This window comes from Dermochelys coriacea, chromosome 7, assembly GCF_009764565.3.
Source record: "Dermochelys coriacea isolate rDerCor1 chromosome 7, rDerCor1.pri.v4, whole genome shotgun sequence".
Lineage (NCBI taxonomy): Eukaryota > Metazoa > Chordata > Testudines > Dermochelyidae > Dermochelys > Dermochelys coriacea.
In genome coordinates this window covers 118407356-118551534 of record NC_050074.1, presented here as the reverse complement: position 1 = coordinate 118551534, position 144179 = coordinate 118407356, and the positions used below count along the sequence as shown (strand labels likewise).

General features: G+C 45.6%; 1 protein-coding gene and 1 long non-coding RNA gene across 10 annotated transcripts; one reads left to right on the top strand and one right to left on the bottom strand.

Moving 5' to 3' along the window:
* Positions 1-65809: 65809 nt before the first annotated feature.
* LOC122460976 lies at positions 65810-75138 on the top strand. The gene is made up of 2 exons (XR_006282652.1): positions 65810-65933; positions 73959-75138. It is a non-coding gene; the product is annotated as an uncharacterized LOC122460976 (long non-coding RNA).
* XPNPEP1 (X-prolyl aminopeptidase 1) lies at positions 74788-129951 on the bottom strand. 9 transcript variants are annotated; one of them, XM_038410107.2, is made up of 22 exons: positions 129762-129951; positions 125196-125295; positions 124121-124271; positions 121360-121484; positions 115946-116009; positions 114130-114234; positions 113708-113800; positions 113161-113304; positions 112593-112688; positions 110087-110168; positions 108400-108610; positions 100187-100276; positions 96056-96106; positions 94471-94529; positions 93514-93591; positions 92525-92596; positions 89859-89919; positions 80023-80092; positions 78126-78299; positions 77126-77202; positions 76141-76239; positions 74788-75367 (listed from the first exon to the last, which is right to left on the bottom strand). In XM_038410107.2, exons 4-22 carry the CDS (start codon positions 121474-121476, stop codon positions 75239-75241), a joined length of 1872 nt encoding a protein of 623 aa, XP_038266035.1. In that variant the 5' UTR covers positions 121477-121484; positions 124121-124271; positions 125196-125295; positions 129762-129951; the 3' UTR covers positions 74788-75238. The 9 variants fall into 9 exon arrangements, with proteins under 9 accessions (XP_038266035.1, XP_038266037.1, XP_043374496.1 ...); XM_038410109.2 differs by having other exon boundaries at positions 124121-124267; positions 129762-129903; XM_043518561.1 differs by lacking the exon at positions 129762-129951 and adding an exon at positions 125901-125916.
* Between the last annotated feature and the right edge of the window lie 14228 nt (positions 129952-144179).

Here is a 144179-nt window from a genome sequence, read left to right as displayed (position 1 = left end):
ATAACATGGGGAAATAGTTTACTTTGTGTAATGACTCATCCATTCCCAGTCTCTATTCAAGCCTAAGTTAATTGTATCCAGTTTGCAAATTAATTCCAATTCAGCAGTCTCTCGTTGGAGTCTGTTTTTGAAGGGTTTCAGAGTAGCAGCCGTGTTAGTCTGTATTCGCAAAGAGAAAAGGAGTACTTGTGGCACCTTAGAGACTAACAAATTTATTAGAGCATAAGCTTTCGTGAGCTACAGCTCACTTCATCGGATGCATTTCTTTTTTGTTGAAGGATAGCCACTCTTAGGTCTGTAATCGAGTGACCAGAGAGATTGAAGTGTTCTCCAACTGGTTTTTGAATGTTATAATTCTTGACGTCTGATTTGTGTCCATTCATTCTTTGTGTCCATTCATTCTGTCCAGTCTCTACATTTTTGCGAATACAGACTAACACGGCTGCTACTCTGAAACCTGAAATATTACAGTGTGTATGATAAAACCCATTGTTTCATGTTCTCTGTGTGTGTATATAAATCTCCCCTCTGTTTATTCCACCAAATGCATCCAATGAAGTGAGCTGTAGCTCACGAAAGCTTATGCTCTAATAAATTTGTTAGTCTCTAAGGTGCCACAAGTACTCCTTTTCTTTTCACTTTCTAGGGTGGCTCTTTTCAAAATGACTCTGCTGAACCTCTCTTTGCTATAGAATCCCCTAGCCTATAAGCCGGACCAGGGACTCCCCCACCCCCTGACAAACACTCTTAATGTGCTACACTGCAATTCCAACACTCTACAATGCACCATGACCCTGCCCCTTCCATTTATAGTGGCAACCTCCCTCGCTCCCGCTCACCTCCATGACAAGCAGGGACAGTGGTCCCCTTCTCCCCCAAGGGTGACAGCAGAATCCACTTCCTCTCAGGAGCAGCCAGTGGTCTCCTCTCCCAACTAGAAATATTAGCTGGCAGCAATCTCACCCCCTTATTCACCCCAGTAGCCATGGTGCAATTGGTTGGCTTAGGGGTGGGGGTTGGGCTTGCTGCATTGTTCTCAATCTGCCACACACATAACTCTGTGCTGGCAGGGATCCCCAGAGCATTGGTCTTGGCGTTAATACCCATGAAAATTCATGGAGCAGTCCACCCCTCTCAGAGATATTGTATCAGGTTGTCTTCAAACTCAGGCAAATATTGCAGCTTTGGATGCATTCAGGTCACACTTTCAAGACTGTCTTCATGCCCATGCAGTTGAACCAATGAAAGTCACTCTTTTCTGTAGGAGCTCTTCCACTTTGTATAAATAATTAGTCATAGAGACAAAGAGAAACTCTTCTTGGATGTAGGAAATTCCCTGACTTGAAGCAGGGATTTGAACCTGTGTCTTCCATATCCCAGGATAGTGTCCTAATCTATCATGGATCTGAGAAACCTTCCTGATGAAACCAATACATTTCCATGAAAAGTTTTGGTGTCGATGAATCAGAACATTTTGTCAGAAAATTCCCATTGAGTGCTCTCATTTAGCGCATCACAGATGAGAAAATAATCAGGATAGTTCGTGTAGTATAGACTAAAAATTTCATCAGAGTGTGTTTGTGTATATCCTGGGGTTAGACTCCATTTCCTTCCATGAAAGTGGGGTGGTTAAAACCAAGCATGCCTTTTAGAAAGCATTCTTCATGCAGGCTAATTTTCCTTAATTTACACGAAATATACATTACAGGGAGGGAAAACAAAAATAAGGATCAAAAAAAAATATCAAGACAAAAGGAAGAAAAGGGGCAGAGCTTTCTTGGTTTGTTCCATCTAATCTTTAGAGATTATTTTTCTTCTAGATTAAAATAATTTTCTGACTACATGTCCTAAACAAACAGCTCCAGATTTCAAAATGTGTCCACTTAGAGCAGTAGCCTGAATGTTAGAGCTGCAAAGTTCAGAACCAATTTCAAATTCCCCAGAAGCCAACACATTAAGAGCTGGAGTTTTGGTTTGGGCTCATCCATGCTGTCTGTCTGCCTATGAATTTTAGGGCTTGTCTACTGGGCTCCAGGACTGCAGGGAAATTAATATGAATTTACTAATAGTGTGAAGTTGAAGTGAATTGGTTAAATTGCATTAAATCCCTGTGTGGATGCTGTTGTTCAGAATTCAAGTGGCCTTAATTCAGTTTAGCTTAATTCACTTTACAAGTCACCACTTTTCTGGATGTAGCCATGTAGACAAGCTCTTAGCATTTTATATTGCTGCCCATCACTGTAGTATCTTCTATACAAAATGTATAGAAATATATCATGTTTCTTAGTACATAGAGAATGACTCCATTGATTTGAATAGTTTTTGGATCAGGCTCCTAATTTTGGGTATAACTCCATTCATCTCAGGGAATGAATTTGGCTCTGTGAGTTTAATAGTCCACTCCTCTTATCCAAGACCTTCCTCCAAATGATGCTTCTTTGCAAGCCCAGGGCACTTAAATATATATGTTCCAGGCTGATGGGGAAAATGCCAGGATAAGATGGAAATCTTAAACTCTCAGCTGTCCGGCATGACTGACCCAAGATTTTTTAAATGTGTCCTTGTAAAACTTTACCACTTCTGGAGTAGAGAGAATTCACCCTGGTCTGTCTTGAATCATGGAATAGCTTTGTGCTGAAATCTATTAACCAATAGGACAAGGACATTGCTTTCCTTCCACTGTTAGCAGAATAGTCCCCAAACTAGTCTGCTTAGTGTAAGGAAGATGAGGAGCAAGATCTCCTCATTACTCTTGGAGATTGGCTAGGAGGCTGGTTTCTCCAGATGAGAGCTGGGGCACACTGATGGTTTGCAGTGGGAGAAATATGCACTCCGACTACCTGTGCTGTACCTGTTTTGGGAATAAACAGAGAAATTTGGGCGCTCAGACTGTCACCATTATTACTATTTACATTACAGTAGTGGCTAGCCACCTCAAATGTAACTGGGATCCCATTAGGCTGGAAGTTGCAAAGATAAGAGAGAGTCCCTGAGCTTGCAGTCTAATAGACAAGACATATAAAAGGGAGCCTGATTATCCCCCTTTTACAGATGGGAAATTCTCTGTGACTCAGTTCAAATGACTTGCCCAAGGTAACCCAGAAAAATCACTGGCAAAGCCAAGAGGTGAATCACAATCTCCTGAGTTTAGTCCAATGTCTTAACCACAAGACCATCCTTCCTTTCATATTTCATTTTGATTCCGCTAAATAGGTTGACTGTGTCCCCAAAGTCCAGAATCTTTTGATCTGTACATTGAAATTTCTTGGGCCAAATTCGTCTTTGGCGTAACTCCATAAAGGAATGAATTTAGATTGTGGGGTTTTCCTTACATAAGAACGGCCATAGTGGGAAAAACCAATGGTCCATTTTGCCCAGCATCCTGTCTTCCAACAGTGGCCTATGCCAGATGCTGCAAAAGGAATGAACAGAACAGGGCAATTTATTGAGTGATCCATCCCCTGTCGTCCAGTCCCAACTTCTGGCATTCAGAGGTTTAGGGACACCCAAAGCATGGCATTGAATCCCTGACCATCTTGACTAATAGCCAGCAATGGATCTATCCTCCATGAATTTATCTAATTCTTTTCTGAACCCAGTTATACTTTTGGCCTCCACAACATCCCTTGCTTGGAGAAGAAACTCAGTGAAGAGATGAGCAAAGAGAGGGCTTGCTTCCCAGCAGTCTTTGCATGCTTCCTAGCTCAACTTCCAATAACGGCAAAAGAAAAACAGACTTTGACTTTTTGTATTCTAAGCACTGAAGTTAAAGAAGCAGGCCCAGATCCTCAACTGGTGTAAATCCATGTGGCTTGACTGAAATCATTGGGGATATACTGATTTACACCAGCCAATGATTTGACCTTCAGTGTGTCAAAAGGAACCATAATAGAGAGAGTTTTCTTCAGTGTTACTTCCTCCCCTCTTATGATCCCTTACAAGAAAAGCAGAAGCTGCACTGAGCCCTAAGAAACATTTGAGATTGCACCTTTCATGTCTCTCAAACTGAAAAGTTTTTAGTACTTTGTTGTCTGAAGCTGTAAATTAAGCTGTGCAGAAATGCTTTTACTATAAGTAAAAAATGATATGCAAATGACTTCCTTCAACTGCTGAAAGGCTTGGGATTCTTTCTTTTGCCCCCTCTGGCTGAAAGGAACATGCTATAGCTCATCCATCTGTTGCTTTTGAACTCAAAACCAGGATCTCTATGTGAAAATCTTTCCCCATTAGATGAGATGTTAACACTCAAGCAGGAGCAAACTTTAAAGTACTGGTCTTTGCTTTGTTTGGTAGGAATTTTGAAAGCTTGAATTTTACAGGTCTACTGATTCCTAGGGTGCTCACTAGGGGAAATCTCTATCAGAACAAAATCTTTTCCCAGTGTAACTACAAAAAGCTATTTTTCCCTTTGCATAACACAAAGATTTTTCTGCCCATGCCAAATAGATGTGTACTGTACATGAAGCACACTCCATGGCACTGAAAGGTCTCTAGCAACATACTATGTGCTAATGTCACCACAGCTCAGCTCTTTGGTGTGGCCGGAGAGAAATGGGGCAGTTGGTTGGTTGTCAAGACCAGTCCCTAGTAATGATGAGATTCCTGATCTTGGAGGAAGTTCTGATTGATTCCAGACTTTGCAGTTGTATCTGTCTGAGTGGGTTGTCCACATCCCAAAAAGTGTCTCTCCTTTGGGATCCTTCTAGACATTCTCAGCTGATATATCAAGGACTAAGGAGACCAGAGATACTGAATCCCTTCTTAGACAAGTGAAAAGAAGATTATTCTTTTCTATCAGGTTTATTTAGCACTGCCAGCTACCTTGGGGAAACCCAGTGAACCAATTTTTTTGACCTCCAGGCCTGATCTTCAAGCCTAGAATGCATGTGTCAGGCATAAATTGGGAGTAGCTTCACTGAAGTCAATGGAACTATGTGGACATATACCAGCTTAGGATCTGGCCTCATTTTTATCAGAGCCCAGTTTGATCCAGAGGCTGTGGCAACATACCTGTCACAAGGTGACTGGCCCCTGTAAATAAAGTAGGTTCCAATAAAGCAGGTGGCTGGCCCCTGTAAATAAAGTAGGCCAGCAGGGCCAGTAGGCCAGTAGACTGTTAGAGGGCTTATTCCTTCACCTTCTTACTTCCGTGGTCCTTCTCGCATGAACAGAGAGCAACAATACCCAAAGTCCGAAGGTGCAAACAATTCAATGTTTATTGGGGTGAACTTCCAGCAAGCATGATTCCAGTTTCCTTCCTTAGTGTCCCCCTTCCCAGCTCTGAAGCCACAGAGCCTTGCCCGAGTCCCTGTTCCCATTCCCACCCTTAGCGAAACATAATTCCAATTCCCCAACCCCCATTCCCTGTTCCCATTCCCCCACTTACTTCCTGATTGACTGCAGACTATATAGTAAAACTTGAGTTCTGCTTAGCTATACCTTAACCAATCATTTTCCTGAAATTTAACTAACCAGTCCTAACATATTGTAACATGATTATCTAACCAATTATACCCCACCACCTTAATTAGTTTACACCCAGCAAAATTAATTATACAGCCGACAGAAACAATCACAGAACCAGACAGAGATTATACACACAAACAACAGGGAAGTGGACACTACAATGGTAGAACAACAAAGAAATGAGGATTTCACAACCCTGCTATTGATAAGTGAGTTCTTGCCAGACAGGATCCTATCGAACTAAGTTTTCTTTAATTCTTCTAGGCTCTTCCCTTTCTCTGGAGGGGATCGGCATTATCAGGACAGGATTGTATCCTAACAGCCCAATAGCACCTTATTTCAGTGTGACTGGTGAGGATGTGACCATTCGCTTCCCAGCTTATGGCTGCCTCTGTTGCTTAGCCATAGGCCTTAGCCTAAGCACAGGGCCTCAGACAGTCACGGTAAGAGCAGGCCCTTACGCCGGCAGACAGTGATTTTGATTCTCTCTTTTATACCTCTAGAACTAGCCAAGTGATAAGAATACACCTACATTCTTAGAGTCTAGGCCTTTGCAGACAGGCCTGAATATCTATAGCCTAACATAGGCCAGCAGGGTCAATAGGCCAGTCCCTGAAAATAAAGTAGGTAATAAAGTAGGTCCAAATAAAGCAGGTGCTCCCATTTGGCCAATTAAGAGGATGTGGCAGCACCTCGGGCTACAAAAGATTGGGAAGACCTGGTAAAAGTTAATCAGAAAAAGTCAGGAGACTGAAGGAAGTCTCTGGGGAAAGCTGCAGAGAGCAGAAAGCTTGCTGTAGGTCCTCCTGGGAAATGGGGAAGAAGTAGGAGAGAGGCTAGCCTGCTGGCCTGTAAGATCCAGAACTAGTGATAGGAAGTTGAACAGGACAGAGGGCTAGTAAGCCAGTGGATGGGGCTAGCTGGGGCCTCCTGAGTAATGCTGACGCTATGCTGGAGAGCCAGGGTGGGGTGAGAGTTGCTGGAGCTGTATTGCCTGGATTATGGTGTCTGAGATTGATTATGTGCACAGGGTTTTCTTCTACAATAAATTAACTCCACACAGGCTATTTGCACTCAGATAGACAGTTGGGACTGTTTCAGGGAACTCTGAAAGAAGAAACTGAGGCAAATGTGACTGTCATTCGGCAGCCTGCCTCAGAAGTGTGCTCCGGGCAGGGGCCACCCGATGAGAGTGCCATTCCTGGCTGTTAAGTGCACTGATTGGCGCTCAGCTTGCTGATCCTGAAGGCAACTTCAGAGATCTGATTTTAAAAGCAGTTTGGACAGGATTGAAACCTCCCTGCCTCAGGGTACAAGCCAATTTCTAACTGGGGTTAGGGAGAAATGTTCTAGAGGGGGAGGTCCTCCCTTAATTGCCCACTTCAGGGTTTCTTGCACCTTCCTCTGACACAGCTGCTACTGGTCATCACTGATGTGATCCACTATGGCAGTGCCTAGGTTCCTTATGCCACAACCTGTCTCACCAATAGCCAAGAGGAGAGAGAAGTCAAGTAACTTCCTTCACCCAGCCGTCAAGAGGGGGAGAACTAAGTAGCTGAGTTCTGGGATTTGGGAAGGGGCTAAGCCATAACAAAAGGAATGTGGCTTTGCAGGAAGGGCCAGTAGCAGTGTTTAGTTTCCTTTTCGGCCTGCCTGAAGTTGGCTACCCTAGGAACCAATCTAAAAATGTTGCCTTCATTCATTTGGGAGTTTGCCAGAATAAGGACTTCAGAATAAGGGTATTAAAGGTTCTACAGGCAGAGGGATGATATATGTGTCACATCCAGAACACAGGATGGCCGTAGTAAAGTCAAAAAGTTTCCTCAGCACTTGTTTGGAATGGCCTATGTAGCTCAGCAATGTCTCGTGACCAGTCCCAAACTCATGGTGATAAATGCTGGGATTTACAAAGGAAACCTATGGGAATTAGGCACTGGATTCCCATGAACTTTCTATGAGAATGGGATATCTAGCTTCTTTTAAAATCTCATCCAAAATGGCTATGCCACATCACAATGTCAGGCACTCTACAGTGGGACAGGTGGTTTAAGCAGCTACACAGTATAGCCTGACCCCTTTAGATGTCCACAAACCTGGTTCCCTATATTCCCATCACATTCAGCAGGAAGCTGAGATGTAGCCAGAAGACTTGCACATTGTAGCGTTTCATGTCATCTGCACCACACTACTGACCCATTCCCAACTGGCCAAACCTCCTTAGGCGAGGGAAGAAGAGAGAGAAAAGGAAATTGTTTTGCAATCTGACTGAAAAACCAACATGAACTTTTCTCACCCAAGGCATCTAAAGGCTGTAAAACAGGGCAGTATGTGTGGGGACCAAATGGACCCTGATGGGCTCATATCAGGAAGGCATGGAGCATAGCCCATGGAAAGATTTTGCTGTTACTTACCACAGTTGAAGATGGAGATGGTGAACTCACCACACAGCTGGATTGTGGATGAATGATCCAGACCTGAGAGGGATGTACATTTGAATTAGAGCCCCTATAAGATCCATTTATTCTTCACTCAGCTCTCTGATCAGCCACTCAAAAAAAAAAAAGGAAAATTCATGTCTATGTAAGATCTCTTTAAACAGCCTAAGTAATTACCTAAGTGCATGCATTATATACAGAGCTGCTCTGCCCGTAGCTAGGCACAATCATTGAAATATAATTAACTTTAAAAAAATGTTTAACTAATTTTAATGCAGAGACACACACCAGAAATCTCCACCGTCAATCTTTTTATTTAATTTGTGAGCTCAGACACCAGGGGCAGAGCTTCATCCTGAGCTTTTGAATTTCCTGGATTTCCAGCCACCTGTGTCAAAAATTCTTTCCATTGTATTAAACTAGTCTGTTAGGGAGAGCTACTAATCATATAATAGCACACTACCAGGAGAGTGCCATCAACTAAATGGACTAAATGAGATGGTGTCGGCGGTGGGATTTTAACTGACTTCTAGTGCTCATAAAAAGTGACATATTAACGGCCCCAAAGACTCAAGGCCCCCGTTGATTCAGCAAAGAAGGAGCTTTGTGCTGTGCAAGCTTCTTGAGGTTGCTCTAAGCACTAGGGCCAATTTAGCACCAGAATTGCAGAGGCTAAAATCCCCCCTTTCCTTTCTCCCACCCAAGTCTTCCTCTGAGTCCACCTGAAGTAAACCTGAGGATTTGATCCTAAATGTCTCCGTACATTTTGTATGTGGTAGTGTAAAGATGAAGTGGCACCAGCACATCCTCTCATTCTCCCCAGAGTAAGGAACCAAAATCCTACACCATACACAAAATGAAAATACCAACAACTGGGTTAGCAGACTGCACATAACTGTCTACCCCTTTCTTCTGCCCCGGTCAGTAGGAGAGCATCAATAATACATCCACTTCTCCTTTTATTTAATGGGGTTCCAGCCCCGGCCAGGCCACAAGCATCACTACCAGGTTTGGTCCAGTGCTTCCTTTGCACATGGCCACTTCAGGATCCCAGGCTGCTACTTTGGTGGTGAGGTGGGCATGGAGCATTGGCATGCTACTTCCATTTCTTCCCAATTATCTCACGCCCCAAATGCAGTTGCTAGCCAGGGCCAACATAGCTTTCAAGAGCTGCTACGAGTGCAGCTAAGTCCCAGTGGTACCCACGGTATTCTTATTTGTCTTAAAGGGATGGCCTGTCAATTTTCCCCCTTTGAAGTCTCTGCTGGGTTTTGTCTTTACTGCTTCAGAAGGACAAACTCACATGCTTAGAGAAGGGAACCTCATTCTACTTCATGGTGTGGACCATATCCTGATAGATAGATTGGCCAAAGGACCCCATCTCCCCCTTGATCACATAGATCAGCTCCCCTCCCATTTGCCACTGCATCACGGCCTCACAGCAACAGCAGCAATTGCTTACATGGAACTATTGTAATAGGAAAGTGTTTCAGGTATATGATGCCTTTGGATACAATACAACAGCTGGAAATGTGAAGATGGGGAGCCAGCATCCTGGCACAGATCCACAAATCAACAGCATGTGCTCCACGGCCCAATGTTTAAAAACCACTGACCTATAGAGGAAATACAGCCAGACAGAGAGAAAAGGTGTTACAGGAGTGCTGTGCAAAAAGAGATGTATGAGTTTTTACTTGTGTATGGAGATAGTTAATAGGGTACATCTACGGGTGCATTAGAACATGTAGCATTGTTCTTAGGTTAATAGGCTCTTTGCAGTTGTTGTTGTTTATGCATGTGAATGGCTTCCTGAGTCTAGCTCTTAAAAAGGGAACAGATTCTTATCGTCATCGTTCATTTGATTGGGGTCATATCCATGCGTTCACAGAGGGATGGTTGCCCTGGATTGCTCACTGATCAAAGGTCTTGCACCATTTACACCTATTTAAAAATACCAATATATATGAAGCATGCACTCCCTATCAGGAACACATGCTGTTGGATGGCAATCCACTTGTTCAGTCGTGACGGTTGCAGCGCTGGCTCTCAGCCAAACAGTAGCAGCAAAGCTAAGTGACCTAGATGTTTCTTGTTCTATAGTCCATCCCAAAAAGTTAGCTGCTCCTCAGAACCTCTGAAGACAAAATCTCACTGCTCCAGTAAACCCAGAAACTTGAATAATTATTAGCACGGCCAGTGTTGGGAACTTTTCACCAAACTAAAGAAGACAGAAAAGAAACCATCGGAAGATCAGGGCTTGAATCTCATTTACACCTGCGTAAACCTGATGTAACCCCATTGAGTTCAGCAGGGTTACTCCTGATGTTCTCCTCTCCCACTCAGAAGAGAAGTTGCATGTATATTTATTATAATCTCACAAAAGGAAATAAACGAGGCAGACAATAAAGTAGCACTTTTTTCTCCCTCAGCCAAAAAGTATTGGTGACATACATATCTAGAAGCCTCCAAGGGCCCAAATTACCATCATGCCTTCTGCAGCTGACTTTCCCCAATGATCAAGCTTGTCTAGTTCCATTTATACTAGCTGGCCTACTTTTCAGTTCCCTTCCTGAAAGGGATACAAAATCCTTTGGAAAACCCAACCCAACCAAAGCCTAACTACACTCAGGAATGCTTTACACAGAATAAATCATTTCTGAACTCTCTGTAACTCCATTAAGGGGAAGCCCCAAGGACAGAACTGTCTCATATTCCCCCATTTTACAATAGGGAAACAAATACTTACTACCTCTCAGGATGTGGGGGGAAGGAAGAGGTTCTTAGGCAAGATCAGTGATGTTTGTTGGTAAACCCCTTTGAAATCTCTGGCTGAAAGGCACTGTCAAGAGTTTTGGGAGGGATTTTCAGTAATGCTGACTTCGGTGGGAGCAGAGTTAGGCCAAGACTTAGTGCTTCTGGAAATCTCACCCTAAAATGTGTATTGGAACATTTGCTCTGTGTGCACACCCTGACCCCCACGGCATGCGTGAGCATGATGGGTTGACTTTTATAGGAGGGTTGGAGGGACTACATAGAAGGGGTCTGTGATGCAGAGAGCAACATGTCCACTACCTGGTGCAAACCTCTCCTGTCTAAACCCAAACTAAATTCATTCAGAGCCAGATTATGCTACCCTTACTCACATTTAGTAGTACCGTGCTCCATGAATAGATCTACTGAATTTCCTTTATCTAAAAAATCAGTTATCTTCTCAAGGAAGGAGATAAGGTTGGACTGGCATTATCTACCTTTTGTAAAACCATTTTGTATTTTATCCCAACTACCGTTTACTTCTAGCTCCTTAAATATGGTGCTAGAATATAAATATAAATATCCTCTTCTCTTTCATAATGTTTACTCTCAGGCCTATTTTCCTTTGAAACGTGGAGGATGTCACATACTGCATCTTAACAAAACACATCTTGAGGTCCTATTTTTCTTTTTTTTTTTTTAAGTAGAGCTTCAGAGTACTTTAATGTCCCCATTTACTGCACTTTTGATTGAATGCAGAAATCTATGGTATACCACTGGTCAATAAAGATTTATGGAAAGCAAATGCTTCTCACAGATGCTACAAACAAAAAAATGGGAATAATTAATACATGGTGAACAATGGCCACTGGGCTGTAACTGATAAGTAGAATGTATCATCTGCTAGAAGAAAGGTTTCATTTCACACCTGCCTTGAGGGCCTGGTGATATTTCTCCTGCTGTCGGCAAATACTGGCCATATTTATACATTATGAAATGGCTGTTTTATATAAGCATGGAAAACTCTTTTGACCTCTTTTGAAAGTTAGTTATTGCTTCCATAGTGCATCTGTGCCAGTATCATTTGAGCAATAGCATTATCTTCTTTCTGCTGCCCACAGGTTACAGGGGATTTGGTGTCCTCACTTAAATTACCCTCCCCCCCATGTCTAAAATTTATTTGCATATTTTGTAACAGATTTATGGCCACTTAGGACTCCACGGTCACCTTCTGGCCAATCAAGACTTAGACCTTTCTGCTTTATAAAACATAGGCCTTCTCCTACTTAACTTAAAGGACAACAGCTCCTGGCACACAGCTGAGCAGTCCTGGTTCCATCCAGTAGAGGGCGGTGGTGCACATCAGCACGGATTGGTATGTTATGGGTGGAATTTTCAGACACTCTCAGCACTGGTTTAATTCTGCTCCTATTGGAATCAGCGGTAAAATCCCATCCTATAATGTCCAGTTCCACTGCCGTAACAGAAGTGGATGCTAAAACCCGTGGAAATCAAGGAGAAGGGTGATAGCACTAAGGAGCTATGCTCAGGCTCCTGCTCTCTCCTTACCTCGGCCCCTCTCTGTCTGCCCCAGGCAATTCCAGCTCACACGGAGGTCAGGACCACCCTCCCCCTCCGACCTCCTGACTCCCTCATTAGCCTGCCTGCCCTGTCAATCAGGCTGACCTGGAGCATTGGCCTCTCCCGGTTGTTCCTGGGGACTGTCAGACTCAGGGCCCTGATTTCCCATCGACCCTTCCCCTTTCTTTTGGTACTGGGAGCTAGCCAACCAAAAAAACCCCACTGAGTTTTAGTAAGGACCCAACAGTCCTCTTACATAAAAGCAAAGCTCTAGAAAACCCAGTGTTGGTACAAGTTCACCACGTCTCAGCATGGCTGGCAAGACTATGTTCTGTGCCTGTATTTTCCCAGCAGCGAGGCTGCAAATGAGAGTCAACGCCAAAGACAGCAGCTGCATTTTCTCTGTTGTTCATTTCTCTCCCTTCGTGTGTGTGTTTGTCTCTTGTTTTGACCAATGGATGTTGTTAAAATAAAACCCTCATTTAATGCTTCACATTTCAAATGCTTTAACTGGTTTTCCTTCTTTTCTGTATCTTTAATAAAAGGTTACAAGGATTTTTAATGGTGTGTTTGCATAGGTATTAAGCAGGCTGAGGTCTCATATAGCAAACAAAACCATGTTTCAAACTGTTTAATGTCGGACAGTGACGGGGCATGGTAACACCTTGGACTCTTTGGGTCGGTGACAGCTCACTATCTCTAACACCTTTTTCACTAAGGTTGTTGCAGCACTGGGAAGACCTCAGGCTTTATTGAAGTTAATTAAATAGCTTCCATGGGGGATTCTGACCCTGGAGTGGTAATTGTGGGGCTAATTAGGCAATTGGCTCAGTAACTGGGAGGATATATTTGGCAGGAACTGGGAAGCAAGGGAGTCAGGGAGAGTAAAGAAAGCTGTGTGGAAGTCTCCACCTGCTATATACCTATGATTTCCCCTGTTATGCTTTGAAACTCAAGATTAAATGCACACGTGGTGAAAAGGAAAGGGCCTATGTGTGTTTGTAGCTAGGGGACCACAAGAACAGATGAGGCGGCGGTGCCCACAGGATATGTGAAGGGCCCCTTTATTCCATCAAAATTAATACAATAGTCCCCAATCAGGGTTGGAGCCCCATTGTGCTAAGAACTGGACAAACATGAAGTAGAAAGTTAGCATCTACCCCAAAGAGTTTACAATCTGATTTTTTAAAAATCAGATGGAAGCAAAACAAGCCAACACATGGGCTTTGGAGCCCAAGGCTCTGAGTTTAGAAGGCTGGTTTCAGATTCTTTGCCTTGATGATCAGATTCTAAGGATAAGGTAAGAATGTGAGACTTCGCTTGCTGGGATATGTGAACCCTATGAAATTACCCCCAAAGTAACTATAATAGGCTATTGATCATTTCAAGATTAATTATGATAGCTCTTCAGGGGAATGGTATTCAAAATGTACGCTGAACAAACCTTCAAAAGAGTAAAGGAGAAAACAAGCGATGGACAAAGCATTCTGACATAGACAGGATGTGTGTGTGTGTGTGTACGTGCGTGTGCAGGGGTATGATAACACTCCTCCAAGAAGGATTATCTCATCCCAGCAAAGAGAGGTGTTTGTGTTTATAAAGCTGAGTGTAATCAGAGAAGTGAGATGTCAGACTCAGCTCAATACTTAAATCTGTGGTCAGTGATATCTCTTTTGAAGGACTACTGCTCATTAGATTTTTTCAGATCACTTGCATTAAAATGACATCATTTTAACATCAAAGTCTGAATGATTCAGACCCATCCCCTGCTTGTCTTTGGCCTGTTAGTTTTCATTTTAATCCTCAGCATTGTAGCAGGTTAGCTAGTAGCAGACAAAGGGATGTTCCATCCTCGAACCCACTCCTTAAAATTGAAGTGACATGAAGAAAGACATCAGTATGTAACTGACACTTAATCTATGTGTGGTATAATCTATACACACGCTTCACCAACATGATTAAATGAAAAATAATTCATGGCAATTTACATTTACAACTTTTTCTGAGATTACTTTGTCTTTTAACTAATGCTCTTGGACAGCAGCATTGTTGAATTTCATAAAGCAGGGCTGATAGACTGTCTGAGCAACTAAAGAACTGAGACTTCTTGCTGTACAAAATGAGACCTGGGAGATTTTGTTAGATGAGCAATCGGCTGTGGGAATGCTGATAGCAACACTACTAATTTTAAGGCTTAGTCTACACCTTAAAATTTAGATTAACATAGCTACGTTGCTGAGGGGAGTGAAATAGTCACACCCCGAGCACTGAAGCTGATCTGACCTAAGGTCTGGCGTCTAGACGCAGATAGGTCAACAGAAGAATGTTCAAAAATAATTCCTGATGCTTCCTTTTCAGTTTGTGCATAGTTGCTTTCTGCTTCATTTGAAGCAAAGTCAATTGGCTTCTCTTCACGTACTGTGAGAGATAACTCATCCTACCCTAAACATTGAGGCATCATGCAGGCAAATCAAGATCAAAGTGGGTTAATGCCTCTGAGGGTACATTAAGTAACAAGTCCTTACCCTTTTGAAAAGCTTTGTCATATCGATCTGTCTAAATCCAGGTTTTTCCTTGCCTTACATTATGAAGTGGATTCAGTCCTGTAGCCAGATGAGGAACAAAGGATTCAGAGTGGTTCTGTAATCCCAGGAAAGAATGGAACTGACTTAGTTTTTCTAGGAGGCACTGGAATGTCCATTGGGCCTTGACCTGTACTGGTGCCTTGTGAAGAACTTTGGTGTTAATTACATGGTTCATGTCCCCTAAGAACTACTGGAAGAGTCTGGGGAAAGCACATCACAACGAGAAATATAGGACAGAGTAAAAGAGAGCATGAACCATAGAAAAGACATGAATAAGGGACAAAAGGTGTTTTTAAGCGTCTAAAAGCCCTAGAGAATTTGCAGCAAGGAGGACAGCAAAGCATCTGAAAGTTGGGAGTGGAAATCTGTATCAGTTCTAACAATAAGGAGTCCTTGTGGCACCTTAGAGCATAAGCTTTTGGGCATAGCACTGCCGCCCCTCCCCACACACACTTGGTAAGGCAACTCCAATCTTTTCATATGCTGTGTATTTATACCTCTCTACTGTATTTTTCACTCCATGCATCTGATGAAGTGGGTTTTAGCCCATGAAAGTTTATGCCCAAATAAATTAGTTAGTCTCTAAGATGCCAGAAGGACTCCGATGAAGTGAGCAGTAGCTCACGAAAGCTTTTTTTTTTTTTTTTTTGCTGATACAGCCTAACACGGCTACCGCTCTGAAACCTTGTATCAGTTCTGTGAGCAATCAAGAGCACAGCTTATACTGGGCCCAATCCTCCAAAATGCAGAGTGTTCCTAGGGCAGAGGTGGGCAAACTACGGCCCACAGGCCACATCCATCCCACGGGACCGTCCTGCCCGGCCCCTGAGCTCCCGGCCGTGGAGGTTAGCCCCCGGCCTCTCCCCCACTGTTCCCCCTCCCCCACAGCTATGCTGCCGCATGGGCAGCTCTGGGCAGTGGGGCTGGTGCTCATGCAGGGCAGCGCAGCAGCTTGTCTGGCTCTGGCCGGGCAGCACAATTGCTAGACATGCTGCTCTGAGCGACCTGGTAAGGGGGCCGGAGCTGGGGGATTGGATAAGGGGCAGGGGGTCCCTGGGAGCAGTCAGGGGACAGGGAGCAGGGGGCGGTTGGATGGGGAAGAGGTTCGGGGGGAGAAATGGGGAGGTTTAAAGAGGGGGTGGGGTCCCAGGGGGCAGTTAGGGGTAGGGGTCCCGGGAGGGGGTGGTCAGGGGACAAGGAGCAGGGGGGTTGGATGGGTGGGGAATTCTGAGGGGGGGGCAGTCAGGGGACGGGAAGTGGGAGGGGTCAGATGGGGGCGGAGGCCAGACTGTTTGGGGAGGCACAGCCTTCTCTACCCGGCCCTCCATACAGTTTCACACCCCAATGTGGCCCTCAGGCCAGAAAGTTTTCCCACCCCTGTCCTAGGGAGATGGTTAGCACCCTCAGTGGGAAGCGAGAGCTCTGAGGATCAGGCAAGACTGAGCCCACACCACAGCCATTTTCAATACATATTCATAAAATTTTAAGGCCAGAAGGGACCATTATGATCATTGTCTGACCTCCTACATAGCACAGGCCAGAGAACTTAACTCGGTGATTCCTGCCTGGGTAAACTGGAGCATACCTGTAAGAAAGGTTTCAGAGTAGCAGCCGGTTTAGTCTGTATTCTCAAAAAGAAAAGGAGTACTTGTGGCTCCTTAGGGACTAACAAATTTATTTGGGCATAAGCTTTCGTGAGCTCCTGCTCACTTCATCGGATGCATTCAGTAGCCACTGAATGCATCCGATGAAGTGAGCTGTAGCTCACGAAAGCTTATGCTCAAATAAATTAGTTAGTCTCTAAGGTGCCACAAGTACTCCTTACCTTTAAGAAAGGCATTCAGTCGTGATTTAAAAATCCAGCGTGATGGAGATTTATCTTGCTATTAACTTTCACAATTTCTCATTTCTATGGCAGCTAAATGTTTGTTTCCATGCAAACTGAGAAGCAGGTCTCTTGAAATGGAAAGATGCATATATATAAAAGCATAAATCATGACAATTCATATTTAATATCCTTTTGAATCTCTTACACTAATCTAGATGGGGGTGTAACCATTTTAGATCATTATCTAGCTGTGAGATGTTCTTTTTAATCTTAACAATCATATTTATGAAACTCATGAACATATAGTTGTCCATATATCTGAACCAGTCATGTAAGATGGTCTAATGGCCGTGTTTAGTATGAGACATAGTTGTCTGCTGTATCTAGGCTATAATTTCCAAACTACTATTTTATTCTGACTGTGTTTATAGGAAGGCTAAAAACAATAAACTCTAGCCCATTTTTGATGAGCTTATCTTTAAAAAAGTAAGAATGCTTTAAATGTGCTTTTGACTCAAAAATCTCTAGGAACACCTGACTGGTAATAGTCTAAATATAATTCCTGGATATTAATAAAAATATTAAGATAACGAGTACATATAAATAACTTAAGAATAAAGCCATTAGAAGAACAAACAATATAAATACCCATTAAAACGCAGGAAATTCAGAGTGAAAGTTAAGCTTAAAAGAATCTCAAACATATGAAGGGATGACAATGCACAGTGAAGGCTTCTAAACAACCTTAATTCTGATGCCATGGCAACACCAGCTACTTATCTTCCCTTCTTTGTTCCTTTCAGACCCACCTTGCAGATACAAGAGTACATTATTATACATAGGTTGCAGTGTTGTTCTAAATTACTGCAAATAAGCATTGAGAAGCCTTAATGGAAGTGTATCAGAGCGTGTGGATGTGGTAAGAGAAGAGGCATCTTCAAGCCAAGAGGAATGGAAAAACATGATGGGTCTGAAATGATGAGCTAGATGCATATGGGTCAAAGTGGTGGTCTCCCACTGCTCTGCCATGATGACAGAGTAATACATGGAAGGGTGAATGCATAGCGTTGGGATTCAAGAACTCCTGAGTCCTAACCACATCTGTGCCCTGAGTAGCTGTCTGTTAACTTTCTGCCTCAGTTTCCACATCGGTAAAATAACTATAATAATACTTTGAAGGGTTGTTGTGAGCATTATGGGTCTCCTACTCATGTCATGGAGACTTCTCCTAAAGCTCAGGGGTGTTAAGCTCTTGGGGGCATCTTTTAGCAACCTTTAGCTTACTATCTGACCTTTCGATGGCTGCCACCCACATAGAATTACTGCAAAGGGATCTCAGACTGGGTTTGTTTGAGATGTGTTTGCTAAACGTTTTTCTGCGCACCTTCAAAATACATGGTGAATTTGCACAGTGTGTCTAGCTGTCATGAAACAACGATTTGGAAGAAGCTGCAAATTTAAGCAGCAAATGAAAAGTTGTTGATTTCCACTGATCATTTGAGAAGGTTTGTGGAGGTTTAAAGACACATGGGGGGCTCACTGGGGGAAACTCAGCACTGAGAATGAATCCCCAGCAAAGGAACAGAGTGTTAAAAAGGTGCATTCTCCTTGCACCACACCATAAAACCCGCTAAAGGGATGGGGGAGAAGGTGTTAAGCCTTCTAATGCACCAAGATAAAGTGTAAAATGAAATTGAGAAGCCCATTTGGAAAAGAATAGATCTATTCAATGAAGACATTTTGTCAGCACTCTATCAAAATGCCTTTCATGAGACAGCTGGGCCCTGGGAAATGGAGACCCTTAAAAGGGATATAGACCATTTAGCAGAGTAAAATGTTGGAGTAATAGGATTATTCATTTAATAGGATTTCACTGCACAGAGAAAGCAATATGCATTTACAAAACTAAAGGGTGACTAAGCAACTGATCCAAAGCCCATTGACGTCAGTGGAAAGACTCCTACTTATTTTATTGGGTTTGGGATTGGGCCCTAAGAAAGTAGTAATAATGACTGACATTTATGCAGCGCCATTCCATTCATAAATTATAGGGCTGATCTGGCCAGATTCTGAGCAACCTCAACTCCCACTAAATTCAACGGGCCCTTACATACATGTTTCAAGCCCCCTTCTCTGCAATGCAGCCTGCTCTGTGGTGCAAGATAGCTTCTTTAAAACAGCATAGTTGCAGTGGTGCAAAACTGTTCAGGGCAGAAAGTGCCGTCAAACACTTGATTGCAGAGAGACAGAAAATCATCTTACCCAGTTGGAATCTAGCCAGGATATTAAGATCCCCTGGTCTTGCAAAAAGACACATAGGATTTTTAATGACCCCAAGTGTTAGAACAAATGCAAATAAAAGGTGGTGTCTCCCTAGCATGCCCTACCCAACTGGGACATTGAATACTGATTCAGAGGGCAGCATACGGCTTGTTCAATCACCAGCCCCGCTGCCTACAGCACCCGAGTGCTTCTTGGGAGTCTCCCAGGCTGAGCTGGTTCAATTCTGTTTAGTTTGTGAAATCTGATGGGATCACAGCCCAAGGTCTTACAGCTGCATACAACGGCGCCCGCTATATCATGTCATTCCACAAAACTGTCTAAATAGATGACTTTGAAGGATCAATACTAGTAACAGATACAGAGCTGGGGGGAAAGGACAGTTTAGAAACAACAAGCTAATTCTGCCTCAGGGCTCTGATTTGTGCTGTTGTTGTCCTTGCTGTTTTCGTTAGACGTAAGTGCTGCAGATATTTTACCTGAATAGAAAATGTAGGTGAACCTAAATGATATGAATAGATTTCGACAGCAATTCTAATCTCCACCCCCATTTAATTAAACTCTATCTGTCGCTATTCCCATACTGCTTCATCAGCACACAGTCTTGAACCCAAAATATTCAACTCCAATAGCCTTTACCACTTGAGCTAAAGGAGCAGATCTGATAACAGTTAGCATTATAGGCTTTTATCCCGTCTGTGGGCCACATTGGAAAGGGATACAACACATTTTGCTAGTGTTATCTACTTCGAGAACATCCTCATCGAAGCCCAGAGGGCCTTGATTTCAATGGGCTTGAGATCAGGCTGAAATGCAGTAATTTAGATGTACCAGAAGACATCATAGTAGATGGCCATACTCCTCTTCTCTCCCATGAAGAAGATCTTCCTCCCTGCAGCCTTGTAAAATCTATATGCTGCTGATAATTGAGTTATTAAGAAAGACCATCCAGGCATGCATCTGATGAAGTGGGTTTTAGCCCACGAAAGCTTATGCCCAAATAAATGTGTTAGTCTCTAAGGTGCCACAAGTACTCCTGTTCTTTTTGTGGATACAGACTAACACGGCTGCTACTCTGAAACCTGTCATCCAGCTATTGAGTCTGTGTCAGAAAGCACTGGAAAACACCATGCTGAGAGTAACTGCTGATTCACTTAAGTGCTGCAATGACCTGTGTGTTACCTTCTTCTATGAAAAATTCTGGTATGCAAAGCAGGGAAAGAGGAAGAAACCTTCCTAGAAGGAAAGGACAGGATACTGACGAAAGGACCAGAACTAATAGGCTTAAATTGCAGAAAGGGAGATTTTTGAAAGACTTCCTAACCATCAGGGTAGCTAAGCACCAAAACAAATTACCTGGCGGGGGGGTTGTAGAATCTCCGACATTGGAGGTTTTTCAGAACAGGCTAGACAAACACCTGTCAGGGATGGCCTAGAATCTAGACTTTAGATAATACTTAGTCCTGCCTCAGTGCAGGGGACTGGACTAGATAACTATAGAGATCCCTTCTAGTCCTAGATTTTTATGAAACAAACATCCTTGAGCCTAATAATAGCCTCCCCAGCTGCACCCAGGGGGAACATAATTAAAGCCATACAATATTCAAAACTGATTTCTGCATTTGCAAGCTACACTGGGAACATAATTGATGCGGGTTGCCATCAGCTGCACAGGAAGGGAATTCTCTCTGTAAAAGCTGTCCTTGTGGTGATGGCTATTGAACTCCTCCTCTCCAACCCCGGGTGCACTGAATGTGAATTCTCCAATACAGTTGCCCCAGAGCGGCTCTGTATGATGGTCTAACCAGTCCCAGCATCTATGGTAGTCAGTGAAACTAACTGCTCAGCACCTCCAGGGATCAGTCCCTTTAATCAATATCACTTTCACCTTTAACGTTTGAATGGAGCAGTTCCCCTGCAAGCTCTGGGACCTCCTTTTGTCCTCCCTTTCAACAGCTTTATTCAGCACACTGATACATCCTTTCTTTCAAAGCACTCTCTATGTTAGATCACATTTGCTTGCAGGCAGAGTGCACTGAGACAGCCGCAGTTGGGATCCCTTGATAGAAATAGGATCAAATAAAAAGTTTCTTTAGCTCACAGGCAAAGAATCATTTTCAAACACTGAGCATCAGAAAACGGAAAAAGCAAGGACTTAAATTGGGTGATCACAGAGGCTTTCTGCTGTGTTTTACCTGGGTTTTTTTTATTTTTCAATCCTGTTTTCCCCCCAGTGCTTTCTGTAGTACTAAAGGAAAATAATTAGAAGAGACAGAGTCCCTGGGACGGGCTAAATGGGGTGAGTGGGGTCATTCAAACACCCTCTGTAGCTTTGTAGTACAGCAAACTTGCAAAGGGGCCAAAAATTGGGAACTGATTGCAAAAAGTGTTAGGACCCATTAAACCCCAAATCTTGTTCCCCCTTAGGAAAGGCCTAGTAGCTGAGTGCAAACTAGAACTCTCCAGACTGCCTCCCCCAGTACCCCACACACATGGCAATGGGTGGGGTCCGCTGTAATAATATAAGGGGCTTTAAGTGGTAGGATTGTTCTTCTTTTAATACAAGTTCCAAAGAGACGTTTAAGAGAACATGTCAGGATGTGGACTACGGCTGCTCTCAGGTTTTCTGGGCTGGAGCAAGCAGAACTTGTCTGCATATGCAAGCATAAAACTACAGGCTTGCTCCTCAGCTGGTGTCAATGTTCTGTAGCTCCATTGAAGTCAGTGGGATTATGCCAGTTTTCAGCAGCACCAAGGACTACTAACTATGATCAACTGGGTGGTTGGCATCAGTTGAAATCTTTACCAGTGCAGGTGAGAATGCAACACAGGTTACCTAATTTGGATCGCTGGCCAGTCTCGAACGCAATTGTATTTAGAAGTTCATCCAAGGTTTACAGGCTGTTCACAAGTTCCCAGCACCTCTCTTCGTGCTGCAAAGTTTGTGCAACCTCAGGTTGGAAGCGGGTGGGTATTGTGAGCTGGCACAGGTCTTCCTACAGGGGGCACTGTGTTGAACCAACTGGCACTGGTGTCCATCCCTGACGCCGCTGCCGCGGGGAGAGGATTCTGGCTTAATGACCTCGTTTCCACTCATTCAATGCATGAGTCATCTCGAGTTTGTCATGTCCCTGTTAAGAGCACCACTGGTGTCCTGATAAATATATGGTACGGCAAGATGTATAGGGCCCCCAGTGAAAAGCCATTAGGCAGAATTCGTTTGAATAGTGCTGTAAGCTGTACAGTAAATGGAGAGCATCCAATAATCACAGATCAGCCTTGAGAAGAGACAAACATTTAGACTTTTTAGAGCTCCGATTTTTCTTTCCCCCCGTTTCTACCTCCCCCCATTACTGCCTCTGCAGTGACAGCTCTGCAAGGACTCACTTTGTCTTATTTCAGGTAATGTTTTCATAACTGGCATTTTCCTTGCAAATTCAAAGCAGGCACTTTCTCATGTGCACTGGTCTGTTAAAAAAAAGGGAAGGGGTGGGCGGGGGGAGCTGCTCTAAGGCTCCGTGCTACAACACCAACAAAAAATAGCACCTCCCAAGCTAAACTCGGGGTTGTGAGTTCAATCCTTGAGGGGGCCGTTTAGGGATCTGGGGCAAAAATTGGGGATTGGTCCTGCTTTGAGCAGGGGGTTGGACTAGATGATCTCCTGAGGTCCCTTCCAACCCTGATATTCTATGATTCTATGATTCTAAGTTCCCAAGTTGATCAAAGTTCTTTGTCGGGAGATATAGAACTTTGCCGAGAGCTCAGTGCCTTCTTATAACCACACCAGGCCCCTCAGGAAAGGCGGGGTTTGGTGTAAAGATCAGATGTGAGTGAAAGTTGTAATAATCTCTCAGAGCCATGATTTTCTCTGTGGATTCTCCAGTTTTGCTATGCTGAAGCTCCCAATGCCCAGCAAAGTAATTCCAGACTGGTGGGGCCACCTGCTAACATCCCGGTATCGGAACTAGGGGCTGCACATCTTCATATGTAGAAGAACAGAAGAACCATCCATTCCACTGCAGGAACTGCTGGTTGAAATTCTACAGCGTGTGTTCTGCAGGTTGTCAGGCTGGCTGATTATAGTGAACTCTTGTGAATCAATGAGCCGTCATCACACCCCTTGTCAGGGACATCTTCTCCTCCCACCGCTCGTGTCAGGACCAGTCGGTCTCAATGCCATTCTGCCCCAACGTCAGGGCTGCAACTACATCTCAGTCCCTGTGTCAGGCTAGTGGTAGAATGGGTCTGACAGCCTCTGCCTCCGCCCACCAGGCACCTGGCATGAATATCTATGATCTGGAAAAAAATATAAAATCATTGCTGGTAAATTTTGCAGGGGATACTAACATTGGTGGAGTCTGTAGGTAAGACAAGGGCAGGTCAGTTCTATAGAGCAACCTGGATTGCATGGTAAGCAGTGTTTGAGTACAGTGAAATGCAAGGTCATACATACACTGGAGGATAGAGGTAGGGTCCAGAGTGACCAAAACAAATTGGAGGATTGGGCCAAAAGAAATCTGATGAGGTTCAACAAGGACAAATGCAGAGTCCTGCATTTAGGACGGAAGCATCCCATGCACTGCTACAGGCTGGGGACTGACTGGCTAAGCAGCAGTTCTGCAGAAAAGGACTTGGGGATTACAGTGGATGAGAAGTTGGATATGAGTCAGCAGTGTGCCCTTGTTGCCAAGAAGGCTAACAGCATATTGTGCTACATTGCTAGCTGATTGAGGCAAGTGATTATTCCCCTCTATTCAGCACTGGTGAGCCCACATCTGGAGTATTGCATCCAGTTTTGTGCCCCCCCCATACACACACAGAAAGGATGTGGACAAATTGGAGCGAGTCCAGTGGAGGGCAATGAAAATGATCAAGGGGCTCAGGCACATGACTTATGAGGAGAGGCTGAGGGAACTGGGCTTGTTTAGTCTGCAGAAGAGAAGAATGAGGGGGGGATTTGATAGCAGCCTTTAACTTCCTGAAGAGGGGTTCCAAAGAGGATGGAGCTAGACTGTTCTCAGCGGTGGCAGATGACAGAACAAGGAACAATGGTCTCAAGTTGCAGTGGGAGAGGTTTTGGTTAGATATTAGGAAACACTATTTCACTAGGAGGGTGGTGAAGCACTGGAATGTGTTACCTAGCGAAGTGGTAGAATCTCCATCCTTAGAGGTTTTTATGGCCTGGCTTGACAAAGCCCTGGTTGGGATGATTTAGTTGGGGATTGGTCCTGCTTTGAGCAGGGGATTGGACTAGATGACCTCCTGAGGTCTCTTCCAACCCTAATCTTCTATGATTCTATGATCTAGGACCCAAAAATGTGGGCCACACCTGCAGGATGGGGAATAGTATTTTGGAAAACCATGACCCAGCAAGGGGCTTAGGAGTTCTGAAGACTAATCAACTGGACAAGAACTCACGCTGTGATACAGAGGATAAGAGAGCAAATGTGAGCCTTGTACAGTCTGGAGTCACTCGGGTGGCCTATCCACTAGACCTTGCTGCCTCTCACTAGAGCATTCCAACAGGTCAAGCTACATTTAGCTTTCTGGCCCTTTGAACGATTCCTTTAGCACCCCTTTGTACAGCACATCAAATGAGCCCCCCGCTTTGAAGCCATGGTTTGAATGAGAAAGAAAAAAAATCCACCCAGCAAACATCTTGGTTTTGAAAGGCAAAAGCTGTTCTGAATAAAAAATTCGTTAATCAACATTCCCCTGTTACCTTATAAATCCACCACCAATTAAGCTTGTAAATTAGTGTACTTTAAAGAACAGGCCAGATCAAAGATATGATGGACCCAGCCTCGGACGGTCACCTATGAAATATGAAATCAGCTTAACTTTTATATGGCAATAATCATGCAACTCATTTTCAAGTATAAATAATTCAACAGGGATGAGATGCAAAACACAGCAGTGCAAGCTATCCCTTGTTTTAACTAATGATAAGATATGATCGTCTCTTCCTTTGAATACCAGTAGCACCCAAATTAACCTTTTAAGACTACTTTGGAAGAAGATCTCTTCACAGCAAACCCCCATCTCCAGCTGACATTTGTTTCTTTTTATCTATACATTTGTCTGATTAAGAAGATATATTGCCAGTTTAATTTTCACAAACTCTTAACATCAATGGGGATGCATTCAGCAAACCAAACAAGGATTTATTAAGATAATAATGCAGGCACTTCATAAAAATTTAAATGCCTACTTCAGAGCATGCCTAACATGGAAATAAGCCAGGGAAATCTCGTAAACTGGGAATATCTGCAAGATTCTAACAGCCTTTGCGAGCCCTTTGCCTTAGTTTATGGGCAGATGTGTGTGTTTCCCCCACATCTGATTGTGTTCCCCATCATGAGGCCTCAGCAGGAGTCAAGAGATGTGCCGGCTTTACACCTTTTCAAGCACCGGGATGGACTGGTTCAAATTAATTGACTCATTTACAGGGGCCTCGGCAAGGGGAGAAAGTAGATTAGATTCCCTCACTTGTGCTGCATTGCCTGTTTATAACAACATAGTTAATCAAAACAAGAGGAACAGCAGAGCTTTTTTTGCCAGAGCGGCTGGAAAGAGAGAGATGCTTTGACCCTCGGGAGACAGAGTGAAAAGATTTCAGAAGGAGCCTGAATTTTTAACATGGGAGCACATTTTCCTTTTTAATCTCCAGGTTAGAGATCAAAGGAAGAGGGCTGGTGCCCGGTGACCAGATGTCACAGGTGCAGTTGGCATGCTGCCTCCTTCCCTGAATCATTTAAGAAGCACAATGTGGATATTAATACATTAGAGTAATGACTGGGAATAATCCCTTAAAGCCCCATGATCCAAAAAAAGTTTCACTGCCAGTTAAAGATTTTTGAGTCTAGGGTATAATGTGTTAAACTGCACATAGGATGAAAGAGAAGTCTAAGCTGTTCTACAGCTAAGCCTCGTTTGGTTACAGCACCTTCAGAAAAGATGCCGTGAAGAATTCAAATATTCCCAGGTCAGCCATGATAACACTACAGCAGCTTTTGCAGTCTAGTGGCTAGAACTGAGGAGCGGATTCTTATAAGGCCTTTGCACGTGAGCCTGGTAGGTACTGATGGCACTGGACTCCATCCATCTTATTCCCCTTGGGCTAGGAGACAGTTGGGGGTGAGGGGTTGCATTAAATAAAACACCAGATAAGTAAAAATTAACCTCAGTACAGTAAGATGATTGAAAATTGCTTGAGACTTTTGGAAAAGGGGTAGAAGAGAAAGATTGTCTATGGGTATTTAACAGCATTGTCCCAAATACTGGTTCGGTGCCAGAGACTTGACAGGCTAATGGGCTGTGATAGGCACAGTTTGAGCTGGTCAAAATGTGGCTGGATTTTGTAATCTCAATGATATTCCAAAATGAGGAGGGAAAAAACAGGGGGAAAGTTGGAAAACAATTTACAAATATTTTGTCCATGGTTGTCGACCAACAAGAAAGCGGTTCAAAATCCTGCAAATTTAAAAAAATTGTGGGGGGGGGAACAATGTGGAGAATTGCAAAATAATTTCACCCAAAAATGGTTTTTACTTTGTATTCAACCAGCTATAAACACAACCAGTGGAGCAGAGAACGAGAGGGACACAGTCCCCGCTAGTTTGTGCTAGCCATTTGATGGCCCCTGTAACAGAGTGGTCTGCCCCTGAAGGGCATGCTGTCTCTCAGCCCCAGCTGGGAATCGCTCAGGTGATAAAGAGCTGAGAGAGCTCAGTTGGAGGAGAGTTGCAGGAAGCAGCCTGGCTACCATGACAGGCTGTGGAGGGAAGGGAAAGGCCACGGCAAAAGCCATCACCCCGGTATCCTGCTGAGGTCCAGGAAATAGCTTTGTTTTGATGGTACTTTGTAAAGGAAGGGCCAGAACAGACTCTGGGTTTGGTGTTGAATCCTTCCTGGGCTAGGGAGACAAGCCAGCAACCCGATGGCCTCCTCAGCACACATGCAGGATTCATCCACTTTTCCACTCTTGATCCACTTCCCTTTTCCAGTTTTTTAATGTAGTTGCTTTGCTAGCCTGCTACACTATGGGCAATCTTCCCCATCAGGGCATAGCCCTGCAGACTTTAATAGCAAGTCATTATTCAACAGGATTTTTCAGCCAACCCATACAATTGTGTAACGGGCATATAATTCCCTGTTAAACTCTATAGTCTTGCTTAAAGGGCTGTGGAAAAGAGACGTTTCTTTCACAGCCTACGGGGCGGGGGGGGAGGTTGTTTGTTGGTTGAGTAATTCCTACCACACTTTTTGCAATATTTAATATTTAATTTAATATTGAGTTCTACAGTCCTTTTCTATAAGAAATGTTCCTGAGTTTTGATAAGCCTTCATTAAGAGCAAACAAAGATCATGTTGCCTTATATGATCACAATTTCTCATAAAAGTTGGAAGAGATAGTACCACCCATTACTTTTTTGGTAGCCATCCCAGAATGAGCCCTTTAAACTGAGGGCTTTTTTGAAATCAGAACCTCATTAGAAGTTCCAATAGAGAACTGCTGAATCGATCCTGCTATCTTTTAGATTCAATAGTCTTTTATCTGACAGACAGTTCTAGTTATCTCTAACAAACCACATTTCCCCCCCACTTATCTCAGCCTGCATGTCGCTGCCTTCAATCAGCAAAAGGCTATAACGAAGCTATTAGAAATCAGTTCTAAACAGTGCTACCACTACAGCCGCAGTCACGGGAGATGAAGGAGAAACAAATGCCAACAGTCGACGGCTGTAGGTTTGCTCAGATGTAATAATCATAAGCATTTGAAAGACATCAAAAGGAAAGCAAGCCCGAGACTAACTGATGCTGCACAGTTGGACCCAGAATGTTGACGGGTCCGTTAATATTTGATGCCTGCTACTGATCAGCATGAAACGTGGTCTCAGCTGAAAGAGGTGCCTGCATCAGTGGAAACTTCAGAGAGGGAACGTTGGTGTTGAAATGTATTTCACTGGCAATGGTAGGAGATGTTGTCTTAAGGGCCCTGGAGATGGCAGTCCTCTGTTTATGCACAGGATAGTCCCAGCACAGGTTGAAAAAGGGGAAGCTACTCATATATTCACCCCGCATCCTCAGGACCTGATCAGGAGGAAGAGTGAACTGGAGGTTGCTCAGCTTCAAGCTGGAGGCTGGTGGCATCCAAAGCTAGGTAGGCAGGACTGATACATCAGAGACAGTTGACAGCAGCAAGGGAAGAAGGCCACTGTGTCTGACTCAATGCAAATTAGCACTAAGCAATGCCTGCCCTGAGTAACCTGCACTGTTCACCCCTGCCTTTATATTAAGAGGCAGGATATTCTAGTGGGTAGGGTAAAGATCTCGGAGTCAGGAGACCTGGACTCTAGTCCCAGCTGTGCCTGTGACCTTGAGCAAGTCACCTCATCTCTCTCTGCCTCTTTCCCTTTGTCTGTCTTGCCTGTTTGGACTGGCAGTTCTTCTGGGCAGTAGCTGTCTATTACTATGTAACTATGACCTCTGTTCCCATACTACATTGACATAGTGCCTAGTCCAGTGATGTCCTGACCTAGTGGGGTTAATGGCTGGAAGTTGAAGCTAGACAAATTCAGACTGGAAATAAGGTGTAAAATTTTAACAGTCAGGGTAATTAACCATTGGAACTACTTACCAAGGGTCGTGGTGGATTCTCCATCTCATCATCATCATTATGTTCCTATTACACCTCTGGCGTTTAGGGCCGTGACAAAGCTCCTCCACTCCTGCCTGTTTCTGGCAAGTCTTTCAATGGTTCCCAAGCTGTGCCCTAGGTTTTTCAGCTCGGCTTCCACAGCTCTTCACCTTGTTGCTTTCGGGCAGCCTCGTTTTCGCTTGCCTTCAGGTGTCCATTTTATTGCTACTCTGGTGATGGAGTCAGTTTCCATCCGAAGCACATGACCCATCTCTCTCCAACACCTCCTGGCAATGATGGTGCTCAGATCCTCTTGGCTGCACTGTGTCAATAGATCTTGGTTTGAGATTGTTCTGGGCCAAAAGATACAGAGGATTTTTCTGAGGCAGGTTGTATGGAATGAAGACAGTTTGGACCCGTCATACTTCCTCATTCCCCAGCATTCTGCACTATAAAGTAGTGTCGAAAGTATGCAGCTCTGATACATCTTGATAAATCTCCATCTCAGGCCATTTTTAAATCAAGACTGCATGTATTTTCTAAAAGATCTGCTCTAATTCAAACAGGAATTATTTCTGGGAAGTTCTATGGCCAGTGACATACAGGAGGTCAGACTAGATGATCGCAGTGGTCCCTTCTGCCCTTAGAATTTATTAATCTCTCACTATAATAAAGATAATAATAGTTCTGCAGGAAAAGAAGAAACTGCAATGGGAGTTGTAACTGAGGCAAGAAGGCAGGCACTAGGGCAAGCCTAAAGTTCCCTCTCCTCCTTAAAGTACATGCATACCCAATATAAAACCCCATTAAGATGCATGCTTAGCTGTCTAAGTCAGGGGATCTCCAACTTTTTTTTCTGGGCCCCCCTTTGAAAATATTTCAGGCAGTGGCGACCCCACCCCAAAAAAAGTGAGAGCAAATTATTGTACGTACTCATGGGAGCACTAAAGGAAGCATGTAATCATTATCCCTGCCGTCAAAGGCGCTGAAGCCTTTCCAAGAGTGTAAAGCAACAGTTTTCAGGAATAAATATGTGGACATTTAAGAAACACGTTTTCTGGAAAAAAATAGACAAAAGGATACAGTTTGGAGAGCTGGAAGCCTTTTCCAGTGATTGCGCAATGATCATAACATTGTCCAATTTGTGGGAATAATTATAGCATTTTCCAAGGATTGTGGCTTTATACACAACTATGTACAAACAAATAACTGGACACTTACAGCAAGGGGTGCTGCCATTTTGAAACACACCATTTTTTCAATCACAGCTCCAGGGAACTGAGGCAGACCCTTAAACCATCCTCCACATTCGCTCTCCGGCTGCCCGGCTCTGAAGGCAGCGCTGCCACCAGCAGCAGCATAGAAGTAAGGTTGACAATACCATACCATGCCACCCTTATTTCTCCACTACTGCTGGCGGCAGCACTGCCATCAGATCTGAGCACCCAGCCAGCAGCCACCCCCTACAATTGCCTTTCGACCCCCTTTTGGGTCAGGGATCCCCAGTTTGAGAAATGCTGAAGTAATCACGACTTGTGTTAATTCCTTTCCTCCCTTCCTTCACCTACCACCTTTACTATTTTTATTTGCTTGCTGCATCACATCTTCATTTAGATTGCATGCTCTTTGGGGCAGGGCGTATCTTCTATATGGCTTAACACATGTAATCATGTCTCCTTTTAGTGGCTGGCCCCAGGGAAGATGTGCCTCTTGCTTGCTAATGGCTAGCTGAGTTGCTTCTTTAGTGAAGTAACAGGGCTTCTGCTTGTGATCCTGAAGGTCTCAAGTTTTATTCCTGTTGATGACCAAGGTGTGTGGAAGTATGTGGCTATTTTAAAGAGGATGGTGATAAACTGTTCTCCATGTCTACTTAAAGTAGGACAAGAAGTAATGGGATTAATCTGCAGCTAGAAAGATTTAGGTTAGATAATAGGAAAAACTTTCTAACTACAAGGATTATGTTCTGGAATAGGCTTCCAAGGGAGGTTATGGAATCCGCATCACTGGAAGTTTTTAAGAACAGGTTGGGCAAACACTTGTCAGGGATGGTCTAGATCTACTTGGTCCTGCCTCAGAGCAGGGAACTGGACTTCATAATCTCTCGAGGTCCCAAGACCTGTGTGACTGAGGCTGTGTCAACTCTGTGCACTGACTCATGTTGCTAGCAGTTAATATAGTTCAAGTGCAAAAGCCAAAGCTAGGTAGCAACAGCTGTGGAAAGTAATTGAGTCGTGTAATGTCAATGACCCCATTGAGCTAGTTTTTAACAGAAGACACTGCAAAATGAAGTCTTAGCACCTAGGGCCATACAGGGAGCATCATGGAAAAAACCATAACCCGGTGCTGTTATTTTGGGTATTGTATTTTAAGTTACCACTAAACTAGTGTGATAGAAGTGATGTGACAATGACTTGAATGTATTGGGTGTACAATAGGGTTTGAGGTTTATCCCTTCTTTCCTTGCATCAGGTACTGATCCTTCCCAGGCAGACAGGATGCCAGACTAGATGAGCTGACGGTTCAAACCAGGATGCAAAGTCAACATTAAGTAGTTAAATTTGTACCTGTTATATGTGAGTTTCTATGGCAACAAACACATAGGGCCTGAGTCCCTTTTCCACCACTCTGGCAATGGAACAGAGATTTAAAGAGGGCCACACAAGGCCCCTTTGCATTGGCAGAGCAGTGTAAATGGGGTGGTGGGGCCAATGCAAATCCAAGCCGGGTATCTGTAGGATATAAATGAGTTCCTTACAATTTCTAAAAAAAACACCCTCCTTCCTTGATCCCCCTAAATGCATCCAACAATACAGCTGAAAAGCATCTGCCTGGCTTGTTGCTATGAGTACATCACCCCTCCTGTAGCTCTCCATGCCCCACTGCACCAAACACAAATGATGCCTCTTCCCTTCCAAAGCACAGAAGGGCTTGGATTCTCATTGACACTCGCCTGCCCCCCTTTACAGCTCTGTGCCAATGTAAAGGGGCCTTCAAGTGGGGGTGACTTGAGTGACCCACTTTAAACCTCCTTAGCATGGCCAGAGTGGTACAGAGCTGACGATGCCCACCTCCACTCCGGCAGCAACACCCATCTTTATTGGGCGCTAGTCACATTTTCCAACAATCACCTCTCTGTTTTCTCCCAAGACCCTCCCCTCCTTCTTATGCATCAAAGCCAGACCCAGTTCAAAACCCACAAAGCCACTCCTTAAAGCCCACTTCTGCTAAGGGCTCAGAAACACTGGACAATGGTCAAGCAGCTGGTACGAGCTCTGCTTCTTGCACTGATCATAAACACCTCCCCTCGGTCTCTCCATCTGTTTGTACTATCCACATTTTTGGTCTCTCCCCCTGGACCTGGACCTAGACCTGGACCTGGATCTGGATCTGGACCGTAAGCTCTTTGGAGCAAGGGCCACTGTCACTGGGGCAGCTGCTTCCTGAACACCCCCTAGGGTCTAGAGGTCATTCTGCAGAGCCCTGCCAATAACCTCTCCCTCAGAGGGCTCTGTACACAAACTCACCGACTTTTCTGATCCATTCGCCACCCCTTCTCAGGGGTCCAAGTTCAGTCACAGAAATAAAGCTCTGAAACAAAATGCAGAGTCTCAAACCACAGACCATCAGTTTTACCCTCTTGTTGGGTCACTTACACACTTTTCCTCCTTGGGTTATCTGCAGGGAAATCCCTCATCCCAGGGTTTTCTGTTGGAGTCTGCTGGAATTCACCCTACTCCCAGGCCTTCTTGCCTGAGAGTTTTCCTGCTTTGGCAGGCGACTCCCAGGCCCTACTTGGCTGGAGTCTCAGGTTTCTTGCTCTGGCCTCCAGCGTACCCTCTGGTATCAAGCTCTTCCCTGTAGGAGCCTTTCTTATTACCTGAAGTTTCATCCATCTGTCCGTCAGTCCAGTCCCCCTTACTGCAGCCACCTGCTCCCCTTTAGAAGGAATTTTCCTGACTCAAGTGGGATTTATCCTGTAATCAAGGTTGGCTCAGCCCGAGGCTCCACATCCCAGGGGAAAGCCAACCTGTTAGAGCATCTTTTCATTACATGTCTTTACAGTGCCAAGCCGAATAAGATTGTGATCCTTGACTGGGGTTTCTAGCCATTGCTGCAATGCAAATCATTATAATAAACATCCCTGGGTACACCCTCAGCTGGAGGCATGGAGATATGACAGTTCACACAGCCAAGGATCTGTCCTCCAGCTTCCCAGGTCTGCCACTCACATCCTGGAGTGAGAGGTGGCCAGCCAGGGGGCAACAGAACGCCTCCAGGAGTGCTTGAAGGGCCCTGATGGAGAGCATTGAATAGTGCATAGGCGCCTACTCCATGGGTGCTCTGGGGCTGGAGCTCTCACAGGGGAAAAATGGTGGGTGCTGAGCACCCACCGGCAGCCCCCCATCAGCCACTCCTCCCTCCCCCAGCACCTCCTGTCTGCCAGTGACCCCACTGATCAGCACCTCCCCCTCCCTCCCCCTGCCTCCCACCTGCCATGATCAGCTGTTTCGTGGCATGCAGGAGGCTCTGGGGAGGAGTGAGGACACGGTGTGCTTGGGGGAAGGGGGCAGAATGGGGTGGGAAGAGGTGGGGTGGGGGCAGGAAGAGGTGGGGACTTGGGGGAAGGGGTGGAGTAGGGACAGGGTCTGGGGCAGAGCCGGGGGCACACTGGAAAGTCGGCGCCTATGTAAGTGGCAACTCTCCTTCCATCCCACAACCAACCTTCACGTGCCAATAAGAGGGATATTACCATGCCCTCAACCTGTCTGATTTTGCCCAGCTTGACTTCTTTACACAGGAAGAAAAACTAACCCAGTCTTCCTTTAATTTTGGAGAAATCATTCGGCTCCGAGTAGGAAGGATTTTCTCCCAAACTGACTGCTTCAATTTGTCACCCCAGCTATTTCACTATCTCTAAGCTGAAATGCAAATGCGAGGTATTACCATTGCTATAGGTAGCATGTGCACAGCGAGCTACCAAATAGCTTTTATATTTTTAAACTATGGCTTTGAAGGATGCAATGACCTCAGGGTCATCCCAAAGGAGCCATCTTAGCCTCCATTGCCATTGGATGAACAGAGCGTCTAGCTGGTGATCAGCATACATATTCATGGCCAACATGAAGCATTCTTGTGACAAAGCTTGAACTTGTCACAAGGAAAAATATAGGTTATTCTTGCATCAATTGCGCCTGTTAAGCAGATCCACAAAGGGTCATAGCAACCGATCCTGTGACAGGCGGAATTTTCACGGAGGTACAATTCTGATGGAAAATTCAAGCTGTGCTGATGAATCAAACTTTACCTTGTTATGTAGCCCAGGTAGACAGCCCAGAGTGTGGTCTAGAGCAGTGGTTCTCAAAGCCGGTCCACCGCTTGTTCAGGGAAAGCCCCTGGCGGGCCGGACCGGTTTGTTTACCTGCCACATCCGCAGGTTCGGCCGATCGTGGCTCCCACTGGCCACGGTTCGCTGCTCCAGGCCAATGGGGGCTGCGGGAAGCAGCGCGGGCCAAGGGACATGCTGGCCGCCCTTCCCGCAGCCCCCGTTGGCCTGGAGCAGCGAACCTCAGCCACTGGGAGCCACGATCGGCCGAACTTGCGGACACGGCAGGTAAACAAACCGGTCTGGCCCTCCAGGGGCTTTCCCTGAACAAGCGGCGGACCGGCTTTGAGAACCACTGGTCTAGAATACAACTTGTGGGCAGCCTCCTCTTCAATCTAGCAGAGAGTTTCTGGAGCAAAGGTGTCAAAATCAGTATGAAACCAGAGTGAGATCAAAATCAGGCCCAAAATAGTGGGGGAGTGAACCAGATGGGATGAAATGACAAACACATTTGAGGTGCAATGTTTGGTTCTAGATCCCGATCCAAACGTAAACCACGCCAAAGTTCAGGGCTGGTTAGAACTGAGGTTGTGTTTGGCTTGAGCCCTGAGTTGAAATGTTTGGGTTGGATCTGGACCAGGATCTGAACCTCCCCAAACTGCCATTCTCTGTAGTACCCGGCATGCAGTGGGAGTATCTGAGGAGGAGCAGTTTGCAGCTGTGATCCTGGCAGTGTACTATAACCCCATCTCAGGGCTGCTCTAAACAACTCCAGGCTGGGTATGGCTCTTAAGGGGCCAGTGCACCAACTGCAGATTACCAAAGTGCAGTTGGCTCTGGAAGCAACCTTCCTACCCATGCCTTGCCCCCTGCCCAGGGACCATGAGGGGACAGGCAGAAGCTGGCTGTGTCAACTCTGTGCCCCTGTAATGGGGTCTCACCACATCCCGCTGGGTTCAGCCTCCTGGCCCCACCCCCAATGAGTCAGGACCACTTCAAGCTGGTGCAACACCCGTGCTCTTTATTCCTGTGTCTGGTCCCCACCACCAAACTCCAGCTATGTACAGATTATTTACAGGTTTGGCCTAGCACAGGTCTCGGTGGCAACAGAGTCGCAGGCTTCTGGCCAGCCTACTCTTCCCCTGGGTCTCCGCCCGGCCCCCTCACCCCCAGTCTCCACCCCACCCACCCCCAGACTCACTTTCTCCCAAACTTTTAGCCCCCGTTAACAAGGCTGGCAGGTGTGGCCAGTTTCTAGGCCCGTCCTACCTAGTGGCCCAACCCCAACCCATTTCCCCTGGTTGGGGCTGGAATGGCAGGAGCTGATTAGGGCTTCCCCTGCAGTGCCTTACCACAGCCCCCCAGGGATTGGCTTACACCAGGGAGAACCCCACCTGGGGAGATCTACCAGCTTTCTGACCCAGTTGTCCTAGCAGAGTGGTGCAAAGGGCTTGGAGAGGGAATTGAGCCCTCAATGTTTGACTCCATTGTTCCAGTTTGGGCCCATTTCTAGAAAAGATTGTTTGAAAACTCAGCAACCTGCAGCAGAACCTTGGCCCCAGACTCAAACTGAGTCAAAGGTCAAACCCTGGCTGAGATTCAGAACTCATGGTCTCATCTGTCACCTCTCCTATGACTCTGCACGTTTGGGTCCCAGCCAGCATCGTAAGCAAAAGTATTTCTAGCCTGATTGGAAGCAGCAAGTGCAGGAAACGCGTAAAAAAGCTTATCCATGTAATGCCTGTCACAGGGTTCCGTCCTGGGGTCTCACCACACAGACCCTGCCATGCCTTGGACTGTGTGGTGAGACCCCAGAACGGCACCTGGGGTTGGCGTGCCCCATTGCCTTTAAAGGGGACAGACCACTCCATCAGACACCTTTGAGGGTATTTTGCTTCCATCAGTCCTCTTAAAATATACTGCTATGGGCCAACTAGTAACATGCAAAGAGGTGAAATTCACCAAATAAATTAGTACTTATGAGTTAGTCACGCAGCGAAGACATAATATTGGTTTTACTGGAGGGATTAATGAGTAAATTATGAATAGTCTTGTCACATAATCCCCAGCTGTTGTCTGTACAGCGCCTTGCACTAAGAGGCCCTGATGTGCAGCTGGAGACTCAGTGCAGGGAGGCTGATTGTGTGGAATAAAATATGTAAAGTGTAAGAAAGGGATCTAGTCTCATCTCGGAAAAAGCCTGGTCTGTACATTGGGTAGTCCACAGAGTATGTCTGTATACTGAGTAGTCCAGTCTGAGCACCCTTTATGCTTGTCCAGTGGGCACTACATCTAGGGGAAGGAAATGAAAACACATTTGTTTCTTTGTAGAGTTTTAAATTGTAACATTGATATCTGCGCTATGAACTAATGATGCAACACCCCGATGGACCAGATGGGACAAAGTAGCAAAGAAACTAATATTCCACGACAGGACACGTCTGGAACAGAGCACTTTTTAGAGAACCAATATTTTGGGCATGAATGTTCTGACTCAAGTCCAGGGGGCTAAGCATGTGGTAAACCTGCAGTCTCTGGAAGGGCCTGATCCAAAGCCCACTGAAGTCAATGGAAAAACTCCAGTTGATTTAACTAGGCTTTGAGTTCAGCCCTAGTCCTCTCTGATATGTTAATAATTGTAACTTCTAGACTACTAGAGCCTGGCTACACTGTTTAGTTGAACTGCTTCCTTCCTTTTGCTTCTACTGATTTATTATCACCTTTGTCAAAAAAAAATCCATGGGGCTTTTTTAAAATGTATTTCTCTTGTGGTTAGCTGCTGCTGTGGAACCTTTCGAATCCTTGAAATTCGCACTAGGGGGAGCAGCGGGTCATTATACACAGAGGTGCAGCGTATGCATTCCTGGCTTTGCTGCAGAGAGGAGAAGTGTCTCCATGGGCGCTGTAAAAGGGGAGCTATCTCTTCTTTCAAGATTAACCAGTCCATCCCGCCACTGGTGGGAGCACTTGAAGAAAAACTACCTGCTGAGCAAGTGGGAGGTTTTTTTAAATAAGTTTGCCAGGATCACATGCAAAGCAGTGGATAAAAGTTTTGCTTTTAAAGTAAAGCCAGGCCAGGAATGTTGGATTTTACTTCCCAAAAACCACCATCCCTCTTTTGCCTCGAGGAAGCTGCTTCCATTGGAAAATGGGGCTTCATTTAGCATGAAGCTGAGCCTGGCAAATTAAGACTGAGTGACCCCAAAACTGACAAATAAGTGATCTAAGTGAAAGGGCATCCTTCAAAAAAATAAGCTGATAGAACAGAGGCCATGAGCTGGTGGGCATCTGGAGAGGTTTGAAGGGTATGCAGGAGTCCTGATGTGTCCCACCAAATTCTCCACCCATCCACTGATTTGTGGCTTCTGTTCCATCCGATTTTTGGGGGGTGCCTATGCACAATAGCCAGAACATTCCAGTATGAACTTAGTACTTCCTCGCGTTCATTTCTATTGAACCTCTGAAAGTGGAAAACAATAAACACGGATGTGTCCAGCGCAATGTAACCTTTCCACCCCTCTGAACAATAAGAGAAGAGTTGACCTCAGGCTAGAATCTTGCATTATCCTTCTGTCAAAACTGTGTTTGATTATTATTTTTTTAACCCCATGGGACGGGGTATATAACCCTGTCCTAGTCTGGAAGGAGTTAACTTGCAACCAGCCCCTCCCTGGGTGCACTAACTGTTAGGCCTCGGTGAAGGATTGTAAAAAGAGGAAGCCCAGCAGTTGGGAGGAGGAAGGGGAGAAGAGTAGACGGGCTTCTTCAGAGATGAGCTGGAAGCCTGACTAGAGACAGAGGCCCAGAGGAGCTGGAGCCTGCCTGAGCCCCTGAGTTAGGGGAGGAGTGTGGCAGCCCCTGGTCTGTGGGCTTGATTGAAGCACAGAACCCTGTGGTTAGACAGGAGGACAGACTATAGCAGCACCGGCATACCTGGGAGAAGGTAGTGGCCAGTTGTGCCCAGCCCGGCAGCTGGTTTGATTGTGTAGAATACATTTCTGTTGGATTTTGGCAAAGGACTCCAGCACCAGAAGAGGCTGAACTCTGCAAGGGGGTGTGACTGGAGGGCCAGGTCATGGCTATGCCGGAGTAGGCCACAGATCAGCGGGGGAAACTGAGGCAGAGTTGCTGCATCATTACATCTGGCCACAAGGGGGCATCCTGGCACAGCAACTTTGCTACACCCCACTAGAGCAGAACAGAAACGGGCTCTGCTAACTGAGAGCAAAAGTCCTGTAAAACACTATTTCAAGAAGGGAAGTATAAACTTTCCAGCAGCAAAAGGGCAATGGAGGGATAGAGCTAGCAACCCAGTGGCTGAGTTCAGATCTCTCACTCCCTAGCTGAGCAGTTTATTTAGAGGATCAGTGACAGATGGAGGCCTCCTGAGGGGATCTTGGTCTATTATTGGAGTTGGGAGTCCCAGTTTATGGTGGTTGTTATAATCACTTCAAAAGTATTTACAAACACAGGCCACAACTTTTAAAATTTGCTTGTTGAACATTAGGCTCCTAAATCCATATTTAGGCACCTAACAAAGTGGTCTAATTTTTAGAACTGCTGAAACCCTAAACACTGGTTGAAATCAAGGAGGAGCTTTGGGTTCTCCACAGGTTCTCCACAGTTTCAGGTTCTCCACGGCCCTGGAGATCAGGCCACTTACTTAAGTCTTTTCAATAGCAATTTAAGGCCAAGATCAAGGGGTCTGATTTTCAGAGAGCAGAAAATAGGCCCCTTTCAGGGATCGCAATGTGTATGCCCAGAAATTTGAGGCATCAAATCACTGGTCGTTTCTGAGAATCTTGGCTGTTAGGAGCTTTCAGGTCCCGGTTTTGGAACTGATGCCCTTTAGCGATAAGGCATCATTGTATATATATAGAAACACAGGTTCCCCCAAGAGAAGGGACCAAACTTCCCTCCCCTGCCCCAATTCAGTTTTACAGTCACTTGCATTTGAGATGTTAAATCGAGCCACAGATTCAGTGTGTGGCTTCAGCAGGTTGCTCCACCCCTCGGTGCCTTTGTGTGAGCTGAGTAAATGAATAGCGAGCTAGCCCACAAAGAGACTGGGAGGCGGAATGAATTCATGTTTGTCGGACTCCTTGGGATTGCTGGATGGAAGGGGTTACTGCAGTGCAATATTAGGATCACCGAGGGTTTTCTTTTCCTGCATCCTCTATCCTTTGTGACTTCAAATACCACCCAGCAATACACGGGGTCAAGCGAACCACAGTCCAGAACGACATGATTATTCCTTCCCCGCCCCTCAGCACTGGGGCTTGTGCAAGCTAGCCGGTCACAGAGACAGTAGGCAAGTAATAGCAGGTCACAGTGACACTTTCAGACTCTTTGGGCGGCATGTAGAGTACCGACACAGCAACTCCAGCTAGCACAGCCATAAATAGCCATGTAGCCGGTGAGACACCACTTAGGGAAATAAAGTACCTTACGCAGGGTTTCTCCATGCCCAAGCAGCACCCCCATCTGCCTGCTATTTTTAGCAGTGTCATGTCCAGCTGCCTCCCTGCTGCTGCAGCCTTTCACTGTGGCGGTAGCTGTATGCCGCAGTGACCAACGTGGCTGCAGCCTTTCACTGCAGCGTGTAGTGACACATGTAGCATCTGTACCCTGCACGCTGTCATATGTGTAGATGCCGCCTCGGGCACAATGCAGCTCTGAATAATCAGAAGCAAATTTTAGTCACTGCCACGCGTCTGCTTTGGATCAAGCGGCTGGAGAAGGAAGCAGCCACGCTGCTCTATCGACATCTTCCTGCGCGGCCAGGGTCTTCCATCTGCTCATGTGTTGCTTATTCTTTTTCAACCCGATTTTTTAAGGAGCGTAACAAAGGATTTTCACTCGGATTCGTAAAGGCCCCTCAGTCTTAACCGCATCCCATGAATAATCAGGAGCAGAGTGCATTTGTTACCATTGCAGGGCTGCAGGTGAATGTTGATATGAAGGAAAGAGCAGATGGCTGGTATACGGAGGTCCCCTTGTGGTCATAAGTAAAATAAATAAATCCGAGAAATGCTAGAAAGTTTCGCAAAAAGAAAAGGAGTACTTGTGGCACCTTAGAGACTAACAAATTAAAAAAATTTTATTCATGAAATTGAAAGAGTTTGTGGTTTCTCTCCTTCCAGCAGGAGAAAATTCAGCTCTGTGCAATATATATGGTGGAGCTTAGAGAGGCTTCCTATCCTGTTATTAACTGTTTGAGTGCTGCCCAAGAGGCCCAGATATAGTCAGGTTTGCTCACTTTGCCACTGAGCACGTCAAAGTGATGGCTTCTAGCAAAGGTGACAAATACATTGCACCACTCAATGACAACGGCTGGAGCATGGCCGGTGTCATTCCTGAGGAGGAAGAGATTCTTCAAGTTACAGCAGTTGTAGCAGCTTAAGGAGTGGAACAGAATCTGATATGGATAATATAACTCTTCATTTTCTCCTTGACACTTAAATTCACTGCTGTGGGGATGGGCATATAAGAAACTGATTAATTTGATTAGATGGGTAGAAACCAAATCATCAGCTCTGGAAAGCCCTGAGCTGGATTCACATCCAGCCTTTGCAATTCCCCATACTTCTGCCATAGAAACATCTCCATGGGTTTAGCATGGCAAGGTGTCACGGTTGTACACCAAGAAAACGGGGGGGAGGGCATTCCTGAACCCTGCTTCTAGGGCAGCCAGAGAGCTACCATAAAAGGGCAATTGAGGATCCCCCCTATTGCCGAGAATCCTGAGGTGGCACATAGACAGCTCCAGGCCTCCAAAGGCTGGGATGTGTGGGTGTGTGCACATGTGATACTCTAGGGTAAGATTCGTATAGGTGGTGGCAACGTAAGATTCCATACTGGCTGATTGTCAGCCCATGTATACATCCAATGCCCTAGCTCCAGTAGGGTTAGTCTCCGATCCTTGAGTGGAAGAGGGGAAAGAAGCAAACAAAAATAATGTGGCTACTTAGTTTTACTGCAATGGAAAGAGAGAGAAGGCGAAATTATTTCTTGGCCACTGTAGGCCATCAGTTAATGCCTACACATGGGGTTACATCCTCTTTAGTGCAGCATCCTAGCTGGCATAGCAACACGTGTTATAAAATATTCTTCCTCACCCCTTTGAAAATAAAGTCCAGCCACAGGATTACTTTCAATTGTCACCAGAATGTTAGATTGAGGTTATGTTTGCTTCACTTCATGTAACAAACTGTCCTACAGTATGGTATGGATGTAGCTGGCCACATATGGCTTCCTCCTTGAGATCATGCCTTTCTACAGCCCCCAAGCAGCAGAAATAGCACACAGCAACTCAACCACATGAGACAAAAATGCAATGCACACAAAATTGGGCATGATTCTCCACTCCCATTGATGTAAACCAGAAGTGATTCCATTGAGCCCAGTGGCATTATATGTGGTACACCTAGTGTAACTTAGAAGGGGGTCTAGCCTGTTTTTCTTTCTAAAAATGAGCTGGGGGGACTGAAAGAGATGTGCCATGATGAGCCAAGAAAATTATCTTTGCTTGCACATGGGGGCAAGACTGCATTTGTCAAGGCCAGAGAGGAGGCAGCTGCAGGAGTCAATATGGGAGATGATGAGGGCCTGGATGAGAGATTTGGTTGCGGGGATGGTGAGGAAAAGTCAAATCTTAGAGATGATTTGCAGGAAGAAGAAGAGGAGGATTGACACTCTGCCTGGATGTGAGGACCTAGGAAGAGGGCAGAGTCCAAAACAATGTCCAGATTACAGACCTGAGTGACAGTCAGGATGGTGGTGGTATCACAAAGGGGGGAGGGCTCATGTGGTGGGGTGAGGAGATTCAGAGCTGTGTTTTGGTCACAGTGAGTTTAAACTGATGGCTGGACATCCAGAAGAAGATGTCAGAGAAACCAGCTGTGATTGTACTCTGAACAGAAGGAGACAAGTCTGGAGTAGCGAGGTAGAACTGGGCACCTTTGGCAAAGAGATGATAGCTGAACTCGTATTTGCAAATGAGATCAGCCACCAGCAAGGTTTTAAAGGGAGTCCATGTCTGCAGGCCCTCAGACAATAAATATCAGACACATTAAAATCTCAAATATGTTTTCTAGTCTATCTATTCTTGTTGCTGCTGTTTGAGGGCATAGTGCTGGCAATCTGTCTTAGTCACTGTCAAAACAACATCTTTACCCCAGAAGCAGATGGGCTTTTTGTCCCCAGTTCTCCATACACATAGAGAAAACCTGTATTCCAAGTCAGCCTCTTGTGTGCTCTACATACAAATGACACATTAATAATAATAAATCACAGGATCCACCCTGAGAACTTTCTTTCTCTCTATTATTTATTGTAAAAAGGGGTCACTCGTAGTTACATAAACAGAAAGATGATTGAGACGGTGAACTGGGCACTTGCTCATTTCTGCCCCACTCTCTCTCTCTTTCTCTCTCAGGCAGAAAAAAGAAATATTAAAAAGCAATTAGGCTGCAATTTGTTCCCGTTTCCCTTTACTTCCTTTACATTAAGGCATCTGCCCTCCACTGTCCTGCAAGCTCCACACCACCAGAGTTCCACTTGCCAGCTTGATTATTGCAAAGTAATAACCAGGCTTTGCCCATGCACAGTTCCCTGGTCCTAAAGCCTCAAAGTGTTTCCTACACAAATCTAATGCCCATTGAAGTAAAGCGAAACACTTCATTAGTGTAGACTCAGTCCCTACTGATAACAGATCCGGTCTCTGTGATCCTAGTTCGTGGGCCCATGGAACGTAAAGGAGAAGCTTCCATTAAAAACCCAAACAAGCGTCTAGCCCCAAGGTCACAACCCTTCAGAAGTGGTGTTCCGTGTCTTCATTTATTCACTCTAATTTAAGGTTTTGCATGGCAGTAATACAATTTAACATTTTTAGAAGCTCTCTTTCTATAAGTCTATAATATATAACTAAACTATTGTTGTATGTAAAGTAAATAAGGTTTTTAAAATGTTTAAGAAGCTTCATTTAAAATTAAATTAAAATGCAGAGCCCCCCGGACCAGTGGCCAGGACCTGGGCAGTGTGAGTGCCACTGAAAATCAGCTTGCATGCCACCTTTGGCACGCATGCCCTAGCTTGCCTACCCCTGGTCTACCCTTTTTCTTGCAAGGAGCCTTGAAGATGTAACCAGTGCAAACCTAGCACTAGGGCCAGTCACTGATTATTTTTTTTCTTAGCGATCCCAGGTTCTTCACAGTCCCTTCACAGCCCAGCTGGGCCATACAGAACCAGAACTGCTTGGCTGTGAGTCATAGGCACTATACTGTCAATGCTCAAGTAGCAGGGACCTGTGCTTTTGGAGCAGGAGGATCTGAGCTGGATCCCTGCTACCACCATGAAACCCCAAGTGGCCGTGGCATGCAGAGTCTCTTTACATTCCTGATTTGGACCTTGACTCAGGAAAGTATCCCCACCCAGCACTTAAATCAAGAGCCAGTGGTACTTAAGCCCTGGACTTTGGAACAACCAACATATAGAATATAAATATAAATAGAATCTGATCCAAAACTCAATGGAGACCATGGAAATGTTCCCATTAACTTGGAACAAGCCTATACCTGCTCCCCAAAGCATCCATTCCAGGTTTCCTACAAGACACCCCACATAAGGGGATGAGTTTTTTGTTCCTTGTCTGAAGAAGTTGCAGAGATCAGAAACGTTGCAGATACGTAAGCCGAGAATAGACGCTTGATGAGACAAACACTTCTGACGAGCCCTTGGGGAACAACGCAACGTCCCCTGAATGGCTCACAAATTGAAGAGGGCATGGAAACTGGAAATGTGTGTCTAGACCAAACTAGAGTACATGAAAAAAGCTCCATCTCGATCCTTCAGGGGCTAATGGAGCTTTTATTGCAAGCAATGCCGAACACAAAGAAAATGTGATACTCAAAAAGCCTTCCTGTCAATTGTTGTTTCACCAATTACTTCTGAATACAATCATAACCATTCTGCTGTAACACGGATGCCAAGCTGCATGAAATACTCATTGATGTAAACAGGAGAGAGGCACTTAAAAGCAAGAGTCCGAGATGCCAGTTCTTCCTCCCCTCTACTGAAGGATCAATTCAATAAGGCTTGCCAGGAAGGAACGTCCTCCCACAATGCGACAGAGGAGGTCTCACAGCCTGGTCAGAGACATACCAGGATTTCTGTTGGTGCAAAGGGGGTAGGAGGAAATGGAAGACTTTGAAAGTCATGATTTCTTGGGTGAGCAGGAAGGTTTTTGAGGCATGGGAAGAGCAATGCAGCTCCACTGTTAACTCTTTTGTGTCAGTGAACGTGGAAGTTAGTTGTCTCTCATGGTAAGATAATGAGCAATTTGGGGCAGGGACCATTTCTGCTTTATATGCACCTAGCACAATGGGGCCCAGACCCCTGCCTACGGCCTCTATGCTTTACTGTGATACAAATAATATAATCTTTCTCTTAATATACATGCAACGTGCCTCAGGTGCATGTGACCAGGATTCATCACCGAATTTGGTCCGCTGGTTGGATCATTAGCATCCCCGGCTAGGGCTGGGTACTGATGGGGAGTGCAATATAATGCCGATCCATGCCCCCCAGTTCTATAATAATAATAAATAATAATTAGTCAGGAATGTGGCCTTCTTAAAGGGTAGATCTAGATGGTATTTGAGCTGCAGGGTGGCCATGCCCTTTTGGGATTTCCCATCATGATGATAAGGGGTCTGTTATAATACACACCACTGAGAGTTATAAATGCCTTGAATGGTTAGTTGGATGGATGAATGGCTCCAACTATTCATTCACCCTGCCATCCATTACAATCCCCAGTTTGGCATGCATCCTTTCTCTGCTAGGCACAAATTTTCAAAAGAGCTCAGCTCCCATTGAGGCACCTAGGTGAGGGCCAGATCCTCAAAAGTGGTGACACTGATGACCAGATTTTCAAAAAAGCTCTGCACCCAAATTATGACCTAAATCAAAGATGTGCAACACTGAAGGGTGATCCCGAAATCTCCCGGCACCTCAGGACATCAAGTTCCCCACAGAGACGCCATTCCATATTGTGCCTGCAATATCTTGAGTCAGGGTCGCTGCTGCTCAGTGCCAGATTTGACCTGGAGATTCTCAAGGGGAAAATAATAATCATTCCGAACACAACAAATATGCTAAGGGCACAGCAAGACTGCATGGTTTAAGTGCCCCAAAATCAGGGTTGGAGGCACAACCTTAATTCTGCCCCCTTGTGCATGCATCCCTTGATGCAGTCTTTAACTAAATTAGCATACTATGTATCAAATAACATCATTTAATATGGGGGCGTCAACAACTTTAGATAAATCTGGGTAGCGTCTTGTAGTATTTTTTTCTTTCCCTTATACTCCCACAGTTTTCATTGTCTTAATGGGCTAGTTTATCTTTATCAGATTGGAGCTTTTATATAATAAGTTATCTTCTCTCTACTTTAAAAACTTTCCCCGCAGCTATGCACTGGGGACCTAAACTACCTTTGCATTTCCCATATTCTGTAGCTGTGCAGAGCCCCCAGTATGTGGTAGAGCAGTCTTAGGGCTGCTCTCATTTATGCTCTGCTTCTCATAGTCCCCTATGAGCCCTGGGAAGCAGAGAATACTGTAGTACAATGCACTTCAGCCATGTCCTTGACATGCCCCTGATTCTCACCGCTCCCCCAGGGGTACTGTGTAGTGTTGATGTAGAGCCCTTATTCCAGTACCGCCCCAGGTAGGGAGGCCCATAAGCACTGGCTATTCTCAAATGGTTTTCTCCCATTTATGGCACTTATACACTGCCGGAGTGGGATAAAGGGACCCTTATGTAGCTGTGAATCAAACCCAATGTTTAGTCCACATTGCAAGAACATTTTATTGTGCATTGTTCTTGTAAAAGATTTTCATGGATTCTGCTTGGATATCAAACATAAAGCTATGCTAGAAGATACTATGTAAGTGTATCCAAGGTCATAGGGGAAACGTATGATACTATAATGGATTATTTGAGAAACTGTAGGTGATCATGTAGTTAAAGACTTCTTGTGCAACCTTAGCTCGATTATTTCCTGATTTCTTGACCAGGCAACTTCAGTGTTAGAATCATAGAAGATTAGGGTTGGAAGAGACCTCAGGAGGTCATCTAGTCCAATCCCCTGCTCAAAGCAGGACCAACACCAACTAAATCTCTTAACATGCCTTTGTACAGAATTTCCTAGGTTTTATTAGCAAAGAAAGCAAGAAAACAAGCTTCACTCTGCTCCACTGCCTAGCAAAAAACATGGCATTAATGTCTTTTAATTCCATAATCTGGCGCTAGCCCAATCACTCCAGGCACTTGAAGAAGCTTTCAGGATGAAGGCCCTCTCCTGCCCACTAGTTGGTTCTCCAGACACCTGCTCTCCTGCAAACTGTAAGAGCTATACCTAAGGAAGGTTGACTTCATTGGAGTTAGTCTCAGGCCCCTTGTGCATGAAACCCAAAATTGCATTGGCCTTTGTTCCAGCCACCTCATGTCTAACTTGCTGTCTGCTGTCAACCTTAGGTCTCTTTCTGCCTACATTTCTCCCTTCTGATGGTTGGGCCCTTGATCAAACTATCTCTACCCGTCAAGTTTTGCTCCTCCATACTAGGGTGTAAGTGTAACCTAATGAGTATGGCAATTAGCCTGGAACTCAAGAGATCTGGATTCTATTTGTGGCTCTGCTGCTGGGTGACTCTGAGCATGTTGTTTCACCTCCCCTCTCTAAAATGGTGCTAATGATAGTGGCCTCTTTTATAAAATGCTTTGAGGCCTGCTGATGAAAAGTGCCGTATAAGAGCTTGGACTTATTACTAGCACCTTGTTCACTTGCACCTGATCTTCAGGACCCTTGGAGGCATTTTATTCCCCATCGTTCTGCGCACTCACTTGTGGCTGTAGGCTGATGAGCCCTGGGCTCTGTAGACTCTTTTGTTGGAGTGCAGTGTAAAACTCTTTTTTGTAGCACCTGTTTATTGCAGCGCCAAGGAGGCTAGCCATATACTTGCAATGCATCGTTTTTGTGCTTTCACCCAGCCTCTGCATTTGCATATTCCTGCTTGAATTAATCATTGTACATCAGTTCGTGTTGATTTTTCAGATCAGCACACATAGCAATAAAAAATTAATGTAACGTGACTATTTCCAGGCATACAGTATATTAAAGCTGCACTCGCTGACATTTCAAAATGGGTACTGTGCACCTGCAGTACCACTTTTTTTAAAGCCAGACAGATTACTATTAACATCCGGGCTCATGCTACAAACGATCTGATTATGAAATACAGTATCACATGACAGCTGTTAAGAACACAGAGGTCAATCATCTTGTCCCCAGGATGGAGCAGTGCTGAGCACAACGACCGCAGTGGTGCTTGGCTGCTGTCTCCATGGCTACACTATGATAAAAAAACTCACAGTACCAAGTTTCCGAACCCAGGTCAGCTGATTCAGGATCACAGGACTCAGGGCAGCAGGTCTAAAATTTGCAATGTAGACATTTGGGCTGAGGCCCAGGATCTGAGACCCTTCCACCTTGCAGGGGCTTGGCTCTTGGGCCCAAGCCCAACGGTCTACACTGCAACTGTTGGCCCAAGCCCAACTGTCTATACGAGGGGCTGGCAACCTTTCAGAAGTGGTGTGCCGAGTCTTCGTTTATTCACTCTAATTTAAGGTTTCGCATGCCAGTAATACATTTTAATGTTTTTAGAAGGTCTTTCTCTATAAGTCTATATTATGTAACTAAACTATTGTTGTATGTAAACAAGGTTTTTTAAATGTTTAAGAAGCTTCATTTAAAATTCAATTAAAATGCAGATCTTTTCAGTTTAGTGCAGTGCTTCTTAACTTGGGGTGCATGTACCCCCTGGGGGTGTGAGATACCCTTTCTGGGGGTGCGAGACATGCGAGATTTTGTTAGAAGGTAAATCATCGAAAACAAAAATTAAGCACAGGCACATAAGTACAACTACTTTGTTTTATCAAACCTATGTATTTATTAACATTATACATTTTTAACAATGACTGTCATATACAAAATAAGTTTTTAAGTTTTCAAGTTTTTAAGCTAATTATAGTGTAAGTTTTGATAAGGGGTGAAAGAACATAAATTAAGAACTCCAGACTGCCAGCAGGATGAGCAGGGCCAGGTGTACAGTATTAAATTGCTCCCCAAAGGATTGTGCTACTTACAGTGTACTACTTACGGCTGCCAGTCCTGTTGCTCTGAGCGGCATGGTAAGGGGACGGGGAACAGGGGTGGTTGGATAGGCGTGAGAGTCCCAGTGGGCCTGTCAGGGGTCATGGGTGTGGATAGGGATGGGGCAGTCAGGAAACAGGGAGCAGGGGAGCTTGGATTGGGGGGTGGGGTCCCGGTGGGGCAGATAGGGGTGGGGTGTCCCGGGAGGAGGTGGTCAGGGGACAAGGAGCGGGGGGGGGGGTTGGATGGGTTAGGGGTTATGGGGTGGCAGTTAGGAGGTGGGAAGTGGGCTGGCAGTTTGGGGAGGCACAACCTTCCCTACCCCAGTGTAGTGTATTAAATTTCTCCCCATAGAAATGTGCTACTTACGGTGTACTACTTACCGCTGCCAGTCCTGGTGCTTCGCAAGAAGCACATTCCTAAGGGGAGAAATTTAATACACTACACCGGAGGACAGAACCCCAGCCCGCTGCCTGCCCGGGGTTCCCTCCGCTGGCTCCTGCCAGCCGGGATCCTGGCCGCCAGCCCCGCTCAGCCCGCTGCCTGCCCGGGGTTCCCTCCGCTGGCTCCTGCGAGCCGGGGTCCCAGCCGCCGGCCCCGCTCAGCCCGCTACCTGCCCGGGGTTCCATTCACCCAGGCTGGCAGTGGGCTGAACAGGGGCGCCGGCAGGGATCCCGGCTGGCAGCCTTTGGCACGCATGCCACAGGTTGCCGACCCCTGGTCTATACCACTCAGTCTGAGCCCCATGAGCCTGAGTCAGCTGACCCAGGTCAGCTGTGGGCCTTTTATTGCAGTGTAATCATACTGTAGGTAGCCAGTGGAAGGTTGCTTATGCCCTTCTGAATTGTAGCCATTCTAAATACAATCTGACCGTACTAGGGAAGCTGTAGCCAAGTGCCTGATCTGCGTGATGAAGACCTTGCTTATGCCCATAAGACACACCCCTGCTTTGCCCCTATATTGTCCTGCCCTCTACAGTGAAAGGAAGGGGTCATCAAGCACTTGCAACTTACTTTCATTGCCATGTACATAAACTTCCTGTTCCCATGCATGCCCTCACGCTGGGGCACGGCAGCCATCACCTCCCTGCCATGTACAACACGAGATCTTCCAAGAGGACAGGCCTCAGGCATTTGCTAAATAAAGAAATGGAGGTGTGTGAAACCTGGCCACTAAGCCAGGCACTAAGCCAGGTTCTCTGTTGATAAGAATTTCAATGCACCTGTGCATCTTTGCGGCATGACAGGCCTGACACCAGCCTGAGTACAGAGCTGCATAAACTGCTTCGTGATATGTCCATAGGAAAATAAAATCCTTCCCTGGCCGTTCCTGCCCCTGTGTCAGTAATAAAGCTCATTCTCACAAGTGCCTGGCAGTCCTTGACCTGTGATGGTTCCAGGGAAGGGAGATCTGCAAATGACTGGAGTTTTGGGTTAGCTCTCAGCCAAGGACAGTCTGGAGTTACCGAGTCAGACTGCCCCAGCCCAAAGCCATTAGTGTGCATTGTATGGCTTTTGTCCATGGGGGTTCATAATGGTTTGCAATGCCATGAAAATGCAGAGTGTGTTCCCCTGTATATGTATACGTGCCATTTCTGTGGTTAATGTCAGAAGTCTTTGGCCTTTGTGTCTTAGACCCAGACTTAGTGCCTGAGACGTCAGGGTTAGCTCCTCCCAACTCTCCTCTTGCACCTGTGTGACATCACGGGCTTTGATGACAATCAGAAGCAGGCCCCAGCCGGACTTTGGGTTCATCCACTTCACAATAAAAAATTTTAGGGAACGGGTTGGCACAACTGACAGATTCTCACTGTGAGGAGCTGGGTGGGGATGGGAGTGAGATGCCAGGGTCCAGCTGTGTGGGGCATCAGGACAGGAAAAACAGAGATCCTGTCATGTCCCAAATGGCCTGGGCAAGATGGATGGCATGAGTGTTTTAGCAGAGGTTGTGCTGGCAGAATTAATGCCGAATGGCAGCATTGGGGGAAGCCCAAGGGCTGGAGCAGCAGAAGGTGCTGTAGCTCAGGGCTGAGTGAAGCAAAGGGTGATGGAAGAGTATCTGAGCTGGGCAAGGGAGCACATGTGGTACCAGCCAGCACTAAGCCTGGCTCAGACCACTGCTAGACCTTCTTACTTGGGTGCTAAATTCACCCAAACAACAGCACAAAACCCTCAGTCCACAATGTGCCAAATGAACTGAATGGAAATTCAGATCTCTCTGACCTCTAGCTACAGAGAGGAGGAGGAACTCTTACCTAGTGGTTAGAGCCCAGGATGGGAAGCAAGGCAGTTGGGGGGGGAGTCTATTCCCAGCTCTGCCAGTGACTCACCGTGTGAGCTTGGGCAAGTTATTTCACTTATTTGTGCCTCAGTTTCCCCATATGCAAAAGGGGGCTTGTAACAGAGTGGCTTTCCCAGGGGCTGGACAGCCTGACATTAAGCCAGCCCTGATTACAGGCTAAGCCCCACCTGAGAAAGTAAATTCCCTATAAAGGGCAGCAGGTAGCTGGCTAAGGACGGATCTGAGACTGCCAGAGGCAGGAAGCCTGACATATCTCTCCATGTAGGGCCACCTGGGGGAGACTCTGCCCCAAGAAGGAGGGGAAAGTGTGACAGACAGCCCCTCAGGAGGAGAGGCTGTGCCTGGCTGAAACTGGGATAAAGACTGTCTGAGATGTATTCTCTGTTCTAAGATCTAGTGTTATGTTGGACCATTGGCTGAGAGACAGAACTGGGGTCGGGGCCTGGAGGGCCAGTATATACCCAGAAGACTAAACAAAGGGGATCCTTTGTGGGGATTGTGTTGAACTTCTTTTGAATTGGGTGGGTTCCTAAAGGGCCCTAAAGAGGGGGAAACAGAGGCTTTGCTGCAGAATGACCTCTGTCTACAAGGGTGGTCTCAGGATGTAGCTCCCCCTATGACAGGGCTGTTAATACATCCCTCTCACAGAGCTGTTTGACTGTCTGGTATGGTTTATGCTGTAAAGCAGACATGCCAAGCAGGATTGTAGGAGCAGTTATTTTTGTGCTTGGGGAATAAACAATAACCTCACCTTAAGCAGACACTAAGTTGAAGAGGAGCTGTGTTTTCAGCAATGGCCCTGCTTCCAATACCTGTCAGTTCAGCTCTGTAACAGAACAGGGGGCAATTCAGTTCGGCTAACCAGCAAGAGCGCACACCTAACCTGGAAAAACACTTCTGTCACATCACGTGGACTTGTAAGGCAGTCAGGTGCAATTATCCGTGGCCTTAAAGTAAAGGGGTTGTAAAGCTTCAAAGCCAGGGGTTATTTGTATTATCAAGCGGAAAGTGGCTCTCCTTACCCCTCAAGATCAACAGAAGATGGTAACATCCCCCGACATTTCCAACCCAGGCAGCAAACCCCATCCCACTGCATTGCCATAATCTCAATGGGAGGTGAGAAGAGCTCGCATTACTGGTGCTAGGTCAGCATTAGCAAGGATGGGATGCAGCCTCCCAGCCAATCAGAGATGCTGGATGGTGGTTCTCATGGATGCCACTGTAGATATGAGCATTGGCAAGGAGTTCTAAACGGCAGACTGCAGTCATGTGTCTTTGTCCAAGAATTGCTCCACTGGATTAGACCATTGGCATACCTAGGCTGTATCCTGTCTCCAGAAATATCCAACACCTACTTATCCAGAGGGAAATGGAGCCAAGTGTTTCAACTGGTGCCTGGATACCTGAGTACTGTGTGTAGTTAGACTCTGTGAGTCTGGACACAAGGGAATATTGGTTAAAGCTAACTCAGGATTTATCTATCACTACTGTATAGTTGCAACACTGGCTTGGGACATAGAAAAGCTGGGTTCAGTTCCCTGCTCTGTGCTAGACTTTCCCATGTGATCTTGGACAAGCCCCTTAGGACAAGTCTACACTAAAAAATTAAATCAACCTAATGTATGTCAACATACAACCGCTGCAGTAATTACATTGCTTGTGCGTGTCTGCATTATGCTCCATGTATCAGCAGTGCTCATCCTCATCAAGGGCGCTTGCAATGATTGATCTGTGAATGTGAGGCATTGTGGGACAGCTTCTGAAAGCCAGCAACAGTCCATGTAAGCAATGCGGTGTCTACACTGACACTGTGTCAACCTCACTACCTCAACATACACTGTACACCTCTCATGGAGGTGAAGTTATTAAGTTGGTGTAGCAGGCAAGTTACGTCAGCAGGAGCAAAATGTTAGTGTCTAAATTTACAGAGTTAGGCCAACATAAGCTGTCTTGCATCAACCTAACTCTGTAGCATAGACCAGGGCTTAATCTCTCCCTGTACCTCCATTCCTACCCATTTAATGGAGATAATAATACTTCCCAATCTCACGGAGTGTTAGGAGCTGGTCAGTGATAGATGCTGCTAGATAGATATTGTGTTCTATACATGTAAGGTCAAGCCTCGTTGCTAGTGAAGACACCCTGTACTGCTAGACATAGCTAGAAAGATAAATAAAGGTGATAACCTGCAATGGCTCATCTAGCTAACTAGAAAATATTGGGGCAAAGAGGAAATGATCCCTTCCTGACCCTGCATAATCAGTGTATGCTCTGAAGCACGACACTGGAACTCCCTTATTTTAGCAAAACTCTGTACAAATGTCAAAAGAATACAAGCTTCCCAGAAGATCTTGATCAGCTCCTATTCTGTTTGGCCTAAAATCAAGGCATGTGCCAGAAGGGGTAAAGTCAATGGAGCTGGTCCAGTGCTTTTGCTAAGATGATGCCCTTTGGCCTGCAAACCTGGAGCACAGCAGAGCAGGATGAGTAAACTCACCAGGCAATTTGCTAAGCAATAAATAAATGCCAAATTAAAAATCCTACCTGCATGTGCCAGCCTGCAGACCATCTGATTAACACCCACCCTGCCCCCTATTTGCATAGGAATGGATATGGAATACAAAACAGGGATGCTGGGGACCTGCGCAAGGGGCCTGTGGAGTGAGTGAAGCCTGAAGAGTCCCGCTGCACTGATCTCTTGCTTTCTGAAGGCTAAAAGAAAATGAATAATGCATATTCCACATGCCCCCACCCCGACCCCAAAAACACCCCGCTCATGTTTTCAGTTTGCATAATATCAATAAAAGCAACAGCGTTCTCTCTTCCCGGGGGGGCTTTCGCGAAGCCACAGTCGCGGAACCGTTACCATGCAGCTGCTCGTCCATGGGAGCACATCGGCAGAAAGGATGGCCCCTTGGGATGCACACATCAAAGACACCATGCAGCGCTATTAGCCGATGTGAGAAAAGAGAAAAAAAGCCGAGCCTGTGTTCTTAAGAAACAGATCTTTTGTTCCTCGTAATCCGTTTGCTCAGCCTTCTGTAAGCTGGACCACCTGGAGCTGGGATTTCATCCGAGTGGTGTCGGCTAAGCAGAGCTCCCCTGGGCAATGTTACAGGATGGAAGACCTCCAGCGAGCAGCAAGTGGGGGGGTGTTAAAGCGGTCAGTGGTGCTCTTCCCTCTGAGCCAGGATCCAGCCAGTGCTCCAATGTGGAGCTAGTGGGCACTGTGCAGCTGGAGGTACTGTCTATGGCATGCAAGCCCAAGGTGCTCTTTTAGTCATTAGACATCCCACCACACTTTTCACATGGATCATCTGGGTATATCTCACTTAATCATTTCCCTGGCTCCAGGGGCCTCGGACACTAGTGCATCTCGGTCCCTCACCCACCATGGTCTGTTCTCCTATGGGCTGTAATGCTTTGGTCTAATTCTGATCGCTGGCTTGATGTGCAGGTGCTGGATGGGGTTGGTGTCTGATGATATGCAGGAGGTCAGAATAGCTGATCTGGTGGCCCCTTCTGGCTTTAAACACTGTGTGGTTCATTCCACCGCACGCAGTCAGTGTGTCCTGGCCCGATTCCATTTGGTTCATTACATTCCAGCCCTAGTTCCAACTGGATGCAGTATTCTGCATCACTTCCTGTCCTAAACTGCTGTGTAGTTGTGGAGGGCAGTTCTAGTGGTTGCCACCACCCGCCTCAGCTATGGCTCTGTGTGAGGGTCAGTGCAGAAAGGTGAGATTTCACGCACCCCTTTGGGAAGGTTGGAGCCGTGTATCTATGCACGTTAATATATGATGCTATCAGCTATGAAACAGCAAATGGCTGGCTGTGTTTTAAAGTGGTAGGTTTGCAATGGAGTAGCTGCAGTCAGCCAGTGGACACACCACACTTGTCTTGCATCTGCCAGCCATGGTTCAGCCACGGCTCCCAGCAGCATTTCTTCAGTTAACCGACTCTGTCCTCTCCCCACCTTGCCCACGCCTCACTCCATCTCTTGCTGAGTTTGCAGCCTGCGCTCAGGTCCGCGTCAGTGCAGGACACAGACCATTTGCAACCCTTGCCATCGGCAGGCAGTGACTTAAAGGGACTCATGTAGCTTTCTGTGCTGCAACTCACTCCGCTATACAGCGCAACTGGGCAAACCAACCTCCGGAAGAACAGTAAAGCAGCCTGTACAGCCCATCAGCAGTTAGGAAGGTGAGTGACAGAGAAATTCTGGGTGCAAAGCACCCTACAATGCCATAACATTTTTGGAATAGCTTGTAAGCGAACTGCAGTTCCATGAGCTCAGCTACTTATCTGAACACAGCAGTCCATTTTGATCATCCCTTTCGCTGGTAACCCCTGTATCAACGCTGCTCTCCCTGCAAAGGTTGTGCACACACTGGCTTTCTGTGGGTTATTGCTCAGTGAATGGAAATGAGCTGGGGCAAGACACAGGTCTCTGCTCACTTGCAGAGTGGAGACGGGGCAAAGGGTCTCTCAGACCTAGCAGGCTTTCTTTCAGGCAGCTAGAGGGTACAGTTCCTGTGTGGACCCTCATTTCTTGTCCAACAGTAACACTTTTATTTTGTAGACTGGAAATGTTGCCATTTTCCCTTTTGAAGATGCAGCCTCACCCGAGATGGCACCTTTCTGCCCAGCATCTCAAATAATGAAGTAAGCTGCTTGTCAGACCAGTGAGAAAAACAGGTGGGGGTGTTGATCCCCATTTCACAGATGGGTAAACTGAGGCGTAGAGCAATTACATTACAAATCAGTGATAGAAACAAAATCTGGCTTGCCCATCCCCTTCATTCTAACCACTACACAACTGTCCCATCACTAAACAGTGAATGAATTACCTAAAATAATCTTCTCTCTGTCTGTCCGATGATGTTACCAAGAAGGTTACTGAAGACCAAACCACATTCTAGTTAGCGTGATACCAAACCACTGACTGACGGCTTCATATCACTGCATGGAATCCTGGATTGTCCAATGTTACCTTTAGTGCATGTCTTAACTCACTCGCTGGGGGGGTTACTCCCTGAGTGAGGAGTAGATAGCAAGTGTAGAGGAGAACAAATACCAGTGCTTTCCTCAAAGCACATGATGTTCTTTTATTTTTGTCTAGTTGCCCAATAGCATTTGGTGTCTCTTTGGGGACCAAGCCAAACGTGGAAGTGGAGGTTTGGTGGATTCAGCATCACTTTGTGGCATATTTTCTCCTTATATCCCTCTGACAGACCCTCCTTTGGTACCAGGCAGGGATGGAGCTCTTAACATCACCAGGCACATGGTGATGTTTGGGATCAGACAAGGTCGCGACAACATTCAGTGCAAAACATTCCCCGTTCATTGTGCAATGAATCACTCAGAGGACCACAATCTGCTAGAGAGCCAAGTAGCCCCCTGGCCAGCCACACTAAGCCAGCAGCCAGCAGGATTCAAAGCACTGGCATTCACACAACGGGCGAGAGAGCTATTGCCCTGCAGACCGTCTCCCTCGGGGATCAACAAGTCCCTTCATACGGTACTGCAAAAAGCAGGACAAGCAGCAAGCCCACCGGCTTCTCTGCCCAGAACTGAGATAAAGGAGCTACAAGGTTGGGTGGCATTAAGCTTTCCTTATGGGCATGTGCCACCTTCAGCCTCAAACATGCCTGTTAACAGGGCACAGAGCCGCCTAAAGGCCTGGCCACCAGTAGGTGGAAATAAGCACGTAACTCACACGCTGTATGAAGCATTCCACCATGCGGCTTGCCGGGAACAAAGTCCTCTCAGGATTTTGCTATCGCTACTGATTTTATGTGAAAGGCGCTCCGATGCTAAGGGGATGGGCAGCGGTGTCAACCCCGATGACGGACAGACCGCCACGGAGTGAGCCACGGAGTTTCTGCAGGACCCAGACCTCCCTACGTGGCTAGTGGGTCGCCCAGCAGGAGTGCAGCATCCTTGGAGCAGCATTCCCCCCCTTTGGGTACCCATGAGACACAGAGTGGGGAGCAGAGCACAGAAAGGAGCTATTCCCTGGCCCTAACTCCCAGCCCCCACACGCAGCCCCCACACCCAAGACTCTGTGGGATGTGACCAAACCGCGGCTCTTTTACAGTTAAAGTGCGACTCACGGACCCCCTCATGCCCACTCCCCACCCCCACATTTTCCACCTACCAGGTTGGTGGGGGCAGCTCAGGGCTTCTGCCCTGAGCACTGTGGTGGGGCTAAGGGCTTCTGCCCAGAGTGCAGGGGGAACTAGGGACTTCAGCCCTCTGTGGGAGGTGCCTACCTGGGCTCAGGGCTTTAGTCCCGCAGGGCATACATGCTGGGGCTGGAAGCTTCAGCGGGAGTGGGCTGAAGCCCCAAGCCCCGGCAGGTGCCTGCCACGGGGCTGAAGCCCAAGACCCGCCCCTCCCAGCAGGGCAGAAGACTCTAGCCCCATCACCCTGCCGCAGGGCTGAAGCCCCAAGCCCCAGCAAGTGCGCTCGGCTCTCGGACTTCTTGAGATTATCGTATGCAGCTCGGAGGATCAGTAGTTTGGCCACCCCTGGTATAGAGGCTACCACAGGATCAGGGTCCAGTGGTTGCCACACAGCTCCCTCCTTCATTCCGCACCCTGCTGTGGGTTCAGCCGGAGTACCCTCCACTTGGGGGTGCATAACAACCCATCTTGGGCCAATGGTGGGATTCAAACCTGGCCCTTCAGCGCTAAAAGCGCAAGCCTGTATCACTCAAGCTAACAGACAAAGTCTCCTGGGGGTTGGCTGTAATACATTTACCAACATCCCCGTGGACCAGCCGCTCAAGGGAAACAAAGGCCTGCACTTTCCTAGAAGTGGGTTGGAGGGTGTTACTCTATTAATTAATGTGAGAGAAGGACTAATGCATCTCTAGCAGCTGGGGGCATGTAGTGCTGGCCCCCAGGAGCACAGAGTTCAGTCAGTTTATTCCCTGCTTCCAGGAGAATTCTTCTGGACATGTACCTGGCATAACAGAAGCAATCAGAAGGGAAACAACAGATAAAGCCAAACCAGAAAGCAACACATCCTGTTCTCATTTCAGACCGGATTGTTTTCAGATCTGTCTGCTGGCCTCTGCAAGGGAAAACTGGGTGGTCAGAGAGCGTGGAGCCAGGCAACTCTAGTCCCCCTTGTGAAATCAGATAGGTCAGGAGCAAAGGGAAGGGGATGAGGTTACACTCTGAACTGCCTTCTGCTTTTGGTAGGTACGTGGGATTGGTATTGAGGGCTGGCCAGCAAAGTGTGGCAGGGAATCCACCTTCCTATCTGAGCTCCAGATGAAAGGAAGTTATTGGACGGTGGCTAGGGTATCTTGCCAGAGTCAGATGTGGCTTTAGGAGAGAGCTAAGTTCTCTTCCTGGCTCTGGCTCTGATATGCTTGGTGACCTTTTACAAGTCACTTTGCCTCTATTTCTCTTCCTATATCTCATCCATTCAAACTATAAGCCGCCCAGGGCCTAAACGGTTTCTCGCTATGGCTCTGTACAGTGCCTAGTGCTAGGGGCCTTGGTCTCAGTTGGGGCAGCTGTAATAGAAAAATTAATAATAATGCTTCATCAGAGGTGTCTGATCAAGAGGTTTTTTCTTTTTAGAAAAGCTATTTTGTATATTTGAGAATGAACATTGGAATTTTCCATGTTGACCGCCCAATACCTAGAACGACCTAAGGCTGATCTTCAGAAGAATAAGTGTGCATCTAATTAGAATGTAAAATTACCCCAATTGTGTGTGTGTCACTTCAGGAGTTGTGCATGCACACAACTAATTTGTGGCACAGCTGATCCTTTGCATGCGTGGTTGCTCTGATGGCCTGAGCAATTATAATGGACACGTATTTGTGCACCTAACCTTCCAAAAATCAGCCCCTCTGTCAGGGGCGGTTCTACCAATTTTGCCACCCCAAGCTGTCGCCACCGAATTGCTGCGGCCGAAATTGCAGCGGAGCTGCCGCCAAAAGCCACCACGGCGGGAAGAGCGGCGGAGCTGCCGCCGAATTGCCGCCACAGGACACGGACTGCCGCTCCATTCTAAATGTCCCATTCTAAATGCCGCCCCAAGACCCTGCCCTCTGTGCCCCTCGTATGGAACAGGTTACAGCAGTGACACAAGAGAAATGGAAGGAGTCTAAATTCTCTTCTCATCTCGCTCAGCAAGGCTGTCTTTTATTCCTGCTCCTTTCAAGATGATGGAGGGTCACCGGGTTTTGTTAGCAAGGAAACCTATGCACCTTCCAGTGCGTAAACAACACACTCCACCTCCCACCAGACATCTTGGAATAGCTGTTTTTATAAGCTTTTGTGAGCTACAGCTCACTTCATCAGATGCATTCAGTGGAAAATACAGTGGGGAGATGATTCATATACACAGAGAACATGAAACAATGGGTGTTATCATACACACTGTAAGGAGAGTGATCACTTAAGATGAGCTATTACCAGCAGGAGGGGCGGGGGAGAAAACCTTTTGTAGTGATAATCAAGGTGGACCATTTCCAGCAGTTGACAAGAACGTCTGAGGAACAGTGAGGGGGGGGAAATAACATGGGGAAATAGTTTTACTTTGTGTAATGACCCATCCACTCCCAGTCTCTATTCAAGCCTAAGTTAATTGTATCCAGTTTGCAAATTAATTCCAATTCAGCAGTCTCTCATTGGAGTCTGTTTTTGAAGTTTTTTTGTTGAAGAATAGCCACTCTTAGGTCTGTAATCGAGAGACCGGAGAGATGGAAGTGTTCTCGAAAGCTTATGCTCAAATAAATTTGTTAGTCTCTAAGGTGCCACAAGTACTCTTTTTCTTTTTTTCTGAAGTGATCTCTTAAGAACATGCACTTTGATTTCAAGTGTCCTCTGACTGGCCAGATATTCTTTTGTTGGAAAGGCTGTATTATCCTTGCTTCGAGCCAAAACAAACTCAAGCTTATTTTTCTGTCGCTGGCGATTTAGTTACAGTCTTTTGGAAGAATAAATTAAAAAGGGGTGGAGGGGGAGATCTGTTAGTCTTGGAACCTCTCACTAGCTGCGTGAGGGGGGAAGTCCTGCCTGCCTGTTACCACGACAGTTAGGAGTGTGTCAGGTTTTCCAGTATAAACATAATTTTCCCAGGATTGTAACACTGGCTGCTGGCCCCCAAAGGGTCGAGGTTCAGTGTGAACAAGTCCCAGTATGTCCAAAGAGCTCCCAAGCGTCTATGCTCCCTCCAGCTTCTCCACCTCCTTTCCTCTTCCCAAACCAACTTCATCTAATTCATTACTGATTACCCTAGACCTCAGTTCCATCTGTTCCTCTCTAGCCTTCAGCACTCTTCTACAACCAGCCCCACCCACTCCATAGGGATATTTCCCCAGGAAGCTGTTCCAACGTCAGACACCCTCTCCTCTGGACTCCATTTGTCCCATGTCTTCTGCGGATAATCCTCTCAGAATACATAGGCCTTGGAACTTGGCAGAGATGAAAAGAGCAGGGAGCTCCCATAGAGATGTCCAGAACAGCTGATATGGACTTACAGACATATCAGGGGCTAGACTGAGGATTAGGAGAAGAGAGGATATTTTATTGTTTTAATTATATTGGTGGTTTGTATTATGCTAACCCTGAGATCAGGATCCCATTGTGCTAGACAATGTGCAGATTGTGAGGATCACTCCCTGCCCTGAAAGTTCTCAATCTAAGACAGGGAGATTTCTATTTCTATTTCAGCTCTTATACCATGTTCAGTCATCACTGTAGTACTGAGCACCTTCTATTGGTGCATTGACATCATGATTAAGTAACTCACTTAAGAGCGTCGATGGTGGAACCCACAGAACCCAGGTCTCCTGCGGCCTCATCGGGTGCTTTAACCACAAGATCCCCATCCTGCCTCCCAAATCTTAAATGAGGTTCAAGATCTGGACTTGTGACTTTATTTCATACAATAAAGATCTAATAAATGAGCCATTCCAGGGGTTCCCAAACATGAGCTTGATCCATTCATTTCCCAATAATTTTTTTAAGAGAGTGGTACACGAACCAATGACATTTGGAAGCCATCTAGCCTATCTCCTCCAACCAGAATAGGATCATTCTCTAGTGTTCATTTACTAGTGTTTTATCCAGACTGATTTTAAATGAACTAAGCAGTGGGGCTGCCACTACTTTCCTATCCCAATCCTCAGCTCCCTAGTTTATAGCTTGCCTGTAAAAGTGCACTTGGAGCTGAAACTTGGCAGATGCAGGGGAAAGTTCTTATCTCAGTGCCTGGAGGAATTACACAAGTCAATCCTGGGGCACTGAGATGAGAAAAGCATACCCTAGATAAATGAATAATTGAAGGCAGACCCTAAATATTAATAAGATACAAGGAGAAGTGAATACTTTCTTTAGCTTTGCACTTAACCGAGCTGACTGCCTGGATTGTAAGGGAGACACTCACAACCACTAGATGAGCTTTTTAAACCTGCCCTGAAAAATGTGTGTGCTCTCAACAACCACTGCTTCACTAATTTTCTATTCAAACCTCAACAGTAACGCTGACGCTTGACAGTGAGACGTGATCCCTATCCAAATGGCAGCTCAGGACGCTCTCAGTGTCCCCTGCCGCATACAAAACACAGACCAATCAGTGCTGGTGAAAGGAAGCTAGAAACTTTAGCAGAGAGTCTGGGACATGGAAGCCACAGTGCTAGATGCAGTGAAATTCAGCCAGTTGGCATTTGCAGCAAAGCTGTTTATCGTGGCATCCTTATGAAAAACCACTGAGTTCATTTGAATAACCAAAGAGATGTGGACTGCACAGATGCTGCTGCTGGGGGTAATTAAGAGGGAGCTGAGGGGATGCTGCGTGTTATTAGTAAGTGCCCACAATTTACCTCTTCCAGTCTCCATCGCTAGAGAGTGTGAAGACAAAAGTAATCTAATGGGCCATCTCACGGCATCAGTTTTTAAGCAGGCTTCCCTTTGCAATGGATTGCATGATAGGGCCCAAAGTGGGTGTGTAACCCAGAACTGGGAGAATGCGGGTCTTTTTTTCCCCAAAGTGGCTAGTCCACCTAACTGGTCTAGGTGTCTGCTTCAGATTCTAGTTTAGGGCATTTATTGTTTTAGTTCAAACAGGAGCAGTATCTGCTTTTTGTTCTGAAAGCACAGGGTTCAGATGCCACTGTCAGCCAAATCTGGGCTGGTTACATTTATAATGAGCCTGCTTATTGTTAAAACAGTATTTCAAACTCTCTGCAAAGTAACCCAGCCTGAGCCCGCTCGATCTAGTCTGCACAGTAAAAGGGGACACAGTCAAAAGAAAAATCACATGTTGAAACAAAAAAATCCTCCACTGCATTTTAACAGCACTTTAGATCATTAACATGGAAGAAATTGTTTTTATAAAAGCTAGTTTTCTTTATAATCCCTGTATGCTGTTTGTTTACTATTTGTATTTCATCCTGTTGGTACCATGACACCAGACGAGTCAATTTCATCTCTCTCTACATTCAGGCTGACTTCCTATTTAACATCTATTAGCAGCATGGTCCAACAGTCAGAGCACGGAGCTAGGAGTCAGGACATCTGAGGTCTAATCTTGACACCGCTACTAACCTGCTGTGTGACCCTGTGTAAGTCACTCCATTTCTCTTTGCCCCTGTTTCCTCTTCCACCATCTCTCTGCCAGTAGATTGTCAGCTCTTCATGGCAGGGACTGCCTCTTACTGTGTGTTTCTACAGCACTTATAAGACAGTGCTGATCTCAGCTGAAGTTTCTATGTACGTTTGTAATGCTAATAAGAATTAGAATATAGTGTTCTTGGGGCAGAGTTCCCAGCTTTAGAGGGGAATCTTTACTCAGATAATATGAGAAAGGTTGCCACTGTTACTTTTATTAATACACCTCTATTCACATCTGCTTAAGGAGCTTCCATGAACAGGGGTTAGACCTGGAATCTCCAGCTCCGAACCAGAGGCTTTCACCACTTGAACAAAGGGCGTAATTCTATTAGCTAGTAGCAGTAGTCGTTTCTTACCATCTATGTTGACCGAGAACTAGCTGGGGCTTCAACACACTTGGCCAGCATGTTACATTTAGTTTTGTACCATCCTGATTCGGGAAGAGAAGAAAAACGATATTTGTGGCCTGAGCAATGTTGAATATCACTTTAATAAGTAACTCCCTTCAAATTCTCAGCAATGGCTGACACCCTGTAGAGCAGAAACTGTTAGGCCAAGCTGAACCAGGCCGATTCTGCCTCTGCAAAGTCTGACATTTCTGTACAGTGATGTGGGCTGTAGCTCAGTGAACTAGACCTGGACCTGACCCACGGCCTAAGGTTTTGCAGAAGGTCGAGTGTTTTCTTAGTAAATTCATTCGTTGGGTGTGGAGAGATCAGCAAGTTTTGCATGGGCCGCCGCCTCGCAACGTGATTAATCGGAAAGGCCTCACTCCAGGGGCATCGATGCAGCTGGAGTCCAGCTGGAAGAACTGCCAGCAGTTTGCGCAAATCACACTAAACTGAGATCCATCTACCTACAGCTGTTCCCTCCGTCATTCAGAGTGGTCAGCCCTAACAACAATGTAGGAGGGATGGCAGGTAGAGTGGGAACAGGCCATGAAGGGCCTGTCCATTACCTAGCCCCCTCACTAGGGTCTACCCATCTCCCTACTCATTCACCCCCATTTCCCATAATCCCACAGTCAGTCCTCAATCCCACAAGGCCTCTGGCAGAGTCCAGAATGACTGACAACATTATGGCTTCTGAGGCAGTCAGTGTACTGCCCTTGGTGCTGGTGAGAAGGGAGGGAGTCCGCTGGGGCTCTGTGATCTCCAAGTCCTTGTTTGGTGAACAACAGGACCGGGGAGAAACTGGCTACTGCCCTGTCCCCCGTGCTTCTGGCAGTGGCTACTACTGCGGCTGCAGAGTCTCTTCAGCATGCTGGGCCCATCTCTCCTCAGAGAATTCCAGAGAGAGATTCCGACCACATGATCCTCCTGGGAAGGGAGCAGCTATTGGTGCTTGTGCCCTCAAAGTCCTAGCTCCATAGGTTAACCACCACCACCACCACTCCTCCTAGCAGCTACTACCGCTGAGTCGTGCCTTCCTGGAGGACACTGGGTTGTAACTGATTAGCTAGGTTCATCCAAATCAAACACACAACACCCACCTGTTCAATAACAGTTGAACATACCTATAGACCTGTGTTACATTTCTTCTACCAAGAAGCTAATTCAAGGCTCAAAGCTGCATCTTATCTGTAATTACAACTTGGTTAGTGAACCACATATTCATAAGCAGGACTGCCAACACTCAAAAATCATGAATCAGGGCCTCGGCAATCATGAGATTGCTTTAACAATCATGAGATTATTTTTAAAATAATAATGATTGGGCTCTTTTTCTTTGCCTTCCAGTTTCTGAGCCTTTAGGATGCATTTGCTTCAAGATTTCAAGTTTTTCTCTGCAACCAGGGTTCAAAACTTAGTTTCTCTCTTTGTCTGATAAAAACTGAGATTATTTTCACACAAGTTCTTGATTTCTGCACCTGCAACTTTAAGGAAAACTAAATATCACAAGTCCTGTGATAAAATCAGGAGAGCTGGAAACCTCAGAAGGCAAGAAGTAGGTAGGAGCTCACATTTGTTTTCCAGCAGACACCCCAGTTACATTTCACATGTGCAGTCAGGTTACAGACTTGCGGACATGTAGCTCATTAGTTTTACAGCCATGTGCTATACATTGTGTATAAGGCTTTCATTCAGCTAACCTCTTCTGCTCCATGGAAAGGAACAATGGCAGATCTTAGACCCTGGGGTGGATAGATAGCTATGTACAGATTTCACTTCATTCAGCACTGAAAAGCAGCCACCTCTGCAGTGGAACATGACAGCTATTTATTGGTAGTAGCACAATGACAACAAGGAGCACTTTTATTAGGCAACATACTGTCTTGAGACCACTCTAAAATATCGCCACCCGTACTCTATTCTGATCTGCTCCTTTGCTATTAAAAGACCATCCCTATTGAGGAACCAATTTTGCTGGGCCCTTGCCTGGTTAGTTAAGACAGTTTATGTGTTATATATATACACACACACACACACACAAAGAGTCTTTCTCAGCATGTGATGATTGTTTCCACATATATACAGAGGCCTCCTTGGCTGGACCATGGACTTTTTACCAGGGCTAGGATCACCTTCTACCTTGTATCTTGTCCAAGCTTGGATGAGCCATTTCCAGTATCCTGCAGGGAACACTTGTGAAACATTAAAGTATACCACGATTAACATCAGCGCTGGTGCAATGTCATTGTGTTAGGCCTTTTGTATCCTGACTGTCAGAGGGTGGACTAGTCAGTTCCTTTTAAGAGGGAATGGTCCAGTCCACCTGTGCCTCATTAATTGCCTTGTGATGAGGCTTGATAGAGGCCTGACGATCTCTATAAAGAGCCAGAGGGGAAGCTGTAGCAAAGGGAGCTACAGAAAGCAGAAGACTGCAGGAGAGTTTGAGATTTCACGGCCCAAAAGACTGCAGCCAGGTAGGGCAGGGAGTGGCTGGCTGGCCAGCCAGCCAGCCAGCCAAACGCAGGGAGGAATCCCCAGGACAGTTTTTGGTTTGAAGTCTATAAATACCTTTGACACAGAAGGGAAATGTTTTAAGGGCTCTGGGCTGATGGAATTTATTGAAGGAATCCTGAATAGGGACAGCTGAGGCAGGGAGCCACCCCAGCCACTGTTACCCTGTTACAACAATGTTCCTAGGTCCTGGAGTGAAACCGCATTGTAGTGTGAGGGTAGGTTAGGACATCATGGCCCAGATATACAATGTGCGGTCCAGTCCCACAACAGCCCCCCTACCCAGCACAGTGCTTGCTACCATGAGACTTCAATAGTATGGTGAAAAGCAGGATATGTCTGTAGGACCGGGCAGCTGGGCCCATAGACAGGGAGCATGCCTATGAGTTCATTTGGTACTAATGACTGTCAGCAAATCCCCTGAAAGCAGATCCCTGCTCTAGGATTTAAGGTAGTAAAACACCTTTCAACAGCCGACCCACTTTCTTATCAAAGCCCATCTGCAGTTAACATTGAAACAAAGAGCGCCATCTGCTGACTAAATTACTTCATTATCTAGTTCAGACCTAGGCGAGAGTTTGGGCTATTTATAAAGTGTGATTCAGAAATCATTGTGCTCTGTCACATTTTTTTAAAAAATTCCATTTGCTAGTTTCATTTCTGGAGTAATTCAAACATCAGAAGGATCTTGGGCTATAGAATATTTAGGGAGTTAGTGTTAGATGCTTTGCCTTTTTAAGCAAATGGAGAAGGCATGGCTCACAGATGAGTGAATTGAGACTGCAGATATTTTTCTCTTCTTGGGTTAAGGATGATTGTACGGCTTTTGTGTTCATTTTAAACAGATCACCTGACTGAAATTCCGGTTATTTAATGGAGTAAGATTGCCAAGTCCAATGCTAACTCAAGAAAATCAAATCAGCACACAGGTTCCTCCAAAAACAAATATTTGTTTATTTTTGTTCTTCTGTAGCATGAGTGAGGTGAGTGTTTGACATAGAATATCAGGGTTGGGAGGGACCTCAAGAGGTCATCTAATCCAATCCCCTGCTCAAAGCAGGACCAACACCCACTAAATCATCCCAGCCAGGCCTTTGTCAAGCCTCACCTTAAAAACCTTTAAGGAAGGAGATTCCACCACCTTCCTTACAGTGCTTTACCACCCTCCTAGTGAAAAAGTTTTTTCAAATATCCAACCTAAACCTCCCCCACTGCAACTTGAGACCATTAATCCTTGTTCTGTCATCTGCTACTACTGAGAACAGTCTAGATCCATCCTCTTTGGAACCCTCTTTCAGGTAGTTGAAAGCTGCTATCAAATTCCCCCTCATTCTTCTCTTCTGCAGACTAAATAATCCCAGTTCCCTCAGCCTCTCCTCATAAGTCATGTTCTCCAGCCCCCTAACCATTTTTGTTGCCCTGGACTCAGCTGGACTCTTTCCAATTTTTCCACATCCTTCTTGCAGTATGGGGCCCAAAACTGGACACAGTACTCCACATGAGACCTCACCAATGCCGAATAGAGGGGAATGATCATGTCCCTCGATCTGCTGGCAATGCTCTACTTATAAATCACAAAATGCCATTGGCCTTCTTGGCGACAAGAGCACACTGTTGACTCATATCCAGCTTCTTATCCACTGTAACCCCCAAGTCCTTTTCTGCAGAACTGCTGCTTAGCCAGTCAGTCCCCAGCCTGTAGCAGTGCCTGGGATTCTTCCATCCTCAGTGCAGGACTCTGCACTTGTCTTTGCTGAACCTCATCAGATTTCTTTTGGCCCAATCCTCTAATTTGTCTAGGTTGTCATAAAGTTACAGGTCCTTATATTTTGGTTTTTTACACGTACATGGTTGTAACACAAGAAAATGGTTTACAAGCTCAAGCTTTGACTATACCGTAGTTTAGCCCTGATTTCAGTCGTTGGTCATCAGCTACTTGTGTAACTACTTCAGTTCAGACCCCTAATGTAAGGATAAGTTTCCTCTGCCAGAGCCCAGGGGAATTGTCACTATTACGCATCACAGTGTTTGTTGTCTACACTTGTGTTGTGCCCCTTTGCAGCGGCCCCAGCTGCCAAAATCTGAGCTAATCTACACCACTGACAAGGCCAAAGCCACACTTCTGGTTCACTCAAGTGGGTGAGGAGACCTGGGACCATCTTTCAAAAGTCATTCTATCAGCACCTTGCCATCACCGTGCATTACAAGTGCCTGGCTAGACATAGACTACGTCCCTGCATTAGTGATCATTACTGATGTCTCAATGCAGTCACACAGTATGTCCTTACTGAGCCATAGCCGTGTATGTAAGCTCGTTGGTGAACTGCATACATGTAATATTATAACACTTAGGTAAGCTCCTTGTGTTTGTACAGCACCTAGCACCATGGAGTCCTGGTCCATGATCAATAAATAAAAATAATAAGGATCAAAATTGACCTTTGGCTCCAATAAAACCCCACAGTCCTTTAACCAAATGAGATAAGGTTGCAGCTCTACTCCACTTTTAATGGGGGTGCAGACAGCCTGAAGATGAGCTCTGTGTAAACTTGAAACCTTGTCTCTCTAACCAACAGAAGTTGGCCCACAAATAAATATTACCTCCCCCGCACCTGGTCTCTCTAATATCCTGGGACCAACACAGCTACAACTACCCTGCATAGCCACACTTTTGACATTCCATTCAATAGGGAAGAATGGTGCACATGACTATACACACCCCAGTTCATTGCAATGTCCTAGATATCACTATATCCCAATCGTCAATTAGAGTCTTAATTCTTCATTAACATGCATGTGATGTGACCTTGATTTTTCCCATCTACAATGTTTTGGCTTTTTTTCAAAATCCTTAACAATTTTCCCTACAGTTCTTCACTATGCATCTTACAGTCCTGGCCCTTTAAAATTCCTTTCATCTTGCAGGGCGAATTCCACTGAATAACACTGAGTTCCTGTAAAAACAGGAGGCATTTTAAAGAGCCAGGACTGTATTAAACTCTTGCCTCCTGGACTACTATAAAATGAGTCCTTGTTTTTTATGCCAAAAATTGCAGGAGAGAAATGTCTTGGCTGGTTTTTATCTGTGTGCATCTGCTGCATGCCAAATTTAGAATAATTTTAACAAGCTGGATAGAAGAAAACAAATGGCTCTTGATCTGAGCAGTCTGCTGTTCTTGCGGGCATCCCCAGAGAAGATGGACAGCTGAGAAGATAGCTCCTTATTTTAATTGTTGCATTAAAATCCTTCCAGGCCAGTACACAACTGTTAATAGGCAATTTAATTAAACATCAACACAGTTCATTTTTATGTCCTCTTGTTTCATTTTTCTCTTATTACTACAGTAACTTCTATTAAAACAAAAGCCATGGGGAGTTTTGTCCTTATGTAAAACACGCTTAGGAGCTACCAATGGACCTCTTCATTTAAGTACCTAAGCAGATTCCCCAGCCTCTTCGTGTCCTAAGAGCAAGGAAATGTGCCTGATCTCAAACACAGCACTACACAGTGTTGCCCTTAGACACCCCCCCCCCCCCGAAGCCTATCACATCCCTTTGTTGCCGTCTGCACAGAAAGGCATTAGAGGAGATTACATTAGCATAGGAAGGATGAGCTCATGGAAAGAACCCTGGTCCAGGCCTCAAGAGAGTTGGGTTCAATTCCTGGCTCAGCTGCAGACTCACTGTATGACCCTGGTCAAGTTACCCTGTGCTTTGGTTCCCTGTTTGTAAGATGGAGGTAATGGTCTTGGTGGGGGAACTGTGAGGGTAAACATCCATTAATGATTATGAGGTGCTCATGTACTATGGTGAATGGGGCCATGTAAGCACGAAGCTGGAATGTACCACTGCTCGTTATACTGAGTTCATTAGCGTATTTAAATAAAAAAACTGGCACCACCCTGCTCAGGTCTACAGCTCTCCTGTTATCCACTGGTGCCCCACTCTCCCAGTTTCATGGAAACCCTGTGCATCAGCACCTCCTCATTCAACTCCCTGCTAACAACCCCTGGGATGCTTCAAAAACAGTCCCTGTGGCATGCCCTGTATATGGGAAGCCCCTGACAGCTCCATGTAATTTTAGAGAAGGAATTTGCCCCATATGAAGGCAACAAGTTATGATCACCTTTGGGCTAGTCCCTATGAGAGGTTCACTATGAGAGGTTCACTAGAGCAACTATTGTATATAAAGTGGGGAAGCCAGCCTCTCCATCTTTCTTGTTTTCTGGGATGCTGCCATTTTGTAGCCTGGCTCTCCAACTGTACAGGGTGTTCTCAGCTAATCTATCTTTATCAGCCTAAATGCCAAATTGACTTAAGTGTATTTGCCAAGGAACTCCTAAATCCCACTATTCTAGGACGCATTTGGTTTTTTGAGGACTGGTCTGCTTAAATCAAAAGTAGAGCCAATTGCTGCCTTGGGAAGTGACAGATTTGATAGTCACGTGAGCAAATATTGGAGTTCCCATTGCAGGCGAGTTATGAGCCATTTAAGCTCCAAAACAACTGAATTTCGCCACTGCCAGGAACATTTATGATAAGAGTGAGCAGAGGGCAGGATTTCATAGGAGACAGCTACTCAAACACTTACAGGCTGTCGGAGCTCTCTGCCTGTGATAAATGATCACAAAGCTTCCAACTCAAGGTGAAATGGTCTATTTGTCTCGAAAACCTTGGCTAGCGATGGGCATACTGCCACTATGCAGTGCCCAAGCTCCAGTCATGATTTTTGATTGAGGATTTTTCTAGGGGGGAAAAATAAGCACCGGCTCCTCGTGTAACATTTTTACGGGAAGGGCAACAAAAAACTTGACATTCCTCAAATGCAGTTGGAGAATGCCTCCAGCTTGCTAATATTCTTACTACTCCAGTAGCACTACTTGTATGCACAGGGCACCAGCATCTCAGATGATGTAAACTGGGATTGTGCCATTAAGATGGTGTTGCACCAGTTTACACCAGCTAAGGAGCTAACCCCAAAAGCTTGAGCTGTACGGATCTCAGTGGCTAAGCAAAACTACCCATTGACTTCAATGGGTGTGACACTGAGATCCCCTCAATGCCACCTGGTAGAGGGTCCCCCCGCCCCAATACTATAACTCACATCAGGCCCAACACACTCATAGCCCCGACACACTGTTGTCATAATATGTAGCTCCAAGGTGTCATGTAAGGTACCATGTGTAAACTGGGGACACGCTGGTCCCAGACATCGTGTTCTATATGTACTGGTTGTGTACAAAGAGCTATAGATGTGTGGTGGAAATGGGTTTGAAAAATGTGTTTGGGCAGCAGTGCATAAAGCCAGCTGGCCCTAGACAAAGGAATGTTTATTTACCTGTCCAACCAGCTTGACTACTGGCAGAGGACAATGAAAGTGCATTTACGTAAAGCCATCAAGCTAAACACATGGGGAAGATGCTGGCTAATATACTGGCTGTGTATTGGTTATAGTGATGAATTAGAAAAGCTAATTCACACTCCATAGTTTGGCAGGGTTCTGTCTCGTGATGAGTATTCGAGTTATGACGAGAACCCTGCACAAGAGAGACAATCACACTTAGGAAAAGGGTTCTGGCATCGTAATAGTTTTATTTGCACAGGTAGCAAAAGCACAAACATACCAACCCAGAAAAGTAGACAGCGATAATACAGAATGGTCAAAATGTCCCGCATCTGAGCATCCATGTACTCACACTATCCCTTGTGGAAAAACCTGATGTGTTAATCATCATTCTCATCACCACTAGTGGTCGGCATTCTGGCATCTCCCTAGGCACGCAGGCTAGGACACAGCTTTTATAATGTGTTACACTGACCCCCCACTATGCCAAATGCATAGTCAGTAGGGGGTTCAGCCCCTTTTCCTTTTCTGCATTTCATCACCCGGCTAGTGTTGGGGTGACCTTCTCCCATAGGTAAGGATACAATTCTGTCATGGAGGTCACGGATTCCGTGCCTTTCCAGGCCCTCCATGACTTCTTCTGGGGCAGGGCAGGAGCAGCTGTCAGCCCTGGGACCGCCAGAGCACTGGCCCCAGGGCTGAAGCAGCAGGTGGGGTTGGGTCAGCACTCCTGGGGCTGGAGCAGCAGTGGCCAGCCTCCGCCATAGGAGCCGCGGTAGCACTGGAGCAGCTGCAAGCCCCCGGCAGGGCTCTGTTTGTTTCCCCCTGTTCCCAGGCTATTTTTAGTAAAAATCGGGGACAGATTACAGGCTTCTCTGAACTTTTGTTTATTGCCCACGACCTGTCCCTGACTTTTACTAAAAATACCCATGACAGAATCTTAACCTTACCCATAGGTTACTAGACCTTTCACCTCAAGCTTATTAGCATATACGGCAGTTAGTTACTATGGCATGCTTGTGGTCAGACATCTGCTGAGGCTCCTAGCTTAACTCAGCTAAAGCTGATGCCAAATGACAACTTGTGGTTACCAGTCAGCAGTTTAGCAACACTGACTTAAACCTCACAGCGTGCTCTAGAGTCATATATGAGTGACTCATGTCAAGTCATTAGGCTTTTGTCCTTCGTTAGTTTGGCTAAGCTATTGTCTTTACAGGCTTGGGACCCATAGGCTTTTTGCATTACTGCCTTAATTTGTACCTATAATTTACCTATTTATACCTATAGGCTACAGCGAAGACAGCTTAACTCTCACTCTAGGAGACAGAATCTGCACCCTAGGAAGCCTTACTGACACTTGCAGCAGAGACATTCGATTTTGGGTAAAATAAGGGGAACAAAAGGACCTTTTAGTTATACAGCTCTGAGGGGACACTGAGCCTATGAAAGTTGGATCCCCTAGTCTGGCAAGCTAGGGATACTGGTAACTTGATGACAGTAAGAAAACTCCTTAGGCAAAGATTGTAACTTTCTAAGATAAAATTTTAGTCACTAGAGAGTGTGCTTTGGTTGATTTTTAACCATACCTGTCTTTTATTCTTGCTTAGCATCACCTAAATCTCTGTTCTTTGTTAACAAACTGATTCTTGTTTTATTACAAAACCATCTCAATGTTGTGTATTAGAACATGCAAGCCTTCAGCTAACCTTATAGGCTGACGAGTGCTCAGTCTCTTCGGATGCAGCAAACTTAATCATCGTTTCTGTGCATAGCCTGTGAGAAGGACTAGACGCTGCAGGAAGATGTCTCTGGGGAACTCTGGCTCACTGATTGTTAACGGGAAGGCCACGTTTAGACTGACAGAGTCTTGAAGAGTTTGCTGGCAAGGCAGACAGGAAGCTGAGCCAGAGCTTAGCAGCAACAAAGCGCTCCCTTGCGATGGCAGAGGGGTAACACAGTGGCCCACAGTTCTGGGTGTCCTGAGATTGATGTCACAGCAGGGAGTCAATATAATAATACCATCAGAATAGCAGGTTTATTCCCGCCATAACTCTTGCAGTAACATGCTCGACTATAAAAAGTTGGCTTTGTGGCATGATCTTAAGTGATCATATGCCCAACGTGGTAGAAAATGCATTCAGAAATAGAGCTGGTTGAAAATTTGCTCTCAAATTTTTCTACCAAAATTAGCCTTTTTCCTACCTCTCCAAGGAAAATTTTCCAATGAAATAAAAATTTCCATGTGAAATTTTCTTTTTTGGGGAAGTTTTTTGATAGACAAACAAAACTGTTTAATTGTTGTTCAGAGTTTGGGGGAGGGTTCTTGCCTTTACTCTTCCTTCCCTCTGTTTCCCACTCCCTGCTCTTCCTTTTTTCCCCCTTTTACATTGTGACACTGGAAAAGGGGGGAGGAGCAGAAACTGAAAAGCAAAAACCAGAAAAAAAATTAATTTTTGAGTTTTCTCTGAAAACTGGGGGGAAATTGTGGGAACTTTAAGGAAAAAACCCTGAAGTGTTTAAAAATTTCCCCATGAAAAGCCAATTGGCATTTTTCTGCCAGCTCCAGCTAGAAGACTTCACTTCTCCCTGCTGTCCCCTACTTTTGGTATCTAACAGCAACCATGCAAGAGGGACAACTTCCCATCAATGCAGGACAGGGGACATGCCTCACTCTTGGCTGCTATATTTAACCTTTGGTAGTCTGCTATCAGGGCTCCTGTGTCTGTCTTTCTACTCGTGGAGCATAAGAGACAAAGTAAAGAAGAGTGTGATCAACTGAAGCCAAGGAGTTGGCAGGAAGTAGCTAATGCAGATTGGAATCTGAGCAGGACTCCAAGGCCTTGAACTGCCTTATTTTTGGGAGGTTTAACAATTACAGGTGCCTAGGAACTTCATTTTTACATCTCAGTCTTTAGTCCTTCAGCAACAGTCTCTCCATACTGGCTCAGTGCATGATAACTAATTCAGCTAGCAAGGTCATTGCTTTCCACAGCTGGGATTTCCCTAAAAGTGTCTCATCCAACTATTGACCCTACTTAGTTTCTGAGATCAGACAAGATCACAACCCAAGGCAGTATGGCTGCAGGCATGGAACAGGTACCTCTCTGATCATTCATTCCCAGCTGTGCAAAAGTTAATTTGGATGGCAATTAACAAAGATTCATCTCCATGTGATGATTTGTTGAGAAAGCACTTGTATGAACTTTGAACATGTCCTATCACATGTCAGGTATTTGGCAAAGAAGCACCCAGTAAAGGGAAGCAAGTCATTTCTCACCCAGGATTATAACACCACTAAAACTGTGCACACAAGAAAAAAATAACACTGATTTGCACTGAAGTATTATCACAACCTTACAGGGACACAATCAAGATAAAAGTAATACTTGAAAGAAAAAAAAAACCCACACATCTGAGTTTTTATGCCTTGGATAAAGTGAATTTGAAAAAGCCAGCCACTCAGATTTTTAACGTTTTTCACTTTGGGTTTTTTCCTCAGCTTGGATTGTGTAATGATGAGACTGTTTGGTTTCATTGCCTATTTCACTTGCAAGTTCTCAGGCACCTGCACGCATTTGGGTTTCCAGCAGTGCTGAGGAATATTTAAACAAGCTTTGTCATTTAATGTGGCTTAATTACTGTTTCACTTTTAAAAAAATTACAGAAATACATGAGAGCTACAAGGACTTGGCAGCATCTCGTCAACGTCAGACTTACTGCTTGGCTGGAAAAACTCTTGGTTTTCCTGCAGTTTCTAAGGGAGGCTTCAGAATTTTTGTTTCCAGCAAGAGGCTGGACTATTAATTCAGGTGCTTTAGTGAACACGGTGTGACAATATCATTACACATTATGAGCCTAACTCTGCTTTCATTGCAAACAACACTGAGCAATGGGATTTTACATGGAGGACGGAATTTTTTTCTCCATCATGGAGGCAGGGTGCAGGGCCCTTCTGCATAATGTTTATTTGCAGTCTATTGTTTAGCCACTAGATGTCTGTGCGTTATACTGAGATCCAGACAGAGCAAGTCCCTGGTACACAAAGGCACACTGAGCTGGAACTTGAACTATGAACACAACGTATTGTGAAAGCCTGTTTGGTTTGTGTCCACCTTAGCTGTTTGCTTTAAACACCTACAACAGGAAGGGCTATGATTCCATGACACTGTACTCTTATATACTGCATTGATTGGCACCATATAAGTAGACAGACCCATACTATAGCCTACGGGCAGGCGATTCAGCCGTGGCCTTTTGCATTCACACACCTCCATAGGGTTTTGTTTGCAATGCTGTGCAGAGATCTGCCACAAAGTAGAATACTCCTATGATGTTTAACACCTGCCCCAACTCCAAGGGAAAGGTGTGTCTATGTATTTTAAGCCAGGTGTGCCTGTGGTGGGTGAGGGCTGGGCTTGGCTCTGAGTTTAAAGGCCAATTAAATCCGTTACATCGCTGATAGAGACCAGAGAGACTGAAGGCAACAGAGCAAATCAGGGCTCTGAAGCTTTTATTAGCTGATCAGAAATACAGGCTCATCAGTATAACAGTTAACATCAGCAGTGTATAGGCAACTGGAACCCAAGAATGTAAAACCACTGGGTTTTCACAGTGATAAATCAAAATGTATAAAACATTCCAGTTATTGTCTCCTCGAATGATTGTTTCAGCAAGGCCCAGATTGCAAAAGCAGAAGACTTCACTTTTGAGATTTGCTCATTATCAGAAAACTTGTTCACAGACAGAATGCTCCTGTCCCCCCACAAAGGAAAACAAAAGCTAAACAAAAAGCCCCCTTCCCTCCCCTATTTCCAAATGGTTCTCAAAGGCTCTTCCTCAATCCACATTCATTTTTCAAAACGAGGGGTGAGGGAATAGAGGATTTTAAGGTTGAATGATTCTAACTGTCACCATGTAAAAAGTTATTTTTAAAAAAAGTTGGTTTTAATGCATTTTTGTGATGGGCTCCGTCTCCCTGATGAGCCATTGGAGAGCCTCATATCGTCCTTGGCTCTTCAGTTCTGCCCCAATCACCTCCCTGCATTTCCGGTGGTAATCGTTCACCCAGTCGCACTAGAGAAAGAGACAGGAGCAACGTTTAATGCAAATCAAGAAGAGGGGGAGCAGAGGTTGATCTGTTCATCCTGCACTTTTGCATGGGCAACATAGTCAGCTCTCAGTGGGGAACTGACCGGGTCATTAGAGCAGAAGGGAAAAGGGCCAGGCCCATATATTCAGGAATGGCTTGCAATTGTGGGTGTCAAAACTGAGGCACCTAAGACCTGATTTTCAGAGGTGCTGAGGCTCCTCTCTTTGCCTTCAGTTGGATCCGTGGCTACTTTACCATCTCTAAAAATGAGTGTCTCCAACAAAGTCAGTGGCCACTTTTTAATACTTGGGCCTGAGAGCCCTGGAGTCATTACATACACTGCCTTGAACGGGACTATACACCTAGATGTGGGCTACCATTTTGGGCCTGACGGCCACAGAAGATAGTGCATACAACACGCATGCAGAAAAGGGAATGTGAGTGGGGTTATTGGTCAGGAGAGGGTAGGAAGGAAGAGTAGAGAGGGCAAGTATTGGAAAAGAGATGGGGAAGGCTATTCTAGGTGGGGGGGCAACATGATAGAAGGGATGAAGCAAAGGAAACAAAGTGGGTAGCACCATGATAGGGCTGGTAGTGTAGGGAGTAAGAGGAGAGTCAAGCAGAGATTAGTTTAGGTGATCTGCCAAAGTGAAATCACCGCCAGCAGGAAGGTAGCCCTACTGAGAGATGAAGGGGAGACCAGGATCCTTTGGCCCTTTAGAATGAGTCCACTCCCCTCCACAACTGCTTCCCTTACCTCTTTTTGTGTCAGTAAAGGGACACTGATCATTTTAGTCTGGATCGGAACCAGGGTTAGTGGCTCAAAAGTCAGGCTCCCTCTGTTACTGAAGTTGTACTGCAGAGGAACAAGGAAAGACATCCTTAGTCATTGAAAACTGCTCCAGCTGGATAGGAGTGTTCTGCACAACATGTGAAACCCCAGTGCTTGGCATGACTTATGCATGGTTCAGAAGGGAAAACATTTGGCTGGTGTTCCAACTGTGGGAGGGCCTGACGTAAAGTCCACTGACATCAATGGAAGTCTACATTTGGGCTTCAGATCAGACCCCTGAATCCCAAATCTGAGATCATCTTGTAGAAGGGCAGCTACCTGGAATTGCTCATTTTGGCATTCCTTGTGACATTTCACCCCAAGAGATTTAGCAGACAATTAAATGTTCCTTTTTGAAAGCACCTGTGCTTAATGAATGCATAATCCCCCCAACCAGGCAGGTGTGGGTGTTGAAGCAGACTATATTGGCTCTACTCCAGCTGGAGACCCTGCCATGCCTAGGAAAATCCAGCTGTTAGCTTTACAACCCCGCAGTGACACAAAGAGGCTGGAATGCAGAGACTCGAGCCCTGAATCTCCGGAGCAGAGAGAGGACACTTGGGAGGATTCTGCTGCACAGATTTTAACCTTGCCTGATCTTTTCTAGTGAGCTGTGCAGATCACAGCAGCACCAGCCTTGTCCTCATTATATCTGTTTACAGAAAGAGACTGGGACTCAGTCTCCTTTCAGAGAAAAGTCCTCATACGTTTTCCCTGAGTGAAACACTTGCAAGTGCAGTAACCCAGCCCCGTGGGAAAACTAGACCTGTGGGTACAACTGCCTGCAATATTGACCTGCTTCCAGTTCCAGGCTTTTCATTCAAAATCCATGAGACATTCGTTTTTTTACAACCATCAGCTCACAGAGAGGCGATAAGGTGCTTCTTGAGCATGCTCAGAAGTCACTCACCTTGGTTTTGGCAGGGATCACGAGTACCACATTTTCTATGCGGATCCCAAAAGACTCATCTTCATAATACCCAGGCTCTGCAGAGACAGACAATAATCAGCCAATCCCTGCCGGGTAGCACAACCACTTATCACAACAGGTGAATTTCCTCCTGGGGCTTTAGTTCATCTGCATAGCTAAATAGTCTGGACATCTGGCACCCACGGAGGGGAACAAATTTCCCATTCCGTCTAATCTGCATGCACAGCCCAAGCAAGGTGACAGGCTGCCCCAGTTTAGGGAGTCACCTTCCAACCTCAAAAGAAGGATACAAAGTGTGTGTCACATCTGTTTGAATCACCAGAATTCTGCAAACACTACTAATCCACAGGCCAAAACATCCCAGTCTGTTTTAAGGGGTGCCCATTGTACACAGTGCCTTCCATGTAAAGATCTCAACTTAAGAAACTTTATGAATTTAGTCTCACAAATCCCCCCCAGTCCCGCCCCCATGCGCGAGGTAGCTAAGTATTATTATCCCCATATTTTCCCACGGGGAAAACTGAGGCATAGAAAGATTAAACAATTGCCCCAAGGACATACAGACAGTCCGTGGATTAGGTCCTCCAAGTCCTGCTGCCCATTCTTATGTGGTCGCCATAAGACCATCCTTCCGCTGAAGAATGGGAAAATATGTCTGAGGCTCTGGTTTGCCTCTCAACCTGGTTTGCCAGCAATAGCTCCATTGACTTTAACAGTTATATTGGTGTAAACCAGGAGGAAGTGAGTGCAGAATCAGGCCTGTAGTGTCACAATAGAAAGACGGGGTTTTAAGACACCTGACTCCAGGTATAATCGGATTTGGTCTCTCTCTAGATATCTTAAATAAGGAATTACTTGGCAAATGGAAAGGCAGAAAACATCCCCCCACCCCCATTGCTTTTCAGATTTGTTCCCTAAGCAACTTGTTAACACAGCGGTCTTCATCTGACTACAGAATATAGTCAAGGACACTAAATACCATCAGAAACGATCATGCCGGCTTCCAGGGGTTCATCAGCAAAGGTTTTGTAGCTGATGCCACATGGACCCTCGTGCACATTCAGGAAACACCCAACTCCATGTCCTGTGCCATGAAGATAATCCAAACCACAGTCCCACAATGCAGAGCGGGCAAAGGAATCCAGAAGGTGACCTGCAGGCCAGCAAAAGAGACATTTAGAGAGGGTTCCAGCTGCACAAAGTCAGTCTTTGATGATCACACCTGCAGATCTTACCACGGGACACCAGAGCATAAATGAAAGAGAGAAGCAAGTCACCGGCTTGGTGCAAGTTATAAAACAGACCTGTAATGTGGTATAGTGGCTATTTAAGGAAAAAGAGGGATGGGGGTCCAGGCTATCCCATTCCAAATACAGTAGACTCAACCAAACAAAGACCCTGTGGGACAGCAAAGGCTGATGTGAGGAGAGAGGAAATGGTCCTGGAGAAAGACTGAGTCTTGGGGAGAAGAGATGACTATTTATTTAAGAACCCGAGGTGAGCTTTTACTGGCAGGGTGGGGTAAGGCTCCCGTCTCTCCCAGTCAATCAGTCACCCAACCAATCAAGACAAAAACCCTAGAGAGGGGGACAAAATGTTCCCTGTTCTCATTATGCGGAGGTGACAATACAAAGGGCATATCTGCCATAGACCTTCAATACTGGGAGGAAAAGGGGCGACCCGGAGTGCCCTTCCCAGGCTGGGGAAAATAGCTTGAAACCACCCCCAAAAGAACACTGGGAGGAAGGACTTTTGCAATCAAGGCTTTTTGCATTTGAGGTAATTTCATTGTGAAAGATCTTTGTGGCCAGCCCAGTGGGAACTGGACCAGGTATATATACAGGGCTTACTGTGAACTAGGAGAGAATGTCTCAGGGCAGTGAGACCACCACCCACACCATCAAGGGTAGCAAGTCAAGTCTCTTCCCAACTACAGAATTCCAGGGTCGACATCCTGTGGCCTTTCAGAACAGTGTCTGCCTCATAAAAGCAACCCGCACCAGCCCCGGCTCTCTCAGTAGAGTATCCAGAGGCTGAAGGCCCCTGCAGAATGCTCATCCGCAGAGGTGGTCACTGTAGGTATACTGGAGGCAGAAGAATTGGGGATGGGATTAAGAGGACAAAATGGCCTTCCCTCACCCTGGTACACACATGCCTAATAGTTCCCTAGAGCACCAGAATCTGGGGCTTGACTGCCCAACATCAGCATCCAGGTGCGAAAATCTGGCCTGTATTTGCAATGCATCAGAAATGCAAACTGAGCCCAAATGAAAAAGCGACATCTTTGCTGAGTATCTTATGTGGGACAGCATAACACTGCAAGGAACTGGCTGCTATGTGTGTGTGCCACTGCCCTCTGCAGGATGGAATCAGAATATCTTATTTGTGTGTCATTGGCCCTATACTGCTAACACCCACAAGAGCTTCTCCTTTAGCTTGAGATGAATACCTCTGCTTTTGATGCAGGCAATGTGAGATCTCTGCTTGCTCAGGCTGTGGCCATGCTATACAGTACCCAGACAACTGTAAAGTTCTAGGTGGCCAGTGATTTGTTGCTATCCAACTCAGCAATAAAAATATTACACCCGTGGAACTAGAGTGAGAGTGAGATACAAATTCCCTTCACTCCAGTCCAAGAGTTTAATTGCCAAACGGTGTTAAAGGAGCTAGATCAATAAATAAGATGCAATGTAATGGTTATACAAAGAAACACAATTAAAGACAAAACTTCCATGTCTGCCAACTTCATTTGTATCCGTCAAGCATAATAATCTTGTAAATGGTCACATGATTCTCCAAACACCTCAGTCGTCTGAGCCATCTGCTCAGAACAATCTGCAGCTGCAGAACGAAGTGAGACAAAGCAAGCGACCAACCTTTGGTTCCGTTAGGGAAGACGGCTGCACTCACAGCGATATGACCTTTCAGGACGTAGGTGAAGCATTCCTGCCAATGAAAAGCACTGAGTAACAAGAAGATAAAAAGCAACCTCCTTCTTTGCTTTGAAAACAGGATTGCATGTTCTAGGTCAGCAGAGCGTTACAGAGGCTCAGCTAAGACCCATAAAGTAGGTGATGCTAAAGCAAAGCATGAGAACAAAGATACAGACTGAGAGAATCAATAATGACTAGGGCTCTACCAAATTTATGGTCCATTTTTGTAAATTGCACAGACATCGCATTTTAAAAATCTTAAATTTCACGGTGTTGTAACAAATATAAAATGGCAAATGTAAATGTAAAATATATACATGTAAAGCCGTTAAGACTCAGGGTTTCTCAAACGGAGGGTCCCCACCCAAAAGAGGGTCGCAAGACTATTGTGGTGGGGTTGCGGTATTGCCGATCTTTCTTCTGCACTGCCTTCAGAGCTGGGCAGCTGGAGAGCCGTGGCTGCTGGACAGGTGCCATGCTCTGAAGGCAGCACCGTCACCAGCAGCAGCACAAAAGTAAGGGTGGCAATACCATAACCCCTCACTACAATAGCCTTGTGACCCCCTTTTGGGTCAAGACCCCCAGTTTCAGAAATACTGTGTACTTTTGTATACTTTTACCCTATACAAAAGACCAGATTGCACGGGAGAAATCCGATTTCACGGTCCGTGATGCATTTCTCACGACCGTGAATTTCGTAGGGCCCTAATAATGACTGGACTGAAGCCTTCCAAACTGAATGCCAGGTGGACACCAGTCTTACAAACCACCGGTTATACAAACCATTTTTCCCAACAGCAGGCAAAAAATAAATCTCATAACAGAAAATGATGTCCAAGAACAAGTCAACATCCCTTGACAGTCCTATGCCTTCAGCATGTTGGAAATAGCTTTCTAGTGGTTTGAAAGGCAAGATGTGATGCATTGCACCCATATGGCAATCTATGCACCGTACTCACTGTAATTTTAAGATGTTCTATTTTATGAACTTTTTGATTATATGAACGCCTCAACAGTTCGTAAAACAGGAGCTCTCCTGTAAGTACCTAGACAGACAGGCCTGGTATACATGCAAAATTGCATTCATTTTAACTAACGATGGGATTTTAAACAGATTTAGTGACATCGCTGAAATCCCAGTGTGAATTCTCTGATATCATTTTAAAACTGGCTTATAACAGCGTATGCCAGTTTGAAACCAATATAAGAGCCTCTGCAATGGGGGACCCAAGCCTCCATGGATGGCAGGAAGGGATTAATGAGCTCCAGAAAACTTAGTCAGCCCAAATGGAGACACCTGGGGCAGGAGTCAGGCTTCCAGGGAGGGGTTTAGAGCCAGGCTCAGCTGGGGAAGGAACAGGCAGAGAGAGAGAGCGAGCAGATGTGGAACAGAAGGCTAGCTAAGGCCAGGCACTTGTACCCAGAGCTGGCTCCACGGGGACTTAGGTCGGCTTACCTACATCGCTCAGGGGCGTGGATTTTTCACACCTCTGAGCGACATCGTTAAATTGACCTCATTTTCTAGTATAGACCAGGCCTAAATCTCTGCACCCCAGAAGGCATTGGAGGCTGGGCGAAGCAGGGGAAGCCCAGCTGGGAACCTGAGGCTGCCTGGACACTGTGCCGCACAATGCTGATAGGAGGCGCTCTGCTGAGGATGTGCTGTAACAGCATCCGCACAGAGAGCTGATTTTTAAACCGATGTAAGTGAAACCAGTGCGACTCCTTTGTTAGACAAGCCCTTGATGCCCCGCCTTACCATTTGAGCTTTGTGATGGTAGGGTCAATTACCCAGCAAGGTGGTTTGAGCTTTCGGCACATTGCCACTGAACTTTTCCGGGGGAAGCCAGATTGTTTTCCAGGTGGGAAGTGTGGATTCTGAGATGGGGAAGGTGCTATTCTTTATATTTTCTTAGGTTACATTTTGGAGCTCTGAATCCTGACAGCTTCCTTTTTAACCAGGAATTGTTTCGGGGGAGTCCTGTGGCCTATAAAGGAGGTCAGACAAGATGATCACAATGGTCCTTTCTGGCCTTGGAATCTAAGAATCCTCACCTATTTTTTTAGCAAATGGATGGTACCAAGTGAGCTACTTTGATTCCACAGTTACTAGGTAGCTTTCTACCACTCGTATCATTTTTACCTTTTTCTTTTTCCTTAAAAAGTAATGATCATTAAAATATCTCTAAAAGAAAAGGAGTACTTGTGGCACCTTAGAGACTAACAAATTTATTTGAGCATAAGCTTTCGTGAGCTACAGCTCACTTCATTGGCTGCATTTGGTGGAAAGTACAGTGGGGAGATTGATATACACACACAGAGGACATGAAACAATGGGTTTATCATACACACTGTAAGGAGAGTGATCACTTAAGATAAGCCATCACCAGCAGCAGGGGGGGAAAGGAGGAAAACCTTTCATGGTGACAAGCAAGGTAGGCTATTTCCAGCAGTTAACAAGAACATCTGAGGAACAGTGGGGGGTGGGGTGGAGAAATAACATGGGGAAATAGTTTTACTTTGTGTAATGACTCATCCATTCCCAGTCTCTATTCAAGCCTAAGTTAATTGTATCCAGTTTGCAAATTAATTCCAATTCAGCAGTCTCTAGTTGGAGTCTGTTTTTGAAGTTTTTTTGTTGAAGGATAGCCACCCTCAGGTCTGTAATCGAGTCTGATCCCACTGAGACTTACCAAAAGAAACTACAGCATTTGCTCAAGAAACTCCCTGAAAAAGCACAAGAACAAATCCGCACAGACACACCCCTAGAACCCCGACCTGGGGTATTCTAACTGCTACCCAAGATCCATAAACCTGGAAATCCTGGACGCCCCATCATCTCAGGCATTGGCACCCTGACAGCAGGATTGTCTGGCTATGTAGACTCCCTCCTCGGGCCCTACGCTACCAGCACTCCCAGCTATGTTCGAAACACCACTGACAATCCATCGGTGATCTTCCTGAAGATACCATCCTGGCCCCTATGGATGTAGAAGCCTCTACACCAACATTCCACACAAAGATGGACTACAAGCCGTCAGGAACAGTATCCCCGATACTGTCACAGCTAACCTGGTGGCTGAACTTTGTGACTTTGTCCTCACCCATAACTATTTCACATTTGCGGACAATGTATACTTTCAAATCAGCGGCACTGCGATGGGTACCCGCATGGCCCCACAGTATGCCAACATTTTTATGGCTGACTTAGAACAACGCTTCCTCAGCTCTCGTCTCCTAATGCCCCTACTCTACTTGCGCTACATTGATGACATCTTCATCATCTGGACCCATGGAAAAGAAGGCCTTGAGGAATTCCACCATGATTTCAACAATTTTCATCCCACCATCAACCTCAGCCTGGACCAGTCCACACAAGAGATCCACTTCCTGGACACTACGGTGCTAATAAGCGATGGTCACAAAAACACCACCCTATATCGGAAACCTACTGACCGCTATTCCTACCTACATAGATTCATAGATACTAAGGTCAGAAGGGACCATTCTGATCATCTAGTCCGACCTCCTGCACAGCGCAGGCCACAGAATGTCACCCACCCACTCCTATGAAAAACCTCACCCATGTCTGAGCTATTGAAGTCCTTAAATCATGGTTCAAAACTTCAAGGAGAAGAGAAGCCTCCTTCCAGTCAACCATGCCCCATGCTACAGAGGAAGGCAAAAAAACCTCCATGGCCTCTCCAATCTGCCCTGGAGGAAAATTCCTTCCCGACCCCAAATATGGCAATCAGCTAAACCCTGAGCACATGGGCAAGATTCACCAGCCAGATACCCAGGAAAGAATTTTCTATAGTAAATCAGATCCCATCCATCTAATATCCCATCTCAGGGGATTTGGCCTATTTACCCCTGAATATTTAAAGATCAATTACTTACCAAATCCCATTATCCCATCATACCATCTCCTCCATAAACTTATCGAGTAGAATCTTAAAACCAGATAGATCTTTTGCCCCCACTGCTTCCCTTGGAAGGTTATTCCAAAACTTCACTCCTCTGATGGTTAAAAACCTTTGTCTGATTTCAAGTCTAAACTTCCTGGTGGCCAGTTATACCCATTTGTTCTTGTGTCCACATTGGTGCTGAGCTTAAATAATTCCTCTCCCTCTCCTATATTTATCCCTCTGATATATTTATAGAGAGCAATCATATCACCCCTCAACCTTCTTTTAGTTAGGCTAAACAAGCCAAGCTCCTTAAGTCTCCTTTCATAAGACAAGTTTCCATTCCTCGGATCATCCTAGTAGCCCTTCTCTGTACCTGCTCCAGTTTGAATTCATCCTTTTTAAACATGGGAGACCAGAACTGCACACAGTATTCTAGGTGAGGTCTCACCAGTGCCTTGTATAACGGTACTAAAACCTCCTTATCCCTACTGGAAATGCCTCTCCTGATGCATCCCAAAACCACATTAGCTTTTTTCACAGCCATATCACATTGGCAGCTCATAGTCATCCGATGATCAACCAATACTCCAAGGTCCTTCTCCTCTTCCGTTACTTCTAATTGATGCGTCCCCAACTTATAACTAAAATTCTTGTTATTAATCCCTAAATGCATAACCTTACACTTCTCACTATTAAATTTCATCTTATTACTATTACTCCAGTTTACAAGGTCATCCAGATCCTCCTGTATAATATCCCGATCCTTCTCCGAATTGGCAATACCTCCCAGCTTTGTATCATCTGCAAACTTTATTAGCACACTCCCACTTTTTGTGCCAACGTCAGTAACAAAAAGATTAAATAAGATTGGTCCCAAAACCGATCCCTGAGGAACTCCACTGGTAACCTCCCTCCAACCTGAGAGTTGGCCTTTCAGTAGGACCCGTTGCAGTCTCCCCTTTAACCAATTCCTTATCCACCTTTTGATGTTCATATTGATCCCCATCTTCTCCAATTTAACTAATAATTCCCCATGTGGCACGGTATCAAATGCCTTACTGAAATCTAGGTAAATTAGATCCACTGCATTTCCTTTATCTAAAAAATCTGTTACTTTTTCAAAAAAGGAGATTAGGTTGGTTTGGCACGATCTACCTTTTGTAAAACCATGTTGTATTTTGTCCCATTTACCATTGACTTCAATGTCCTTAACTAATTTCTCCTTCAAAATTTTTTCCAGGACCTTGCATACTACAGATGTCAAACTAACTGGCCTGTAGTTACCCGGATCACTTTTTTTTCCTTTCTTAAAAATAGGAACTATATTAGCAATTCTCCAATCATTCGGTACTATTCCTGAGTTTACAGATTCATTAAAAATTCTTGCTAATGGGCTTGCAATTTCAGGTGCCAATTCCTTTAATATTCTTGGATGAAGATTATCTGGGCCCCCCGATTTAGTCCCATTAAGCTGTTTCAGTTTCGCTTCTACCTCTGATATGGTAATATCTACCTCTATATCCTCCTTCCCATTTGTCATGCTACCATTATCCCCAAGATCCTCTTTAGCCTTATTAAAGACTGAGGCAAAGTATTTGTTTAGATATTGGGCCATGCCTAGATTATCTTTAACCTCTGCTCCATCCTCGGTGTTAAGCGGCCCCACTTCTTCCTTCTTAGTTTTCTTCTTATTTATATGGCTATAGAACCTTTTACTATTGGTTTTAATTCCCTTTGCAAGGTCTAACTCTACTCGACTTTTAGCCTCTCTCACTTTATCCCTACATGTTCTGACCTCAATTAGGTAGCTTTCCTTGCTGATCCCTCCCATCTTCCACTCCCTGTATGCTTTCTGCTTCTTCATAATCACCTCTCTAAGATGCTTGCTCATCCAGCTTGGTCTACAACTCCTTCCTATGAATTTTTTCCCCTTTCTTGGGATACAGGCTTCCGATAGCTTCTGCAGTTTTGATTTAAAGTAATCCCAGGCCTCCTCTACCTTTAGATCCATAAGTTCTTCAGTCCAATCCACTTCCCTAACTAATTGCCTTAATTTTTGAAAGTCAGCCCTTTTGAAATCAAAAACCCTAGTTGCAGATTTATTTTTGTTAATCCTTCCATTTAGTTTGAACTGAATTAGCTCATGATCACTTGAGCCAAGATTGTCCCCTACAACCATTTCTTCTATGAGGTCCTCGCTACTCACCAAAATTAAATCTAAAATGGCATCCCCTCTAGTCGGTTCAGCAACTACTTGATGAAGGAATCCATCAGCTATCGCATCTAGGAAAATCTGAGCCCTATTATTATTACTAGCACTGGTCCTCCAGTCTATATCTGGGAAGTTAAAGTCTCCCATGATCATGCAGTTTCCATTAGTATTTACTTTATTAAAGACATTAAAAAGGGCTCTATCCATATCCAAATTAGATCCCGGAGGTCTATAGCACACCCCAAGCACTATCGTAGGAGAGGCTTTACTAGTTTTCTTCCCCAATGTAATTTTTGCCCAGATGGACTCTGTCTTATCCATTGCATCGCTTCTTATTTCTTTACATTCTAACTCATCATTGATATACAATGCTACTCCACCCCCTTTACCTTTGTTTCTGTCTTTTCTAAACAGCACATACCCTTCAATACCTGTAGTCCAGTCATGACTACTATTCCACCATGTTTCTGTTATCCCTATAATATCTGGTTTCACTTCCTGCACCAGTAGCTCTAGTTCCTCCATTTTGTTACCTAGACTCCTCGCATTGGTGTACAAACATCTTAATTTTTGCTGTTTGGACTCGCTCACATTTTGTACCCTATTAGGCACAGTCATTCTACAGCCAGTATAACCTATTAGACTAGTATCCACACCGCCCTCGCTCCTTATATACATTCTCCTACCCATGGCTGTATCCTTTCTTACTTCATCTTCTTCCCTCTCAATGCTAAAATCTGGCGTGGAGATTTTCTGGACATCTCCCATCCATCTCCCCCCAATCCCTAGTTTAAAGCTCTCTTTATCAGTTGTGCCAGCCTCGATCCTAGAAGTCTATTTCCTTCCCTACTCAGATGAAGTCCATCCCAAGAGAACTGACCTCTGTCCGTGAATGCCTCCCAGTGGCCATACATCCCAAAGCCCTCCTTATAGCACCACTGCCTAAGCCATCTGTTGACAGTCATAATCTTGTCAGACCTTTGTTGCCCTTCTCTAGGAACAGGAAGGATCCCGCTAAAGATCACCTGAGCCTCAATTTCCTTAAGTGTCTTCCCCAGCCTAACATAGTCTCCCTTGATACTTTCCAGCGAGAATCTGGCTGTATCATTTGTTCCCACATGAAGGATAATTAGGGGATTCTTTCCCGCTCCCTTTAGGATCCTTTTCAACCTCAGGTCTACATCCCGTATCTTAGCACCCGGAAGACAGCACACCCTTCTATTCTCTGGATCAGCTCTAGTTACAGGCCTGTCTATTCTTCTCAATAAAGAGTCCCCGATCACATAGACCTGCCTTTTCCTGATGACAGTGCTATTCTCCAGTCTCTCCCCTGTTCCCTCTGGCTGCAAGTTCTTTCCATTCCTATTTTCCCTTACAATCCTCTTCAACACATCCTGTATCCTCCTGGGGCTCATATTTGGTGTAGTCTCCCTTGACTCTTCCCCTTTTTCTATAGGACTAGCCTTTCTCTTCTCTTCTTCCTTTCCCTTCCACCTTCAACGAGTACCTGCTGAGCCCCTTCTTCATTTTCCAACTCTGCAAACCTGTTCCTAAGCTCTATTTCTCCTTCGCTAGCCCGTCTTTTTCTCTGCTTGGTTCTTTGAGTCACATGTTTCCACTGACCACTTTCCTCATCCAGTCTCTCCTCAAAATTCCCCAGCCCTGCTTCCATCTGTGAGTCTGAGCTTTTCCCTTCAGATACCTCATATCTTTGTGCCATCATCTGCTCAAACCCCTTCCTAAACTCAACCAGACTTTCCACCTGCATCTCCAAACCTTGGATCTTTTCCTCCATCAGCTCTATCAGACAGCACTTCATGCAGAAAAAACTCTTACCGGTTCCCCGCTCCAGGATCATGTACATACCACAGCTTCCACATCCAGTCATCCTCAATGTGTCTTCCACTACAGGAGTCACTCCCACAGCTGCCTCCGTATCTGTCATCTCCTTCCCACCTAAATCCTGTTAATCTGGGAAACACAAGCCACACCAAAAAGACCACCCCCCACCCCCAGCAAAAGCAAACCCCAAACAAGCAACACAATCCAAACTCCCACTCAAACTCCCCTGTTTAGAGCTCTGTTTGCTAGCTCCTGTGCCACTGCAGCTGTCTGTGCCGCTGCCTGACTGGCTGGCTACCTTTATAGGGCCCCTAGTCAGAAGCCCCACCCCCTAAGCAGGGCTCAGCTGCTCTCCCAGCACAAAGCCCCACCCCCTAATCAGGCTCAGCTGCTCTCCCAGCACAAAACCCCTTCACACACACACAAATACTAAAAATACAAAACCAAGTACAACTACCTTCTCCTCCAACAGAACTCCCACTCAAACTCCCCTGTTTAGAGCTCTGTTTGCTAGCTATGCCTCTAGCTTTCATCCAGATCATACCACACGATCCATTGTCTACAGCCAAACTCTACGATATAACCGCATTTGCTCCAACCCCTCAGACAGAGACAAACACCTACAAGATCTCTATCATGCATTCTTACAACTACAATACCCACCTGCTGAAGTGAAGAAACAGATTGACAGAGCCAGAAGAGTACCCAGAAGTCACCTACTACAGGACAGGCCCAACAAAGAAAATAACAGAACACCACTAGCCATCACCTTCAGCCCCCAACTAAAACCTCTCCAACGCATCATCAAGGATCTACAACCTATCCTGAAGGATGACCCATCACTCTCACAGATCTTGGGAGACAGGCCAGTCCTTGCTTACAGACAGCCCACCAACCTGAAGCAAATACTCACCAGCAACCACACACCACGCAACAGAACCACTAACACAGGAACCTATCCTTGCAACAAATCCCGTTGCCAACTCTGTCCACATATCTATTCAGGGGACACCATCATAGGCCTAATCACATCAGCCATACTATCAGAGGCTCATTCACCTGCACATCTACCAATGTGATATATGCCATCATGTGCCAGCAATGCCCCTCTGCCATGTACATTGGTCAAACTGGACAGTCTCTACGTAAAAGAATAAATGGACACAAATCAGACGTCAAGAATTACAACATTCAAAAACCAGTCGGAGAACACTTCAATCTCTCCGGTCACTCGATTACAGACCTGAGGGTGGCTATTCTTCAACAAAAAAACTTCAAAAACAGACTCCAACTAGAGACTGCTGAATTGGAATTAATTTGCAAACTGGATACAATTAACTTAGGCTTGAATAGAGACTGGGAATAGATGAGTCATTACACAAAGTAAAACTATTTCCCCATGTTATTTCTCCCCCCCACCCTACCCCCCCTGTTCCTCAGATGTTCTTGTTAACTGCTGGAAATAGCCTACCTTGCTTGTCACCATGAAAGGTTTTCCTCCTTTTCCCCCCCCCACTGCTGGTGATAGCTTATCTTAAGTGATCACTCTCCTTACAGTGTGTATGATAAAACCCATTGTTTCATGTTCTCTGTGTTTGTATATCAATCTCCCCACTGTATTTTCCACCAAATGCATCTGATGAAGTGAGCTGTAGCTCACGAAAGCTTATGCTCAAATAAATTTGTTAGTCTCTAAGGTGCCACAAGTACTCCTTTTCTTTTTGAGAATACAGACTAACACGGCTGCTACTCTGAAACCTAAAATATCTCTAAATGCCCTGAGCCTGCTCTCGAAACACAAGATGTCCCATTACCTTTTCGTAAGCCGACGGGGTGCCGAAATGCATTGTCCGAGTCACATCCGTCGTACCATCCCTTCAAAACAAGAGCAAATGAAGTCAGAGAACACAAGCTCAAATGGAGAGAATACATCTTACCCCACTAATAAAGCCGCAATGCTAGTCACTTCCAGTAACTGAATCAAAGCGTTCTACACCCCGATTTATGCAGGAGGTCACACTAGATGATCATAGTGGTCCCATCTGACCTTATCAATGAGTTCCTGAACACACTGATGCCCGGTATTGATGGACATTCAAATGTCATCTTTCATCCCAGAGCATTTCTCAAATTATACATCTGGAGTGCCACGAAAATGCAACTAATTCTAGAGTGGACAACTCATGCACACCAAGCTGCTCAATAGCACTGAGAAGGGACCATTACACGTCATTGGTATCAAGGGTGGTTTTGAAGCAAACTAAATCCACAACTGCATGCAAAAACAGATGCATAAATGATAGCTAATGGCTGCAAAAAGATATGTAAATCTCCTTTAACCATGGGATAAATGCTCAGAAGTGAGTAATGATTGGGGCTGCCCAGTTTAGACCCTCAAATGACCCTGATCTTTCAGAAAGCGCTGAAGTCCTGCTCTCTGAAAATGAGACCCCATAAGGTATCTCCAGTTTGGCATTCAACCCCAAGTCATTAGTTATTTCTGAACTGTCAATCCGTACGCATACATTTGACCCTGGCCCACACAGGTCGGACTCCTAAAGCATGCAGAATTTAACTTCTCAGCAGCGGCAAACTCAGCATCTCTGCTCCAGTACCGTGCTAAATACCATCAATGTCTAAATCATATTTTATTCAAGGGGCTGCTTTTCACTGTGACACTAAAGGAATTGTTAATTAGTCTGCTGTGGGGGGGGGGAAGAGAAGAACTTGTAAAAATCATATCAAAGTATGTTCACATGCTTCCTTTTCAAAGCCCTTTATAAATCACTGCTAACAATAGCCAAAGCGCCAAAGAGACAATTCCTCTTGAAGGAGAGATCCGGTCCACCCCTCTCCCTTGCTGAACAAAACGCCTTTAATCTATTTAGTTAGGGCTTGTGAAAGGTCCCAGTGTAACAGCCGCAGAGCCGTAGGCCACCAATTTGATCTATCAAATAAGTACAGCATGCACTAAGCTTCCCCAGCACTATGGCTCATACCTAAGCTGCCTCTAGGGATCAGACAGGAATTCAATCTCCATGACTCCAAGGGTCATCGAGAGGCAAACACTAGGTTTCAAAGTGAATACACAATAGTACTGCCCTTGTCCCGGACACAGCCCTCTGTTGGCATCATCTTAATAGTGGGCAGCATGGTTACTTGCCCAACATGTCCTTACTCTGTCGCACAGGCTACCTGCATCACTAGTTGAAGTGTAGGGGCAGGTGGGCAGGGCTGTAACTCCACCCTCCCACTTATGTAAGTGGGGAATGGACAGGGATTTGATTCTGCTCCCAGGGCACCAGCTAGCCAAGCTGAGACAGCTTGGAGAGTGAAGTAACCTGCTGCTGGCCAACCTCGCTGGGCCTACGGGGGAATCAGAGATTAGTTTGTAACTATGAGTCACATCTCGCTCCCTGGTCTGCTCCTGACCTGGCACAGCCAGCTTGTTCAGGCACCAACCTGCCTTTCTATTGCAAGATCTTCTGGGCACGGAATCCCTCTTTGTCCATTCTTATGATGGAGTACATAAATCCCACATGGGCTGGGGAGGGTTAACGAGCTGTGGCGAGCACAATCGGCCCGACTTGGACTGCAGAAAGGGGCTGGAAAGGGGAGAGCTTGCTCGGCTGCTGCTGGCTAGGAAAGAGGGCAGTCCAGCCACTCTCATCTGGGGAGAAGAGTCTAGCTGAAGCCAAGAACTGAGTGGGACTGTGGCCCGTCAGAACCTCCCTGGAGAGAAGGCAGGCCAGACATCACACTGTTTGGGTTCATCAGGGACCTGCTGATGGTTGTTAAGCTAGGCCAGCGCAGAGGTGCCCCATCTGAGGGGAAGGGAGGGGTCTGAAAGCTGAGCCCAGAGGTCAGGTGGATGGATAACCTCAGGGGGGCTCCCAGCTGGGATTCTAACTCCTTTGGGGAATGTGACATTAAACTCTGCTATCCAGAAAGGGAGGGGAGGGCTGAACTTTCACAGTGACCCAGCCAGAGGGCCGAGCCATAAGCCACCAGAGCATCAGGGATACGGAGGCAGAGCGTCAGCAGCACTGGGCCCTGCCATGACGTGGGGCCCAGGGGGCGGCAACCTGATGACAGTTCTGTAAACTGTCATATCAGTGAGCCCTAATAACGATAACAGCCCATTGAATCCTTTGCCCCTTTAAGAATGCCAGCAAAGCCACCTATTCCTGTCACAGCTCACTGACCCCAGCTAGAGTCAAAGTGTGTGGCCTAGAAACTATTTTCTTTTTAAACATTCTTGTGCAATTTCCCACCAACTGCTATGCTCAGGACACAGAGACAAGACCTGCATGACAGGTGTTCTTTAAAAATAAGAGCTCATCAAGTTGTTTAGTCAGCACTAAATCTAGCCCTTTGAAAGCTTCACCAAAGCAAAGAAGATTCCCGCTCTGCAGATTACACCCTAAAAGTTTCTTGATTCTAATTGAAACAAGAATTACAGCAACCCTCTTCCACTTACTTGTACTGAGCGCCAGAATCCAGGAGGTAGATCTCATTCCCAGACAAAGCCCTGTTGGTCTCAGGAACCGGCCTATTGAATTAAATGAAAAATTGTTTGTTCTGTCACTTTAACACTTCCAGCCTAATGTGGCTGTTGAACAACAACAGCAAGCGCAAGTTCAGATCGGTCGGCTCCAACTTCTTCCCTGAATGCTGGAATTTGCACAGCGCCTGAGCCGTGAGATGTGGATGAGTGTATTCCTCCTCTCTGCCCATTCTTCAACATGCACCCCCAGCCCCATTTCAGCACAGTTCCCCTGCCTCCCCCATTCCTTCCCCTCTTCGGAAGGAAGAAGTTCCTAGACACTGCAGGTAACCCATCTCCCTGCACTCCTGAGTAGTCAGAATGAACCACACGCACACACACACCCCTTCTTCCCTGTTTGTTGTCAGGAGCCATCCCGTGCTGCAAAATAACTAACAATTTCCTCATAACACAAGGAATCCAAATCATCCACCAGGAGGAGGCAGCCAGGATGGGCCAACCCGTCCTCCCCTCAGAAGAAACTCTGCAGACCGAGGTTTGGCAGATGCTATGGTGGAAGCAGAGAACCTCTTCACTGCCCCAGCATAGCCATGACGACTGATCCACGCTCTGGGTTAAATTATCGATTGCCTTCACCTCCAATTCCAATTCAAACACTGGAGTGGAGTCAGCTGTATAGGCTGAACCAGTCACCACATGGGATGGTCCTATGCTGGCCATGAAGTCCTGGTACACCATTGCCATCAAAGCACCAGCATCCCAAGTGGTGCACTGGGATCCGTATCTGCTGGGGAAGGAAGCTGGGCCAATATAAAGCAAAAAGGTGAGCGACAGGGATATATTTTTCCTTGTCTGAACCAAATAATCTCAGTCTTCTGTCCTCAGCTGTAGCTCCATGGGGAAGCAATGCAGGCTATTGTATGTGTGTTTGCTGAAGAGCACAGGGGCTGCGCTTCTCTTACTTGTAGTGAATGATGGCGCCGTTTGGACCCGTGCTCGAAATCGTAGCAAAGCTCAAGTCGACAAAACCGTTCTGTTGGCTGAAAGGAAACACCGTGAACATGCACATGCGAGTGAGACACGCACCAGAGCAGGTGGGTGTCACCAGCACAGCTCAGATAATAAAACAGTCTCTAGTTAGCCTCCCAACCTCTTCCCTGCCTCCATTTCACCTCACCCCAAACTCTTCCACTCCACAGAAAGATCAGTTCAGTCCCACAGCCATCAGGACAAGCTTAGAGGTGGATCTAGCATGAGACAGGAGTCAAGTAAGTTCAGCCCTAACCTCCCATCTAGCTGGAGTCCCGCCTTCTCCCAAATCGCCTGGCCTCCACACCTCCTAGGGAGCCAACATCCTCACCAGCTCCAAATCTCTTTCCTCAGACACCACACCCGCTTCTTACTCGTTATTTATTTTCAGACATTTGTATAGCACCATCCCTGCAGTATCCAAGCACCTTGCAGACATTAATGGCCCCGATTCTCCACTATGCTCATCTTGCTTATGAGGCACAACTTGGCCTTTGGAGCATGGAGAATCCAGCCCTAATGAATTTCCCTTCACAACTCCCCTGTGAATTGGGGAAGCATCATCATCTCCATCTTGCAAGTTCACAAGAGCCTCCTGCCTCCCCATGCAAGTGTCATGATCAGCCCGCCAAAGGGAGAAGCCAGTAACCAGCAGCAGAGGAAGGCCGGGAGAGGTGCTGAATGGGATCCAGCAAGACAGGAGTTGCTCCTCCCAAGAGATCCTAACCCAGCAGACACAAACCCTCTTTTTCTAGTGCCCAAACACAACCCTAGGAAAGCAGCTTGTCCTCAGATAACATGCATCAGGGAAAGAGTGAATTAACACAGAATAGGAATCAAAAAGCCACCCAGAAAACGCCCTGATGGAAGTTTTGGTTTTATTTTTTTACCTGCGAAACTCCTCTGCTTTGTCCGCAGCTGATATTTCAGTAACAGATCCCTTCATAACCTAATGGACAAGATCTGGGCTAAGTTATCAGGCCAACCATAGGCCCCGACTCAGTGGGTGCTCCAGGGCTGAAGGACCCACAGGAAAAAAAAATAGTGGGTGCTCAGCACCCATCGGAGCCCCGCAGATCAGCTCCTCCCACCTGCCAGCAGCCCTGCCAATCAGCTCATCCCCCTCCCTCCCAGCACTTCCCACCCGCCACGATCAGCTGTTCAGTGGCATGCAGGAGGCACTCGGGACAGGAGCGGGAGGAGCAGGGCCAGGAAGAGGCGGGGTGGAGGTGAGGTCTTGGGGGAAGGGGCGGAGCAGGGATCAAACAGGGATCTCGCAGGAACTGGAGAAGTTGGTGCCTCGGAAGCCAACTAGCAAAGGAAACCAGTAAACTATGAAAGAGGCTCTATCTTTAGCCTTTACACAACCTTATCTTACAGGGACATTCACATTTTGGAGTTTTATTTCACTGTCCCCCTGCAGTGATAGAAACCCAAACTCAGCAGCATTGTGTTAAGAGTGCCAGAGCCAGGAAGTGAAACTGACCAGTGCAGAATCAGAGAGTTTTAGGCCCCAGATGTGCAAACAGCTACTGCAGCATGTCTTGACTTCAATGAGACTATGCATAGGAATAATGTCACACATGGCAGCAGCTGTTTCCGGGATCGGACACTCTGCTGAAAAGTACAAATTCAGAACAAATATTGGTGAAAATCAAACTAGATTTAACCAGTTCTTTCCATTTCCATAATCTGTATTTTTAGCATTAATACTTATTTGCATCTAAGGTGCTAATAATACACATATGGAAATATTATTAAAACATACAATACTTATATATAAAAGCTACCCATGCTCAGATAGTACCTTTAGACACAGATTTCAAAGCACTTCACAAAAAATAAGGTCACTTTTATTTTAACCATTTTGGTGAGGGGGAAATGGAGACACAGATGCAGTGATTTGCCGAAGGTCACACAGAGGGCATATGGCAAAGCAGGAAACCTGTCACATGACCTAGGGCCAGGTTCACAAAGGTCCTTAGGCATCTAAAGATGCAGAGAGGCTCCTAGTAGGATTCACAAAAGCACCCAAACAGGTTAAATCAGTGGGACTTAGACACCTAAACTGCCCTAGCCACTGGGCAATACAGATTATCTTCAGAATGTCTCTGTAACACTGCACGGTTACATACGACACTATTCTACGATCTACTACACCAAGTCAGCAGGCACATAGTATCTCCGATATTAGACCTGGACAGATCCTTCCTCACCCACTCAGGAGAGTTTGCCTAATCTGCCTTTTGACTGCATTTAATAAATGTGAGCATGATTCACAAAGCTCATTCCACTTTTGATGGAAACCAGAATCCAATCCACAGCCTCAAAATCAGAGAAAAACGGGCACTTCTTCTTCCTCTCCTAGCAGAACTGCTCAAGAGAATATTCACAGTATTGAAAAGCTTATGTTAACGAAAAATGTTATTATGCAATAAAATCCCTACATTAAAACATGAGAAATCAATACTATACCTCTTTCTCTAGCCAATTAAAGAACTCACACAGAGCGACAGCATCTTTAATCTATATTAAAATGGGTATAAAAGAAAAAGTAATTGAGTGCATGTAAGATTTATAAAACTGCAATGGAAACAGTCTTATTTATGCAAAGACAATCAGATATTAACATAGGGCACACTGGCAGGGAGATGAGGTAAGTGATCTAAGAAGTCTGTCTAGCCTCTAACTTCTCTGATTAATGCAAGCACCAGAAATTCATTCAAAGATTCCAAGGCCAGAAGAGACCACTGTGATTATCTAGTCTGACCTCCTGTATAACACAGGCCATAGAGCTTCCCCAAAATAATTCCCAGAGCAGATCTTGTAGAAAATCATCCAATCTTGATTTGAAAATTGTCAGCAATGAAGAATCCACCATGATCCTTGGTATATTGTTCCAATGGTTAATTACGCACTCTGTTAAAAATTTACACCTTATTTCCAGTCTGAATTTTAAAGCCATTGGATCACGTTATACCTTTCTCTGTCAGACTGAAGAGCCCATTATGTTGTTGTTAAGCTAAACAGACGGAGCTTCCTGAGTCTATTGCAGTAAGGCATATTTTCTAATCCTTTAATCAGTCTCATGGCTCTTCTCTGAACTCTCTCCAATTTCTCAAAATCCTTCTTGAACTGTGGATACAGTATTCCAGCAGCGGTCACACCAATGCCAAATGCAGAGGGAAAATAACCTCTCTACACCCACTCAAGATTCCCCTGTTTATGCATCCCATCACATTACCCCTTTTGGCCACAGCATTGCATTGGGTGCTTAGGTTCAGTTTATTACTCACCACAACCCCCAAATCTTTTTCAGAGTCATTTGTTCTGAGGATAGAGTTCCCCGTCCTGTAAATACATTCTTTGATCCTAGATGTATACATTTACATTCAGCCATATTACAATGCATATTGTTTGCTTGTGCCCTGTTTCCCAAGTGATCCAGATCATTCTGTATCAGTGACCTGTCCTCTTCATTATTTACCATGCCCCCAATTTTTGGGTCATCTGCAAATTTTATCAGTGATGATTTTGTTTTCTTCCAAGTCATTAAAAAAAAATGTAAATTGCAGAGGGCCAAGAACTGATTCCTATAGGACCACACTAGAAACACACCCCTTTGTCAACGATCCCCCATTTACAATTACATTTTGAGACTTATCAGTTAGCCCACTTTTAATCCTTTTAATAAGTGCCTTATTAATTGTATATTTTTCTAGTTTTTTAATCAGAATGTCATGTGGTACCAAGTTAAACGCCTTACAGGTGTCTAAGTACATTACATCTACTCTATTATTTTTATCAACCAAAATTATAATCTCATCAAAAAAAGATAAGTTAAACAGGATCTATTTTGCATAAATGCATGTTGATTGGCATTAATTATGTTATTCTCCCTTAATTCTCTATTAATTGAGTCCCATATCAACACTCTAGTATCTTGCCCGGAATCGATGTCAGACTGACAGGCCTATAATTACCCAGGTTTTAAAATATTGGCACATTAGCTTTCTCACAGTCTTCTGGAACTTCTCCAGTGTTCCAAGACTTATTGAAAATCAACATTAATGGTCCAGTGAGCTCCTCAGGCAGCTCTTCTAAAACTCTTGGATGCTAGATAGCCAGACTGCTGATTTAAAAATATCTAACTTTATTAGCTACTGTTTAACATCCTCCTGAGATATTAGTATAATGGAAAGCGTGTTATCATATAATATGACTACAACAATTTTTTTAAGTATAGAACATTTCTTAAGTATAGAACAGAAATACTTATTGAGCACATCTAACTTTTCTGCATGATTATAATAATTCTAGTATTTTTTCCAGTATTGGACCAATACAATTGATAGGATTATTTTTGTTTCTAATGTAATTAAACTCATTATTATTGTCCTTAACTCTGCTGGCCACAGGTGTCTCTTTTGTATCCCTTTGCTCCCCTTATCAATTTTCTATAATGCCTAGCTTCTGATTTATAATCATTACTATCAACTTCCTCTTTATTCCATTTGTTACATATTATTTTTGTATAGCTGCCTTCACTTCCCCTCTAAACCAGGTCAAATTTTTAACCAATACAACCTTCTTCCTCAATTGTGGCTTTTTGGGCATCTAGCAAAGTGGTTCTTAAAAAAATTCACAATTATAATTCACATTTTTCTGATTACAGTCTTTGATTAAATGTGCCAGATCAGTAAAATAAACATTAATAAAGCTTTGCAGCTGGGTAGAGTCTCGTTGCCAAGGATTGTGAAGCCTTTGGCAAACACTACTTATGCCTTGCAACATGCATGCTTTGAAGTATGGGCCTGAGTATATTTATCCCCATTTTCTGATAGGTAAGATGAGGCACAGAGAGATGAAGTGTTACATGCAAGACTAGCAAGAGGAGTCAGCAGCAACGATGTGACTAGAACACTGGTGTTCTTGGTCTCATGCCCCAGCATGCTCTAGATGCTCCTTTATTGTTCTCTTTTGATGTTCAGGTATATGTCACCCCACTCCTGCTCTTCCCATTAAAGTGACTGCATTTTAAGTCCCTTTGCAACCACCCTGGCTAGTTTATCAGTAGCAAGGATATAACAGAGGACCTCTGGATCTAAAATGGTCCTCTGTTGCCTGAGAGAAAGGAGTCACGTGCTGTAGCTCAAAGGCAGTAGCAGATTCATAAACCTCCGTAGATGGAATAGCCACTGGAGGGGGATCAAGAGACATTCTGTGTTAGCAGGTTCCACCTGCTTACATGGCCTGCTTCTGTCAGGTGTTGAGTGTCCCTTCTGAGCTGAGAGATGAGCGACCTCTCAGGAAGATATTAGCACCTTGACAGACCGAACCCATGAAGAGTTTCATTGGAATACTATATCCTGTTTGCAAATGTGAAATACATGTGAAGGCCGTGGGACTGCCTGGCAGTGTGTACAGCAAGTATAGCTATGTCTGGAGAGTGCCTAGCATATTGTGGACACTGCTGGAAATAAGAATAATACAACGGGCATGGATGCTCCAAATCCATCCTGGATGGCATTACAGCTTGGGGTCCCGGAGCGCAAAGTGGCATAAAATAAAGTAGATTGATGCCCGATGCCTGCCGGTTATAGATGAGAGGGCGAACTGGAGAAACAAGAGCCCATGATTTTCCAAAGCAGCTCCAGCGATTTTAAGGGCCCAGCATGAGACACCTTAAAGGGGGCCTCATTTTTTCCAAGGCGGGGAATCCAGCACTTTCGGACAATCAGCCCCGTTTCAGGTGCGTCAACTTGGCCACCCAAAAATGGAGGCATCCAAAATGATTAGTCCCTTATAAAACTCTCGGCCAGAGTATTCACTACTATGGTTTAGGGGTATACTTTTGGTTCCTTATTTCTATCCCACGATATTAGTAGTTTGAGGTTATACAGCAATAGTCCCTTAAGACCCCAGTACAGATCAGGGCCACATTGCACTGGCATAGTATAGACCTAGCAAAGGGACAATCTCTGCTTTGCAGGGCTCACCTGCTAAATATGGTTTTGGAACGCTGTATATTTCCCACTGAGAACATGTATGGTGACTAACACCACTATACATGTTAGTTATAGCTTTAAAGCCTTCACTGGGGCTTTAAACATGGCGGGAAGGCTTGTGTGTTCCAATGACCCTGAGAGCTATCCCGCTGGGGATTTCAACACCTGGTAGGGTCCCCCAGGCCAAAGGGAAGGGAGCAGACAACAAGCAATGCACTGCTCTTCCGGGCTGGGGGTTGGGCGATCAGCCAACATCCGGTCCTTGTAAAAAGTTAGGGTATAGAACTGCACCAAGGCAGCCATTGCAGCAAAAAGCATGATAGAAAGGAATGGCAAAGCCTTGTTTGTGCCCCAAGCAATGTCTGAGAGCACAGGAAGGATTCAGAAATCTTTAAAGGGAGCGCCAAATAGGCAGAAGACCCAGTTAATAGCAGCAGGTGTGTGACAGAAGGTCTGCTTAGGAACGAAAACATCCAAAGTATTATTTGCTTCTTAATCTGAGACATGAGTCCAACTGAAACACTCCCCCAACCCTGAAAGGGAAACATAATCCCCAGCTCTGGGAGATTATCTGAAATGCACTCGGTGCGTCACTTACATGTGCTCGTCTCATGCCTTCTGCTTCGGCTGTGTTCTTCACGGCTTTCGCGATGCATATGGGCGTATACGGGGTGAGGTAGCGGTGAGCCTAGAGCACAGAGGCAAGGGTTACATCCTAATTATTCAAACTGCACGATCTTGCATGTTGAACATCTTGGACTTTCGTATCACCGCAGTTTGTACTTCCACAATAGCCTTCGGCGAATGGTCTTGTTCTGTGCCGACTGCTGACGGTTTGCTAGGCACTGGCCAGAACAAGGCAGAGGAATGGTCCCTGTTCTGACTTTACCGCCTTCATTATAACTCAGGGAACGAACTAAGAGCCATGAGGGCCACATGCAGTATGTCAGAACGGTTAGCCTTCAGTGGCACATGGGAAAACTAAGGCACAAAGAGGTTTAGGCCCAAATTTTCAACGATCGCCTATAATCTTGGGGGTGCCAGTTGAGACAGGTAGGAGCTGATTTTCAGAGGGGCTGAGCACTCGCTGCTCTAACTGCTCTAACTGAAGTCTATGGTGAGTTGCATTTCCTAAAAATCAGGCCCTAACAGTTCGACTCTCTGGTTGTGTGCCATAAAGTGGTCTTAAAGCAGAAAGAGGTGGCCAGTGGAGAATCCCCCTTGGGCAGAACTTTCCACTGGCATAAAACTGATGGAGGTGGCTCCATCACCTCCTAGCCCAGCTGCCACCCATCCTCAAAGAAAGGGAAGAGGAAGGCGTGTTGAGGGAGACTAGAAGAGAGAAGGGGTTAGGGCTGCCAATTTTGGTTGGGCATATTCCTGGAGATTTCATCACAACATCATGTTTAACTAAAGGTTAATCTTTGATTCCTGGAGACGGTAGGACAATCCTGGAGGGTTGGCAACCCCAGAGGTGGTGTGGCAGAGGGGAGCTCTATTTTGCTCAATCCTCCTCCGGCACAACGTCCCCAAGGGACTTTACACCGATGCCAAGTAAAGACTGCCCCTCTGCAAATCTCACTTGTGCTAGGGCCAGATGGCTCTGAATCAGGGATCCACAACCAGTTCTCTCCCACTGCCAGTCTCCATTGTGTCAGATCTATGCTTGGACATAGTAGAAAATAAGAGTCTAGCTGGGCACCGGGGACTAATGGAGCCTTTAAAAAATCCTGACTTGCCTGAAGTCTCACAGCAAGTCAGTGGCAGAGCTAAGAATAAAACCCAGGTCTCCTGACCCCCAGTCCTCTGCTCTGACCACTAGATGATTTACCATTTCCAAACACTTTAGAGTAGCAGGAGAACGACTGCTATATTCTGAGGAAATAAAGTGCCGAATGCTCCTATGAAATTACATTTATCAGTCAGGAGAGTCTCAAATCTATGCAGTACATCGGCTGACATTTTTAGATATGTCGTCGGGGTATATTTATCTTCCTATAAAAGTATATTTATGCACATTTGCAACCAAATCAATATAGGGTTTACATGTTATATACTATGTTGGACTCCTGCCTACACCAGCCATATGTGGCTTTGACAGAGGAGCGGGATAAATCTACACAGTGCACAAGTGATCTTTACCATACCCTTGCTTGGAGGTTCGGCTGATATAGGTCGTATAGGACTGGTACTCAGGAGGCCTGGTTTCTATGGCCAGTTCTGCCAGGCACCTGAAGACTGACCTTGAGCAAATCACTTAACTCTTTTTCCCCTTCCCACTCTTTGCCTGTACGCTCTTCAGGGCAGGGGCTGTCTCTCACTATACGTTTGCACTGCGCCTAGCACAATGGGGCCCTGATCTCAGCTGAGGCCTCTAGGCACTAAGATAATGTAAGTTAATAATCAATAATAATCATCCTAAATTACTTATTACGGGCCAGAGCCTCAGCTGTATAAACTACCATAACTGTACTGCCTTTCCAACAGGGGGCTGTCCCCTTTAAGTGTAGTACAGATTAGGGTTCAGCCAACCCCTGTTCCAAGGCATGTCCCTTTAAGGTTCCTGGGATTTTGGAGTGGACAAAGGCCTATGGAAGGGCAGAAGCAGGTACTGGGAGAGAGGTGGTTTGTCCTAGGGGAACAGCTAATGCTAGGGGAAAACCCAGTATACTGTTTCTTTAAGGGACCAAGACCTTTGTAGTGCAGGATGGGACAAGGATCCCCTCTCTCCCAGCCAACCAGGACAAGCCCTGGGAAGGAGGGCAGCATATATATGCTGCCTCCTCTCTGACAACAGGAGAGACACTGGCAGGGGAAAGAGTGCTGCCTCCTGACTGCTTCCAAGCCACTGAGAAAAAGAGCTAAGTAAAGAAGAGGCCAGCTGATTTAAGGCTGCAGCTGACTGGAATGAGAACAGCCCTGAGAAGCGACGCTGCGGGACTCCTCACCCAGGAGGAGAAGCCTGCCTGAACTATCACCCAGAGCCCAGAAGGAGGGCTATGGGACTCCTGATCAAAGGAGAAGAGGGATGGGCCCAAAGGGGCTAAAGTCTCTGTATTTGGAAGAGAACGAATGAAGGCCCCACACGCATACTGTGGCCTGAGTCTCAGTCGTTGCAAAGAACTAAAGGGGGGAAACTGAAGGCAAGCTGCCTGCAGGGCCATGCCAGGCCCTGGGGAGGTCCTCTGGGATGGCACCCTGCTACAGATTTCAACTGAGCTATTTCCGTGTATCCATGCGGAGGTTCTGCTCCGCTATTTGACAGAAGATATTTTCACTGAAGTCAGCAGAGCTACCCTGGTTTGCCCCAGATAAAGAGTTGACCCCTTGCTTCTCACGCGCAAAATTAATAACCCCAATTATTCTAAGAGGTGTTGGAGTGAGTTTTAGTACTTTGCAGCAGTTTTTCAGGGCAGCAGCAACAAGCACAGAACAATGCATCTGATGCTGTCAGGAGGCCAGGTTTGACTAAGGAAAGAGGCAGAGAGATTTATCTGGGTTACACATGTTTTACATCCCGATGATTTGTTTTTGTATCAGGCAAAGCACACATGTTTCTTAAGAGTTGGCCGAAAGATACAAAGAGCTCCATCATATATCGAAGAGATTTGTTGCTGTGTAAATGATAAAGCTTTACAATCTCCCCATCTGTCCGAATGCACAAAGAGCAGAGAGGCAGCCAACATACATAATCAAACGCCATTGTTAGAGAAAAAATAATACACAATACCTGTTCTCTTGGCCATGGTAACTGGCATGTTGAACAGGGCAGATATTAGCTTGTCTATATAACTAAATAGACAACAGGGGGATATATAAACAGCCTTTGCAGCTGGAGAGGTTTCTTTCGAAGACATAAAACCTAGGCCGTTCTTAAAAATCCCATGGCACTTTTTGCAGGAAAACAGCTTCAACCCTGGTCTCTCAGCCAAACTGCAACTTTAAGCCCTACCCTGCAAATGCTCACTACACTGGGTAGTCCCTTTAGAGTCCCACAGCAGAGAGTGGCTGCAGGACAAGGATTAAAAATGACCTCCACCCAGAGTGGTGGTTGTTGAGCACAACGGCTCAGCGACACAGTGGTCAGTGTAGAGCTGCCTTGCAGATTATCCCGTGGGATTAGTTACAGGTCGGGGATGGCTGGGACCTAGACAACTACACAATTGGTTTTTAAAATCCAGTGATTATGTTGGTGAACGATGCCCAGCATAGGGCCCACTTCAGTGATTCCGAGCACCTCTCTAGCCACACAACAGCGACAGCTTCCCTGACCACTCTGCTGCTGTGTCCCAAGCCTGTTCTGAAGTGCTGGGAAACAAGGGGAGTTTTACCATTGACTTCAACGGGAGCAGAGATAGGCCAGCACGGAGCACTTCCAAAAATCCCACCCCAGGTTTCACCCAGGCCTCCACGAATGACCCTTCCACCCAGCTGATTATTCTAGCACCTCTTAATCTGACGCGGACAGGGCCACAGCCTGTCCCAGTGACAGCCTTAATAAGGGACAGCATGAGAACGGTCGTTTTAAAGGAACGCAAAGGCTGGGATGGTGTGGCAATGGAGACTTTTCTACTAGCACAAATCCATAATGGCTCCTCACTGTTGCCATTAGTGGCTGTTTGGTGACCTATGTGCAGTGAGCTGCAGGTGTCTTCTAGTACTGATGGGCAAGAGCCTACATGGCAAATCGCCCTTCCCCATAGGAACCCTTGCTTGCAGACTCAGGAAAGGGGACCAAGGATTTCTTGGGCCTGTAAAGGACTGAAGTACCCTCTGACAGGTTTGAAACACCTCCAAAGGGTGGAATGGAGGAAGTTGCCCTAGCTCAGTGGATATGTAGGTGCTCAGCCTCTCTGAAGATCCAGGTCCTAGATGTCCTATATTGGCATCTGTCACCATCATGAAAATTACTCTTCTTTAAATCTTCACCCAGTAGCTTAGGCCCCAAAGGTCCCTTACTGTAATTAATCCAACTGGGTAAATCTACAAAACACGTCCCATTCTATCCCTGATTCATGTGTTCTCCCGAGCTTTTTACATCCACTCTTTGTACTGGTTTGTTATGACATCTGTGACAAGGTCCTTCAGCTGAGGTCCAGCTGAACTGGGGCAGAGTGCAACCACTTCTCTGTGAACGAGAAGCCAGAATCATTGTGACTGCATTAATACATCTGGTCCTCCTAACCCTATCCCACGTGGCACATTCAGGTTTGGAAATTGCCCAAAAGTCCTTGCTCTCAACAACAGTGTTGAGTGTAATGTTTTCTTGCAGTGTATTATTTAGCCATTAGATGTATAGCTATAGACCACCGGACCAGGGGGATGAGGTGGATGAGGCTTTCTTCCGGCAACTCACGGAAGCTACTAGATCGCATGCCCTGATTCTCATGGGTGACTTTAATTTTCCTGATATCTGCTGGGAGAGCAATACAGCGGTGCATAGACAATCCAGGAAGTTTTTGGAAAGCGTAGGGGACAATTTCCTGGTGCAAGTGCTAGGGAAGCCAACTAGGGGGAGCGCTTTTCTTGACCTGCTGCTCACAAACCGGGTAGAATTAGTGGGGGAAGCAAAAGTGGATGGGAATCTGGGAGGCAGTGACCATGAGTTGGTTGAGTTCAGGATCCTGACGCAGGGAAGAAAGGTAAGCAGCAGGATACGGACCCTGGACTTCAGGAAAGCAGACTTTGACTCCCTCAGGGAACAGATGGCCAGGATCCCCTGGGGGACTAACATGAAAGGGAAGGGAGTCCAGGAGAGCTGGCTGTATTTCAAGGAATCCCTGTTGAGGTTACAGGGACAAACCATCCCGATGAGTCGAAAGAATAGTAAATATGGCAGGCGACCAGCTTGGCTTAATGGTGAAATCTTAGCGGATCTTAAACATAAAAAAGAAGCTTACAAGAAGTGGAAGGTTGGACATATGACCAGGGAAGAGTATAAAAATATTGCTCGGGTATGTAGGAAAGATATCAGGAGGGCCAAATCGCACCTGGAGCTGCAGCTAGCAAGAGATGTCAAGAGTAACAAGAAGGGTTTCTTCAGGTATGTTGGCAACAAGAAGAAAGCCAAGGAAAGTGTGGGCCCCTTACTGAATGAGGGAGGCAAGCTAGTGACAGAGGATGTGGAAAAAGCTAATGTACTCAATGCTTTTTTTGCCTCTGTTTTCACTAACAAGGTCAGCTCCCAGACTGCTGTGCTGGGCATCACAAAATGGGGAAGAGATGGCCAGCCCTCTGTAGAGATAGAGGTGGTTAGGGACTATTTAGAAAAGCTGGACGTGCACAAGTCCATGGGGCCGGACGAATTGCATCCGAGAGTGCTGAGGGAATTGGCGGCTGTGATTGCAGAGCCCTTGGCCATTATCTTTGAAAACTCGTGGCGAACGGGGGAAGTCCCGGATGACTGGAAAAAGGCTAATGTAGTGCCCATCTTTAAAAAAGGGAAGAAGGAGGATCCTGGGAACTACAGGCCGGTCAGCCTCACCTCAGTCCCTGGAAAAATCATGGAGCAGGTCCTCAAAGAATCAATCCTGAAGCACTTAGAGGAGAGGGAAGTGATCAGGAACAGTCAGCATGGATTCACCAAGGGAAGGTCATGCCTGACTAATCTAATCGCCTTTTATGATGAGATTACTGGTTCTGTGGATGAAGGGAAAGCAGTGGATGTATTGTTTCTTGACTTTAGCAAAGCTTTTGACACGGTCTCCCACAGCATTCTTGTCAGCAAGTTAAGGAAGTATGGGCTGGATGAATGCACTATAAGGTGGGTAGAAAGCTGGCTAGATTGTCGGGCTCAACGGGTAGTGATCAATGGCTCCATGTCTAGTTGGCAGCCGGTGTCAAGTGGAGTGCCCCAGGGGTCGGTCCTGGGGCCCGTTTTGTTCAATATCTTCATAAATGATCTAGAGGATGGTGTGGATTGCACTCTCAGCAAATTTGCGGATGATACTAAACTGGGAGGAGTGGTAGATACGCTGGAGGGGAGGGATAGGATACAGAAGGACCTAGACAAATTGGAAGATTGGGCCAAAAGAAATCTAATGAGGTTCAATAAGGATAAGTGCAGGGTCCTGCACTTAGGATGGAAGAATCCAATGCACCGCTACAGACTAGGGACCGAATGGCTCGGCAGCAGTTCTGCGGAAAAGGACCTAGGGGTGACAGTTGACGAGAAGCTGGATATGAGTCAGCAGTGTGCCCTTGTTGCCAAGAAGGCCAATGGCATTTTGGGATGTATAAGTAGGGGCATAGCGAGCAGATCGAGGGACGTGATCGTTCCCCTCTATTCGACACTGGTGAGGCCTCATCTGGAGTACTGTGTCCAGTTTTGGGCCCCACACTACAAGAAGGATGTGGATAAATTGGAAAGAGTACAGCGAAGGGCAACAAAAATGATTAGGGGTCTAGAGCACATGACTTACGAGGAGAGGCTGAGGGAGCTGGGATTGTTTAGTCTGCAGAAGAGAAGAATGAGGGGGGATTTGATAGCTGCTTTCAACTACCTGAAAGGGGGTTTCAAAGAGGATGGCTCTAGACTGTTCTCAATGGTAGCAGATGACAGAACGAGGAGTAATGGTCTCAAGTTGCAATGGGGGAGGTTTAGATTGGATATTAGGAAAAACTTTTTCACTAAGAGGGTGGTGAAACACTGGAATGCGTTACCTAGGGAGGTGGTAGAATCTCCTTCCTTAGAGGTTTTTAAGGTCAGGCTTGACAAAGCCCTGGCTAGGATGATTTAACTGGGACTTGGTCCTGCTTTGAGCAGGGGGTTGGACTAGATGACCTTCTGGGGTCCCTTCCAACCCTGATATTCTATGATTCTATGATTCTATGATTCTATGTCTCTCTATGGTGGAGTTCCAGAGTGTGTGTAGACTCTGGTGAACAAGGGAGACACAGCTGGAACTCAAGATGTGTGGAAGCCTGTTAATTTGTCTGTAGTTATAGCTTTTTTTCAGATTCCAAAGCCAGAAGGAACCATTGTGATCACCTAGTCTGACCTCCTGTGTAACACAGGCCATAGAACTTCTCAAAAATAATTCCTAGAGCATATTTTAGGTATGTTTGCTTTGAATAAGTGCCTCCTGTTTAGAAAGGACTGTTATACTCTGTATCAAAACAGTGGGCAATGTGGGATAGGGCCTTCTTAAGGAGTCCCAGAATACACATTTACAAGCACAATACTGAGGTGTATCAAGTACAAAGGAAACAAAACAATTCTGATATCAACAGTGATCCTGTGCAGTCATGCTAACCCGTCACAAGGATAAGCAGCCATTTCATGCAATCTGTGTCCTCATAATATTCCTCGCCGGGTGGACACAAACGCAGTCTACCTTGGCTCTTGCATCTCCTCACTATCTGCTTTTTGCCCCTCTACCACAAGCCACTGAAACAAATAAGGGGAGCCATCTTCAGATTCTCCCACCAAGCACAGCCCTCCCCACCCCCCAGGTTCTATCTACACCTGAACAATTGGGTGTATTTAATCTATGCCATGCATGGGACATTCTCAAGATCCATGCACAGTGACCCTACTTTACGCAGATCTCCCCAACCCGCTGCCTCCCCTGTTCTTGTCTTACCCAGAATCTGAGAATTCTTAGGGTAAATCGGCTTAACAAGCTGGAATGCTTGCCCTGGGGACAGCTACCCCCACATTAAACAACCCTCCGATAGTCTGGCATTCTCTTCAAAGCCACCCTGCAGCACCCAGCACTGATGGGAAGATGAGCAGGTGCCCAAATAAAAACACTCATCACAGGACTGGGTTTGAAGGAGGAGTCCTTTTCACTGCCAAGACACACCAACCTTGGGGACGGCCTCCGTCAGGGCATAGCTGGCTTTGTCACTGAGCCATACTTTCTCCTTGGGGGAGAGACCCACACAGATGGCCTGCAGCTCCGTCAGGACAGATTCATACGGCACCACCTGGATTTTAAACTCAGCCTCTAGGGCAGAATCAAGCAGCAGATGTTCCCTCGTGGACGGGTCTGCCATGCGGTCGCCACTGATAAACAGCCTGCAGAAATGTACCAGCAGAGAGCACGTGTGTGTGACTTGTGTTTCCGCCTGCTGGAAGTGGGAGGGGGTGGAAATCGCACTGTTCTAATCACATTTAAAGGAGAGAGGATATTATTACGAATAATACTATGCACTGATCCAGACTATTTTATCCAAGGATCTCCCTGCACTTTGTACCCTGCATTGAAATTAAGCCTCACAACCACCCTGGGAGGTAGTTACCCTCAGTTATACAGAGGAGGGCATGTCATCACTAAGGCTTCAATTTAGTCACGGAGGTCACGGAATCTGTGACTTCCAACCATCTCCGTGACTTCAGCCTGTGGTGCTCGGGAGCTGCAGGGTCCCCTGCCACCTCTGGCAGCCCCCAGAGCTCCAAGTTGCTGTAAGTGGTGGGGGTATCCCACAGCTTCCATCCCCCACAAGGGACCCCCGGAGCCACAGGCAGCAGGGGTACCCCGCAACCCCCCAGCTGCTGCAGGCAATGGGTGTACCCCGCAGCTCTCGTCTCCTGCAAGTGGCAGGGGACCCCCCGAGCTGCATGCAGCAGGAGTACCCCACAATCCCCTAGCTGCTGCAGGTGGTGGGTAGCCCCACAGCTCCCAGCCATGGGTGGCGGGGGACCCTGGAGCTCCAACACCCAACCCCCGATGGGGCTCCGGAGCTCCTAGCCACTGCACAGCTGCCCCGCTGCAGGTGGAGTGGGGACCCACAGATCCCCATTTTGTCATAGATATTTTTAGTAAAAGTCTGGGACAGGTCACGGCTTCCGTGAATTCTTCTTTATTGCCCGTGACCTGTCTGTGACTTTTTCTAAAAATATCCATGACAAATATTACCCTTAATCATCACACAGCTGAGAACAGAACTCCCAGGCCTGTGTTCTACCCACTAGGTCTCACATGTTTGGCTAGTACCTTCATGTGCTTCGATTCTTGTACCCTACCAAAGCTAGTTGCACTAAAAAGTTGCTAGTTGCAAAAAGAGAAGGATCTTTGGCACCCAAAGCCCCAAAATCCCAGAGCATAGCAGCAATCACTTGTGGTTTTGAAGTGAATCTTCAGCTAAATTAATCCCTCAAAAATCCCTCAATGGATAAAGTTCTCCAACATCTGCCCCACTGCTGATGCAAATTCATCCGCAGCTCCGAATAGCACCTTTGGTACAAAGATCTCAAAGCATTTTACATGGTCCCAATTTTACAGAGGGGCAAACTGAAGGACGGAGAGGTAAAGAACTTGCCCAGTAGCAGAGCTGGGAACAGAACCGAAAGCTCTTGACTCCACCACCACAATGATGAGAGGGGTGCAGGGGAGAGAAATGAAGTATCATGGAATATCAAAATGCTAGGAAGGGACATTAATATGGCTGAGGTACATGCAGTTTAAAAGGACACAAACAACGCAAGAGCCAGTCTCTGGGAGGAAAGTCAGTGCAACACTTGGTAACAATAAAGAAGGGGCAAGGTAAAGACCTGATTGTGTCGGTTCCTATGACAGCGTAAGCAAAAAATACTGGATTGTATTCAACGTCTGAGCCTCGGAGGTTCAACAGCCCTAGGAAAGAAAAGAGAGCCCAGAATCACAGTCTTGTTTCATCACTTAAATTCAACAGTATTAGAGACGAAAAACAAAACCAAATTCAGTTGGCTCGAAAGCAGGTTCACGCAGGGCTTTAAGCCAGAGTCCAGCTGTTGCAATTCCCCAGAGCTTTACTGGCAGTAATTTGCTTTCTCCACAAGATGGCACCAAACCTGTGAGTACTCAATGGTGCCAGAAAAATCTCTTCGGGCTCGGGCTCCGTAGCTAGACTACAGTGGGGACGCCAGAATGGCATGGCCGTGACTTTCCCAGTCTCTGCAGCGGGACAGCAGATCACCCCTCGCTCTCCACAGAGTGCTCAAGTTTTCGTACTTTGCTCTCACAGAGCCCTGTCAGCCATGGGACCCACGGGGGAAGCGAGGCACAGAGAAGTTAAGGCCAAAACATTACAGAACGGCCCTTGATCGTGGCTCCTGGGCTCGCGGCCTTGCTTGTCAAACGTGCAGGTCGCTCACAACTCAGGGGGACGCCAAGCGGCGCGGCGGGCGCTGGGCCTCTCTGAGCGCCGGGTTTCGGGAGTCAAGCCAAGCACTCCGAAACCCAGGGACTCACTCTTGGAAACGCTCGCGTGGAAAAGCGGCTCCCGGTGACGCGGCGAGCCAGCCGGCAGAGGTGGAAGCACAACCTGCAGTGCCGGCATTTCAGTCTGGGACTGGGTCCACTGGGCCATGCGACATCAGCCAAGACAGTCCTGGGGTATGTGCACACTTCCTGGGAAAGACCCTGCTTCTCCCATGTTACAAAGAGCCACACGGGGCTTCTAGGAAGGGGCTGTAGAAATCTGCCAGCTGAGCAAAATTAGGGTCTCCATACCATGGCCTCCTCTTCAACCCTCCTTCCAGATGCCCTTTCAAATTTTAATAGAGCAACATCTAGTGGCCAAATATAAGATGAATGGGTTTTTCCTTCTATAGTAAAGGAAAGGGGTACCAGATGTACACCTAGCAATAAGCATCTCTCTCGCTGTCCTTAGCACCTCGTCCCCCCTTTATTCATGGTCACCCCTTCCATTGGTAGGTGTACTTAGACTGTAACCACCTGAGAGCCGGGATCAAGCATTGTTTTACTTGTCTGTAAAGTGGTGTGCATGCCTTGGTGTCTGTACAGATAAGGACAAAAGGCCGCCATCTCTGCTAATTCAGGTCTCGCCAGAGAAGAGTCCCCGTTTGCTGCTATTGGATGTATTCCTTTCATGAAACAGGAAGCTCTGTGCTTGGTTTCACAATTCTAGGAGCGAATACAAAGGGCCCTGACTATGCCACGTTGCTGGCGCCAAGTTACTGATTTCCAAACTGAAGCTGGGAATTTGTCAAGATCATTTACACTCTGGAGCAGGTGATGCGGATTCTACACCCTATCCTAATCACACACCCAAGCCTGGCCCACTCTCCTACACAGGTGCAGCCCCACTGGTGCAGCAGCAGGAGTGCTAGTGCACACAGGCCTCTGGTATGGTCAACAATGGGTCATCTGGACCTACTCTGAGGTTTAGAGCAACCCAGATAATATCTCTCTTGAGCCAGAGCAACAGCGTCCTGGGGCCATTCCATTAGCTCTCGCCTGACCTGCACCCACCCTGGGAATGCCTATTATGCTGGGGCAGGAGGCCAGAATCACAGGGCTTAGAGCTGGCTACATTGGCTTTGCTACTTGGAGACTCTCCTGCACGTTGTTTAAGCTCCCTTGGCTGCCAGTCCAGTGCAAATGGAAACAGGTGGGGACTAGGATGAGGTCCACTGCAGTCTTGTTTTACTACTGGAGTTCGCAGAATGTAGGGGAAAGGAGATCGGGAGGGCTCCTTTTAATAAGTATGAAAACTAGAACTAGGCTTGTGGAAATCAGGAGCACATACACGTACATGCTTAGAAACCACAAATGCTGCATACGAAATGGTGTTGTGTCTATTTGTGTACCCAGAGCCACATACAGTACTGCTTCAGTGATGGAAAGGCTTCACAGCTTAAAACAACCTTCAGCTTCCTGGAGCTGGGGGTGTAAGGATATTATATGCTAGAACATTTCGTCTGTCAATTGTTTCCTCAAGCTGCCTCGGTTTTATACATCGTCTTCCTTTTCCTTCTCTTCTGCTGTTTTTCAAGTGTGGTGATTTGTTGTATACACTGGGCCTAAATCTGCTCTATTGCTCTGGATTTACATAGGTGTAAATGAGACCAAAATCTGGCTCTTAGTAAAGAATAGAGACTGCTCCTGACCCTGTCCCATAGCTGCTTCTGATACAAGTTAATCGACTTATAACAAACCCCTCAAGTGCACCATGTGCCTCTTGGCACGGGGTAGATTTCCCATTTCCCAGCCACGAGAAAAAGTTCTGTTGTACTGACAGGGAGATCTGACAACCCACCCAGCCAGGATACTTACAAGCTACTTCATCCAGGGCTGTAACCACAAACCAGAGGACTTTTCTCTCAACCATTTTTGCACGCAGAGCTGCAATCTTCTCTTTCCAGCCAATCCCTGTGAAATACATTTGCTGACTGTGGATGGGTTTGATTCTTTAGTTGCAGATGCTATCACCGCCTAATTTAGTGACTAACAGCAGAGACGTACAGCCATGAAGCCCTAATGTAATTAGGCTAGAATTTCCTAGAAGCCAAACACGCAATTTCTGGCTTGTCTTCCTTCCTGCTCCTTTATGACATACACCACCAGCTTCAAGCTTTTTCTCCTTTTTCCAGGAACATACATCTGTGTATTTATTACAAACCCATCACTGTAATATCTAGGCACAATCAATGCTTATATCTGGTTTCCAAAACAAAAAGATCATTGAAGAGAATAAACAGAGGCTAATTAGATCCTTAATTTAATCAAACAGCACATCATGCTGGGCTGCAGTTATATTTCTCCTGTCACTTTATAAGGGAAAGGAAGAAAGAAGAGAGGCATGAAAATGAATCCACTCAATTCAGGATCAGATCCCACTAACCTGTGTAACTCAGGTCCAGGGTCATTAGAGGTTTGCAGGGTCGCTGGGGGCGATCTACCCAGATTGCATCGATCAAGTTCTCTTTGACTGGCACGAGAACATGGCCGGCACTTTTCAGAGCTTTAGACATCCTCTTCCATTGATCTGCCAAAGGGGAGAGAGCTAAGAGCACTGGCCACAAATGTCTGAAACACACGAATTCCCTCTGGTGCTGGGGATGCTGGAAAAGTCAAAGCTTTCTTCTCCACCCTTGCCCCTTTTCACTTGGTCTCAAAAATGGGAAGGCGAAGAAGAAAAAAAGCAACATCCAGATGTAACAAGCCATAGTGACACACCGACAGAGATATCACAGTCACCAGTGGGAAATGAACCAGAGATCTACAGCACCTCTAATGCTTAAGCTAAAGAGGAACTCTCTTAGCCGTGTAGCAGTAATAGGCTGTAATATAGAAAGCGAAGAAGGATCCTCTGCCCATTTGAAACAGCATGGGGAATTTGGATAGGCAGAATCTCATCACCCAACCTGGAAAGCATAAAATAAACTAACCAGCTGGAATAATGAAAGGGTCCACTCCAACTTTCGAGCCCTCTGGGAGCACACTCACTAGCCAGTCCTCCTGAGTTGGTGTATCCTTCAGACCTGGATGTGGAAAAGGGGTAAAATGTAGTTCCAACAGCAAAGAAAAAACCATGCAGAAGAGGTTTCACACAGACCCTTAAATTACAGCACACGCTAACATATAAGTCACACTCAAATGCAAGTGCCCTTAGGTATCTTAAAGCAGCAGCATCTTGTGCAGATGCCGATCCTCCTATTCCTTTTTGGTTTTCCTTTTAAAAGGCACGATAGTGATTTTAGTTCATTCACATGCCCTGGCAGTCAATTAACCTGAGTGCATAGAGCACTCCCATACCCTGCTATTTAGTTCTCTGTATATTAGTGGAGCAATAACTTGGGCGGCCACCCACCCATTTTCATGAGCGTCCAGTTGCTATCCATTTGCTGTGCAGCCTGCAGGAAGTAGCGTCCATCCGTCCACATAGCTGCTTTCTGCTCGGTTATAATGGCAGTACCTGGCCAGGAAGCAAAAGGGATAAGTCAGTTTGTGGCTCATCGGAACACAGAGGGGCAGATACAGAGGTATTGGATGCATCACAGTTACATGGACTGCACAGGGTTTGGCTGAAATGTACACAGATGCCGGACAGTCCGTATGAAGGCTCAGGTCACAGTTCTAACGTCACTTGGGTATTAATGGAGATACTAATTGTTCCCCACAACTAAGAGGCAAACTCCTTTGCAGTTCTGGCGAGGCCATTCTACACCAGGAACCGGGTTTGCTGAACTTGCTTTTAAATCTCCTCAGACTAATTCAGTTTAAACACAGCTCAGCCAGTCAGCGTGGAGGAGCTGAAGCCTGGCTTACAAATTATCATTACTAGAGAAACACCCAGAAGCCCCAACTGAGACCAGGGCCCCATTGCACTGGGAACTGTACAACAGAGCCAGTCCCTGCCCCAAGGAGTTTACAATCTAAACAGAAAAGACAGAATCAGAGAAGGGAAGCGTTATTATCCCCATTTGACAGTGGGAAACTGAGGCACACTGGCCCTGGTTCAGCCAGCTACATAAGCAATGTGAACTGACATCAATGTGACTAATCACATGGTTAAGTTAGGCATGTGCTTACGTAACTTGCTGACTCAGGATCAGAGGGATCTAGTGATTTGCCCAAGGCCACCCCGGGTGTCTGTGGCAGAGCCAAGAATTGAACCCAGATCTCCTGAGTCCCAGCATCATACCAAATGACCTATTTTCTCTCTTACAATGACTGCGGTCTATCTTACTGCAGCACAGCTTGCAAACTCCGGTTCATCTTCATCTCCACTGGTCAAACACACGCTGACGCTGTCGGAGCCAGAACCCATTTAAAAACAGAGCTTGCATTCAGCAAACACCGCTTGAGCCCAAGCCTGGGCAAACCCTGCCAAGGTCTGACGGTGGAACCGCCGCCCTTCTGACCGCAGGGTGAGGCGCCAGGCTGAAGAAAGGAAAGCTGGAATGCAGGATTCGTGTTCTAGAACAGCGCTGCTCTGCATTTCTGCATAGAGCGTTTTCCACCGGAGGCTCTCAAGGCACTTTACAGCAATTGACCCATGAAGCCTCACAGCATCCTGTGTGGAAGTCAGTATTTGACATTAACCCTGATTACCAGGTGGGAGATGGGAGGCATAGGAAGGCTGAGTGACTCGTCCGCAATTTCACAGCAAGTACACTGCAGAGCCTGGGATAGAAATCTGCCTTCCCAACTTCCAGTCCTCTGCTTCAGCCAAAAGAACATCCCGTGCCTCTGTGAGATAAGCAAACTTTTCCATAAACTCAGCTTCACAGTTCAGTGTTTTTGGCACTGGCTTCATTCTAAGATGATTGAAAGCGGCTGACAAACATTGTTTACCATTAATCCCAGCTCTGTTGGGCAACGTACAATCTGTTCATAGTGGCCTCACGTTAGACGACATAAAAGCAGGCTGCGAGCACCACATTAAACAGTTAACAGGATTTTGCTTTATGGGAGGTTTGTTCAGGGGTCAGTCTTTTGTGAAAGCCAGTTACTGCATCGATCTTACATAATTTTTAGCTGGCAGCCACCACATAATTCTGCAGATGCTGAAATGGGAAGGGAACAGTCCAAACATTTTGGTTAGGTTTCTCGTTCCATCCAGCATACATGTTGTGAATCAGATCACTTCTTTGCAGGGGAAATATGCATTCAGACAACAGTACCTGCAGAGCCATCAAATCCAGAGATGAATGCCCGTCTGCAATCACAGGGCGCGATGTACTCACTCTGGAATACAGAAGACGCAGCTAATTATTTACATCAGCAGCAACAAAAGCAACTGATGACAAGTACATTGAAAAGCTTTGTTTCTCTTGAAGGACACTGTCAAGAGAAACAAAGAAGTTACAAGATTGGGCTCTGCTCCTTTGGAAGTCCTAACAAGTATTTAAAAATTGTTCCTTTAGGACATTTAAGTATCTGTGATTATTTTGTATTTATATCTGCCTGTTTTTTTTTAAACCCCAGCACTTTTCTCCCACCAACTTCTGTAAACAGTGAAGTGCTGCAGTTTGCTGATATTTATTTCACACTCAACCTCCCATTTGGCAACAAACAGGTCCTGCCTTTGAAGCTGCAAAGTGAGAAGAAGAGAACACACAGGCATTCCTTGATCTTGGAAACTAAAGTATATGGTCCATTAAATCTTTAAATGCCACGATATTTATTGATGTCCTCCAACTGGAGTTTACAAGAAGCCCATTTAGAATTTCTCCTCTACAACAATGCCATTAAAAAGGAGACTGTCAAGGTTGTTAGGCCATAAAACTTTTAAGCCTTTAGGAGATTGGTAATTAGATACCAAGTCTTTTACTTCTACTTCTACCTGTTCAAATCCAGCCCAGGTCAGAAGTAACCAGAAGTTATTGGTTATCATTGGATGAGTGCTTACTTCCCTATGTGAAACAATTGGGAGGGGGAAGGGAGAGAGATAGGTAACTTCTGTCAAGATCAAAGTGTCCATATCATAAAACCATCTTAATTAGCACCTGTGCTGTCGGTCTCAACAAAAACCCTAAATAACTGAATAGGCTAGGGACACAGAAACTCCCAATGTCCACAATCTGTTGCCAAAAATGGAAGAAGAAAAATTGTTAGCCAAGGTGTTCCTGCGATTTGAAATGGCCAACGCACCCTGTTCTGGGACCTTGTTCAACCAAGATCGGAGGTCAGGATTGCTAAACTTACCTCTAATTATCAGCACAATTCAGCAAATCAGCTTAATCCTGGCCAGCCTTGGCTCAACAGAGTATCAGGCAAATGATCCAAGACAAAAGTCTGCAGATCAGCATGGGATTATTGCCTGCCTCCTTGATTCTGCTGCAGCATTGAATATCCATGAACAAATCAGAAACACTGAAGGGTTACAGTCAAACTAAATGTCATGGGCCCGATCCTCTATTGTGTCTAGCTTCCAGAGCGTGCAGCAGAATGGAAGGTGATTAATGAGCTGGTTGGAATCTGCCCATATGTTTATTTTTTTAAATCCTGTACTATGCTTCAAACATTAGTTATTAAACAGAAAAGATATTTTAAAAATCTGGATATATTCCTCTCTATTCATATGGGGCAGCTCCAAAACCACCTGAGTGATTTAGGAGCATCCGTCCCCTTGACTTGCAGTGCTTTTAAGTCAGACACACTTCTGAAGATCCCACCCATTTTTAATTTACTTCTCTTCCCTTTCTTTCAGCTCCCACAATGAGGAAAGACGTCAGTCTGTTTCACTTACATGGGCAGGTATTATCTTGTTAAGTTCACTTTCAGGGTCTTACGCACTAACATAATACTGCAATGTCTGGGTGACAAACACAACAGAAGGAGATTTAATGGCTTTATAAAAAACAACAGTGATTTTTCTAACACCCCTCACCCATGGGAATATTTCTCTTGGTCTTAGCTTTGGTAAAGCCTTATTTAAAAAAATAAGAATCTTAATTTGAGGAAAAAATCTTCCCTGACAGTGTCCCATACAGGGAAACATGCAGGAAATATTTAAAGCGGGGGAGAGTTGAAACTAAGCAAAGGGATAGAAGGGCCTTAAAGTACAATTAGTGGCTTTGAGCAGCATGGGAAGGAAGATGATTTAAGCAAAAGCCCTTTGTAGCTATCTATTTAGGTTCTTACAGAGCCGCATCATCATAGTATCTGAGCAGCAGTTCAATCTCCTGTTCCGTACAGCAATACCTACTGTGCTAAGATTACCCAGTGTTTTGTGATAATCATACACGTGCTAAAATTAGCACTGTGCACCTGTGAATGCTGCACTAAGCATGAGCCACAGCACGGTCAAAAAAACCCATCTAATTGGCGCTCCTCTTGCAACTGGACTGGATTTCATCCCCGTGCAGACCCTAAAGCTGCTCCCCACCACATCTGCTGGGCTGCTGTCCAAACCTGTGGAATTTTAGGGCCCCATCCTGCAAGCCCTCAATCAAGTGAGCCTTCTTCGCTTAACTTCTTTGAAGTTAATGGTGTTACTCACCTGAATAAACGTTTGCAAGGTCGGGCCCTTTAACACTGAGATCTATTGTGCTGAGTACATTCAGCAGCGCTGCAGGTGCATTCCAGCTGTAATGTACAGCAGCAATTAGGTGGGTGGCCCACTGGTTTTACAGGGGTGACCTTGATCCTCTGAGCATTTCAAACAAACCCTGCCGCTCACTTGGCAGGTGCATCAGGACCCACATCAGTAATAATACCTGCACTGGTCAGAGCTGGAATAGGTCAGGTGGATGCTGTGTAAAATTCCTCTCCTCCATTGCTCCACAATTCTGCCCATTCATCAGTCCTAAACAACCACACATGCTGTTCCAGTCCGGAGCAGAGGGTGGCGATCCAATCAACTCAAGTGTGCAGGTATGAGCTGGGCAGACATTTACTAGCTGTGGGAGGCCCGTCTGAAGTGATTGGACCTCACTGCACTACCTTGTTCACAAGATGCCCTTCCATTCCCTCTGACTTCCTACCACTGGTTTAGAGATACAAATCAGGCTCTGTGTATAATACACTGTAGGAAATCAATGTAAGTAGCGCAGCCATTATTCAGCACTGGCTAAAACAGACACCAATCCAGGATGTTGGCAGTCTCAGGAAAGGATATAAATTGGATTCCAAGATTCTAGGAAAAGATGGTTCTGTTTAAGAGCTCTGCAATGTGATGCTGTTGTGAAAAAGGCAAATATCATTCTGAGATGTATTAACAGGAGTATCGTATGTAAAACACAGGAGGCAACTGTGCTCTAGTCGGCACTGGTGAGGCCTCGGCTGGAGTACTGTGTCCAGTTTTGGGTACCACACTTTAAGAAAGAGGTGAGTAAACTGAAGACAGTCCGAAAGAGCAATAAAAATGTTATAACAGGTTTGGAAAATATGACTTACAAGGAAAGGTTGAAAGAACTGGGCAATTTTAGTCTAGAGAAGACAAAGCTGAGTGGAGATTGGATAACAGTCTTCAAATACGTAGAGGATTCTTATAAAGAGGATGGTTATCAATTGTTCACCAAGTCCACGGAGGGTAGGACAAGAAATAATCAGCTTAGTTTGCTGCAAAGGAGATTTAGGTTCAATATTAAAAAAATTCTTTCTAACTATAAAATAGTTAAGCACTGGAACAGGTTGTGGAAACCCTGGTGTTGTAAGTTTTTAGGAATAGTTTAGACAAACACATGTCGGGGTAGTCTGGGGGGAGCAGTGCAGGTGGATGGACTTGAGGTTCCTTCAAGCCCTCTATTTATATGCTTCTGTGTCTATGGAAGGACAAATAAACCTGGAAAGCTAGGGATTCTGATTAGGTCTATAATACAATGAGAAAAAAAAATATTTTAGTCTTGGCACGGAACCTGACATTAAAAGCACTGCAGGGATCTTAGAGCTTACATGGACAAGTTGCTGTAACCTACTGAGAGACCTCAAGTCACACTAACGCCCGGGAGAGTTAGGGCACTCAGCATGTCACAGTATCAGGGCCCTAAAACATCAGCAAAATGCAGGTACTTTGAGCAACCAAGAAATGGAATAAAATTCCCCCCCCGTCTTAGGCCTTGTCCGAATTCCCGATTTGCTTCTATTTCTGTCGCTGGTGGTGCTGCACAAGTGTGAGTCCCAAATGTAGAAAAGCAAAGCTAGTATTTGCATGGATGTTGTGAACCCCTGCTTAATGTCAGGATATACCATGCTGTTGGAAATTGCATCTTATGTTGGTTTACCTGGTCTATACTGGGGGTTTGTACTGGGGAAGCTCACCAATGGCTGAAATTGGGGCAATTCCCCACTGCAGACAAGACCTTGCAGAGGCAACCCACCATGACACATGTGAGTCATGAAGCTGTATAATTAGCCATTTTCATTAATCAATTCCATTCAGACTGTTTAATTCTCTGTAGAAACCTGATGAACTTGCCCAACAGGAAGCAGGGATGCAGGGTTGTTTGCATTACTGCATTCACTGTAGCAAAGACCAAAAGAGAAGGAAAAAAAAAAATCTGGAATCCTGCAGGTCACATTCCTTAACTCACGTGAACACAGTTCCAGGGTAGCAAAATGTAACTGGAGTTACATACGGACGAAGAGGTAGCTTCAGGCACAAACAGCGCAAACTGTAGCAGCTGCAGGGGAGCCCCTCACCCACCGCACAGAACTGAGGAGCTGATCTATTTGAAGGGAAACGTGTGAAGCGCGTTTTCCCAGGGCACAGTCATGTTCACCACTGCCTTTGCACCTGAGCAAAGAGGGTGTGAAACACTCTGATGTGGCAGCATTTCACACCCACTTTGCACATGGGGTAAATCCCAACCCCAGGTGTGGGAGGGTGAGAGAGGTCAGGCCCTCTATCTCTGAAAATGGCTAAGGGAAGACGATCCCCTCCATCCCCCAGGAACTCTGACGTTCTATAAGCAGAGCTCGGGTGAAGACTGAGGATACCGCACACACACATTTATGCAGGCAAGAGGGGGTTCAACATTTTAAAGTTGCCTTAGGCTGAACAACTACAGCAGATCAAGACAATCTTAATATTCTGGAGATAGCCAAGTATCACAGCAACCATGATAACTAAACACCCATGCAGCAGGCCCCAGGGTCACCTTCTCTGCCTGGTGCAGAGAGGAGTAACTCTGGGCACACAGGGATCCCAGGTCTGCAGGCAGGAGGGGACCTGGGGCTCTGCAGTATGCTGCCCTCCCCACTGCCACCCCAGAAGCCCCTCCATGTGAGAGCTGCAGGTTAGGGCTCCCGAGCTCTGGAAAATATACTAGAAGGCCTAGGATGGGAGCAGCCGTTTCTCTGGTACTCTCCCCTCTGTTGGCCATGGGAGAAAGTAGAACTAGCAATGTTGACTTCCTTCAGGAAAATAAACACTAACCATCAGAAAAAAAGACTCTAGAAACCCCATCTACAGCACCTCTTTGCATCATTCCCCAGCTCATCAAAGCTTTCATATTGGAATTATTGAAACAAGCAAACCAAAAAGTAACCACAGCCATCTATCCACGGCCCTCACCCCCTCCCAACCCCTGCCCCATCTACAGACTTTTACTTTTCCTCTAGAAGGAAACATCCTTAATATTGAAATGTCTACCTGGTGTGCATCTCCAGATGGCACGATATAGGCTTGGATGGGCTCTGTGACATACTTGGAGGTCTTCATCACCTGTCGCAGCTGCCTGAGCAGCTCTGTAGTAATCTTGGGACTCATATTCCTACCTGCAATACAAATTAAGCACACTGTCTTAGTACGTCTGCACCAGCCCTGGTAGATCGTAAGGGCCTGATCCATTTCCCATTGAACTCAGTGGCAAAACTTTGGTGTCAACAGAGCAAGGATACGGCCCCAGAATTCTGGTTTCCAGCTTCTTGCCCTTTTGTTTTCCTTGTTGTTTCCCATTTTGGTTCTTTGGCCAATGTTAAGGCTGAGAGATGAGGCTTAATCCATTAGGGAAGATCTTGCAAACACTTGTGCACATTTTTTCTCACATCATTAAGTTACTCATGTGTAATTGTGCGACACACTGGCCTAGCATGTATGATTTGCACGCCTAGGGGCTGGCACCAACCCCTTTTTAGCTTCTCCTTTAGCTCCGGTGGTAGACTTCTGCAGTTCTGATGTCAAAGTTTCCAGGTTCAATTCCCATTGTGGGTCGTGGTGTCTGCACGCAACCACGGTTTGTTACATATGCAGGAATAACCCCTTAGTCCTTACCTCACCCTGCTGTGCACAGACACTGTAGTTTATATTCTACAGGAGCACTGACTGCCCTGAGTTGCTCTGCCCATTAGCTACACCCATACCCTTAAGGGTGCAGTTTTCTGGCTTTAGCTGTAGCACAGTGGTGATCGTCACAGTTTGCATGGCATTGGACCGTGAAGGAAATCCTGTCTAGTCTTTCCTTAACCAGAAGCATAGTGGCTGCTATACAAGGTCTCAAATGGGGATAACAGGACAAGAGAGGGGCAAAGGGGGGGATGGGAGACGATATCTTGACAGTCCCAGTGAAGAAGCAGATGAGGATACAGACCATTCAATATAAAAAGGTTATCCACCAAGGCACTCACGTTGGTGCGTTATTTACCCTCACATTCTATTTCGTGCATCCCTATTAAAGGACATTTTGAAAAGATTTATCATCCAATAAACGAATAGCTCAGGATTTTTTATATCGTGGGCACCCATCCCTTCTGGCACAGAAGGCCCCATTGCCAACTTGTCATGAGCATTTATCATGCCATGAATCCTCACCTGTTTTATTGTGTTAGCAAAAATAAACATAGCTCAGGCAGAAGTTATGGGCTTGATGCAGAAATTAGTGGGTGAGGTTCTCTGGCCTGTGTTAGGCAAAAGGTGAGATCCGGTGATCATAAGGGTCCTTTCTGGCCTTGAAATCTGTGGGCAGGTTCACACTACAGACTTGCATCGGTGCCGCTGCAGCACTTCTGGTAAGGAGCTCTCCCACAAGAGGCAGTAGCTACTTGGGCAGAAGGTAGGGTTTCCAATTTTCTAATCACAGAAAACTGAACACCCTTGCCCGTCCCCGAGGCCCTGCTCCCCACTCACTCCATCCCTCTGTGGCTCGCTCTCCCCCACCTTCACTCACTCACTCATTTTCACCAGGCTGAGGCAGGGGGTTGGGGTGCAGTCGGGGGTGTGGGCTCTGGGCTGGGGCCGAGGATGAGGGGTTTGAGGTGTGGGAGGGGGCTCGGGTAGGGAGGGGGTGAGGGCTCCAGTCGGGGGTGCAGGCTCTGGGGTGGGGCCAGGGATGCAAGAGGGGGCTCCAGGCTGGGGCTGAGGGGTTCAGAGTGTGGGAGGGGACTCAGAGCTGGGGTAAGGGGTTGGGGCGCAGTGGGGAGAGAGCTGTGGGCTCCGGGAGGGAGTTTGGGTACAGGAGGGGCCTCAGGGCTGGGGCAGGGGGTTAGGAGGGGGTGAGCCCAGTGTTTACCTCAGGTGGCTCCTTGGAAGCAGCGACATGTCCCTCCAGCTCAGGGGTGACCAGGTGGCTCTGTGTGCTGCTCCCACCCACAGGCACCACCCCCTCAGCTCCCATTGGCCATGGTTCCCAACCAATGGGAGCTGCGGAGCCAGCGCTCAGGGCAGGGTCAGAGCGCGGAACCCCCGGGACCATCCCCGAGCCAGAGGGACATGTCGCTGCTTCCAAGGACCTGCGCAAAGTCAGGTAGGGACTCGCCTACCAGCCCCACTGCACCACCTAACTGGACTTTTAACAGCCCAATCGGCGGTGCTGACCAGAGCTGCTAGGGTCCCTTTTCGACCAGATGTTCCGGCCGAAAACCGGATAATGGCAACCCTAGTGGGAGAAGCTCTCCCACCGACATAGCTTTGTCTACACAGGGGAGGGGGTTAAGGTTGTTATAACTACATCGCTTCAACGTGTGGATTTTTCACATCACTGAGCAACATGGTTATACGGAAGTAAGTGGGTAGTGTAGACCTGACCTATGAAACAGACACAGACATAGAATTCTGCATAGGTCATTTCTGTCTCTAACTTCAGTTAGTTCATACAGAGCATCTCCTTAGGGCCAGTAGTGGAAAATAATGGCACACAAGAGATGGGTCTTAATTAGTCACATTTTTGTCTGCCCGATCTATTTTTAAAAGTCCCAAACACTTATTATTTTAATGTACAATTTCTGCTGCAGTAGCACTTAGAAGCCCCAGCTGAGTTCAGGGACCCAGACTTGTCACTGCACAAACACATAAGAGGAGATAGTCCCTGCCCTAAAGAGCTTACAGGCTACTTAGAAAGACAGAAAAAAAAGGGTGGGAGAAATAAAATAGTATCATCTCCATTTTACAGAGAGAGATTTGAGATTCAGTGATTTACCAGAGGTCACACAGGAAGTCTGTGGCTGAGTCAGGACTTGACCCAAGAACTTCTGAACTCACTCCAACATCTTAATCACGTGATCATCCTTCCTCTCCTAACCAATGGGGACAAGCCACATGTGGTCCTTGTGAGCTGTTCTTCTGCCTGTCTGCAGCAGAGCATAGTATTTTTATTCTATAAATATATTTCTGAAGGAAAAAGGAGAAAACAAACCCCAAATGCTAATACGCACCATCGGTGAAATCCTGGCCCCAACAAAGCCAATGGCAAAAACCCCATTGACTTTCAATGGGGCCAGGATTTCACCCTCTACCTATTTCCACAGCAAGCTTCCAAAGCTATATACTGTTTCTACGCGGTGGCGTACAGTGTCTTAGTCTGATCACTCTTTTCTGTCTCATGTAATGAGCTAATCATTTCCCTTCACTGATGATAGATGTCCACAAGAAGACAGAAGCAATCTGACGGTCAGTTAGAAAAAGAAAGAAAACCCTTCCCTTAACTCTTAAGGACACAGTTCCCTTTATAGGCATGTGCTTTGTCCCCATGAGCCTAAAATAGAAACTGATGTGGTACATTGATTACAGAAGCAAAGAACAAGGGTTTGATTAACTGCTAATGAATCCCCCAAGTGACAAGCGAAAGATTCTGAAGAAGGCAGGAAGGACTGTCCCCAAGCACGACCCTAATAAAGTCTGCACTGCACTATTAGAAACTCTGAGATCTATTAGCAGTGAAACCCATATTAAGGATGCCATCAGTAACTCCTGCTTTCTAAGCAACTATTTTAAAGTATTCCCAAGGTTTCCAGTAGAATTCTTTTCTTTGTTTCCTTGGGGGGGGGGTGTCACTTAACCTGGTCTCTCTATTTTTAAGAGCATAGCTGACCTTTCCCCTCAGCAGCGAATATAATCATGTGTTAAGTTAAAATCACTTCTCTGTAATTATTTACTCACTCAGTGATTAAAACCAAGCAGCACTGAAATTAAAGTAATTGTCCCACTAGTGAAAGATGCAACCGAATCCTCCGCCTTGGTATTTCAAAGCCATCAAATAACCACAGCCACATTACCTGCTCTCTGTAGCTTTCCCCTCCAGTTCTGATTCCTCTTGCCTTTGATGGAACAAATACCAGTTGGCCCTTTGCTCTTCCTTAACAAGCTCAGCGTTGCCTGAGAAAGCAAAGGGCAAACATTAATGGTCTTCCAGACTTTGGCCACAATAAACTTTCTTATCCCACAGCGCATAGCTTTGAAGGCACGAATGTTACAATACAGGAAACTTCCACCTAAGATTCTAGACCAGAGATGCAGAAAGAACAGGAGGACTTGTGGCACCTTAGAGACTAAAAAATTTATTTGAGCATAAGCTTTCGTGAGCTACAGCTCACTTCATCGGATGCATTTGGTGGAAAATACAGAGGGGAGATTGATATACACACACAATCTCCCCTCTGTATTTTCCACCAAATGCATCCGATGAAGTGAGCTGTAGCTCATGAAAGTTTATGCTCAAATAAATGTGTTAGTCGCTAAGGTGCCACAAGTACTCCTTTTCTTTTTGCGAATACAGACTAACACGGCTGCTACTCTTAGACCAGAGATACTCACTGGTGGTCTGCATAGCACTTAATGGTGGTCCATAGACAGCTGGAAGCTCAGAAGATGCATCCTCTTTACATCCAGCTTCCATTATACTGCAAGAAAAGCAACTAAAAAATACATTAAGACTGAGATTTTCAAAGGAGTTTAGTGAAACAAAGACACGCAACACCCACTGAATTTCAGTCTCAGCTTCAACACTTTTTTCAATACTCCTTTTCCACGTAAGTAACTGCTGTAGTTATTACGTAGATGTTATGCGATTGTGAGGAAGGAAGGAAGGAAGGAAGGAAGGAAGTTCACATCTGTGACACCTGAGCTCTATTAAGATGGTCTCGACCCTATGAAAAGTATGACATACCCTGTGCTAGCTCTCTCATACTTCTCTTGTGTTAATCTGTTGATGGATATACTGTACAGTATACTGCTGGTGCAGCATGTAATGTCAGCAACCCCATAGATAATGTATTCAGTCATCAAGCTATAACAGTTTAATCCTCGGCATTCATATAGAGCTTTACACATTCAAAGCATTGTATAGACATTAAGCTTCACAGCAAGCCCATGAGGTAGATTATTGTTCCCTTCTCCATTTTACAGTGGAGAAACTGAGGCAGAATTGCAGTAACATCAGTAGGGCCAGTCAGCGAGTCAGTGGCAGTCAGGACTAAATCTCAGGACTTCCTAGTGCCCAATGTAGTGTGCATTCTTCTAATTTAAATAATCAAATAGACACATCTCTTTTATCAAAATACTAAGCCTATATTTCTAATCTATTCTCAGCTGTAGATTTCTCTTTATGAAGCCTGCTCTTGTTTAGAACGTGTGTGTAAACATGCACTGACAGCTTAAACATACAAAGTAAGTTTCTGTGCAGAAAAATAGCAGATCAGATGCTTGTCTTCTATGGAGGGTTATATCATACAGCTTTATTTTGGAAATAACTCATTTTGGATGAAAGGAACAAAGAAATCTGGGACAAATCATATTTTCCTGTCATAAAAGATTTTAGTCTAATATTATCCTTGGTCAAGTCATCTGTAGACTTTTCCTATCTTAAGCCCATTCTGTCAACTGACAGCACCAGAAAACTATTCATAAAATGAGAGACAAGATAACTTATCCTACTACATTAAGCAGGTAATGTTTGGATTGCAATCTTGCATGTCTAGCCCCAATATATGGGTTATGTAATAAATCTAATATTACTGAAGATTTGTTTTTAATCTGTATTCAGCAATTCTGATTTACCAAGGATTTTCTGTGTGCAAGACAAAATGTAACAGTATCTGTTTGCACAAATGCATATGACACAGCAGGAAGTTCTGTCGTTGTGGCTCTGATCCTGTAGACATTTTGTGCAGGCTCAATTTTAAACATGCAAGTAATTTCATTGAAGTCAATGACTACTCACAGGCTTAATGTTGAGCCCATGAGTAAAGGTTTGTAGAAGCAGAGGATAAGTTCCTGTGTCTACAGGATAGCACATAGGTTAGAGGTGAGCCTACATTTTCAAAAGTGATAAGTGATTCTGGGGTGCCCTACTTAAGACCCCTTACAGCAGCCAGATTTTCAGAAAGCACTGACCACCAGCCCTCTGAAAATCAAGCTTCTTTAAACCATCTCAAGTAGGGGCACTGGAACTAGGGGTGCAACACTTCCCTCCATCCTGGCTTGAAGTAATAATAGCAACCAAATGCAGGGGTTCCAAGCACCCCCTCTGTAAAAATTGTTCCAGCCCCCCCCACGATCCCAAGTTGTGCACCCAAAAATTTAGGCACCCCAAAACCACTAGTCACTTTTGAAAATGTACACCACACTATTTACTTTTTATTATTGTTTTATGCCAATGAATATGAAATTAAAAACAAATGACAGCCTGCTTTTACCAGTTTAAAAACCATATTTTTTTTCTGAGTAGCAATATTATGTTAATGAATAGCTGTGAGTAGCTGGGACATGGCAGAGGATTACGATTGTTGATAGGACATGGTATTATAAAAATATAATGTGGGTTATAAAAAAATGAAAAGCACACAAAATATTGACATTCACATTCCAAGGAAGACACTGTCTAAAAATAATAATTCTGGGACTATTACCATTGTCAATTCAAATGGTGTATTTATTCCATGCCCTAGATGAGGGGTGGGCAAACTACAACCCGTGAGCCAGATCCAGCCCGTCAGGGCTTTGGATCCGGCCTGCGGGACTGCCACCCCCATGGCGCCGCTGGCCCTGCACCACTTGCAGAAGCGGCCAGCACCATGTCCCTACAGCCCCTGGGGGAGGAGGGGCAGAGGACTCCATCCGCTGCTGTCGCCTGCGGGTACCTGCCCCGAAGCTCCCACTGGCCGCAGTTCCCCGCTCCGCGCGCTGCCCTCACCTGCGGGTACACCCCCAATGGGAGCTGGGGGAGGTATACCCGCAGGTGAGGGCAGCACGCGGAGCCCTCTGCCTCGCCTCCCCCAGGCCCCAGTGCATGTTGTTGCCAACCCGGAGCCGCTCCAGGTAAACGGTGCCGGGCTGGAGCCCGCCCCCCAACCCCTTGCCCTGAGCCCCTTCCTGCACACCGCACCCTCTCCCACACCCTGCACTCCCTCCCGGACCCCAACCCCTGCCCTAGCCCTACATTCATGACCCTGCATGCAATTTCCCTACCCAGGTGTGGTCCTTAGGCCAAAAAGTTTGCCCACCCTTGTCCTAGATATTCTATCTTTTTGTTCTGTGTACAGTCTTGCTCCATGACTGGGGTTCCTAGGCATTATTGCAATACAAATAGTAAATAAATAAATAATAATTAATAATTTACACCACATTCATCCTCACGATAGCTGAGCCTCAGGGATAGTGTTTGTCATAATCTAAATGGAAGGCTACTATTCTTCCATGGGGGCAGGACATACCTGGGATCTGCACTGATTATAGCCCTTTAGAGAAAATCGATATCTAGCACTAAGCTTACAAAATATATATATCAGCGATGTGTGATCATTGGTGCCAGATTACCCAACTACGCCTAAAATATACTTTCATATCGATATGCACATGTGATGTCTAAAACTTTGGTATTAAAAGGGGCTATATATTAATAAAATGTAGCAATCTCTTTTAAAAGACAAAAATCTAATACCCCTTTTCTGTTCTACAGAACGCTGCTAAACCAAAAAAAGGCTAGAGCTGAAAGTGACAACATTACCAGCAACTGTTACAACACCCCCTCCTCTCCCTCCCATAAACCCTATACACAGATTTCAGAGTAGCAGCCGTGTGAGTCTGTAATCGCAAAAAGAAAAGCAGGACTTGTGGCACCTTAGAGACTAGCAAATTTATTAGAGCATAAGCTTTCGTGAGCTACAGCTCACTGCATCGGGTGCATTTGGTGGATGCAGTGAGCTGTAGCTCACGAAAGCTTATGCTCTAATAAATTTGTTAGTCTCTAAGGTGCCACAAGTCCTGCTTTTCCCTATACACAGATTTCAGAGTAGCAGCCGTGTGAGTCTGTATTCGCAAAAAGAAAAGCAGGACTTGTAGCACCTTAGAGACTAGCAAATTTATTAGAGCATAAGCTTCCCTGAGCTACAGCTCACTTCGCTATACACAGAGATATTCCAGACTTCCCAATGCGCAGCATCCGCTTTCTTAAGCCGTGCAGGATCTGACTCCCATACATAAAGACTTCATGCTTCGGCTCCGCTTTCCTCTTACTCAGTGTCTGGGCAAAGGAGGCTGCAACGCTGCAGTCGGAAGTGGGCTCCGTTTGGGTAAGACCCACAGAAGCGGGGTTTATCTAGCCAGCTGGGCAACCCTGAAAAGTCGAAAACACCCCACGGGGCAGCGCCCCGGGGGCTTTTTGCCCACATCGCCCTGCACTGGGTCTTGTCTGATTGTTTGCCACCCTATTTCGCACCCTCGGCCCCCTCCCCTGCAGCCCTCTCAGTGAAGGGGCGCCCCCCCCCCCTCCGTGCGCCTGGCGGAGGGCTTCGAGAGCTGCCCTGCCTCCTGCGTGCAAGGGATGCGCCCCGCAATTGCCTCACCTGAGCCGGTCGCCGCTTCCCGGAGGCTGCCCTGCAAAATTGACGTCCCAGGCCCACGTGCGCAGCCCGGGCCGGGGCGAAGGGGGAGGGGCTGGCGTCTGCCGGTGACGTCACCCGAGCCGCGGCGGCTGCTGCCCGCGGCTGGCGTCCGCCGCAGCCCGGCGGGCTCCCGGGCGCTCGCTCCAGTAACGCCCCGGGCAGGAGGCCGCGCAGAGGGGCTGGGCTAGTGGCCTGCAGAAACCAGCTTTAGCAAGGCCCCGCCTAGACGGTGCAAGGAGTCATGGCTGCTGTCTCTCTCTCTCTCTCTCTGTCTCTCTAGCAGCAGTAGTTTGAAACCCTCTGCAAATTGCGTCTGCTCAAAGGGAGGGACTGCTAGAAAAGCAGAGTTGTTACGTGTTCCCGGGGATGCCTTTAAAAAAAAAAAGGTTTCAGAGTAGAGCCGTGTTAGTCTGTATTCGCAAAAAGAAAAGGAGGACTTGTGGCACCTTAGAGACTAACACGTTTATTAGAGCATAAGCTTCCGTGAGCTACAGCTCACTTCATCGGGTGCATTTGGTGGATGCAGTGAGCTGTAGCTCACGAAAGCTTATGCTCTAATAAAGGTGTTAGTCTCTAAGGTGCCACAAGTCCTCCTTTTCCCTATACACAGTTTTCAGAGTAGCAGCAGCGTTAGTCTGTATTCGCAAAAAGAAAAGGAGGACTTGTGGCACCTTAGAGACTAACACATTTATTAGAGCATAAGCTTCCGTGAGCTACAGCTCACTTCATCGGGTGCATTTGGTGGGGAAAAAAAAACGCTTTTCTTTTTGTGAATACAGACTAACACGGCTGCTACTCTGAAACCTCTCCTTACAGTGTGTATGATAAACCCATTGTTTCATGTTCTCTGTGTGTGTGTGTGTATATCAATCTCCCCTCTGTCTTTTCCACCAAATGCATCCGATGTAGTGAGCTGTAGCTCACAAAAGCTTATGCTCTAATAAATGTGTTAGTCTCTAAGGTGCCACAAGTCCTCCTTTTCTTTTTTTTTAAAAAAAAAAAAAGCATAGCTTTGGGGGCTGAGATTTATTTATTTCCCGGGGGAGGAAAAACCCAGACGGAGATTTAAAAAAAAAAAAAAGAGCAGCAGGGCTGTTCCAAAGAGACCTGCTGATTTAGGGCCAGCAGCTAGCCGTATTGTCACTTTAAATTATTTTCATGCAGGCAGCTAGTCCTGGGCGGAGAGAAATAGGGGCTGTGAGTTAATCTGGGATCCCAGCCCCCGTCTCAAATCCAAGAATATCATGAGCATTAATTTTCAGTAAAGATGTCCAGTTCTGCCAAACTCGGTGTTGGAGCAATCCAGAGAAAAATTGCTAGGCCTTGAATTTCTCTTGAGCCCTTGTGCCTCCATCCTGTAAATTCTTGGAGCCTGGAGGCCCCGTGCTCACTGAATAGCAATGTTGTGTGTGAAGGACTGAGAACTGGGTTTCTAATTGATTTATGGCTGAATTCATGTCCCTATACCATACCTCATGTCCAGGTCCCAGAGTTCCTACCTTAGGGCTCTTTGTACTCAACATGAATATTCACTTGCTTAAAGACATATGCTCAGGTGTTTTGCTGGATCAGGACCAGAATGCTCTCAGCTACTTGCAGGGTTGGGCACCTATTCACAAAGTGCAAGGGACATGTCCCCTAAAGTCAGTGTGGGTTGAGAGCTCAGCACCTGGCTAGACTGAGCCCCAAATCAATCCTGGCCATCCATCTCAGAGTTTCCAGGGCCATCTGGATTTTAACAGGATAACCTCATGCTTGGGTCTTCAACTCACTTAGGGGACCTCTGAAGCACCATCCTCTCGCTCTGTGTTGTGAATAGACCACATTACGATGGCTGGGTTTAGAGAGTAGGAACTGTAAGTCAAGTGCCGGCTGGAAAGTAAGCGAAGAGTACACGTTCTGGCCTTGATCCTATGTAGTGGATAAGATCAGTAGAGACCGACTGGATCTAGAACCTACCGTTAGCTGAATTCTCCCTCTCCCTAGTGATTGTTTCATGGGGATGCGAATGGATGGGGAACGCACTGCAGCTGTTGTTAACAAAGGCCACAACAAACAAACAAACATTCAGCTTCTCTTCATTCCCTTTCACTTGAGTTCAACAGTGACAACCTGTCTTCTTACCAGAAGCACTTCATCCCCATCCTCTGTGCTTCCCTTTAGTTGCACACAGTTAGCATGTTTTTAACGAGACACCTGGAAGCATCTCTGTGCTACACCGGAGGGTTTAACCCCTTGTTTGCATACTGCTGAATAAACTGTACATCATTGCAGCCTTGGCCTGGTGGAGTGAGCATGCACACTTGGGAAGGAGAGCACACCCTGGCTGTGCTCTTGTTTACCCGTACCCTCAGGAGCAGTTAGAGGAATGCGGATACACAGGCTGCATGGGCCAATAACAGCCACTGCTGACTTCATCATTTCTGAGTCTCAGGAAATAATGCTTACTCCTTTGTCTGTGGAATCTTTCTGGCAGCCAGATAACAATACCTAGTTCCCACACAGCACTTTCATCAGTGGCTCTCAAAGCACTTTAAACATGCAAGTAATTCCACTGAAGTCAATACCAATAAGTCTCGAGCCACACTGACTTCATGGGAGGTGTCCCCAATGCTTTCTCAATAGGTGCTCAATCCTGCCAGTTCCTTTAGAACATTCTGGTCCCGATCCAGCAAAGCACCTAAGTTTTAACCAATAAGGGATCAGTATCATTATCCCCATTTTACAAATGGGGATGCTAAGGCACAGAGAGGGAAGTGACTTGCCCAGGGTCACCCAGTAGGCTCGTGGCAGAGTCAGGAATAGAACCCAGGTCACCAGAAACCCCATCAAGTGCTCTATCCACTACTAGGCCATGCTGCCTTTACCACCCTGACGTGTTGGGGCTGTTGGCCGTGGCCATGCAGCTGCTTTGACTTCATTAGACAGGCAGAAGGAAGGGGTGAGGGAGGACAAAGAGCCATGGGGAGGGGAGATGAATAGCAAGAACCTCCTAGTGTGGGGGAAGCAGAGGAGGTGGATTGATGAAATTGGTGCCCCAGGGCTGTTCACCCCTCTCTTCTAAATCTGTCAGCCAATGACAGGCTACTGAGTCTACTCTCTGCCTTTCCTCTCATCTCCTCCCTCTGTTGCAGACCTATAAACAGAGGTAAGGCTTATGGGTTAATGAGTTAGGCCAAGGCTATCTGTACCAATCCCCTCATTTAATGAGAACCTTTAAGGGACTTTAGCTCAAGGTCACTACTGTTGCCTCCCCAGCTATTTTGCCTACTGGGCCAGTGAACAGCGCAATGACCGCATTCCTGACAAATCAGTTATTTATCCTTCTGGTCTTTTGCTACATTCTCTCCTTTCTCCCATCCACCCTCCTCCTCTTCGTCCCATCCACCCTCCTTCTCTTGTCTTAGCTTATATGCAGAATTGCATTTTGAGTGGTTCAAACTAGAGCTACTCAGAAGATTTCCAGCTGAATAGTTTTCTGTTGGAAAATGCCAGTTCAGAGACACGCAGATTCCCCAGGCAGGGAACCTCCAAGCTCTGAGAGTCCCAGCTCAAATCAGGGCTCTCAGGGTTTCAATGACAGCCAGTCCCCTGGCAGTGCAGCAGGGATCAAAGCAGGGCTGTTCGATCTTCAGGCGGGTTTATGAGTCTCATCCGTTTGGGTTGTTTTCCTAAATGTGGTTTTGGAACTCCCATTCTGCATGGCATTTTGAAATCTCAAGTTTTTGTTTCAACACAGAATGACATGTGTTTGACATTTCAGCATTTCCGGCAGAACAGGAATTCCAGGTACTGACCAGCCCTAGTTAAAACATCTGAACACTCTAAAATATGTTTTAATTCACAAGCACAGCTAGCATGTAAGGATCATCCCTTTATTTTCTACGTTCCGTGTCCTGGAATCTCTAAGGAATGTTGCCGTTTGCAGTGTCAGGTACCTGTTTTTGTGTTCCGCTCAGGACAAAGGAGACACATGCTGTGTGCTCTTGTAGCCATCCTCCTGAGCTGGAGGGCACAGAAATAACTGCATCCACCTTCTTCACCCTACGGGACCTACAGGATCATATCACTGGGCCACACGTTAGCGGAGTAACCAGAATTATCAGACAATCCCAGCCTAAATTCTGGAAACACTGCTAGTATGATGGTGATTTCCTTGACCATTGGCTGCAGGAGAATCAATCTCCAGGTAACCCACCAAGTGCAGCTAGCCACCTAATTGGGCAGGAAGAGAGTGAGACCAGCAGAATAAGGACAATGGACTTCAAAAAAGCAGACTTTGACAAACTCAGAGAAATGGTAAGTAAGGTACCATGGGAAGAAAATCTAAAGGAAAAGGGAGTTCAGGAGAGCTGGTAGTTTCTCAAGGAGCCAACGTTAAAGGCAAAGGAAAGAGGAGAAGAACAGTAAGAGGCCAATATGGTTCCATCAGGAGCTCTTTAATTACCAGAAAATCAAAAAGAAATCCTACAAAAAAATCAAAACATGGAAAAAGAAATCCTACAAAAAAATCAAAACATGGACAAGTTGCTAAGGAGAAGTACAGAAGACTAGCAAAGGCATGTAAGACAAAATCAGAAAGATTAAGGCACAAAATTAGTTACAGCTAGCCAGGGATATAAGACAATTAGAAGAGGTTCTTTAAATACATAAGGAGCAAGAGAAAGACGAGGGAAAGTGTAGGTCCTCTATTTAGGAAGCAAGGAGAGCTACTAACTGACAACATCAAGGAGGCGGAGATATTTAATGCCTGTTTTGCATCAGTCTTCACTAAAAAGATTAATGGTGAACAGATGCTCAACACAGTTAATATTAACAATAAGGGGGAAGGAACAGGTTAAAGAATATGCAAATAAGTTGGATGTATTCACAGGGGCACAGCTTGATCAAATTCATCCAAGGGTACTTAAGGAACTAGCTGAAACAATTTCCAAACCATTAGCAATTATCTTTTGAGAACTCATGGAGGATGAGTGAGGTCTCAGAGGGCTAAAGAAGTGCAAACAAAGTACCTATCTTTAAAAAGTGGAACAACAAGGACCCAAGGAATTATAGATCAGTCCGTAACTTCAATACCAGCAAAGACACTGGAAGAAATAATTAATCAATCAGTTTGTAAGCACGTAGAGGATAATAGGGTTATAACGAAGAGCCAGCCTCATTACTATGAGGTGGTGCACAACTGGTTGAAAGACCATGCTCAAAGAGTAGTTATCAATAGTTCACTGTCAAACTGGAAGGGCGTATCTAGTGGATCCTGCCAGGGCCAGTCCTGGGCCCAGTACTATTCAATACTTTCATTAATCATTTGGATAATGGAATGGAGAGTATGCTTGTAAAATTTGCAGATGATACCAAGCTGGGAAGGGTGGCCAAATTTTGGATGACAGGATTAGAATTCAAAACAACCTTGAGAATTGGAGAATTCATCTTAAATCAACAAGATGAAATTCAATAAATACAAGTGCAAAGTACTACACTTTGAATGGAAAAAATCATATGCACAACTACAAAATGGTGAATAACTGGCAAGGTGGGTAGTACTGAAAAAGAATTGGGGGTTATAGTGGATCACATATAGTGGAATATGAGTCAACAATGTGATGCAATTGTGGAAAAGGACTGAGACTATCTGGGGTGTATCAACAGGAAAATCATATGTAAGGCCCCTCTGCCATGTACATTGGCCATACTGGACAGTCTCTACACAAAAGAATAAATGGACACAAATCAGACGTCAAGAATTATAACATTCAAAAACCAGTCTGAGAACACATCAACCTCCCTGGACACTCAATTACAGACCTAAAAGTGGCAATTCAACAAAAAAAACTTCATAAACAGACTCCAACAAGAAATTGCAGAACTGGATTTAATTTGCAAACTGGACACCATCAAATTAGGCCTGAATAAAGACTGGGAGTGGATAGGTCATTACACAAACTAAAAACTGTTTCCCCATGCTAATTTTTCACCTTACTGTTACTCACACCTTCTTTTCAACTGTTTGAAATGGGCCATCCTGATGACCACTACAAAAGTGATTTTTCCTCCTGCTGATAATAACCCACTTTAATTGATTTGTCTCGTTAGAGTTGGTAAGGCAACGCCCATCTTTTTATGTTCTGTGTGTATATATCTTCCTACTGTATTTTCCATTCCATGCATCTGATGATTTGGGTTTTAGTCCACAAAAGCTTATGCCCAAATAAATTTGTTAGTCTCTAAGGTGACAAAAGTACTCCTTGTGCTTTTTGCTGATACAGACTAACATGGCTACCACTCTGAAACCTGTACTCTAGTCTAGTATTCCTTAAACTTCTTCTGTATATCAAGACACATGTTCTCTTGTGGACACGTCCCTTTCCAGTCCTCCTCACTGCACACTATTCCTCTCAATCCCGATCTCAGAATTCCCTGAGACAAATATAGTATTTGATTATTACATGAAAAAATTATTAAGAAGACAAGGTGAAAATAAACTCACTTTCATGCAACAGGAGTGATTGAATCCCACTTCCCTCCTCTGCCATTTTGTATCTCTCCTGTATCCTTCTTCTCAGTCTTCTCATTTATTAGAACTGAGTCTCCCTTCGTTACCTGCCATTTTCTTTGTTCTCATGTCTCTAGGATCCCAGGTCACCTTGCAATTTGGTCCTGTCCCCCTATATGTTTCTAACTCCTCTAGTGATGCTGTCACCTGCTAATTTGACCATAGCTGAGATTACACAAAAGGAACATATCGTGAAGATATGAAAGGACTGTGCAATGTGTCTTTCACTTCAGATGATCCAAAAAGCCTCTGGGGAATCTAGAAGATCCCTGAGTATGTTACAACTAGCAGGAAATAGAATTCCTTGAAGGCTGATGTATGCTTCCCCAAGGCAACAGGCAGTTCTACAGATCACCTGGCACTGCTTTGCAAGCCACACCCTGAGGACCTCTGCTTCTATCCCTGGTTCCTTTGGTTCACTTCACTGTGAGCATTCTAACGCTCTGGATGAGGATTCACAGCAGCTTGTCAAACTGTAGCAAATGGGCCTGAGTCTCCCTTCATTTGCCCTGATTTTACCCCAGCACAGCTCATTTGACTTCAGCGGTGTTACTCCCAATTTTAGCCAGTGTCAAGTGAGAGGAGAATGAGGCCCCATGTTGTCCCTATGGATGGCAGATGATTTCTGTATGTTGTGGTGACTTAAATTGATTCCCTCTGTAATGAGGGTCCCTTATGGAGTTTAGCTGCAGCATAACCTCATTCTTGGACTCTAGCTCAGCACAGCTACCAAAATATGTCACCATTCCATTGCTTCACTTAGTGCCTCAGCAGAAAAGTCACTGTCCACTTTTCTGGGTAAATTATCAATTTTCAGTTTCAATTTTTTCTGGATTTGTATAGCATAAAAAGGACAGGATCAGTTATTATGAAATCTGATCCCTTTCCCCCAATTGCTCCTGAGTGGAAATGCTGTCTGCCAAGTTACTTTGCCATTGGCAAATTTTTACAGGTGCATTATAGCTTAAACCCCACTGCTGAGCTGACCATTGCTATAGAATTTTGAAGAGCAAGGCTACAAATTAAGGGAAAAGTTCTGGTTTTCAGTTGCTTCCAGGCTGTAGTAAGTTTGCTGTAGACTGGGTCTCTCCAGGGGACTCCCCAGAGTAGCTCACACATGGTAATATGATAAAGTAGCCTGTGGCACTTTAACTATCAGGGAACGACACAGTAGATCTGCATGTTTTCATTAAGAATGAACTCGGTCTATGAGTAATTTCTGTTCATCCACCCTGGAAGATAAGAGTACAAGTGAATATTATGGTTGTGCAAACATAGGGCCTCATCCCAAGCCTCTGAAGTCAGTGGGAGAAAAGGAGTCTTTCTACTGACCACTCTGGGCTTTGGGTCAAACCTTTAAGTTGTATTAAAGAAATTATATACATTTGCCTACAAACTGGGTGCCACCCTCAGGCTTTTGGAATGTTGCTCATGAGGTCTTCCTTTTTGCAGAATCTGGGCAACTTTGATGTATTCTTACCTAAAGGCAAATAAGAAGAAAGTCAAGGAAAGTGTGGGCCCCTTATTGAATGAGGGAGGCAACCTAGTGACAGAGGATGTGGAAAAAGCTAATGTACTCAATGCTTTTTTTTGCCTCTGTCTTCACGAACAAGCTCAGCTCCCAGACTGCTGCACTGGGCAGCACAGCATGGGGAGGAGGTGACCAGCCCTCTGTGAAGAAAGAAGTGGTTCAGGACTATTTAGAAAAGCTGGACGAGCACAAGTCCATGGGGCCGGATGCGCTGCATCCGAGAGTGCTAAAGGAGTTGGCAGATGTGATTGCAGAACCATTGGCCATTATCTTTGAAAACTCATGGCGATCGGGAGAGGTCCCGGACGACTGGAAAAAGGCTAATGTAGTACCTATCTTTAAAAAAGGGAAGAAGGAGGATCCTGGGAACTACATGCCAGTCAGCCTCACCTCAGTCCCTGGAAAAATCATGGAGCAGATCCTCAAGGAATCAATTCTGAAGCACTCAGAGGAGAGGAAAGTGATCAGAAACAGTCAGCATGGATTCATCAAGGGCAAGTCATGCCTGACTAATCTAATTGCCTTCTATGATGAGATAAATGGCCCTGTGGATGAGGGGAAAACTGGCCAAGTGGACGTGTTGTTCCTTGATTTTAGCAAAGCTTTTGAAACGGTCTCCCATAGTATTCTTGCCAGTAAATTAAAGAAGTATGGGCTGGATGAATGGACGATAAGGTGGATAGAAAGCTGGCTAGATTGTCAGGCTCAACGGATAGTGATCAATGGCTCCATGTCTAGTTGGCAGCCGGTATCAAGTGGAGTGCCCCAAGGGTCGGTCCTCGGGCCAGTTTTGTTCAATATCTTCCTTAATGATCTGGAGGATGGCGTGGATTGCATCCTCAGCAAGTTTGCAGATGGCACTAAACTGGGAGGAGAGGTACATACGCTGGAGGGTAGAGATAGGATACAGAGGGCCCTAGACAAATTAGAGGATTGGGCCAAAAGAAATCTGCTGAGGTTCAACAAGGACAAGTGCAGAGTCCTGCACTTAGGACGGAAGAATCCCATGCACCACTACAGACTAGGGACCGAATGGCTAGGCAGCAGTTCTGCAGAAAAGGACCTAGGGGTTATAGAAGCTGGATATGAGTCAACAGTGTGCCCTTGTTGCCAAGAAGGCCAATGGCATTTTGGGATGTATAAGTAGGGGCATTGCCAGCAGATCGAGGGATGTGATCGTTCCCCTCTATTGGACATTGGTGAGGCCTCATCTGGAGTACTGTGTCCAGTTTTTGGCCCCACACTACAAGAAGGATGTGGAAAAATTGGAAAACAACAATTGGAGAGCAACAAAAATGATTAGGGAGCTGGAACACATGACTTATGAGGAGAGGCTGAGGGAACTGGGATTGTTTAGTCTGCGGAAGAGAAGAATGAGGGGGAATTTGATAGCTGCTTTCAACTACCTGAAAGGGGTTTCAAAGAGGATGGATCTAGACTGTTGTCAGTGGTAGCGGATGGCAGAACGAGGAGTAATGGTCTCAAGTTGCAGTGGGGGAGGTTTAGGTTGGATATTAGGAAAAACTTTTTCATTAGGAGGGTGGTGAAGCACTGGAATGCGCTACCTAGGGAGGTGGTGGAATCTCCTTCCTTCAAGGTTTTTAAGGTCAGGCTTGACAAAGCCCTGGCTGGGATGATTTAGTTGGGGATTGGTCCTGCTTTGAGCAGGGGGTTGGACTAGATGACCTCCTGAGGTCCCTTCCAACCCTGATATTTTATGATTCTATGATTCTAAGGTTCAATTGATTATATTACATTATAAAACTGTAATGGGCAAGGACCATGTAAAGGACCATGCACACTGAATCTTTAGCGCTGTGAAGATACCTGATCAATACAACCTAAGCTAATAAATATACTTACTGAGCAGCGTTATTGTTTACAGATTTCACAAGGGCAGATTGAAGTATGGTGATGTAAATGCCTCCTGCTGGTAGTCGTCAGGAATTAGCTCATCCAGCCACCGGAGCGCCCTCTGCAGGCCAGTGATCTGCCTTACCGCCGACCCCTGTGTCCCTCCCAGAACCCGGAGCTCCTTTCTCTGGGGTGTTGCCCCCCTGGCAGTACTTCTACACTCTGCCTCTGGGTCTCCCCTTCCTGGGGAACCCCCAACCCACTATCCCCACCTTGCCTCAGATTGGACTACTGCCAGTCATCACCAAGCCCCCGCTCCCTGGGGCAGCCTGCAGTGTAAAGGCCACTCATCATAGGCCACTCATCATCCTTCTATTTTAGGAGCAGGGTAGCCACCCCACTACAGGAGAGGTGACGTGTCGGGCCCAGCGTCACACAGGAAGTTGATGGAGGAGCCAGGAATGCAACCCAAAATTCTTTACTGGCAGTGGTAGGCTAAGGGACACCACTTCCTTCTTAAAAAGAAAAGGAGTACTTGTGGCACCTTAGAGACTAACAAATTTATTTGAGTATAAGCTTTCGTGAGCTACAGCTCACTTCATCGGATGCACTTCCTTCTTAAGTATTTTAATGAATACGGTGTTACACAAACTAACCAGTTATGAGGCTATAATTTAGGGCAGCACCATGATTCTAATCCTTTGGGTTATTAAAACGTATTTCCTGGAGTTAGGCTGCATCTCTAGAAAATTCTTTTGATGTGGGTTTTTTTGCATGAACCCGGTGGGAGCGGGGCAGATGCAACCAGCTATTTACAGCAATGAACTGGCAATGCTGATCTGCACCAGCAACATCAGAGTTCACACTAGCTAATTATCCTTTCCTCTTTTGGAGCAGCCATTCCACATCCTGACTGCAGGCAGATTTATACTGCATTCCACCAAACCCCTGCCATGGGAAAGTGCAGCTCCTCTGTAGCCTCATACATTAAAGGTGAGGAAGAGAGGAAAGAGTGAGATGCTTGATGCCAGCCACATTGCAAGACTAAGATCTAGCTTCTCTCATAGATCTCCTTGGTTGAAGCTAATTGCTCTTCCCCAGTTTTTCTCTCCATAGTTTCCTATCTTTGCCCAGAAGGAATACATGTAATTGTAGTGCTCAGAGCTGAACAAGACCTCTTAGATCATCAAGTCTATGTCTCTGCCAGGGCAGTATATAGCTTAATGTATGTGTTCGTATAACAGAGTTTATTACACTCACCATGCAAACTATTTGCTGCAAAGGCTAATTTATTGAAAACATGACTAAACTGAGTGACAAGGGTGCCGTTATTAAAGCATTTTATGACATTTTAAATGCACTGGAATATTCACTTAACAGCCCCAGAGATAATTTGCTGATGTTGAACTGTGCAACAGAATCCCATCAGCATCTGAAAGCATCAGCTGATCTGCATTGTAAAATGGCCTCTTTCATCTTCCTCTCACTCATAATAATGGAGGGTTAGATTTGGCATTGAGTCACAGCTCACAGTAAAGGGCTATTCAGAGTTGCACCTTCCGGGGAAGCACACACACAGTGAGAAACGCTCCTTTAAGGGGTTTGTCATACTCCCCCATGTGGCTGTGCAGCTCAGCAAATTGAAAGTCCTGCAGGGAGCAGAGCCTTGACTCGGCCTTCTCCCTATCTGCTTTCAGGTGAGTTGTTCCCAGGGAGGGGTATTTTGGTAGCAGTCTCTGTGCTGTGATTTTGACTGACCATTACACAGACTACATAAGGTGGAGTAAGGCTGCTTATTCCTTCCCTCACGCATAGCATGGCCCCATATCTAGCCCACATTGTATAAAACATACTGGCCATAAAAATATTGTTCTGGTGGGAGTCACTGGATGGCTCTGTGATTATACACGTTCTTTTTCCGAGCATTTGACCTGTGTCCAGTCTTTGAAGAAATGCTGCATTGGTGTTAGTTTTGTAATGTAGATTCTTGTACGGGGAGCTGTTGCAAACATCTAGAGTTTATTTTCTGCCTCTTTCTCTCTAACTGGAATCAATTCACGGGGCACAGGTGCTTCTTGGGATGCAGGTATTGGTGTTTGAGCAGAGATTTCTGAAAGATGGTTTTGCCTGCATGCTGTTTGTGATCATGTTTGTTTAGGGACTGGTGTATATAGTGTAAATAAACAAGTTGCACCACTAAAATAACCAGGTCCTTCATTGCTCAGCTTTCCTCCTACAAAAAGTGACTTGCAAAGCTCTGACATTGCCTATTGCTTGGCAGAGGGAAACAATAAAAATGTTCTATTGTTCTAAGAGCATGTGGACTGCTAACTATGTATGGTGATTGTTCAAAGCAATGACAGCAACAGAATATTAATATATTTGTTCTGTATCCGACATGGAAATTTAATGTAATGTACAAATATTCTATATAATATGGATCCCACTGCCACTGTTAATTAGCTATTCTTAGGTAACTGGTGAACAGTGACAGCACATAGGATCAAAATTAACAATGCTTAAAAAGAACAAATGCAGATATAAAGAGAAAAAAAGGAAATTTATTTTCCATCTGGAATAGCGGATGGGGAGCAACCATAGAATTAAGCAGCCAGATTGCTCGCTGAGCTAAGGGTACTGGGCTATGCAGAAGGACTGAGAATTGATGGGCTGCTGAAAAGCCTGGAGCTCTGTACTACTGCTTTGATCTCCAGTTCTGCAACTATAAGGGTTAGAAACATGTACTGTATATTATAAATGGAAGTTTAGTTTCTGGAGCACAATTCTAAGGCATGAGGTAGATTCTGCATCAAGTTCTGGAATACACAGGGCCCCAGTTATCAAATTAATCAATTTAGTTCTATGTTTCCTCTGCTATCACATACAAGACCATGAAATAATGAATCTGAGGTACATGTTCTCATGGATGTGGATGTAATGAAGGGAAAGAGAACAAATACCTGATAAACTATAAATAACATGGAAGCGGGCAGCAATCAAACCTAATGATACCTCATTAATTCTTCCAAGTTTGCAAACACTTAGACCTGCATCCACAAAAGGACTTAGGCACCTAACTCCAGGAGACGGGTGAGGCTTAAGACATACTCTTCTCATCAGCATCTCCCATTGGCTGGCTTAGGTGACTCCCCACCTAGCAGGCTGGCTTTTTTGGATCCCATACTTAGGTGCATCTCTCTCCCCATTCATTGTACAGAGCCTGGGTGGCTACGCTTTGCAGATTTTTCCAGGTGCCTAAAAGTTAGGCACTGTGACACTCAGCTTCGCAACTCTTGAGACCCTTTATAGATCTAGTCCTTAATACCATGCCTGTCACTAAGAAGTATAAGAAGCTATTACAAAAATGGTGAGGAAACATTTTGAGGGTATAAACACAGCATTTAAATTGGTCTAGTCTGGATGGTATTGCTGTTTATACAACCTGCAGAGCCTGTGAAGCAAAACTACAAGTAATATCAGATTTTAATTAACAAACTTGTTCTATGTTGATTTTTGCTGAGTAAATCCTAGTTAATGAGCCTCACAGCAGATATACTATCATCATTTTACTGATATCGCTCTAATTTAAGATGAAAGAAACTAATCCACCATGGAAAGCATCTTAATACATTGTTTGGTGACCAATAGGTGCTCGCATTATTCTTGTTTCTTCCTGTTTAAGATATAAGTAGATATAATAAAAGAAAAATGTCTGGGCTTTCATGCCCCATGAAGCAGCTCAAGGAAGCAGAAGATATAAAAAAATCAATGTTTGTAAAAGTTTCTAAATCCATTCAGGGCTGCATCCACCATTAGGTCCATTGTGTCCCAGCATATGGTCCTAAAATAACATGCCTTTTGCAGGCTTTCATGTCTGAAAGTGAGTTTTAAGTGTTTCTGGTGCACTGAGTGATAATGAGGCCAATTTCCTTCCCTGCCTAGTGAAATTAATAATGACAAATTGATGTGGTTCTTTGGTTAGGATCTTGAATGTCATTTCGAGGGGACTCAACTACTACTCTTAAATCATAAGAACATTTACATAAGAATCTGAAAGTATTTTGCAAATATTAATAGATTAAGTGTAAAATCATCCATCTAAAGTAGGTAATATTATTCCCTTTTTACAGATTGAGAAACAGAACAATAATGTGGAATAATGTGTTTTGCCCAAGATCAAACAGGCAACATAACCTAAATCCAGCAGGCCCTGATCCCTATTCCAGCCACCAGATGACAATCCCAGTACAGGATGTAGCCCATTTTTTGCCATGCAGAAAACACTTACACATGTGCTTTAACTTTAAGCAAAGTGACCAGTCCTACTACCATCAATGGATCTACTCACATGGATAAAGCTAAGCATGTGCATAAGTGTTTGCAGAATCAGAGGTTCATTTAGAGCTCACACATAAGCATCAGCCAAAGGGACATGGGTGGT

Excerpts from the sequence above, each read along its gene's own strand:
- XPNPEP1 (XM_038410107.2), bottom strand. The coding sequence starts at position 121,476 with ATGAGTCCCAAGATTACTACAGAGCTGCTCAGGCAGCTGCGACAGGTG. Across the intron at positions 116,010-121,359 it reads CATCTGGAGATGCACACCAG|AGTGAGTACATCGCGCCCTG; the intron begins GTAGACATTTCA and ends TCTGTATTCCAG. Across the intron at positions 100,277-108,399 it reads TGACGGAGGCCGTCCCCAAG|GCTCACCGCTACCTCACCCC; the intron begins GTTGGTGTGTCT and ends TCTGTGCTCTAG.